At 46.5% G+C, this 143,515-nt stretch overlaps 6 protein-coding genes across 10 annotated transcripts; 3 read left to right on the plus strand and 3 right to left on the minus strand.

Moving 5' to 3' along the window:
• Positions 1 to 7,565: 7,565 nt before the first annotated feature.
• LOC108918420 (tubulin alpha chain-like) lies at positions 7,566 to 15,877 on the minus strand. Its single transcript, XM_018725614.2, has 4 exons — positions 15,686 to 15,877; positions 10,215 to 10,437; positions 9,393 to 9,541; positions 7,566 to 8,768 (listed from the first exon to the last, which is right to left on the minus strand). The coding sequence occupies exons 1-4, from the start codon at positions 15,686 to 15,688 to the stop codon at positions 7,794 to 7,796; spliced, it is 1,350 nt and encodes a 449-aa protein (XP_018581130.2). The 5' UTR covers positions 15,689 to 15,877; the 3' UTR covers positions 7,566 to 7,793.
• A 7,705-nt stretch (positions 15,878 to 23,582) lies between these two features.
• On the plus strand, positions 23,583 to 27,396 carry LOC108918121 (tubulin alpha chain). The gene is made up of 4 exons (XM_029258129.1): positions 23,583 to 23,675; positions 25,538 to 25,760; positions 25,945 to 26,093; positions 26,204 to 27,396. The coding sequence occupies exons 1-4, from the start codon at positions 23,673 to 23,675 to the stop codon at positions 27,179 to 27,181; spliced, it is 1,353 nt and encodes a 450-aa protein (XP_029113962.1). The 5' UTR covers positions 23,583 to 23,672; the 3' UTR covers positions 27,182 to 27,396.
• A 4,916-nt stretch (positions 27,397 to 32,312) lies between these two features.
• On the plus strand, positions 32,313 to 40,632 carry LOC108918127 (dnaJ homolog subfamily B member 6-like). 2 transcript variants are annotated; one of them, XM_018725154.2, is made up of 9 exons: positions 32,313 to 32,588; positions 34,293 to 34,380; positions 35,499 to 35,608; positions 37,307 to 37,360; positions 37,734 to 37,850; positions 38,842 to 38,964; positions 39,076 to 39,202; positions 39,351 to 39,421; positions 39,908 to 40,632. In XM_018725154.2, exons 2-9 carry the CDS (start codon positions 34,316 to 34,318, stop codon positions 40,465 to 40,467), a joined length of 1,227 nt encoding a protein of 408 aa, XP_018580670.1. In that variant the 5' UTR covers positions 32,313 to 32,588; positions 34,293 to 34,315; the 3' UTR covers positions 40,468 to 40,632. The 2 variants fall into 2 exon arrangements, with proteins under 2 accessions (XP_018580670.1, XP_018580679.1); XM_018725163.2 differs by lacking the exon at positions 32,313 to 32,588 and having other exon boundaries at positions 34,299 to 34,418.
• Positions 40,633 to 43,553: 2,921 nt separating this feature from the next.
• Positions 43,554 to 79,000, minus strand: LOC108918114 (receptor-type tyrosine-protein phosphatase-like N). Its single transcript, XM_018725127.2, has 23 exons — positions 78,761 to 79,000; positions 69,646 to 69,696; positions 67,053 to 67,163; positions 66,001 to 66,106; positions 65,731 to 65,896; positions 65,284 to 65,611; positions 64,925 to 65,056; positions 64,655 to 64,689; positions 64,018 to 64,313; positions 62,585 to 62,671; positions 62,295 to 62,374; positions 61,072 to 61,136; positions 49,984 to 50,193; positions 49,661 to 49,882; positions 49,323 to 49,470; positions 49,148 to 49,221; positions 47,172 to 47,249; positions 46,574 to 46,693; positions 46,331 to 46,497; positions 45,232 to 45,285; positions 44,847 to 44,911; positions 44,589 to 44,662; positions 43,554 to 44,483 (listed from the first exon to the last, which is right to left on the minus strand). Exons 1-23 carry the CDS (start codon positions 78,837 to 78,839, stop codon positions 44,412 to 44,414), a joined length of 2,820 nt encoding a protein of 939 aa, XP_018580643.1. The 5' UTR covers positions 78,840 to 79,000; the 3' UTR covers positions 43,554 to 44,411.
• Positions 79,001 to 88,228: 9,228 nt separating this feature from the next.
• LOC108942119 (desmin-like) lies at positions 88,229 to 96,491 on the plus strand. The gene is made up of 9 exons (XM_018765248.2): positions 88,229 to 88,859; positions 91,281 to 91,341; positions 92,390 to 92,485; positions 93,301 to 93,462; positions 93,841 to 93,966; positions 94,057 to 94,277; positions 94,546 to 94,589; positions 95,153 to 95,241; positions 96,089 to 96,491. Exons 1-9 carry the CDS (start codon positions 88,300 to 88,302, stop codon positions 96,128 to 96,130), a joined length of 1,401 nt encoding a protein of 466 aa, XP_018620764.1. The 5' UTR covers positions 88,229 to 88,299; the 3' UTR covers positions 96,131 to 96,491.
• A 3,428-nt stretch (positions 96,492 to 99,919) lies between these two features.
• Positions 99,920 to 122,489, minus strand: LOC108918351 (transmembrane protein 198-B-like). Of its 4 annotated transcripts, XM_018725508.2 has the most exons (6): positions 121,855 to 122,489; positions 114,831 to 115,026; positions 106,213 to 106,501; positions 104,293 to 104,868; positions 103,085 to 103,287; positions 99,920 to 102,872 (listed from the first exon to the last, which is right to left on the minus strand). In XM_018725508.2, exons 3-6 carry the CDS (start codon positions 106,376 to 106,378, stop codon positions 102,717 to 102,719), a joined length of 1,101 nt encoding a protein of 366 aa, XP_018581024.1. In that variant the 5' UTR covers positions 106,379 to 106,501; positions 114,831 to 115,026; positions 121,855 to 122,489; the 3' UTR covers positions 99,920 to 102,716. The 4 variants fall into 4 exon arrangements, with proteins under 4 accessions (XP_018581024.1, XP_018581015.1, XP_018581041.1 ...); XM_018725499.2 differs by lacking the exon at positions 114,831 to 115,026; XM_018725525.2 differs by lacking the exons at positions 114,831 to 115,026; positions 121,855 to 122,489 and adding an exon at positions 106,774 to 106,809.
• Between the last annotated feature and the right edge of the window lie 21,026 nt (positions 122,490 to 143,515).

Consider the following 143,515-nt stretch of genomic DNA (forward strand, 5'->3'; position numbering starts at 1 on the left):
AGTGGCAGCTGATTGTTCAAAGACCCTGCGGTGTGGTCACATGCACATCACAACGTCGCTCTTGTCCGCAAGTGTCCGCGCAGCGAGTCGAGCAGGAGTGTCAGATGCCGAGGTACAAAGTCGACATTTATTAGTCAATTTCTGGACAATAAACTTAAGTGCAAACTTAGTTTACAGAACATTACAGGTCCTATCACCAATTATTGGCATATTTTTCCATCATTATTCTGGTAATAAATGACAGGCATTCCTTGGGCTCGTTCCCCACCAATCACCGCCACGGTCGGCCGTCTGTTTACTCGCAGGCCGGTGCAGAGTTTGTTCGTAGCTGATAAGCGGGCAGTAACTGTCCTGGAAAAAAAGGGCATTTGTGATTCACAGGAGGTAACAGGGTGCAAAACTTCAAAGCCAGGAAATAACGTATTTTCACGCCTGCTATGGCACATTCATAGATCAGCACTCCATACAGAACTGTAGCTGCTTCCTGGTGCTTTACAGTGACCACCTATCCCATGGCTGAGTTGAGTTAACATCGGGCACTAAGTTACTGATTCATACATATTGCATCTGTGCACCTCTGTGGTAAATGACTCTACATCCAATGGCTCTTTTTTTTGCTAACTTCTCCATATCTCAGCAGCTCTGTCAGCTTGATCATGATCATATAAGTGTTGCTCCCTAAAATCAGTTCGCTCACATTCAAAATAAGCAGATAAAGCATCTGTTCAGTCTGAAGGGTTATGTAATTCATAGCTTTCCAGATCAATCAGCCAGTCATGTAAATCGTGGCAGTCCGAGTTAGAGTGGTCGGTAAAGCAGGGTGGTCTGAACCAGAGTGATCACGTAAATCATGGTGGTCCAAGTCAGGTCTTGAGACCCAAACTGTGTCTCGGTATCATGAGATAATGATAATATGTTTTGTTGCTTTTTCTAGCTCCTGGTATTCATCAGCAAATATTTAACCTTAGTAATAGTTAACCTTAAATGACCAATGACAGAGCTATAAATGGAAGCTTTGCAGTATATGATTTTATCACATCTCTTTTAGTCTATCTGTCTTTCTTAGTGTTTCCAAAGGGACAACATTAAAGCTACCATATGGAAGACAGCCAGGTTTTTTTTTTTTTTGTCATAAAAGATTTTATGATCTGGTTATACACACACACATTTTCAGAACCGCTTGTCCTATATGGGGTCGCGGGGAACCGGAGCCTACCCGGCAACACAGGGCGTAAGGCTGGAGGGGGAGGGGACACACCCAGAACGGGACGCCAGTCCGTCACAAGGCACCCCAAGCGGGACTCAAACCCCAGACCCACCGGAGAGCAGGACTGTGGTCTAACCCACTGCGCCACCACACCCCCTTCCTTGGTTATACATAAATGGTGAATTTTATATTAAACATGTTTTACTGGAAATGAAGTCACCGTCCCAAAGAATCAGAAGACGTGCTGGGAGGCTATGATGCCGCTCAGCAGGTCCGAAGTGTAAGACTCTGATTGGGGAATTGTAAACGCAATTGCAGAGGGCCAGATAGCCCACTCATTCTCTCTGCTCCCCATGTCCTCAACCTTCCTCCAACAATGGGACACACCTGTTCGTCCTCAACAAAAGTACCTCTCAGATCAATCGAAACAGCGTCAGGTTTATGTCTCTTTAATGAGCTCATTGCAGTTAACAGCTTAACATTTACTGTCCCATACAAAGCCCCCATTGTCTGCTGTTCCACTGATAAGATGATCAAGACAGGTTATGACACCCAGAGGGACATAATTACATTCCCCCCTCACTGTGTTATCTTGCTATCTCCTTCTACTGTAGATAATGTCATTTCATCCCCCTGTCATGAAAACTCCAATGAGGGTGTGGTGAATGAGACAAGAATATTGGTCCCCAGCTCTCCCCATCCCTCCCTTCCCCTTTTCCAACTAAAAGATACAGCGAGACAGTTCAGTGACAGTAACGCTTCAAGTCATGTCCCAGCTGACAGTATTTTCAGTGTTTGGTTTCAGATATAGTGAACCAGGCATTCTTCCATTGTTTTTGACTTGTCTATGCTCACTTTCCAACCATTAATCGTCACTAAAAGAGTTGTTTGACAACTGTTGGCCTATAACACAAAAGTCACTGGGTTATTCCAACTAATTATATATTTAATGGTGGTTGATAACAGTATTTTATTACAGTAAAGCCATAATAGTTAATTATTAATGTCAGACACACATGATTATGTACTGAAATATATGTAAGGAAGTGCTCATGGAACCATAGCATTTTAGTAACATAAACTGCAGTAATAGAGCTTGAACCCCTATATATTCCCACATTTTGAAAACTGCTATTTTTATACAAAGACATATGTATTCGGTGTTCCGCTTGGTCTTCATTTACGCAGGCCTGTGAGTACTGCTATTACAGTGAGTCCCTAATCTGCGTATTGGTGACGAGCTACTATCCATCACATGTTTGTCAGTGTAACATACAGCGCAGTATACAGTATTTCAATGCTAAAATCAATGTCCGTGGATGAGCTAAAACCAAAACTACAATATGCACTGGGTAGCAGATAGTGTGCTGGTTAGAGCCATTGCTTTGTTATCTGAAAGGCACTCATCTGAATTCCACTCACATAGTGGCCTTGATTAAGGTGTTTATCCAGAATTGATACAGTAAGAATAATCTTCCATATATATAGGTATATACACTGATCAGCTAAAACATTAAAACCACTGAGGGGCGAAGTGAATAACATTGATGATCTGGTTACACTGGCACCTGTCATGGGGTGGGATATATTAGACAGCAAGTAAACAGTCAGTTCTTTAATCTGATGTGTTGGAAACAGGAAAACTGGACAAGCGCAAGGATCTGGGCAACTTTGACAAGGCCAAATTGTGGTGGTTAGACGACTGGGTCAGAGTATCTCCAGAACGGCAGGTCTTGTGGGGTGTTTCCAGTATGCAGTGGTTAGTACCTACAAAAGTGGTCCAAGGAAGGACAACTGGTGAATTGGCGACAAGGTCATGGGCACCCAAAGCTCAAGGCGTGAGGAGCGAAAGCTAGCCTGTCTGGTCTAATCCCACAGAAGAGCTACTGTAGCACAAATTGCTGAAAACCTTAATGCTGGCCATGATAGAAAGGTGTCAGAACATAAAGTGCAGACTGGTCAGAGTGCCCATGCTGACCCCTGTCCACCACTGAAAGCGCCTACAATGGGCATGTGAGTGTCAGAACTGGACCATGGAGCAGTGGAAGAAGTTGGCCATCATGTTTTCTTTTAGGTCATGTGGATGGCTGGGTGCAAGTGCATCGTTTACCTGGGAAAGAGATGGCAGTAGGATGCAATATAGGAAGAAGGCAAGCTGGTGGAAGAAGTGTGATAGTCTGGGCAATGATCTGCTGGGAAACCTTGGGTCCTGCGTTCATGTGGATGTTACTCTGAGACGTACACCTAGCTAAAGATTGTTGCAGACCATGTACAACCATTCGTTGCAACGGTATTCCCTGATGGCAATGGCATCTTTCAGGAGGATAGTGCGCCCTACCTCACTGCAAAAATTGTTAAAAAGTTCAAGGTGGTGACTTGGCCTCCAAATTCTCCACATCTCAATCCGATCGAGCGTCTGTGGGATGTGCTGGAAAAACAAGTCCGATCCATGGAGTTCCCACCTCGCAACTTACAGGACTTAAAGGATCTGCTGCTAACATATTGGTGCCAGATACCACAGGACACCTTCAGAGGTCTTGTGGAGTCCATGCCTCGATGGGTCAGAGCTGTTCTGGCAGCATGAAGGGGATCTACACAGTATTAGGCAGGTGATTTTAATGTTTTGGCTGATCGGTGTATATGCAAATCCTTGTAAACAGCAAGCCAAACAAGCCTAACATTATAAGTTGTCTTGGACAGAGGTGTCTGGAAAACCACACACACATTGACTGAAACTGCTTGTCCCAAGTGGGGTTGCGGCGAACTGGAGCCTAATCCAGCAACAGAACGCATAAGGCTGGAGGGGGAGGGGATACACCAGGATGGGACGCCAGTCTGTCCCAAGGCACCCAAGCAGGACTCGAGCCCAAGACCCACAAGAGAGCAGGACCTGGCCAAGCCTGCCTACTCCCCCCCCCCCCCCCCCAACTGTACTATTTTGAACTGCTCGGAGGTGCTTTTTCATTGGCAAAGAGAATGGTCACCTGAATGGTTGCCATGCAATATCATTGTGACAAACTGGGTTCTAATTCTAACTTGTTAATAGATAGATAGATAGATAGATAGATAGATAGATAGATAGATAGATAGATAGATAGATAGATAGATCTCACAAGGGAAATTATTATGTATGAGAAACTGGCAAATACTGTGAAAAACACATGGAACAGAGTTTTCATATAAAGTCACTCTGAAGCTGGATGATTATACATGTGTCAGCTTTGTATGTCTGTATTTATTAGATGTGCTGCTACATTCCGAAGAGACATTTCACTGTTAGCAAAAAGTCTTCTAATTATTGTAAATGAGCATGTAACTGGGTTTTACCATCTTTTTCCTGATCTTTATCCTGATGCTCAGAGGCCAAAGCCCTGAAAGCGGACAGGATCCAGCCTGAGCAGAGAGGCAGAGACACACATGGACTGACACAGGTGTGACTTTCCTTGACCTTTTGTTTGTCAAAGCCAAAGGTGAAAAACAAACACCTGAAATTTCCTTTGACACTTCACCTGGTGTGGTGTCGAACAGGATGGTAACAACAGAGAATGAGTGAAGCAGCGGCCGAGAAACAGCAGCCACACCTTTAAATCATTAAATCTTCATTTTATTTACAGGTTGTGATTAGCAGTGCATTTATTGGCAGTGGGATACAACAGATGGTGAGGTCTGAAACATGATTCCTCCTTATTAAATTTAGCTCTTAAATTTGGTTTTACTGTAGGGAACATGGACAGGATTTATGTACTTTTCCATTGGTATAATTAAACTTGGTGAGGTGTTTCTGAGATAGTCAGTGCATCTCAGGGTCCTTAGTTAAGTCCTCAGTGATCTGCAGTATTTACATGTTTTTATTGTTCATAAATGATCTTCCAGGAGTCACATACTTGTATGGATGTCCCAGGTAGGGTTTGTCCTTAATCCTCTAGTTTTTTAAGTTGCGATTTGTGTGAGAAATCTCCTGTTCCCCCTAACACATTACATTTACTCATTTACACTTTTCTCAGAAAAGACTTGAAACATTGGACTACCTACATTTACTTACCCACTTAGGTAGCTGGGTAATTTTACTGGAACAATTTAGGGTAAGTACATTGCTCAAGGGTTTTACATTTACTTATGTAAATGATTCTTCTTTCCAGAGCAACTTACAATTATTTACCCATTGATACAGCTGGGTAATTTTACAGAAACAATTTAGAATAAGTATCTTAGTCAAGCATACTACATCTGGAAGGGGAATTCAGACCTATAATGTTTGGGTCCAAAGGCAATAGCACTTACCACTACACCATCAGCTTTAGTCTTCATAGCATCTGAAGAGAATGTTCCCCATTTTTCACCATTAATTACATTCGTTCTCAAATCGGCTGTTTACAATTTCACCTGAATTCTCAGAAAACTGCTGAACATTCCAGAAAATCTCCATCTTCAAAAGTATTTTACCGTTTCAGTTAATTTCATTACAGTTGGAAATTTCATTTTCACGCCCAAAAATATTGCTTTGCAATGTCTCCATCTATTGCAAATACAACAACACTGCAGCCTGGTGTGAGTACGGCTGGAGGCAAGGTGTCCATAGACAGTTACATTTTATTATAATCAAGTTATTATGTGCAAAATGCATAGTTAAGACCTGTACACTGACTCCTCATGTTGGATTATAATTTTTTTAATTCAATTCAAATTCATTAATAGTTTTAAACTGCATTTTCTTTGTTCTATTTTTGAAAGTTTTTGTGTGTTGCAGAGTGAAAGTACCACTTTTACTAACTGGCACATTTTTCACTAGAGCTGTAACCAATAATTTCACAGAAACTAACATGCGAGTAAATCAAGGGATGTGTCCAGACATGCATAAGTGAAATAGAAAGGGCTATTTAAAATATGAAACTTGACTGTCTGTAACAATAGGGGGCAATTTATATTCAGCTTGCAGGAGTATACATTTCAGAGTAATGAACACCGAGCTAGAGATCATCAGCCTTAATTCTTTCTTCCTATACAATAATAATATAAAGCAACGTATTACGAAATTGACGGGGGGTGCGGTGGCGCAGTGGGTTGGACCAGGTCCTGCTCTCCAGTGGGTCTGGGGTTCGAGTCCTGCTTGGGGTGCCTTGCGATGGACTGGCGTCCCGTCCTCGGTGTGTCCCCTCCCCCTCCGGCCTTAAGCCCTGTGTTGCCGGGTAGGCTCTGGTTCCCCGCGACCCCGTATGGGACAAGCGGTTCAGAAAGTGTGTGTGTGTGTGTGTGTGTGTGTATTACGAAATTGTTGTACAGTTTTAGAAAAAACCTTGTTCAGCAGACACTTTTCCCCAAAGCAACTTCTAATGAACTCCAGGTAGTGTTATTATCAGCCCACACACCTTATTCAGCAAGGTGATCTCAAGAAAAAAGGTAATTTATCCATACATCAATGGAACACACTCTCTCTCTCTGTCACTCAGACACTCTGGGTGAACATGAGCAGCATATCTTTGGGAGGAAATTCACATAGACATGGGGAGAACATGCACACTTGCTACAGACTGAATGGGGATTGAACTTATTTCCTCTCACACGACTCAGCTGCTGTGAGACACCAGTGCTACTCACTTGCCACCTTGCCCCCCATGCAGAAATATTACAAACAGAAGTCAGACTGAAAACTGTGACCTTTGGGTCTAAAGACAACAGCTCTAACCACTACACTACCAGCTGTCCCCAAAGTAAGGACACATCTGGGGCATTCACAAGACAAAAAGTACCAGGAGTGGGGTTTAAACCCACAAGGTGACATGTCCCTTGGGTTTTAAAACCAACACCTTAACCACCCAGCCACCCCTGGCCCATCCTGGCCTACCCTGGCCTGTATAACTTTTATCTGAGTGCAACATGGTAGAATTAAGCAAAGCATCTTTTTGGTCTTACCATAGATTATTATGAACTTTGTGTTCTTATTATGTTGAGTTGCTGCTTACTGTACATTGCTTTCTAGCAGGCAGCGAGGCACACTTCTGTTTTTTGGAGTAAGAAATGTAGATTTTCCTCTGGAATGTGAATCAAGTGTAAGAACTTGTAAGAGGATTTGTCTGAGTTATGTCTGGAGGAAAATTCACTGCATTCCCTACTGATAACATGGGAAAATGTGAATTATGTGAAATATGAAATGGCTCCGCAAGCCTCTATTGCTCCATTACATCCGCTCTATATCTGTATTAAATTTATAGATGGAAATCAGATTTCTCTCATTGCTGAAGGGACAGTCTGAATAGAAAGTAAATGAAAATAATGCCAATGATAACCAGTGTTCAGAGGCATCATCACTCACACAAATTTCTGAAAATGGAAAAAAAATTGTTTTATTTTCTTGGTAGTCAACAAATGGTAATCACAAAAATTAAAACTGTTTATTGTTTATTAACAGTTTATTGTCTTTTCACATAGAAGAGATTTGGGACACATTTCGGTATATGAAAAATGAAAAATCATGTTTCTTAACTGTCCCACTGAAGAGTGTTTATAGTAATGTAGGTGTTTTAGTAAAAAAAATTGGTTTCTTGAAGATCTTGCAAATGCTTCTTTGGCTTTAGTGATACTTACTGCCCTAATATTCCTCTCCCTCCTCATTTTCTTCAAATGAGTCAATGCCCACCTCTTCGTAGTCTTTCTCCAGGGCAGCCATATCCTCTCTGGCTTCAGAGAACTCTCCCTCCTCCATGCCCTCTCCCACGTACCAGTGGACGAAGGCCCTCTTGGCATACATCAGGTCAAACTTGTGGTCAAGGCGAGCCCAAGCCTCAGCGATGGCAGTGGTGTTGCTCAGCATGCACACGGCCCTCTGGACCTTGGCCAGATCTCCTCCAGGCACTGCAGTGGGTGGCTGGTAGTTGATGCCCACCTTGAAGCCAGTGGGACACCAGTCTACAAATTGAATACTCCTCTTGGTCTTGATAGATGCAATGGCCACATTGACATCTTTGGGAACCACATCTCCACGGTACAGCAGGCAGCAGGCCATGTACTTGCCATGGCGAGGATCACACTTGACCATCTGATTGGCTGGCTCAAAGCAGGCATTGGTAATGTCAGCCACAGACAGCTGCTCGTGGTAGGCCTTCTCAGCAGAGATCACTGGGGCATAGGTGGCCAGGGGGAAGTGGATACGGGGGTAAGGCACCAAGTTGGTCTGGAACTCCGTCAGGTCCACATTCAGGGCTCCATCGAAGCGCAGTGAGGCTGTGATGGAGGAGACTATTTGACTAATAAGCCTGTTGAGGTTGGTGTAGGTTGGACGCTCAATGTCCAGGTTCCTGCGGCAGATGTCATAGATGGCCTCATTATCCACCATGAAAGCACAGTCGGAGTGCTCCAGGGTGGTGTGAGTGGTGAGGATGGAGTTGTAGGGCTCAACCACTGCAGTGGATACCTGGGGAGCTGGATAGATGGCAAACTCCAGCTTGGACTTCTTGCCAAAGTCCACAGAGAGTCGTTCCATCAGTAATGAGGTGAAGCCAGACCCAGTTCCTCCACCAAAGCTGTGGAAAACCAGGAAACCTTGCAGCCCAGTACACTGGTCAGTCTGAAGAAAACAGTCAGTGCTGGTTATCATCAGTAATTAATAAATTCAATAATTACTTAGAAAGCCTTAATTTTCTGCTTCTGCAACCTTGGATGTCAGATTAGTGGTTTAGTTGTCCTACAAGACACTTTGCAGTGGTAATCTCGAGTAAGATACTGCTAAAGTAAACTGCTAAGTAAACTGCTAAAGTAAATAATACTTCTGCATAAACCAATTTAGCAGCAAGTTACTATGGATAAGAGCCTCAACTACTGAGGAATAAAAAAACACAAACATCTGTCTGTTACTTTTATGGATAATTAGCTGGAACACAAGAGCAATCCTCCTGTTGTAAAACACCATGATATTGCTTGACATGATTGAGTAACCTGTTCCATTCAGCTTGGACACACATTCTAGCTGAGTCTGTAACTATACCAGTAGCTGACAATGTAGTGGTTAGACCTGTTAGTCTTGGATCCAAAGGTTGCTGGTTCACATCTTGCCTGCTGCTATAGTACCCTTAGGCAAGGTGCTTTCCATGAATTACTCTGCTATGTAAGTACTTGGTTTGTGGGTACTTTAACATTATAAGTTTCTTTTAAGAAAAGCATGAGCTAAATGAATAAACAAAGATGATCATACCAGTTTACGGATACGGTCCAGGACTGAGTCAATGACCTCCTTGCCAATGGTGTAGTGGCCACGAGCGTAGTTGTTGGCAGCGTCTTCTTTGCCTGAGATGAGCTGCTCAGGATGGAACAACTGGCGGTAGCTGCCACTACGTACCTCATCTGAAAATGAGAAATTCCACATTTTAGGTAAAAAACATAACCTGGAGTAACAAGCGAAAAACTCGGAGCCCAGGTTAACTAATTATAATCCCAAACTGTATGTTACCTGCTGCAAAACACTATGAAACACAGTGATGCATCTGTAATAATTTCGGAAGCCATCTTGTACGAGTTGGATTTTTTAATGATCGCTCAGAATGCTTTCAAAACCAAACAATAGGCAACCAGTGGCATCCTATGGTGCAAAGTCTGTTTTTTTAAAATGCTTCTGTGTTTCACTGTGACAACAATCCCCAAATACACAGCTGAAGGTACTCAAGAGTGATTTCATGAACATCAAGATAAAGTCAGGGCTATCCATAGCCCCCACCAATACCAGATATAATTATCATTGAACCTTCATGAGTTCTGGAGCAAAAACTACAGAGCAGATATTCACCTCCTAACATGTCTGTTAACCTTTTTGAAGAACCTTAACATATCCCACTATACACAGCTCAGGAGTTTCTGACAACTTTGCAAGAATACAAGCTCTTCTGTAGACAAAGGGCCGTGGCACTCCATGTTACTTACTTGAGATTCATGTATTATTTAATTTACTCCATTTACTTCAACCAGATCTACCCCTTCTTTTTCTACCAAATGAATGAGATAAAAAAACTTATGGACTTACCAATGACAGTGGGCTCCAGGTCAACAAAGATGGCTCGGGGCACATACTTCCCCGTGCCAGTTTCACTGAAGAAGGTGGTGAAGGAGTCATCATGCCGCTTATCCTGCTTCTGGGTGGGCATTAGGCCATCTGGCTGGATCCCATGCTCCAAGCAGTACAGCTCCCAGCAGGCGTTGCCCATCTGGACACCAGCTTGGCCAACATGGACTGAGATACACTCACGCTGAGTACATTCGAGAGAGGAGGGATTATGTCATCAATTAATGTAATACGGGGATATGTTTTCTTCGGATGGCAAAAGTATTTGGGATATGGCCTTGTGCTGACATGGATCCAAAAGGATGCTCTGGTTGTAACATGACGAAAATTAGTTAATCTAGACCTTGCAAAACTCCAGTTAAAGCCAGCAGTTCAGATTGGTTAAACTGCAGATTTCCTGAGTATAAATGATATTTTTTTTCCTTGATATATGCTGTTGGCAGACCTTACGATTGTGATACAAGATACGATTGTGAAACTTGACAACTTGATCTCTGGTTTTGGTACCATAGTGACACTTAACTGATTCTTCAAACAAGATGTCTTTTTGAGTCAAGTTTGTTGAACTCACTAGCAGGCCATAATTGCAAGAACACAGGACCAGAACATGGTCCTGGAAAAAGGCAAACTAAAATACAGACATGTAATACAGACTTAAATTTCAGAAATATAATGTTGTTATGCAAACCGCTGCAGGAGACAGGAGGTAGGACCCAAATGCGGGATCGTTTGTTCGTTCATCCAAAGGGCAAAACAAAAGACATGTTCAAAGACAGGTGTGGGTCAAAGAAATGAGGAGCTATTTCATTCTGAGGGATGTCTGAGATCGGGGTTGTAGTCCAAAGCAATGGTCAAAAACGAGGAAGTCAAGACTTGTGGGTGAGGATTTAGGACTGGGCCGCCGAGGCAGGGAAAACAGGCAAGGGTCGTAGAAGCAGGTTGAGAACACAGATCGGAAGTTGTCTCATAGAGATTCTGCAACCTGGGAGCAGTGGTGTGGTTTCCTTTATACTCGCCCATGCTGATTTCTGCCAGGTGCATTCAACTGTGGTGCCATTGAGGGCATGACAAATGTCTTTCTCTCCATCAAACACCTTCTTACTATAAAGCAGAAGTGATAGACAATAGGGCTATGGCAATCAGAGGTTTGTTAAGAGTAACAAGCTGCGGTAAATATGTACAAATAGGCAGGAAGGGCATGTGTGTAACTAATGTAACTAGCTGCCTTTGAAGAGGGGAATGTCTGTTGGCAGATTCCCTCCCCCTAACATGCTACAGTCTTCCACTGACAGAGCCCAGCCAGGACCACTCAGCTGATCCTGGATCCACTTCATTCCGAAAGGAAACGAAATCATAGATGACCAGCGAGGCTCCTCAGTGGTGAACCACCTGATATTTAAGTGGATGCAAGCAATTGTGTCCTTTATGGGGTGCAGCCAAGAGAATGGTGTGATCAGTAGACGTAGAATTCCCATCCCAAGAGTTACTTCTTATCCCTACTTACAGCCACAGGACCAGAAGAACCCTGCCGTGAGATCCCCATACCTCTCAGTGCAATCTATTACTGCCGGATCTAAAAACCTACCAAGTGATCCTTAGAACCACCAAAAAGGGAAGACAAAGCCAACCACAGCCACCATTCTTTGCATGGAGAAATCAGTCTTGAAGGTCAGCTATTTGCATACCACCCTATTAACATTTCAAACCTTGTCCCATGTCACAATAACACAATGTCCCCAGCAGAACTAGGCTTTGCCAAACCATGGATTACTGGCAACTGGAATCCAGCAAAGCCTAGCGTCATCCTTGTTAGGTCCTAATCTGGATGCAATTTGTATATAACTGTCCAGAAGAGCTACATCTGTTGGAATCCTCATCTGAGAAGGCACATCCCAGTGCCATCGACGAGCAGTCTTTTTCATATGCCCCAGCTCTCCACAATCACAGCACTTTGAACGCTTCTTTTTGGGGTCCACAAGTGGGAAGACATATCCCACTGACACCTCTGGGTTCTGGTCCTCAGCTGGGGAGATGGATCCCAGTGCCACCTATGGGTAATCCTTTATCCAATGCCCCAGCTCACCACAACACCAGCAATTTGATCACTGCCTTTTGGCTGGCTGGTGCCAAAGCTTCCCCAGCGAGCAAGAGAGTTACACGGAGAGTCCACTGTGATTCCAGTCATTGGCAGGCCCAAGCAGTGCAGTCAAAGATGTCCAGGAAAGTCTCGGGTCATCTTCGGGTGACATCTTCACTATCTGTGCAAGAGGATGTAGTGTAGGGCCTCTGCGATTGTTGCCAATAATGCTTCCTGTGTAGCCAGCAGTTCTCTTATTGCATGCTGGTCCTCGGCTTGCCTTGCTTCTTCTTGCTACTGCGAAGCTTGTTTTTGCTTCTGTGGTGCAGTGATTTGGCTAAGGAGGTGGAGTACAGACCTATCGTCTATAGTTACAAAGTCAGTCCCGATCCTGGGTTTTGGCACCACTGGTAACACTTCCCTGATTCTTCACACGAGATGACACTTGGGCTTGGCTTTCATGAACTCAATAGCAAGCTTTATTTGCAAGAAACCAGGACCAACACAGAGTGCAGGAGAAAAGTAAAATACATGAGCCAACACACAGTAGAAACTCAAACATCGGAACTGCACTCTCACGTCCCTCTACATGTCAGTAAGCACATCGCCATTGAGAAGCAGGGGTTTAAACAGGTAACCGGGGTAGGGTGAGTAGATGCTAGTTAACAGTAACTACATGCATGCAGGGTGGGCACGTGTGCGCTCCATCTTTGCATTTATTCATTTAGCTGATGCACACGTACACGTGCTGTCCAAAACCGCTTGTCCCAAGCAGGGTTGCGGGGAGCCGGAGCCTAACTCGGCAACACAGGGTGCAAGGCTGGAGGGGGAGGAGACACACCCAGGACAGGACGCCAATCCGTCACAGGGCACCCCAAGCAGGACTCAAACCCCAGACCTGCCAGAGAGCAGAACCCAGCAAAACCCACTGCGCTTTTTAAACTGGAATTCTATGACATGTCCACTACCTGACAGCACAGGTAACAGTACAGCTGAGCAAAGGTAGGACTCATACGATGAGGTGCAAAAGCAAAGAGGATGTAGAAAAGAGAGATGAAGCGAAAAGTATCCTCAACTGTCAGCAAAGGCCAAAGGAATGATATTTGCATGTATGTGTCTTCTCTCAACGGCCAACAAAGAAGCACACATACACACACACACACACACTCATGTTACGGGTTTTTCTGCTCACATTCAACGTGCCAGAAACAGGTTATGAACTATTATGAGCAAAGCTCTGTTTTAAAGAGACACTGAAGGACAGGAAAAAGACAGAGCTTAGCTTCTTGTAAAACACCCTTTCTGGATCTAATCTGAAATTAAATGTATTGTTGGTGGTTGGCAAGTGGGGTGTGGTGGCGCAGTGGGTTTGGCCAGGTCCTGCTCTCTAGTGGTCTGGGGTTCGAGTGCTGCTTGGGGTCCCTTGCAATGGACTGGTGTCCCATCCTGGGTGTGTCCCCTCCCCTTCCAGCCTTGTGCCCTGTATTGTCCGGTTAGGCTCCGATTTGCCCCGACCCCACTTCGGATAAGTGGTTTCAGTCAATGTGTTTGTGGTCGACTGTACTTATATTTGCGTGGTGCTTTGCTCTGTCTCTGTCTGCTGTGATTCCCTGATATTACCTCTTGCAGTCTCCAGGCAAATGATTTGCATTTTCTCCCAGAGTGACAGGGAGTGGATGACGAATTCCATACAGGGGCCCAGACAAGTTTGGTGGAAGGTGTGTGGAGTGACACACCCTAGCTGAAAATTCTTAGAATGAGGCTCAAAAGAGGGTGAGAAAACAGGTGAAGGAAGGAGGGCAGCCCACAAAACAAAAACACCCTTCACTATTTCTAAATTCTCTTGTCTCGTAACAAGTTGCTTTATTTTGTTCTTCCTTTGGTGTCAGTTAAGCTTAAATTGCATGATAGTGAAAAGCAGTGACGCTAAAGCCTTTTTTAAACCTCGGTGTTACTTTGTTTTGTAGGTAAATGATGTCAGTGTTATTTAATCTGTCATGGTTCTGGTCAGTCTTGAGTTCACTCATGACACAAGCCCGCTCTGGAGCACCCAACCCCAGCCTACCCCAGCCCACCCCAAGGCACCGCTGTAGTTCTTTCCAGAACTTCTACTGGAAATAGCACCCAGCCCCCAGACAGCCGTTCTAATTCAATGTCCACTAGTGACTGTGACCCAAAACGGTGCCCACGTGTCCCTCGGGGGGGGGGGTCCTTTTTGTGTTAGACCCTCTCTCCCAGTGACTAGGGCTCCTATTTTTATAGAGCACACTAAGAGCCCAATGGGATGGCTGGGAGCATGCGGGGGAGGGGGACATTAGACACATTATCTAATTTAGGCACAGGAGCCAGGTCAACAGACCACTTTCCTGTTTTTGTGCCCGGTGTTTACAAATGCAGGACTGTAGACCAGAAAGGCCTGAAAATAAATACAACTCAAAAATGTTCTCTTTGCAAAAGAACAAACAAAGCAAACACTGGAGACAAGACAGCGATCTGGAGGCATATAAAGGCACAGAGCGGTGACTGAACGGCAACTACTTGTTCGTTGGGTAATAAAACAAATATTGGGTAATGATTAACATCAGCGGGCGTTCGGAGAGATTTTATGGAATATGTTCACAGTCGGCTGTTGGTTCCAGTCCCAGTGGGGGGTGTTAGGAACATATTTCATCTGTACAGATGGCGGGTGGTTGGTTTTACCCAATAATCCATGCTTCACTTCCCTCCAGTTCACCTGTTTACATCTGGCACGGTGATTAGAAAATATGCACATGTGACAGGTACAGGCAGGCACAGAAAAGACCCGGAGGTGAAATATGGGCGGTTTTTGATTATAAAGATTATACAACAGGTTCAGCTTACAGCCTGCATTGCAAGGAGTTACTGCGAAACAAACACGAAAAAGGGAATCAGACGTACTGGCACCAGCATGTAACTTTTCCAACCTTGTGATCATTTGCATTATTTATAGTACACACACACACACACACACACACACATTTTCTGAACCGCTTGTCCCATACGGGGTCGCGGGGAACTGGAGCCTACCCGGCAACACAGGGTGTAAGGCCAGAGGGGGAGGGGACACACCCAGGATGGGACGCCAGTCCGCCGCAAGGTTTACGTGCTGTATGTCACCTTCAGCTCGTTCCTACCGTTTCAACTCAATCTTTTATTCTAATACACTGTTTCTACAAGAGGATCGTTCCTATCCATGGTGCGTAAATACAGTATATCATCCCATGTGAACAAATCTTAATAAATGCACAGTTCAAATATTTACAAATGCTTACATATTTAGTTACTCAGAGTCATAGTGCCGTGCTTCTACGTGCAACAAAAAAGGTCAGCTCACCATTTTAGCTCTGCTCCGCTGTTCTTTTTTCTTCAATACCTTTAAAAAAATATTGTAAAGTCTGCAAGTCCTCACAGCGTGCCGTCAAGGTGGTGTCTGTGAGGGGACCTCCCAGTTCCTGACAGGTGTTGTTCTCTAATATAGCGCAGCCCTGAAGGAGGGGGCGCTGTCCAGAGTACTGCCCCAGTCACATGCTGATGGAGAGCATGGGAGGATCTACCGCTGCTTTTTCACCTTCTCTCTTGCATTGGCCACCTTAAAGCAAAAATGCATTACAAACTTCGTACGAAGAAAGAAGCTGTGCATCTATATGGAATAATGTAGATATTTAGGAGCAGATGTAGTGGATCTGAACCCAGGTCTGCGGCCTCGACTTGCCCACCCACAGTGTTTGTTTAAAGAACTTGTAGATCGGGAGTGTCACATCACTGTCACCAACCGTCTCCCGAAGCTGGAGAAACAAGCTGGGGTCTGTGTTCCGTACTTTTTTCTCTTTCAGAACACACCGTGTTAATGTGACCGGAAATAATTTATATACGACAGATTTGCAGAAAACAGGTTCTGCAGTTTGCCCTGTGGCTGTTCATGACGTCAGAAACATTCGCCTTCCTTAACCGAAGTGATTAAAGAGGTGGTTTTAATTTCTGCGACTGAAGCAGGATCTACAAGAAAACAGTTTGAAAGCACAAAGGAAACAGTGAGGTATTTCACACTACATCAATTCATTCAGCTGACACTTTTCTCCAAAGCAACTTACAAGTAACCACCCATTTTTACAGGTGAGTAGTTTTTGTGTTCCCTCCCCCCCACTAGAGCAACTCGGAGTACTACACGAGAAGTGGGAATCAAACCTGCAACCTTTGCATCCAAAAGAAAAAGCTCTAACAACTACCAACAATTTTACTCATGTGTTTTAAGAGAAGACCTTTATCTGTACATCACATTGTTTCTCATACCAAACACACATTGTCTGAACCACTCGTCCCCTATGGACCTCTTCTTCTCTCTGCGACCCGCAGGGAGCCGGAGCCTAACCCAGGGAGAAAAAGGACACACCCAGGAGAGGACGCTAGGCTGTTGCAAGGCACCCCAAGCAGGACTTGAACTCCAGACCCACCAGAGAGCACAACCCAGCACAACCCAGCCCATCCCACTGCACCACCGCTCCCCCTCCTACTGAACATTTTGTCTTAACTGCTGGTATTTTTAAAAGTCGGGCCCTCATGAAGAATTTCACACATATAGATTACACCTTCTGCGTAAATGCTTGCTATATTTTTATGTATATGAACATTGGTGAGGCTGTACATTGCTTTATATAGTGGTGAATCTCTTCAGGTATAAAACATCTCAGGTTTGATTCTGATCTTCGGCCATATTGTCTTGGACACTCGGGTGAAGAGAGGGGCTGAGCTGTCAACTGATCACCACCTGGTGGTGAGTTGGATTCGATGGCGGGGGAAAAAGCTGGACAGACCTGGCAGGCCCAAATGCATAGTGAGGGTCTGTTGGGAACGTTTGGCAGAGGCCCCTGTCAGAGAGGTCTTCAACTCCCACTTCCGACAGAGCTTCAACCAGGTCCCGAGGGAGACTGGGGACATTGAGTCCGAATGGACTATGTTCCACACCTCCATTGTCGGGGCGGCGGTTCAGAGCTGCGGCCATAAAGTCTCTGGTGCCTGTCGCGGCGGCAATCCCTGAACACGGTGCTGGACACCGGAGGTAAGGGATGCCGTCAAGCTGAAGAAGGAGTTCTATCGGGCCTGGCTGGCTCATAGGACTCCTGAAGCAGCTGACGAGTACCGGCGGGCCAGACGGAGCGCGGCTCTGGCAGTCGCCGCGGCAAAAACTCGGGCCTGGGGGGAGTTCGGTGAGGCCATGGAGGAAGACTTTCGGTCGGCCTCAGAGAGATTCTGGCAAACCGTCCGGCAACTCAGAGGGGGGAAGCAGTGTTCCGCCAACACTGTTTACAGTGGAAGTGGTGCGCTGCTGACCTCAATTGAGGATGTCCTCGAGCGGTGGAAGGAGTACTTTGAGGATCTCCTTAATCCCTCCGACACGCCTTCCGTAGAGGAAGCTGAGGCTGGGGACTTGGAGGGGGACTCGTCCATTACCCTGGCTGAAGTTGCTGAGGTAGTCAAAAAACTCCTCGGTGGCAAGGCTCCGGGGGTGGATGAGATCCGCCCCGAGTTTCTCAAGTCTCTGGATGTTGTGGGGCTGTCTTGGCTGACACGCCTCTGCAGCATCGCGTGGAGTTCGGGGACGGTGCCTCTGGACGGGTAGACCGCGGTGATTTTAAGAAGGGGGACCAGAGATTGTGTTCCAACTACAGGGGGATCACACTCCTTAGCCTCCCTGGGAAAGTCTATGCCAGGGTACTGGAAAGGAGAATCCGACCGATAGTCGAACCTCGGATTCAGGAGGAGCAATGCGGTTTTCGCCCTGGCCGTGGAACACTGGACCAGCTCTACACCCTCACTAGGGTGTTGGAGGGTTCATGGGAGTTTGCCCAACCAGTCCATCTGTGTTTTGTGGACCTGGAGAAGGCATTCGACTGTGTCCCTCGTGGCATCCTGTGGGGGGTACTTCGGGATTATGGGGTTCAGGGCTCGTTGCTACGGGCTGTTCGTTCCCTGTATGACCGGAGCAGGAGCTTGGTTCGCATTGCCGGCAGTAAGTCAGACCTGTTCCCGGTGCATGTTGGACTCCGCCAGGGCTGCCCTTTGTCACCGATTCTGTTCATTATCTTTATGGACAGAATTTCTAGGCGCAGCCAGGGAACGGAGGGTGTCTGTTTTGGTGGCCGCAGGATTTCGTCTCTGCTTTTTGCGGACAATGTGGTCCTGTTGGCTTCATCGAATCAAGACTTACAGCGTGCACTGGAGAGGTTTGCAGCCGAGTGCGAAGCGGCGGGGATGAGAATCAGCACCTCCAAATCCGAGACCATGGTCCTCAGTCGGAAAAAGGTGGATTGCCCCCTCCGGGTTAGGGGGTAGCTCCTCCCTCAAGTGGAGGAGTTTAAGTATCTCGAGGTCTTGTTCACGAGTGAGGGAAAAATGGAGCGGCAGGTTGACAGACGGATCGGTGCGGCGTCCGCAGTAATGCAGTCATTGTACCGGTCTGTTGTGGTGAAGAAGGAGCTGAGTCGTAAGGCGAAGCTCTCAATTTACCGGTCGATCTACGTTCCTACCCTCACCTATGGTCATGAACTCTGGATCATGACCGAAGAATGAGATCGCGGATACAAGCGGCAGAAATGAGTTTCCTCCGCAGGGTGGCTGGGCGCACCCTTAGAGATAGGGTGAGGAGCTCATTCACCCAGGAGGAGCTCGGAGTAGAGCCGCTGCTCCTCCGCATCGAGAGGAGCCAGTTGAGGTGGCTCGGGCATCTGTTCCGGATGCCTCCTGGACGCCTCCCTGGGGAGGTGTTCCGGGCATGTCCCACTGGGAGGAGGCCTCGGGGCAGACCCAGGACACGTTGGAGAGACTACATCTCCCGGCTGGCCTGGGAACGCCTTGGGGTTCCCCTAGAGGAGCTGGAGGAGGTTTGCGAGGAGAGGGAAGTCTGGGGGGCTCTGCTTAGACTACTGCCCCCGCGACCCGGTCCCGAATAAGCGGAGGAAGATGGATGGATGGATGGAGGTTTGATCCTTCAGTGAAGTTTCACCAAGACCAATCATAATTAGTAAAAATACACTGTCTTCACAATTACAAATTCTTATTAAAGTGTGTAAAATATATTTTAATGATGTCCCTCAAAAGCAAGACTGAAAAACACACACATAAGCCACCTGTCCCAAGCAGGGTCACGGCAAACCAGAGCCTTACCCGGCAACATGGGGTGCAGGGGACACACCCAGGACGGGACGCCAGTCCATCGCAAGGCAACTCAAGCAGGACTCGAACCCCAGAGCCACCAGAAAGCAGGACTTGGTCAAACCCGTTGTGTCACCGCGCTCCCCCCTACCGGAAAAACCCATCATGGTAATTATTTGTCCTGGTGTAATGTTGTGGGAATAACATTTCTATTCTCAAAGGATGTCAGTAAACAGCACTGCATCACCCTCATGGATCAGCTGATTATATCAACTCTCCTGGTCTCAGGACAATTATAATTCAATGAATAAACAAGTGCAAAGGTCAGTGTTCTCTATTTTTTTCTTACATTTGGTCACCTGAATGTACTGATGGTGTTTAAATGAGAATCAGAGACCAAATGCCCGACTGTATTAAATAAGAATAAAATTTATAAGGGATGTACTTCATTTATGGCACAGATTGCACTGTTGTGTACTGTGGTCAAAGCTAAGCAAAATAACGGTACAATGTTTTTTACAGTAGCTGTGAACACAGCGAAGAACACCTTCGTGGGAAATGGAGCAAAGAGGTTGGGACCATTTTTAGGCACTCTTTAATTCTGAGGCATCGATCGCATAACCCCCGAGGAGTGGTGTGAAGACAGGAAATGTTGTACAGGTCGTATTTCCCAGGTGTTTACAACTGGTGCGCTAGTGTCACATGGGTGAAACTACACGAGCCGCTCTTCAAACCTCCTCAGCTAAGGACATTTTTAAACCAGCTGCAGACGTTGTCGTGTTTCTCTGAAACTGATATTTGTGCGTCACCTCCTGCTGCCGTGGTGACACAGCTGTAATATGAGAACTGTCGTCCCTCCTGACTAAAGTGTAAACAGTGACAGTGCCGGGAAGCCGAGTGCTCCGGCAGCAGGTGTACATTAACCCTTATCACTTCTTGAACTTTGATTTAATTTTTGTGTTTTACTTATGCAGCTGTCGCTTGCTGTGTGCTTTACTTGTGTAGTGTTGAAATCGAGAGTCTGGCTCAGACTGCGATGTGGGTCAATCTCAGTCTCACCATTCCCACCCCCCAAAAGCAGGCATCAGTACTGAGCAGCTGCTCATCAGTGGCATAAGAGCAGATGCCAGACAGCTGGGAGCATAGTGGTTAGTGTTGCTGCCTTTAGACCCAAAGGTTTCAGGTTTGAATCCCTGCTTACATGTAAAGAACAATACTTACTCTAAATTACCCAGCTGTTTAAATGGTTAGCTGTAAGTTGCTTTGGAGACAAGTGACAGCTAAATGAATGTAACTGCACTGCTAGTGTGCAATCTTAATGATTATTAATTTATTCAAAGTTATCTGGGTAACTTTACTTCCAGGCAGCTGATAGTACAATAGTTAGAAGCAATGCTTTTGGAGCCAAAGGTCACAGGTGGTTTGAATTTCCCTCTGGCTGTAGTAGCCTTGAGCAAGGTACTTACCGTAAATTGCTCCAGTAAAAATTACCCAGCTGTTTGAATGGGTAAATAATTGTAGCTACATTTAACAGTGGAAGTTGCTTTGGAGAAAAGTGTCAGTTAAATATGTAAATGATCCCCTCACCCACACTACAGCCATTGCCCCCCACCCCAGATGAACAAATCACTAAAACTTAAGATATTATGACTACATAAATAACATTTGGTATCAAACATTTTACAGCCCAGGTTGTGTCATTGACTTTTATTGACTTTCAGAGGTTACACTGAGTGACCTTCTGCTCCGTCCTGCTGGTGACATCAGTCCTAATCAGGCAACCAAAATACACAAAGTACCTCTGTCTGTACCATTTTATTTTTCCTTCATTGCCACGTTGACATTTTCAGTTATCAACCCATGTATACATCAAGGAATTTTTTACTGGAACAATTGGCTGAGAACTTTAGTAAAAGGTACTATAGCAGTGCAGCTGGCAGCATTCAGGTTACAAATCCACTTATCATAACGTACACTAGTCTACTTGCTGTGTGGCTTCATAAACCAGTTACATTTTATTTTCAGTTCCCCTTAAATTCATGAATACTGTATTTTAAAAGATGCACAACATTTCCAGAGATTATCCTTTTACCATGCACTCTTATTTATAAAATCACTAGGTTAGGTGTGTACTTCGGAGGAGTTAATCATAACATATACTGTAATTGTTCAGTGTAAATATTTAACCCACTATTTCCGGTTCTAAAAGCGTCACTTGACAGCTGTGACCCGGAAGTAGTGGCGTCTGTACGTTCTCTAACGTGCCAAAATAGCCAACAGCGCCACTTAGCGGTGAAGTCGTTTGTCGCAGCCAGGATAACAAATGTATTTACTTTTGAATCTGTGAAAAATTAGATAAGAAAACACAGACCTTTAAAAATCGAGTGCTTTCTTCCCCACACAATTCACCTCTGTCGTTTAATTATATCTCACTGATAATTGCTAGAGAATATATTAAGAAGACATTTTATGATTTCTGGTGCATGAATTATTTCTGCTACCCTCGGTAGCCACCAGATGGCAGCATAACTCCAAAACGCACTTATGAGTTGCGCAGTTTTTCACATGCGCTCTTCCGTTTAGAATGCCCAGGATATGAATTGTCGAAAGTAAGGACTTCACACTTTTTTTATTGCCTTTTTTTTTCCACTTATATATTTTCTAACATCTTCGTCTGAAGCAAATAGCGATCCAGTCCCAACTGTTTTTGTAATCTGAGGAGGCAGTGTCTATAAGGAGTTAACACTACTTTTATTTTATTTTTACTTTTTTATTTCCAGATGAATGAATTGCACGATGAGGAATAATAAGAACAGAGAATTATTTGATGCGATTTTGTTTGTATTTGGGAAACAAAATGTAAACTGCAGTCTTTTGTCATTCACTCCTATCCATATGGCCTCCAGTGTACAGAAAGACCAACCTGTGTGTATAGTCACATCTAACCAGACATTCCACAAAAGTTCCTCAGTTTAAATAATCAAAGCCGGCTTCAATGAGACGTTACACTAACTAAATGTTCTTTTATTGTCGCTTTATAGTGGTTCTTTTGGCGAGGGGAGCTACAATTTGTGTGTAAATTGTTGGCACAAGTCATTCTGCGCAAACACTCCTCCTTCGGGTCGCTGTGCTGTTGCCATGGATACGGCGAATAACAAGCTCCACTTTCTTAGAAAATTGAAATAAGGTCAGTACCAGCAGGACATTGCTTGTCTTTTTTTCTTTGCCTTAAATTTATTACACCATGTAACTTGCGGATGGACCACACACTGAATCAGTTTAAACTAAAGTGCATAACGCACAGCTGTGGTCAGCAAATATAGTAAATTGTGTTTATCGCCAGTGTTCCAGAAAAACACAACTCCGTGGTAAATATTGGTCTTCCCTGCACTCCGGAGGCCAGAAACAGCTCCTTTCACATTTTTCTCCTTGAACTTATCTCTGTGGAATTGTCAAATGGAGCGATCCACCCCACCTGCCTGAAGCAACACGTGTATTTTTGTTTTTTTTTAAACATACAGAGACGGTAAAAAAAAAATAATATTAAAAAAAATGAATTAATAAATTAATAATTATTGAAACATTAAAATTATATACTTATAAAAGTAATTGTAATCCTAAAAATACTTTATCACATATAAAATATTGTTATATATGATAATACATGTCACAGTACTTTTCAGGACTGGTTCCACAAACATGACTGCATGGTGTGTGTGTGTGTGTGTGTGTGTGTGTCTGTGTGTGTGTGTGTGTGTGTGTGTGTGTGTGTCTGTGTGTGTGTGTGTGTGTGTGTGTGTGTGTGTGTTGCCTTTTCCTCCCACGCACAATAAACCTTCACCACTGGACCAACTTCCTAACCCTTGGCACCAGGTGCGCCGGAGATCCAGCCCTGTTTCTGGTCTCCCTGTTAGGCCATTGTGTGGTTAAAATCGTGTCCACCGCTGCCCTACATCGCTCGTTTTCTGCATCCGCCAATTTTATTACGATTCGCAGCGACGGATGCCGCCCCTCCCCCCCCAGCCAACTGCCACTCCCGCCAACTGTTGAACCGGCTTCCCGCTTCTCCCCGCGCGCCCCACCACTATAAATAGCCCTCCTCTGCCTTCCTCCCGCATTGCCGCCTTCACGCCCCGAATCCTCAACGTCGGACCGAAGGCACCTCTGACAAAATGGTGAGTGCGGCTTGGCGCCGAAGTGTATACGTGTTTTTCATATGCTGTAATTTTTTTCTCTTCTATTTGGTTTCAGTCGAAGTTATAAAACGAAAAGGGCTTTTGGCGTCAAGCAAGGGGACACAGTTTAAGTTCTGCTTGGTGAATCCTGTATCCATCATGCGGTGTTTTACGGAGTGACTAGACGGGGGCTCCAGGTTGCGCTGGGGGCTCCCGGTCGATCGGGTGTTTCTGTTAGAGGCCACGGGGGATACCTTCGTGGAGCGCGCGCGCGGCGGGGTCGGGAGCTGCTGCACGCGCTACAGCGGGACCCACTCGGAATGGCGCCAAGCAGCTGACGCAGTTCCATAAAGTTCTTTTATGCGACGTTTGGTCAGTCGGACAGACGACTCTCAGCTTCGTAACCGTCAGCTGAACCACGTAGCGGTAGCGTAAACTAGTCACACTTCTGTCGTGTTAAAAAAAAAAACGCGTTTTTTTTTTTATATTATCTTATCTTTGAAATGATGATGGCAGAGGCGCTTTCTGGCGGGACAAATTGGGCTGCGCGCTGGACTCGGAGGGGGAGGCATCTCTGCGCTGTGAAGCAGCACAAAGCAGCAGGGCGCGCCCGGGGGCCAGACTGTGGTTGGGTTTTTTCTTTTTTTTTTTTTTTTTTTTTTTGTGGGGGGGCGGGGGGGGACGAGGGTGAGGCACCTTCTCCTCCAGCGCGCGCGCTCCGGCCTTGTGGAAACGAGCTCCCATGTGACTCGACTGCGCCACGTGCACCACGTCCGCGGGACCACCGAGCTTCCGCCCGCCGGAGGGCTTAGGACACTGCTGCAATAAAGTGGTCTTTTAATGAAGTGTGTCCTCTAGAAAATGGTATTTTCAATAATGTGAAAGTGTTTACACTAAAAATTACTGTGCACAAATATTAAAACTTAACAGCTGATTATACTTCATGGTACGTAACTGGGGTTCAAGTGATTATGAAGTGTAGTTGGCGTTTAAGTTAAGCACATGGGTAACTTGGGCCAGTAGGTCGGGTTTGTGCTTATTGGGAGTGGGGGGTGACATCTGTTATCTACTAGTTGCACTTCCTTTTCTGCATTTATCATTAGTGTGTGTTTTTTTTTTTTTTTTTTTTTTTTTTTTTTTTTTTTTTTAAAAGACACACCAAGTGCAGCATAGTAGCAGTATTTTTCAACTGTCACAGAACTCCTGCACCATTTTCCTGCAGGGAAATTCCTGTTAATAAATTTCCTTCTAGTGACGCATGTGCCCTTTTGAATTTATTTGTCCATCTGTCACTGGCTAGCAAGTGGCCATCTAGTGGATTTGCACACAGCTCTAAACTGTAAGCTGAACTGCCAAAACTTGCTGATGGCTTCAGTGTAAATCCCATATTTGTAACCAACATGCAGATACAAAGGGTTATTGGACCCATAGTTTGAATTTTGTGTCTCCTGCTTTAATGGAGAACTTTACTGTCTCATCTGTAGATGACAGCCAAATCCTAAAATGTACCCTTATCCTGTTCTGTAGAGCACAGCTTAATTATTCCTTAGGCTTTTCTTTTAGTTTCATACCCTCCTGAAACCAAAGAATAACTGGCTGTGTCTAGGAAACTGTCCAACCCCCTGCCCCAAGCAGGTGGGATCACTTCTAAAAGGATAGAATTGCCTTTCTAAGCTATATTAGGATTTAGCATTGTCACGCATGCAGTTTGAGATGCATTTTAAAAAAAACATATGTCCTGTAGCAGATGATAAATGAATATGTATAGAGGCCTCATCTGTCACTGAGGTTTCATCATTCTGTTTATATAAGCCATGGTTTTAATTTCCCCCCCCCTCTTCTCCCACTTCCTCCTTGCTCAGCGTGAGTGTATCTCCATGCACGTCGGCCAGGCCGGAGCCCAGATGGGCAACGCATGCTGGGAGTTGTACTGCTTGGAGCATGGGATCCAGCCTGATGGCCAGATGCCCAGTGATAAGACCATCGGAGGAGGAGACGACTCCTTTAATACATTCTTCAGTGAGACTGGTGCTGGAAAGCATGTCCCCCGAGCCGTGTTTGTGGACCTGGAGCCCACTGTCATTGGTAGGGAGTATAGCTCTGCTTCAAGTACATGCAGAATACCACACACTACCAGTAACTTGGATAGCTTTATTTCTATTGAAAGTGATCGGTATTTCAAGTTGTATAGCAGTTAAGTGATTTAGAGTAAAAGTACCATACTGTGTCCATAACCCTGCTCTTCCCTGATGTCTCATTCCTTCCTCAGATGAGGTACGCACAGGTACCTACCGGCAGCTGTTCCACCCAGAGCAGCTCATTACAGGCAAGGAGGATGCAGCCAACAACTATGCCCGAGGCCACTATACCATTGGCAAGGAGATCATTGACCTGGTTTTGGACAGAACACGCAAGCTGGTAAACTGTATCTCAATTTTTTTGTAGTGGTTTCACACTGTTAAGTTTGGCAAAATATTAGTCATTTTGCATTATAAATCCTGTCTTTGTTCATTTCTCTCCCTCTTCAGGCTGACCAGTGTACCGGCCTTCAGGGCTTCCTCATCTTCCACAGCTTTGGTGGAGGAACTGGATCTGGCTTCACTTCCCTCTTGATGGAACGACTCTCTGTTGACTATGGCAAGAAGTCCAAGCTAGAGTTTGCAGTCTATCCAGCTCCCCAGGTGTCCACTGCAGTGGTTGAGCCCTACAACTCCATCCTCACCACTCATACCACCCTGGAGCACTCCGACTGTGCTTTCATGGTGGATAATGAGGCCATCTATGACATCTGCCGCAGGAACCTGGACATTGAGCGTCCAACCTACACCAACCTCAATAGGCTTATCGGTCAGATTGTCTCCTCCATCACAGCCTCACTGCGCTTCGATGGAGCCCTGAATGTGGACCTGACGGAGTTCCAGACCAACTTGGTGCCCTACCCTCGTATTCACTTCCCCCTGGCCACCTATGCCCCAGTGATCTCTGCTGAGAAGGCCTACCACGAGCAGCTGTCTGTGGCTGACATTACCAATGCCTGCTTTGAGCCAGCCAATCAGATGGTCAAGTGTGATCCTCGCCATGGCAAGTACATGGCCTGCTGCCTGCTGTACCGTGGAGATGTGGTTCCCAAAGATGTCAACTCTGCCATCGCCACAATCAAGACCAAGCGCACCATCCAGTTTGTAGACTGGTGTCCCACTGGCTTCAAGGTGGGTATCAACTACCAGCCTCCCACTGTGGTGCCTGGAGGAGATCTTGCCAAGGTCCAGAGGGCTGTATGCATGCTGAGCAACACCACTGCCATCGCTGAGGCTTGGGCTCGCCTTGACCACAAGTTTGACCTGATGTATGCCAAGAGGGCCTTCGTCCACTGGTACGTGGGAGAGGGCATGGAGGAGGGAGAGTTCTCCGAAGCTCGAGAGGATATGGCTGCCCTGGAGAAGGACTACGAAGAGGTGGGAACAGACAGCGTTGGTGAGGAAGATGAGGAGGGAGAGGAGTACTAAGAAGGAAATCCAAGCAGGACCCTCCCCCCCTCCATATTTCATTCCAAAAGGCCTGCTTGTAATGAGTTTACTGTTTATATGCAATGGGTGACATTAGGTGGACATTTGAAGTCCTTATTCCACAGTTTTGATACATTCCATACTGTGAAAAATGAGACCTCTCCAGCAATGCTATTGTGAAGCATCAGCTTATTCAATAAATTCCATTTAAAGTGTTTCTGTACTTTATTTCATGCTCAGAGGTAAGATATTCTGATCTTTATCACAACAGCTGCATACCTGAAGCTTTACACCAGTCAGTGTTGCCCGTGTAAAGCAGTGCAGTGCAGAAGGAACTATGCTGCATGACAAAGAGGAAGCTTTATTTATAAAGCACATCAGCTAAATAAAGAGGAAATGTTTACTGCCACTTGTGCTAAAAACTGGAAGCATGGAGTTCATTAAGTCTAGTCATTTTACTGTGTTTCTGGACTGCTGTTATCTTCTAATACACTCACATTACTCAAGTTTGCAAGCATTCAGCATACTCTGCTTTGTTTTCTATACATATTGTACCAGTTCCTCTAATCAAACCTTCCATCAAAGCACATTTTTAGCAGCATAACCCAAGACTGCATGACAGTAGATGAACAATTAAAATGGAATTCAAATACTGACTTAATGGATGCTATAATGTAGTGACAAATATACCCAGGGCAGCAATGATGTGGGGGGGGGGGGGGGGGACAAGAGCTGAACATGGAGGACATGGATTTTTAAGGGTTTTTTTTTTTTTTTTTTTTTTTTTTCTTCCTTCCTTCCCCCCCAATCCTAAATCTGTGTCCCTGGTGTTTCAGACCAGATAGGAACAGGAAAGTGGGAGAGCTTGAAAAACAATAGAAAACAATCAGCCTTTTATTTATAGATGGAAGGAATTTGGATTAACAAGCTTCCACTTCTTCATGAACACAGCTATGATGATGCTTTGTCCTGGTTCCTGGCTGGACAACACAGGGTGGGGGCATGGTGCAGGAGGACACAGTCTTTGGGTCCAGACAGCTATCAACCCGTAAGTAAATGGGGTCTCTAAACAGCCTGGTCTTGACCCTCATGTTACGTGTTCAAGTCAACTCTGCAATGCCCTGAGTATAAAGGAACTTTAAGAAAAGGTCTTTTAGTACCAATTATCACCAATGAGGGGGGCACAGTGGGTTGGACCGGGTCCTGCTCTCCAGTGGGTCTGGGGTTCAAGTCCCACTTGGGGTGCCTTGTGACAGACTGGCGTCCCTTCCTGGGTGTGTCCCCTCCCCCTCTGGCCTTACACCCTGTGTTACCGGGTAGGCTCCGGTTCCCCACGACCCCGTATGGGACAAGCGGTTCAGAAAATGTGTGTGTGTATCACCAATGACTTCAAAACATGTAGCTAATAATAATAATCAAAATCAAGAAATATTAAAAGCATTAGTCAAGTGTATCGTGGTCAGTTATGATTCCAGCTGGGCGCAGATTACTTTTGGCATTTCAGTTTTACAGTCCATGTAAAGTCAATCCAAAATCCTTGAAAGGTTATACATGCTGTACACACAAGCATTTACATTTTACATTTATTCATTTAGCAGATGCTTTTCTCCAAAGCGACGTACATCTCAGAGAATACAATTTGTGCATTACCTTAGGAAAAAGAAACATAGTTGCAGACGTGTGATTCTTAGTTTGTTTCTACTTTATGCTCCAATGTTCATCATGTGAGTAGCTGTATAAAACTCCATAGATGGATTCCTGATCACCTTCCAACATTTTTTTTTTCATTTACGCAAACATTTAAATACATTACAGGAGTAGCGGCTGTGTAAAGGCTTATCCGGGCATGATCATAAAATTATGGTGCATGAACATTTCCACCTTACATGAGCTTGAGAGATCAAGGGCGAAGTGAGCTCGGAAAAGGTGAGTTTTCAGACCCTTTTTAAACATGTACAGAGTTTCAGCAGTTCTGAGTGAGAAGGGGAGGTCGTTCCACCACAACGGAGCCAGAACTGAGAACCACTGTGCTTTACCTTTCCTGCACGGGACCACCGAGCATGCAGATGTGGAAGAGTGTAGCGGTCTGGTTGGGGTGTAGCGGATGATCAAGTTTTGTAGATATCTAGGAGCAGTTCTACTGATGCTTTTGTAGGCCATAACCAGGGTCTTGAATTTGAACCGAGCAGCTATAGGAAGCAAGTGCAGAGAAACAAGTAGAGTAGATACATGGGAATGCTTTGGCAAGTCAAACACAACTTGGGCAGCAGCCTTCTGTATCAGCTGTAGAGGTTTGATGGCAATAGCAGGAAGGCCAGACGAGAGAGTTGCAGTAGCCCAGAGAGGATGTCACTATGGCCTGGACACGTAGTTGGGCAGAGTCTGTTGAGAGGTATGGACGGATCTTGCGGATGTTATGCGGGATGTGTCTGCAGGTCCGTGTTGTGGCTTCGATGTGCTGAGAGAAAGATAGACTTGAGTCAATCATCACTCCGAGACTCTTAGCTGAGGAAGTAGGCAAAATGAGTGAGTTGTCCAGTTTGATTGAGAGATTGTGACAGGAAGACAGGCCAGCTGGGTGGTGTAGAATCTCTGTTTTGGAGAGTTTGAGTTGAAGCTGGTGATCAGACATCCAAGCAGAGGTGTCCAACAGGCAGGCAGTGATGCGCACGGAAAGGTCTGATGCTCCAGGTGGAAAGGAGAGGAAGACCTGGGTATCATCAGCATAGCAGTGGTAACTGAATCCTTGGGAGGCGATGACAGGTCTGAGGGAGGAGGTGTAGATCGAGAAGAGCAGAGGACTCAGCACCGAGCCCTGTGGGACATCGGTTGAAAGAGGCAGAGGAGAAGAACGGGAGCTCCGACAGACCACTTGGTAGGATCTGTCAGATAGGTAGGACTCAAACCATCTTAGTGCTAGTGACTAACTTAGTGACTAACTTTAAATCCAGACTGATATCCATCGAGGGGATGGTTCAGGGTAAGGAATTCACATAGTTGATCACAGGCCGCCTGCTCTAGAGTTTTAGACAGGAAGGAGAGGAGGGAGACTGGTCTGTAGTTTTGATCCGAGGTGGGATCCAGGGATGGTTTCTTTACCAGAGGTGAAATGAGAGCAGTTTTGAAGGCAGATGGGAAGCAGCCAGAGGATAGCGAGGAGTTTATGATGTTAGAGATGAAGGTAGAGAGTTGTGGGGAGATGTTCTGTAGGAGTGACGATGGGATCAATCAAGTGAGTAGGTGGTGGCTCTGTGTGATATCAGAAGGTCGAAGATTTCACATTCGGAGAGTGGCTTCAATTTGGAGATCGTGACTTCACACGGAAGTCCAGCGTAACAGGGCAGGGTGATGCTTAGAACTTGTCCATGACTGCATTGACTTTGTCTCTGAAAAACAAAGCAAAGTCATCGGCAGTGAGGGAAGAAGGAGGAGAGGACAGCGGAGGACACAGAAGAGGTGAGAAGGTGGCAAAGTGACTGTGTGGTTTTTTTAGTTGCAGACATTTTGCTGGGAAGTGTGGGGTAGGGCAGTCTTCATTTATACTGTCAGATAGGAAACCTCAAAAAGATCATAAAAGCTTTCCTGAAACACCAACCATGATAATGAGCCATTCTCCAGTTTGAATGCCTGGTAGAAAAGTTCTTGATCATTTCTCTCCATTATTTTACTATCTTTTTACTGCAACTGTCACACCTCTATTTCTGCAAAAGCTGAAGTACTATAACTCCGTGCACATTAAGAAAATTAAATATTTTTCTAAGGAAAATTAAATATTAGCACAGCAGAAATTATTGTAGCTTTCAAAATAAAAATGTGCTTTACCTCTTAGGATAAAATATTTTTCTAGTTCACTTTATCTTCCCACGAGAACCCTGAACAGGTTTTCTTTACAGGTAATGAGGTTACGTAAAAAGAAGGCCATTTAAAACAAAAAGGTCTTTGTAAGTCACACACTTAGCACAGTCTCGGAAACTCTTCTGAAAGGAAAAAAACTATCAAGAATAATTACTGTAAGAATTAAATTTTCTGAGGAACCAGGGTCACACGGGCAAATTGTCACAGGGCCTTTTGACGAAAATGATGGTGGGTGTAGTACCAATACCCTCCAGAAGAGGACGCTGTTCTGCAGTTCCGTAACTTTGCAGTTAGGTGTCCGATTGATCTACAAGGTGACAAAACTGGATGAAAATTCCTTTGGAAAAAGAAAAATATAAATAAAATAGACTTTTGGAGAAGAGAGTTAGACTGTAAAAATACCCCTGTTGTAGGAGTGTGTAAAAGGTTACATTTCTTTAAGGTGAAATAAATTATTCCCTACTGGACATATAATATGATTTAATTTGTAAATGTAATGTAATGTAATGCAACTGTAAACTTCGGATGAAATCCACCCCAACTCTTCTGAAATGAGAACATTTGTCCCGAGAAAAGGAAGGCACTTTCAGATTTAACTTGTTTGATCACAAAATAGTGAATGATAGACATGATACTAGAAAGTCATGCGAAACAAACCTGTATTTTAAAACATTCATTAAAAGTTCCTTTTGACTCATCCTTCATTCATCCCGAAACAATACATAAAACAGAAGAATGGGGCCAAAAGGAACATCGTATCGGTGTTTTAAAATAGATGCTTGAAAAAAATATGCAACTTCTTTTTAAAATATACAAGTTTTGACCAAGAAGTACCTATTTTATTTTTAAAAAAAAAATGCAGGAACTAATGTAACGTGTGTTTATCCGCCGCGCCGATAGATGGCAGTAAAGCGCACCCAAATACAACAGCAGGGATACTACTGTCTTCATGTTGTTATCTTCCGCAGTGCTGTGAGCGCCTGTCTCGTGTTACTCAGGGTTGGTCATTCACGTAGCTTCAGTAAGAAATAATATGCTGTTACCGTGGAGACACAAGGCTTCACAAGGGTTGCTAGTAATTTCCTTTATTATCAGTAGTTTTACATTTAATGTAGCTTGAAGTAAACAATAAAGTCGTAGAGTACTTTACTGTCTGTTAGAGCTGTATCCTAGGCTACAAATACATTCAGGGACGTCTGTATTATTATTATTATTATTATTATGTGTGTTCCTGAGGGGTCGGTGTACATGTGTTCCAATCAGCTGAGCGTGACGTCACGCTGTGGGAGGGCGCCGCTCCGTGGGAGGGGGAATCGCGACGGGCGAGCGGCGGAGGACACCGAGCGGACGAACGCAGTGAGGCCGCGTGACAGCGGGGGCAACGACATGGTGTCACCAACAGCAATGGAGGGACGCGGGTCCGGGCACCGCTGCGTCGACGAGTCCCGTTAGCCGCGTCTGCAGCCATATGCTGTGAAAATATATAACTTGTATATTTTACCGTCGACGAAGAGAGCGGAGATACGTCAGAATCTGATTATTTTGACTTGAGGTAAGACCCAGCACAGACACCTTGGGCTTGGCGAGGAGATATATAATTTAAAGTCCCCAGCTGTTTCGGTACGTTAACACCGCTGATGAATACTTCACCGAGCTACTACATGCATGATGAGTACTGTTTACACCGCTATCGTCGCGTAAATGTGGTCGCGCAGCGCTTCGGGAGCGTCGCGGCGTCCGCTACAGACGCGCGCTCGTGCGCGAGGTGGGCGCGTGCTGCGGGAGCGCAGCTGCCAAACCGGCGACAGCGGGCCGCGGGGGAGAACTGGGGGTGGAGAGCGAGGTGCGCGCGGCGGAAGTGGACGCGAGAGCGCGTTGATGTTTCCACAACAAGTGGGCAGAGTGGTGTTGGGACTAAAGCGAGTAGGATGGAGCGGGTTCGGCGGTGTAGAGGTGGAGCAGCGCTCGGTTGTTTGTGGACTTCGAACGGGACTGGGCGGGTTGTAAAATGCAGAAATGAATGATCAATGACAACAACTTCGATTTACACTTAGTACTAATTCATCTGACACACCTGTTCCTAACTTTGAACCCCGTGTGTGTGTGTGAGAGAGAGAGAGAGAGAGAGAGAGAGAGAGAATGCGCGCGCGGGCAGAGCCACATGGCCATTTATGAACTTTCCAGGCTATGAGCCTTAAGATTTCAAGAAATGCCTTTTATAGAAAAACATGATGAAACGCACATGTAGACTTTTCCAGTCGCCTGATGAAATCGCCAGAAAACAGTTGAGAATTTTTTAAAAAAAAAGTGTCCCTCACCTTGGGTTATACAAAAAAAATCCCCAAAATTTATGCCCATTTCTGCTAAAATATCACCAAGTACCATTAAAATGGACTCAGATAATGAATTGACTGTTGAGTTGATATTATTATTCATCATAACACAATGTAACAAGGCAGTTACCTTCATTAAATACTCTGTTACACAGTATGGTGGCTGTCTAGCAGTGCTCCTCCATCTCTTTCGTACTGATTGTACCGTAAATGTCGGTTTCTTCTTTTTGTCCTGATTTACCCCACGGTGCAAAGGCATGTGTTTGCACTGAACTGGTGAATCCCAATAGGGGGGTGTGGTGGGTTCACCTGGTGCCCGCTCTGTGGCGGGTCCAGGGTTCGAGCATTGCTTGGGGCGCCTTACCGACAGGTTGGCGTGTCCCATCCTGGGTGTGTCCCCTCCCCCTTCAGCTTTTCACCCTGTGTTGCCGGGTAAGGCTCCGGTTCGCCCCAGCCCCACTCGGGACAAGCGGTTGTTGACAATGGAATGGATGGATGGTGACTGTCAATGCCCAGAGTATATGGTGTGTGTGTGTGTGTGTGTGTTACATTGCTGTGGTGTACAGATGGGCGAATGACTGTAGGGGGTCTAGTGCAGTGTATCCACCTTGGAGAAAGGTACCACCTAAAATAGAGTACTAGTTAAGAACTAGTAACAACTAGTTAACCAGCACCGTAATTCGCAATGGAGAAAAACATCTGCACGCACAATCCATATTCAGTCTTCCCATATGTCTCCTATGCAAATGTAGGATCTTTCAATGGAACTCCTGGTGAAGTGAAATTCTCCTGACTGGTAATGGGCCCATTTCTGGAAGTGACTGTATTTCACTTTCGCCAAGTGCAGTAAGGACTGGTGTAAAGGTGAAGTTAGGGCTGCCTGGCTGTTCAGAAGTCACACCCAAGCATGTCTAACCCTGCAGGTCTGCAGGCGATCTCAAAGACCATGGTGGATTACTATGACGTTCTGGGAGTCCCTCGAACCGCAACCCCTGAGGACATTAAAAGGGCGTAAGTAGGCTGCTGATACGGCTGACCCTGTGGACTTGGTGAGTGTGTGCTGTCACCTCAAGGTCAGGAAGGGTTGGAGGTCTCTCCTGAATATGTTATGGACTTTGTGTGAGTGGATGAGAGTGTACAATGCACTGGCATCCCATCTGTCGTGTACCGTGCTTCTAACCCTGTGTTTCTGGATAGGCTGCAGACCACCACTACCCTGAAATAGGCAAGTTGTTACTGATAATGGATGGATGAGTGTGGTGAGGGTGTGTTATGGCTGATTACTCTCACTTTTAAAAGTATCGATGACTGTTTATGTTAAAAGTGAGTGTCTTCTCACTTTTAACATAAACAGTTATCGATAGTTTTCTGGGCAGTATTTTGAGGAGTTTTAGAAATGTGGTGTAATGTGTGGTTAAAGGTGGTGTTTACTCTGCTTATTGATTCCTGCATTATGTCAACTTACCAGCGCAAACTGAGAGCCAGCCCTTGTGAAGCTCAGTTTCAACCATAGAAAGTTCTGCAGTTTTAAATCATTGAACACTGGAGCAGCAGGGTGGTGCAGTGGGTAGCTCTCACAGTTCACAGCTCCTGGGCTTTCGGTTTCAGTCTAGTTTCAGATCCAGTCCAGTCTGCATTGAGTTTGCATGTTTTCTCCATGTTCATGTGGGTGGCCTCCAGGTGCTCAGGTTACCTCCCATCCTCCAAAGATATGTGTTTCAGCTGAACTGGTGACTTGGACGGCACGGTGGCACAGCGAGTAGTGCTGCTGTCTCACTGCACCTGGGTGGTGCGAGAGGGTGGGTTCGATGCCCACTAATTCTGTGTGGAGTGGTCTGAATCCCACCTACTGTTGTATTACACTTGAGCAAGGTACTTAACCCCACATTGCTCGAGCAGTTGGGTTTAAATGGGTAAATAAGTGTTCAGTTAAATGAGCAAATGTACTGTAAATGGAATCACGTTAACAAAGCCTGCTTCTCACATACATCCCATACCCAGCAACTCTTAACTTGCTAGGAGGTAGTTTTCCTCAGTTAGCGATCTTATTGGCGTTGCTTTGCATCATGTTTGTCAGCACTTCCATCAAGCTATCTGCCCTCCCAGGCAACTTCTTTGTATATTCTAAGGTACCGAAAGCAGGCACTGCGGTGGCACCCAGACAAGAACCCAGATAACAAGGAGGAGGCTGAGAAAAAGTTCAAGGAGATCGCAGAAGCCTATGAGGTGCTGTCTGATAGTAAGTATACCGCTGTGATGGACCCCTGATTCACCTCACTGCTACTCAATAATAATAATAATAATGATAATATGTAATAATAATAATAATAAAAGATGTGAAATCAGCTTCTCAAATCAAATTATAGCAAGAGAACAGAATTAAAATGTTACACCATTTAAACATCAACAAAACTAAACAAAGTTATACACGGACAGTATAAAACAACTACAGTAATAGTAAGACAAGATCAAAGAGAGGGAAAAGAAAGGAAGCAGGCAAATGTGTCATTTGAAAATCATTCCGAACATTTACATTCACATTCACATTTACATTTATTCATTTAGCACATGCTTTTCTCCAAAGCGACATACATCTGAGAGAAATACAATTTGTACATTACATTAGGAGAAAGAGAGACATAGTTGCAGACGTGATTCTTGAATAAACCTAGTTTGTTTCTTTCCACTTCATGCACTGATGTTTGTCGCATGAGTAGGTGCACAAAACTCAGGATAGACAAACCCTGATCACCTTCCTACAATTTTTTTTATAAAAAGGTACACAAACATTTACATACAATTCAGGAATAGCGGCTGTGTAAAGGCTTATCTGGACATGATCATAAAGTTATGGTGTATGAACATTTACACCATACATGAGCTTGAGAGATCATGGGCGAAGTGACTCTGGAAGAAGTGAGTTTTCAGACCCTTCTTGAATGTAGACAGAGTTTCAGCAGTTCTGAGTGAGAGGGGAAGGTCATTCCACCACAACTGAGCCAGAACAGAGAACCTCCGTGCTTTACCTTTTGTGCACGGGACCACCAGGCGAACAGAAGTAGACGAGCGAAGGGGTCTAGTTGGGGTGTAGCAGTTGATCGAGTCTTGTAAATAGCTGGGAGCAGTGTGTGTGTGTGTGTGTGTGTGTTCTGTTGATGCTTTTGTAGGCCATAGCCAGGGTCTTGAATTTGAACTGGACAGCTATAGGAAGCCAGCGCAGAGAAACAAGTAGAGGAGATACATTCTATTGAACACTTCAGCAAGTCAAACACAACTTGGGCAGCAGCCTTCTGTATCAGCTGTAGAGGTTTGATGGCAGTAGCGGGAAGGCCAGACAAGAGAGAGTTTGTAGTAGTCCAGACGGAATGTTACCATGGCCTGGGCAAGTAGTTGTGTAGAGCTGGTAGCATAGTGGTTAGAGCTGTGACCTTTTTCAAGGTTCACAGGTTTGATCCTCACCTCTGGTTGTGGTATTCTTGAACAAGGTACTTAAATTGCTCCAGTAAAATTACCCAGCTGTATAAATGGGTAAGTATTTGTAAGCTTCTGATAATTGTAACCTTGACATTATAAATCGCTTCGGAGAAAAGCATCAGCTAAATGAATAAATGTAACATAGAGTCAGTTGTGAGGTAAGGATGGATCCTGCATGATGTATCTGTAGGTCCAGGTGGTGGCTTCAGTGTGCTGAGAGAAAGAGACTTGCATCAATCGTCACTCCCAGACTCTTAGCTGAGGAGGTAGGCAAAATGAGTGAGTTGTCCAGTTTGATCGAAAGATTGTCACAGAAGGACAGGCCAGCTGGGAGGTGAAGAATCTCTGTTTTGGAGAGGTTGAGTTGGAGGTGATGATCAGGCATCCATGCAGAGATGTCTGACAGGCAGGCAGCAATGTGTGCAGAAATTAACAATGAAAACTTCTGTTTTGTCTCCTTCAGGAAGCAGGCGAGATGCTTATGACCATTATGGCAAAGAGGGCATGTCCAGTTCAGGTGAGGGAGTGTCCGGTCCAGAGAATCTCACCTCTCGTGTTTATGTATTTGAAGGAAAAGTACTTTCAGAGTTAAAGTACATTAAAAACAAAGTTTAACAATTTGGTTTTTTCCTGTGATTACCAGAGTGTGTGGATATATTTAAAATTACTTGTCTTTACTGGAGTTTAGATGTGATAACATACTGTTTGTAGGTGTAAACCAGTTAATATACCCTTTCCCTATTCAGTGTAATAAAAAATGATCTTTGTAAAATTCAAAATTTTTAAATTTAAAATGAATTCCATTAAGAGATGAGTTTTTGGGTGATTAAAATTACCACACTGCCTTAATACCCAACTCTCTGTGCTGCTTTCGTCACCTTTTGCATTAGGTTCCAGTGGCCCCTCCACCCCAGGAGAATTTCCAGGGTTCACCTTCACGTTCCGCAGCCCCGAGGAGGTGTTCCGGGAGTTCTTTGGGGGCCAGGACCCTTTTGCCACCTTTTTCGGTGACTGCCAAGGGCTTATGGGGGCAGGCATCATAAATGGATCTCTTCTATGCTCGCCTGGGTGCTGCTTTCAGAATGTAAATGAGTTCTGCATCTTGCTGCCAACATGGCAGAAAGCAGCATAATGTCTCTGCAGCCCTACTGTTCACTGGCTTTTTGACACTGATTCCTTTTTGAATTCAGCAGACCATTAATTGTTTGTATCACTATCTGTATAAATATACATGACCGTGGCTTAAGCACACTATTTTACTTTTTACAGCATGTACACATTACTTAGTGCTCTGTTGGTCCACAAGTGCTATGTTCAAGTGTGAAACATTGTTCTGTATTGTAAAGTAAAATATGAAGTCAGATGTTTGCAATTCCAGTCATTAAGAGCTGTCCTTATGAAGATTGCAGTTGCTGTCAACCTAGTTACGCACTCAGTATTTGGCAGAATTAAAAAAGAAAAAAATGATAAAACTGACTTGTTTCAGTAGGTGATGTCCAGTCGTGAGGTGTATTTTGGGTAGCTATCTTGCTGAAGAATGAAGTCAAACTAACTTTAACCCTGATGGAATGGTATGCCTCTGAAGAATGCTATGAAAGCCATGCTTGTTGAGATCCCAGCCCCACAACATCACACTGCCACCCCCATTCTGGACAGAGAGAACCACACAGGCATAACTAATGCACTCATCATCTCCCAGCTGTCTTTTACAAATACTCACTGGTTGAACCAAAATATTTCAAATATTACCTCAACAGTCCTTAAGACTGATGTTTGCTCCTCAAAGGTCAGTTTTCTATGATTTTTGGCCCATGCAAGTCTGGTTTCAAAAAAGTGCTCAAACTTACAACTATTACTGTAGAACGAGAGCCAACACAATCCAGTGAACTGGACAGCTAAGATAGTTGAGTGATACGATTTGAAGTGAGGGGTTTGCTTTTCACCATGCTGCTTGATAGGTCTTCTCTCTCCTAACTTGCTCCCTCTTTGAATCTGCAGATGACTTCCCCTTTGGGGGCATGCATGGAGGGATCCACATGGGGATGCACGGAGGAATCCATGGACATCCAAACTCCTCACGCATTGGCACAAGTCGGCTCTTCTCCTTCCCCTCACCTGGAAGTGAGTCTGCTCCTTCACGTAGCCATGTTACAGGGGATAAATGTAAATTTTGAAGCCTCATGGTGAGCCATGATGGACTCTTATTTTTTTCTTCCCTCTCTCCACCTTCAGTGGACTTCACTTCCTTCTCAGTTGGAGGGATGGGTAGTTTGGATTCCATGAGTGTTGGGACAGGGCACTTTGAGTCAGTGTCTACCACCACGCGCATCGTTAATGGAAAGCGCACTACTACCAGAAAGTCAGTTCACTTCTTAAATTGGCTGAATTGGCATGTGGTTTGTTTGTATTTCCTATAATAATTAGTTTTATTTCTTTATATATTATATATTTATATATATTTATTTCTACATCTTTGTCAGTTCTGGTTATTTTCCTTTATCGCACAGAATTATCAAGGATGGCCAGGAGAGAACAGAGATCGAGGAGGATGGGGTCTTGAAGAAAATCCTGATCAACGGTAAACATCCACTGAATTCTCACATTTTGTATAAAGCCAATATCTGATTAATCACTTACTGCATAATGGACGGCATGTGGAGTAATAGTTGAGGACATCGACTTGAAGGTTGATGATTCAGGCTTCACTCCCTGGCAGCTCTGTAGTATCATTAATGAAAGTCTTTATTCTGAATACCTCCCGTTAAAATGTCCAGCTGTATAAATGGTCAAATACTAAGGTCAAAGATTTAAGATGATAGATGAATTTATAGAGGTCACATGTAGTGTGTAGTTGACTGCTGAATGTTATCTAGATCAAAACCCCTGCTGATGTCCAGGCCAAGGTTTAGTAACTGCTGCCTTAAGGGACTCCTTTTTACACTCTTCTGTAAACAGCCATCTTTCATAACTCTTTGGTCCTGCTTTTCAGTTGTCCCAGCTCACCAGGCCACGTGGCCTGCTCGGTGTGTGTTTGTGTGTGTGTTTGAGCTGTTTTCTCATGCAGGTGTGGAGGATGAGATGGCCTTGGCTCTGGAGCTAAGCATCAGGGAGCAGCATAAGCTGCCCTCCCAGGCACAGCAGCTGCCCCGCCAGCCCAAGCAGCCCCTTCTGGAGAGGCCCAGCAGCAGTCCACGGGCCCCACCCCAACGTCCCCTTGGCTCCGTCCACCCCATCCACCTTCACTCTGACGACACTGAGGATGAAGAGCTGCAGGTTGCGATGGCCTGCAGCCTGTCGGAGATGGAAGCGCAGCAGAGGGCAGCAGTCAGGGATGGGATCTCGGGTGCTGGGAGTGGGGCCAAGGTGTATGGGGGCAAAGACAGAGGTGGGAAGGGGAAAGTGATAAGAGACCAACCAAAAGCAGTCCATAAGAGCAGGGGCACAGCACAAGATGGTGCCCTTCCTTTACAGAGGGGTCTTGGTGGCTCTCTGGCTGGGAGCGCTGTCACAGGAGCCCAGGGGCGGGTCCCTCACGGACCCCAGGGTGAGGAGGGCAGCGATCAGCCCTCAAGAACTGGCAGCAACCTCAAGAAGAAACGGAAGTGCAACTGCGTGATGTGCTAAGTAACGTGTGTGCGGTGAGAGCTGGCAGTGTGGAGGCCGTGATACAGGGCGTGCTCCTTGCCTGTACTTTAAGTTCATGGTTGTGTGTTTTTTCTTTTCTTTTTTTTTTTTGTGGTGCCTTGACTAAAAGTGACCTTGTCTTGTGACACCCCCCCCCCCCCCCCACCTGGGGACAAGGTTCAGTTTTCTGTCTCTGCTGCTGTTGTGTTTACATTTTAAAAGCCTTAATTTTTGGTTACATTCATTTTTTACCTTTTAGTGTTCTGGCAGTACTGAGCAAGACAAGTGTGAAAGAGTGCAAACGCTGCCCCTCCCCACTCATAATGCTTTAATGCAGCAATACTTGTCCTGACCTCCCAAACTGAGAGCCGTGCATTTGTTTTCTTCTTGCCGTGGGTGTGACTGTTGCTAGCAACACACGTGTCCATGTGAGGGTACCCCCTGCTCATTCAGTGCGTTTGCGCTTTCTGCGTTGTGCGGCCCATCTGCACTTTGTGTTTTTGGTTATATTCAGTGTGCCTACAAAATACTGCTATATTAGTCAAAAAACCTCCTTTTTAGCAGGAAATGAATTTTGCTTTGCAGCAAAATTTCCTAGCAGATAGCTTTTAAAAAAGCGAAACAAATTAAATTAGAGTTTATGCTCGTATCGGCACAGTCGTCTTCCATTCGAATACATTTTCATGGGTTTGAAGGAAGCTCCAAGTTCACAGCAATGTTAAATTACTTTGAATTAGACTGAATCTGAACAGCATTAAGTGCTCTTTCATATGTCTGGAGACAAATTAATCATTTTATGGCCTCAGCACTTTTTTGGAATAATGAAATTTTCCACTTTGCTCTTATACAGTTGCGTATTTACAGACGTGATTAAATTATCTTTCTCAGCAGAACATCCCCTCTTGAATTGTATGAAATGTTTGAAAATATTCATCTTGGTACTCTGTGCCAAGTGCGGTACCTTAATATGTCACACGTACCAGAATGTTTCCGCTGAAGTGTTTGTTGTACAGTGCCTTTGTGTGGGAGGGTTGTGATGAAGATGATGATGGTTTGGCTTTCATTGTGGCTCAGTGTCACTTCAAATGTGCCAAGCTTTTGCCAAATATCCATTCTGCTGCTTCTTTATCTTGTTTTTGTCAGCAGTTTGCATTGATTTCTGAAAAGAGACGGGTGACTGAAGTTTGAGAAAGATGACGTTTGCCTTGTTGACAGCCTTTCTCAATGACTAGCGCACTTTATAGCTCATCTGTCTTTCATGAGTTTCATGTTTACATGACAGAATGGCATTATGCCACAAAGACCAGCCATTGAGACCTTCGGAGTTCCCATACTGAGGGTGGTCGATTGATTGATTGATTTAGTCAGTAGAGTCGTGTGGAAGCCCATTGGTACAGAACTGGTCAGTTATTCATTAAGGCTCTAATGTGTGGCTGTCATTCCCACCACACTAACACAGCCCATTGTTGCCATTGCCATCCTTGCTGTGTTGCCTGGTTCCATACTAGAAACTCTCTGCCTTTGTTGGATGGTCAGGTGGTGCCATCACTGAGTAGGAGGTGGGCAGCTAGTAACAAAGTGAGACAGTTGTTGTTCTGTTTTCTCTGTATTTACATCTGGACCACCATCCAGTTATTATATCTCACACTCATCTCAGCTTCTGAGGGACAAATAGAGGCGCAGACCTCCTTTGATGGCTGTTCTATGAGCCACCTACTTCTTTCCACTACAGTCTACTTGGAGAAAGCACTTTTTTGCCCAGTTCCACTCCTCTCACCTCACCCAGGCTAGGGAACCCAGGCTAGTTCTTGGGGGCTTCTTGCCAAAAATTATTAATGGACCACAGCAGGGACTTGAGGTCCTCACTTTAGAGCACATGTCTGTTCACTAATGCACCACTCATTTATTTTTTCTAAACGTAAACTATGCCTGTAACTCATGATGATGACTAATTTCGATGCTATTCATCCCTGCAGGAGAAAATAAAAGTAACAGACATGTAAAAGTATGATTATGGGCGTCTGTCTTGTGCAAATGATACAGGAGTGACAGACATCTGAATCAGCTTGGAGGGAGCAGCTCTTAGCCATGTGGAAGCTGCCATTTTTGCCTGGATCAGTTTGATGATGGGCACATGTGAGCCACGCTGTGTTGGGCTGTTTGCCTTCAGCGACCTTGCTGTTGCAGATTTCTTGTTTCAGGACCTTTGCCACCACAGCCATGTCGGCCCAAAAGAGGCCCCAGAGAGAGGTGGTGGGTTCTTGCTCCACTGTAGAGGGGAAAGCTTTTTCAGCAGCAGCAGAGCAACGGGTTGGAAGGGTCAGCCCTCCTGAATCTTAAGAATGCTTACTCTGCATGGCAGCCAGCTGAGCTGATCTCATCTCGTTCTCACATACACACACTGGCGCTTAGACAGGAACACACACACACACACACACACACACACTCACTCTCTCTCTGCTGTCCTCTCACAGCCTCCCATTAGCCTGCACTGTTTGCATTCTCAGTCCCGCTCTGTTTATATGTCCTAACTAAATAATGGGTCAGGAACACGACAAAAATCCACATGATCGTCGTTGGATCTATAAATGTTTCACTCCTCTTCAAACTCCATCTATGAATTCCTGAGTGTCACTGTTTGCTTTGTCTACACCACAAAGCAAACAGTGACACTTTGTCCACCCTCTCCCACTGCTTCAACATGGGAGGTTGAAAGTCTTCCCCTGGCCATATGAAGTAATATGGAGAGAGACATACGCAGACACACAAGTCCTCTGGCCCTCTCCAGCCTGCAAACAAGTAGCTGTCTCCTGATTGGACAGTTTGCTGGCAGCAACCATACATGCTGCCTTCTGACTGGACACTTTGCTCGGGGCAACTATAGGACTGCCTTTTGATTGGCCTGACTGCTGGTTACAACCATACATGCTGCCTTCTAAAAGGACAAGATCACAATGATGTCACATTTTGCTGAACTCTGATTGGACAGTCACAGGTAGGTGGCACAGGCTCGGAGGCGTGAGGCATACAAAGGTACACTGCTGTGCTTTGCACAAGTTCACAAACTTTATTAACCACAGAAAATACAAAAGATTTTTTTGTCAGTTTTTTTTTTCATGTTTTCTACTTATTTGCTACAGGAATACAGAGATAATAGAATAATAGCATTTGCAAGGAGGGTAAATGGTTCACAGCAAGTTGAATCTGAATGAGCGTAGAGTGGCGGGTGGGGCTCTTGGAGTATGTAGAGGGAGCGGTAGAAGGACTTCTCTAAACCAACAGTCTGCTGTTGGACAAGGGCAGCTGGTGCAGTATAGACCCACCTCCTGCTTCCCATCAATCAGCAGCCAAATCTTTTTTGCAGCTGATCTTAAATTGAGCACAGGAGCCGTAGGGGGACATCTGTTACACTGCTTATAAGCACAACGACTGACTGACGTTTAGAAGTTTTGACCTTAAATTAAAGTGTAAATCGAGTAAGATGCATCTCCAGCTAATGTTTTCCAGTTAAAGTCTCATAAAAGAATAATTAAAAGCTAAGTAAAAATGTCACCAGGATTGGTTGCTTTGAACTTGTTGCAACAAAAGGTCAGTCTGTGGGGGTCATCTGATGTTTCTGAGCTAAATGTATCAATCTAGCATCTAATGTCATTGATGATGGTGTGAGGGCCAGATATGTTTTGAATCATGCCATCCAAAATGACCAAGTGTGAAGGAAATAGGTCCTCCTGATTTGGGGATTTGTTGTTGTGTCTCCATGTCATGGAGGACTTAGGGGCTACGCTGTCAAAAGGGCATTGAACACAAATCCGTGCAAATCCATGAGAGAAAACGAGAAAGTAACTGCATGGGGATATTTTTGGTTGTTATTTTGCTGCTTACGGGGGGAAATGAGGTAAAGAATGGTAAGGGGCGGTGGGATGGGGGAGCACAGGTTGCAAGGCTCACTGGGGCAGAGCTTTCAGGATGGCATTTACTTCCTCTGCCACAGCCGTCAGGGCAAACTCAAACTGGTCCTGGGTACAGAGAGGCAATACAAGGCATGAGAAAAGCGGGGGTTGTGGTGAGAGTATGACTGCTTGACAGAGAACATGTGAGCATCGTGGTAAAGTTGACCGTACCTTGGTCCGCACCATACCCGGTCTCTGGTCTCGAATGTGCTCCAGAGTGGCAGCGATGTCAATTTCCTTCACTCCTGAAAAGGAAACCAGGGTGAACACAACCCTGAGTGTAGGCAGCTTGGTTTAGACCAAACGTTGTAAATTTCCTTGGAGAAACTGCTTTGAAAAGCAGCATCAGCTGAATGAATTGAAAATGAAGTGAGATTCTATACCAGACGGACAAACTGATATAGCAGCGCAAACCCGTGAGCTGCTCACCTTTGGCCATGCGGTTGAGAACCATGTCAATCAGAATGTACGTTCCAGTTCTGCCTGTGCCATCGCTGCGGAGAACATGGAACAGACTCAGACTGAGGGTTCCGGTGCATTCTCTTAGATTTACAAGTGAAATCCTTAAGAGTATGATGGTTTTATACATGTTTTTTCTTTAGAGATGTTATGATTGAGAAAGAATGAGTCAGGTGACTGGGAAAGATGGATAGTATGGTAAACACATGCACATCAGTTAAAATAATATTAGTTAATGTAATAAAACTGAAGCTCAAAATAAGCTACGGCTACCCAGACAAACAAGGATTTATGGGCGATAATAAACCATGTGCCCCCTTGTGGAGGAAACTGGCAGTACAGTGGACTGGTTTACCTGCAGTGCACGATGATTGGGCAGGATCGACCGCGGTAGCACTTGTTTACCTTCCTGTGCAGTGCAATAGGAAAGAGTTAGAAGGGTGTCAGTCGAATGTCACGCCAAGACTAATGACAACTTAGGAGGTGAACGAACGGCAAATCGTTAACATTCCCTACACTGGGTCTGACTCGAGGAGCTGATGGGACATTACAGGAGGCTGTCGCTGACAATAAACCGTCCGGGACACAAGCTTTCGCAGACCCCAGAGCGAAAGAGTCCGCATGCGGGCAGAGGAGCCCCAAAGCACAGGTCAGGAGGTGGAGTCCAGGTGGGGAAAGGAGCAGCGGGAGCTACTGGGAGACGATGGGCTGGCGGGCCAGCCGGCGTCGCTCCTGCTGCAGTCACAGCTGCCAATGATCATTTTTGTGACTATGCAACTGGACCCAGACTACTAGCTGCAAATCACAAAAATGACACTGGCGGATGTGTGAACCCACGGGCCCCATCGGTGGGACACGGGGTGGAGGGAAGGGGTCGGGGGGGGGGGAGACCAACTGAACGGGAAAGAATTCAGCTGAACCGAGGAAGACAATTCACACACAAACCGAGAAACCATGGCGTATCAACATGGCAAATTTCATAAAGAGAGGAGCGCTCACACACTTAGTACACAAAAAGAGTTATTCTACATGTATGGCCCAAAGATAGTGTTAAACCCCACACTTCTCATGGGAACCGCAGCTTTAGACTATACATAAGATGGAGCAAATGTGTGTGAGTGTTTCTCTCCATGCAGAATTCAATTGGACCCGACACCGGGAGCCAGCACAGCAAGTCAGCAGAGAAGGGGAGAAGGAGCCACATGAGGTGGGGCCAGGACTATATAGACCACTTAAACATGAGGTGTGAGCAGACACACAATGTTCTGGCTCTGACAGGCAGCATGGGCTCTTATGAGAAACCTTTTGGTAACTAAGAACATAGAAGGAGGAGGTACAGTAAATCTGCTCCAGTTAAGCATGAGGGTGTGTGTCTGTGTATGTACGTCCATTGAGTGTATGCACACGAGTACTCGTGAGTCCGCTCCTCGCGTGCGAGGGCCGACCCGCAGTACCTGCGGAAGTCCAGCAGGGGGCGTGTGGAAGTGGGGATGCCCTGGGCTGGCCAGCTCAGGAAGTGGAACTGTGTCAGGGTACGGGTCTCCTGAGTTTGGACGTTCTTCAGATAGAAGCTGCGCACCAGGAAGTCGTTGCACCAGATGTGCTCCGAGACCAGGTTCACCTGGGGAGGACAGCAGCGTGTCGTGAGACGTGGATTCACGCACATGCAGAGTCCAGCACAAAGAGCAGATGCTGACCTCATAGATGTGGTAAAGGGATGAGCCCTCATCTGGCCAGTAACGGTCACACTGCTTCTCACCGTCCTCCACCAGCGCTGTCATCATCACGATCACCGTGCAGCCGCTCTCCCACACCATCTGCAGCCCATCACACACTGTTACACACACACCATCTGCATGTGTAACACACTATTACACACACTGCCGAGAGCCAGCCACACCCTGCTGCACACAACACTTACACAGCATAACACACTGTTACACGCACCACCCACAATACCTCACCACTTTTAGTAAATTCGCAGGGGAAAATATTGTCTACAGTCAATCGTGATGTTTTACTGTCTACAGATTGTCACACACATTCTGCAATGCATCACACTCTTCCGCACACAATTAGGAACAATGTCAACTCAGTGTATCATCGGCACAATGCAGCTCAGTTTTAACTGGAACAAATCACAGGTGAAGTTAATCACACTGAGTGGCCATCATGACTCTGTCGTCACCTTCAGTCCCGCAGCATCTAGGAATCCGATTATAAACATTATTCACGACATAAAGAGGCATAAACAGTTATGCACCCCATTTACAACACACACACAGTTCAACAGACCTGCCAGAAATCTGAGATGGTGTGTGACAAGGGTCCTTGGGTTGCGATGTAGGCCGGCATCCTGGGGTCATGCTCAATCTGGGGTCAGACAGACAAAGGTCAGGGGTCAAAGATGAGAACTACATTTCCGTCTTTAAGAAGAGGTCACAGAGCTCGGGTACCTGGGGAAAGATTTTAGAAGCGAGGAGAATCCACCCCTTGGTGACTGCTGGTCTACATGACACTTCCAATAGATGCTTAATTTCATTTATTCATTTAACTGCTGCTGCCTTTGGACCCAAAGGTCACGGGTTCAGTTCCCACCTCCACCCACAGAACCCTTGAGCAAGGTACTTACCTTCAGTTGCTCCAGTAAAAAAATACCCAGCTGTATAAAAAGGTAAATAAATCTTAGGTAGATTACCATTGTAAGTCGCTTTGGAGAAAAGTGTCGGCTAAATAAACTAAACTCTTCTCACAATTTGACAACCGACATCAGCAGCTGTATTATTTTTCCGCATGAAACAAGGTTAATAGAATAACACCGATCGTAACATATCTCAGACGCTTACAAAGTTAATAAAGAGAAAAGTAAGAAAATTATAAATGAAAAACACATTTTAATTTCGGTCTTAACATGTCTTTTCACTGTGTGTTTTGTACGGATTGCACAGACTCTCCTTCCAGCTCATTTCCCATGGGCGACAGCAGCACACTTTGGCTCTCGGTAATAAGGAAATCCACTGGAAATGAACCCATGGAAAGTACACGTGACATCGTGCGTACGAGGAGATATACAGTGAATGGATGAATTACATAAAGAAAAAAAAACAGTCATCAGTAGTACAGCGCTTCCCAGTGCTGCACACCGCCATGAAATGCAAATAAAGAAAAAGATGCTCGGAGCATAAGGTGTTATGAGAGGCCTTGTTTCTTGGAGGAATAAGCACACACACACACACACACACACACACACACACACACACACACACATTTTCGGAACCGCTTGTCCCATACGGGGAACCGGAGCCTAACCCGGCAACACAGGGCGTAAGGCCGGAGGGGGAGGGGACACACCCAGGACGGGACGCCAGTCCGCCACAAGGCACCCCAAGCGGGACTCGAACCCTAGACCCACTGGAGAGTAGGACCCGGTCCAACCCACTGCACCACCGCACCCCCTGCGAGGAATAAGCATTTTTATCAAAAACTAATAAAACCCTTGAATACACTTTTATTTCAGTGTTATATTACGCGCTCTGCGTTGTTCTGACGTCTGGAGAATGACAATGAACTTGTCAAGAAATGTGACGGTTGCTCCAGCTGAATGTCTCGGCGTCACACACGCATCCTTCCCAGGGGTCTCCACAGCACACACACCCTCCCGCCAGGTCCGTGTCGGTACAGCGGATAATCCTGGGCTGCGGGCTGTAAACACAGCCAACGCTCGTCATTCGAGAGGACAGCCCCCACACCCAGCTTCAAAGTGCCCCTTCGCACAAATCCCATCACCATTGCAAAGGACGTCAGCGAACGTGAGCAGGGGACAGCAAGTGGAGCAGTGGTAAGAGCTGCGACCTTCCAGTCAGAAGACCTTGGGTTTGAATCCCACACCTGCTGCAGTGCTGATGATCAGAGCACATACCATGAATTGATACGGTAAAAATTACCCCGCTGCATAAAGGGGTAAATCATGGAAGTGTGTAAAGTAGGAAAAGCCTAGTGAGCTTTCAGTAGCAAGAGAAACTCACAACCCCTCGTTGAGTGTTGCCCGCAAGGCCCTAGTCTAGCCGTAACGCAATAAAAGCAGTCATATTTCTGCATTTATAAGTGAAAAAGGCAGATTTCAGTTAAATATCCGCTCTGCTCCTGTATTTGTTTTAACCGCAATTTTCCAACGAGGCGCTGAGCTTTGGCAACGGTCGACATGCCTTTTCCTCCCAACAAAGTCTATCTGGAGTGAACCGCATCGTCGCTATGGCGATGGCAGTACTTACTATGGTGCTGGCGTTGATGTAGTCGCCCCTGGAGGGGTTGACCTCGGCCTTCAGCTTCACCCGAGAGTGGTCGTCTGTAATAGAGCAAAGCTGCACGTCTACGCACACCGTGGAGGAGTGGGGTGGGAGGTCGGGGGGGAGCGGGAGCGGAGACGTGCGGGGAGGTGCGACTCACAGGGCACAAACTCGGGGTTGCGGTTCTTCTTGTGGTTCACGTCACTCTGGGCGACGGACACGGAGCTCGGCTCAGCCTGGTATGAGCACAGGGCCTCCCACTCCCTGAGCAGGCGGTCCTTGTTCTTCAGGTGGTCCTCCATGTAGGCCTGGCGAAGGAGAGAGAGAGAGCGAGAGAGAGAGAAAGAGAAAGAAGTGTGGGGGAGAGATCTGTCATGCAGAATTAATGTAGAATTGCTTGTACTACTGGTAACACCCTGAAGTAAAAACACACGAGCGGTCGCACTGGGTTTTCGCACCATCGGGATCCACGGCCGACCGCTGTGAACTCACACTCACCAGGATCATGTGACCGGTGGAGATGTCCATGTTGGACTGCGCCGGCTCCTCGCACCAGGAGGGGGTGCTGCTGTGTGAGCTGGGGCTGGGCTGGGGGGCATCGCTGAACTGCGACGACACACTGCTCACCCTGGACGTATCGGTGCCGCCCCCCCCGGCTGCCGTACCCGTATCCTGTCGTCCGCTTGATGACTTGCCGGCCATGTGCTGGCGACATAAGTCCTGGATGGAATGAGGGGAGCTGTACATCAGACACTCACACACGAGGCAGCAGTCCCAGCATCCCAGTGATGTCAGTGCGCAGGGTGTGTTTATTCCCATACCTGGTACTCAAAGTGTGTGTCGCTGCCCCCTTCTGGGCCCAACCCCAGTTTTCCGGCGGCGAGCTGACGGGCGTGATGGCGCAAGCAGGCGATGGTCAACGACACCACCAGGATCCCGCCCACACAGGCCACGCCCACCAGCGTGAGCATCACTAGCCGAGAGCTGTCCTGAACCCGCGTTGCCTGGGGCAACCCTCGGCCATCGCTCCTCTGTCGCGGCACACATGGTGGAGGGAGATAGGGGGAGAAGAACGGCCCATCACTGGTCTGACTCACCCGGGACATTATTATTCCCTTTAATCTCATGTCTGAGAATAAAAGGGTATTAAAGTAAAGATACAGGAGTAAGAGAAAGAAACAAGCAGAGGAGGAAGGGATTACATCAACGTCTACAACATCCATCAGTAAGTACTAGTCCTGTGAGGGTCCCCCTGGACCGGAACCTTTCCCAGAGGCGTAGGATGTGAGGCAGGGTAAACCTGGACGGGACCGAAGTCCATCGCAGCGCAGCCACACACTCGCTCATTGCCTCTATTCGATCGTTCACCTGACACACGGCACCGGAGTGTGGGAGGGGGCACGCGCCATCGCGGTGGGAACATGCAAGCTCCAGCCGGACACAGCTGGAATCCACGCTCAAACCCGATCGGAAGGGGAAGCTGCGCGAGAGGCCTTGGGCAGCTGTGCGGAGCGGTGAGTCTCGGCAGACGCCAGCTGTGTATGGCGAAGCTGCGGGGGGTCAGGAGGGCGTTTGAGTCCTTGTCTTTACACGGCTCGGTCGGGACCCTTCGGCGCGGGAGTCAGGGGGCAGGTGTCGGCACGGAGCCGCTGGCCTCCCTTCCCTCATCTAGCTGGGCGTCAGCGAAAACATCGGCGCCTAATTACCTGGGCGAGACACACAAAGTGACACGCGCCGACCGCATCCGCCGCAAATAATTAGTGAAAGTCGCACGCGCGCGGCCCCTCCCTCTCCAGCCCCCCGCCACCACCGCCGCTCCTGTTTCTTAATTACCGCTGGCATTTAAACTAGCCCTTCACCCGGTGCTGAGCTAATGGGCTGCCGGGGAGGGGATCCTCTTCCGTCTGTCACTCAGAAACGAGCGCCGGGACTCCCTGGCTGGGCAGACACACACAGAGCAGGGGGAGAGGGGGCGTGTAAGGGGTGTAATGTGATGTGCACCCGTCACCCTGCCCCCCCCCCAACCTAGCCCCAGCTCCAGCCCCACCCCCACCCTCACCCCCCAGCCCTCAGCCCTCAAGCCCAGTCTGTTGATGTTGTCTTGGTAACTGAGAGCCTCAGCGGGGGCTCTGAAGAATGGGCCCCGTCGCTGCCATAGCAACCACAAAATGCTCTGTGTAATCTCCCTCCATCAGGCGATGCAAGCAGAGGCAATACAACTGCCTATGAGGGGGGGCACCTTCTCGAACAGACCCCCCTCACTACAAACACACACACACACACACACAGGGCCTGTGTCCCCACATTGCTGACCGCCAATGATCTGTTATGGAGATGTGAGCTCCCGAGTCGAGGCTGAGGCTCTTGTTAGCCAGAGGGAACACTGATGGCAACAAGATGACAAGCAGATGACAGCAGGTGAGAGGAGTGACATCGCACACAGGGTCCGTTTGTGACCCATGGTCGGAACCCGGTGCCCCGAAACACCACCGTCGCAGCCGGCCCAGTGGAAACCCCACAGGCACGCTCTCTGCCTGGATGCTGGCCCCTACTGCAGGCCAGCGGGGAGGGGGGGGGTGCGAAGGAGGAGGAGAAGGGGGAGGGGGCCAGGGGCCGCTTCACCTGCTACCCGTTGGGGCCCTCAAAGGGAGACTGACAGGCCTTTAGACTGCGAAGGGAGAGCAGCCTGGACAGCAGCGCTTCGAGAGCAAGGAGAAAGGAGCCGATTCGGGTCGGGAGCACAAAGGCTCTCACAGGCCGTCTGATCTGCATGACAGGCAGTAGAACCAGGGTGTGTGTATGTGTGTGTGTGGTGTGTGTATTTGTGGGTGGGGGAGTGAGCAAGTCGAGGAAGCAAGAGGGCCAGGAGATCTCCACAAGAGAGGACAGCAGGAGAGAAAGAAGTCAGAGGCTGCGGAGTTGGAAGCAGGACAGTGGGGGGGGGCGGTACTGAGGGGGAAAGGGAGCAGGCGATGGGAGGACAAAGGGCTCGGGGACGAGGGTGGGGGTGGGGTTGGATAAGGAGATAACCAAAGATCACTGGAGTGATGGCCAGGGCCACCCCTCACAAGTCTCTCTCTCGCTCTCTCTCACACACACACACACACACACACACGCACACGCGCGCGCGCGCACAGAGGACTGGCTGAAGTCGTGACGATTTAAGCAGGGAAACGGTGCTCCAGAGAAAGGGCACGAAACATTACTTATTCTCAGAAAGAAAACTGCAGTGAAAACATCGGTTTACCCAGTGAAAGGAACATGAGCTGGACCATCTCTCAGCTCCCCAGGAACGATGCCGTCTCGGTATCGCTGTTCGAGAGACAGCTGCAGTGTGCCGGAGCCCAAGTGACCAGCTGACCACGTGATGATCAGTCCGGCACCAACCACAAAGAGCTCTGCATTTCTACGTCTGGAAAGTGGCGAACAGGTCAGAGGAAACAGAGGCGTTTCCCACAACGGACGCAGGGCCTTGAACACGCTACCCGCATGAGAGAAACGTCTGAGTCACAGCTGCTGTCGGACCCGCATCTTCAGTCCGACAAAAGACAATCGGGGAGCAACAAAAAGGGGAGACAACAGGCTCTGGGCCCCGATCACCTCAGTCCGTGCACAACTGGAGACAAAAAAACAGCACCTCCCGACACAGAGAGGAGAGCACGGTCCCAGGACCTCTGTGACGCCCCCACGTCCCCTCCCTCCGACGCCTCCTGACCCCTTCACTCATCCGCAGAATCACGCTCGACCCGGGACGTCACGCCCCCTGGGGACGCCCACGGGCCGACGGACTTTCCCAGCTGGACAGTACGGCTCACCCCGCAGACACCGAGCACGACCTCTGACCCCCTGCATACCTCGGAGGAGCTGGGGTTCGGCCCTGACTTCCACCCCTACGCGCATCCCTGCCCCCCAGTACCGTAGTACTGATGGTGACAAGGAAAAGAAATTCTCCCCTTCAAGAAACAGCACTAAGTCTACTATGTGTGTGTGAGCTCACACACACACAAGTTTGAGTGTCTGCCTGAGTAGATCTGAGAGTCCAGAGAAAGGTCCAGTGCTCAGGACGTCGTCCAAATTTACATCCCAATTCGATGTATGTAGGTGGAGGGTGGGCGTGATCCAAAGGGGGCGTGGCCAAGGGAGCGCGACCTGCAGCCTCAGGTCATCTCCCAAGCATCACATCCATCTTCCCCGTTCATCCGTCTATCTCTAACTCTCCTCTGCTGCCTGTCCTCACGCTGACACACACAAGCTCCCCCCCAACCCCCTGTCCGCCCCCCCCCCCTCCCCCATCCCAGGCCTCCCACTGCTTATACTCATTAACCATTCAGGAAAATATGTTGCAACATGTCAAAATGGTACGCTAACAAAACTGCAGCCCGCAAGATGTCAGCTGGCAAAGCTTGAATGAACAGTAGACAGCATCTGCTCCCGCTGTCTCCTCTCATCGCGGCGTCGTGCTGAAGGGAGCGCCGGCGCGCTCCCATTAAGTTGTTCCGATCAGCCGCACTCACATTAAGCGGGTACACAAGATGTCCAATTTGCTGGTGACATTCTTGGAGTAAAAATGGCAGGAAGACTATTGGCTGAGATGCGGTCATTTACGGATGGGAGGTGGGCAGCAGGCCAGCCACCGAAATGGGGTGAGGCCTTGGGAAGAAAAAAAAAAAAAATCTATGGAAATTAGATCTACAGGGTGGTGGCAGAGGGCACTCTGGCAGAGGGAGCAAACACATTACATCACTGCGGTCGCTCGCCTGATCCGCATTGACCGCTGTAACCACAGCAACCGCTTCACCTGACATCACAGTCTGAGGAGGAGGAGGATGGAGGTGTGGAGAGAGTGACCTGTGGTTCACGTATGCACACACACACACAGGGGCATGCGGAGACACACCAGGTACAGTGTGGTGTCTTCTACGTTTGTCCCCATCTGCTCCGCCGTACACCACGTGACAAGGGAGCATCCCACCGTGGTAAAATCATAAATGAACACGTCGGTCTGGCGCTGCTCGTGACAGGGAGTGCCGGAAAGCTGGAAGAAGTGGCACAATGCCACCGGCTCGCTGCAGCCTTCGCTCATTCACGCTCCGTCCGCATCCACCAGTTCACAGCGCGGGGTGGAGGGTTGGGGGGGGGGCTGAAGGGAGAAAGAGCCGCCCGCCAGGATGCCACAGCTTCTACCCATGTGGGGTTACCTGTGTCTGACAGGGCCTCAGAAAAGCACACTGCACTGAAAGCCGTGAAATAATATCTCTGCAATCAGTGAGAAAAACTGATTTTCTTTACAGGAATAATTTACATCTCACCACTAAGTCTCACTCCCAAAGTGAAGTGCTTCATTACAGTCCGGGACAAGCGTGCCTAAAAGCCGCCGTAACGCCTCGTTCGGCACGACGACAATCTGCCTTGATTTTCCACACGGCCGCACCAGCTCCTATGGGTTGTGGGGACGGCGCACACGTCTCCCTAAATGCATCCCGCGCTGCTCTCAGGGACCCTGGCGTTCGCACCCCGGAACCTCTGCACCCCCACCCCGCGCTCCCGCCGCTGAGGTCCAAGGTCAACAATGGCGGCAATTCACCGCAGACACGCTGATGCCGAGCAAAACCCCCGAGAGCAGCTGGCAAAGCGACAAGCGCAAATATCTTTTTTTAAAAAAGTGGAAATAAATAAAAACAAAATTAAATGAAATCAAAAAGCATTCATTAATTGTGCTGTGGCAGCAACACAAAGCAAGTGTTCAGCATCCCCCAACAATGAAAATACTGACAGCGTAGTGCTTAGAGCTGTTGCCTCTAGATCCAGAAGTTATGGGTTTGAATCCCAGCTGTAGTAACCTTAAGCAACATATTTACTCTCAGCGATGATGATGATGACTATTTAACCGTCCGGTCAAGGCTGACTTTTGGTCACTTTATGGATCATCATTCTCTATTTACCCTCAGTAGCTCCAGTAAAACCACCCAGCTGTATAAACGGGGTTAAAAATTCCAAAGCAGAAAAACATTACCCAACTAAACAAATGTACAATAATTCAGATGCACAAACTGGCCTTAATGAAGCATCATACTTTTTTGTCCTTCATGAAGAAGCACTTAATACAAGCATACTCTTAAATGTACTAAAGTGGGTCAATTCAGGATGAGCAATATTAATTATTAAGAGCATAATGCATGTTTACTCTCAGTACACTCTTTAAAAGTGTACTTCATCACTGATACACCTCGAGCGTGTTGAAACAAAGTGTATTTTTAGTGCACCAACGGGGTCCGGTTTTAGGGCCAGGCTGCAAGTAATACCACAGTAATAACAGTCCAAGTGTAGTTACAGCATAAATTCCCCCTATGTAAACCATTTATAGAGTGTTCATAAATAGCACTTCTACATTTATCTGACACTTTTCTCCAAAGCAACTTACAATGGTAGTCTACCTACAACTATATACCTATTTGTGCAGCTGGGTTATTTTACTGGAGCAATTTTCAGGGTAAGTACCTTGCTCAAGGGTACTATAGCCAGAGGGGGAATCGAACCTGCAACCTTTGGGTCCAAAGGCAGCAGCTCTAACCACTACATTACCAGCTGTCCCCTTTTACACTATTACGTCCCTGTTTTCTTCACCGCATTTTTGTCCCTTTTCTTGTCACGCCAGTCGTCACATTAAAAGGTACTCATTTTAAGGGTCTGTCCAAACGAGCACTGGGGACTGGAGGCCACGGTACGAGGACGCCGAACACAAAATGGATGCCTTGCTGGGATGCTTCGCTACAATTTATTTTATTTTTTATTTTTTCGAGTACACTGGTTATTGCCTCAGCAAGATGTCAGAAGATGGTGAAATCAAAGATGCGGCACAGCGGGGATCCAGCAGGGCAAATACAACCAAAGCTCCGCTGCTACTAGAGGTCGCCTTTGCTGGTATTCTGCTTATAACTAAAGAAACAATTTCTTTCTAATCATGGTTTTACTGACTGAAATGAGCTCATGAGGCCATAATGTAACCAGAAAGTTTGCATTTCCTCCAAGTCTCAGTAACTCATAGCTCTCACTGTACTGTTCAGGGTATCTTTTCATTGTGTTCAGAGAGGAACGTGTCAAAAAGAAAGAAAAAAAGGAGTTGTCTTATGTGTATTTAATAACTAATCATGAGAAATTTAATAAACCGTTAAAGCTACTGAGATTTAAAAAACGGAATTAAAAATAACTGGTAAAACACACTTAATAGTACGAGCGAGAAATTGAAGAAAAGGACGAAAATCTATTTTTTTGTACTCATTTCCACGTGAAACAAAACGATCATGTTCTAAGACGAAACCACCCCTCTTTTCATTGACTTTACTGCTCTTGAGGCAAATAAGATAAACAGATAAATTAATGCAGTCTTATTTTATATATCTTGTACTTAAACAACTGAACAAGATGTGAGAAAGTGATGGCAAACATTTCTGTCCAGTTATTGTTATTACTTATTCCTAACTTGGTACTTTGGTTGGAAGGGTTTACCTTTCCCGCAAGAATAAAATAATACAAAACTGAAAACGCCTGAAGATAACAACTTGGAGCAATATCTCAAATATAGCTTTGAACTGAAATATACTGTAAATTAAATAATCTAGAATTGTTCACCGATCCCTATGTCTGTATTTTTTCGAAAAATAAATGAAGAGAAAAATGAGGATGAAAACTAAATAAGGAGTTTACCATATCTCGTGCCATTTGTGCTATTTCCTTCCGTAATCTTTCATGTTGTATTAATTATAATATAATTTAAACAGTGCAGGCCTACATGTCATGAGGTCCCGACCCAGGAAGCAGTTAGAAACAGTCAGTTAAAAGTCAATCTCACTCCTAATAAGAAACCTTAAAAGAGCCTGTATTGCAGAAGCAAAAAGAAAAATAAATCTGGTTAATTAAAACAAATATTTCTTATAGGAAGAAATAGTGTAGTACACAGTCTAGTGCTTTAGCAGCAATGGGTATAACCGTCTTATTATAGTACCGTAATGAACAATATTGATAGAGCACAAGATGAAGCGGTGATTCCAAGAGGGAGCCCACAATCTACAAGTCGTTCAAATCGGTTCATTCAAATAAGCAGAACCAGTAAACCGAAAATCAGTAAAAAACGCTCGAGAAGAGACTGAATGGAACTCACCCGAAAACACGTCCTGGAGCATCATCTCACCTGGGATGCGACGAAAAGGAGTGAAAAGGAGCGGAAAAGGACGGGAAAAAACGCATGTGGATGGAACCTGGACGGGGGGGGGGGGGTTTGCGCCGCTCTTCGTTTAGCCCTTGCTGCACGTTTCTCTTTAAACATGCTGGAAAACCCTTAGAAAACCTCGCACAAATACATGAGTACGGTTCTCCTAAAAGTGCCATAAAGGAGAGCTGGAGTCTAAAATAAAGTATTAGAGTGTGAGAGGAGAAAACAAGAGAAAAAGAGAGGAATCGGGTGGAAAGCCGCAGCGCAAGCCCTGCGTGGGGAAAAAAGGAGGAATGCGAGAGCGCGTCTCCCGGCTTCTCCTCCTCCTCCTCCTCCTTCTCCTCCTCCTCAGCTCTGTGAAGGCCCATCCCGCTCTAAGCCGCTACCCCATTCACCCAGCACCGCCACTTGACACATCAAAAGGTGTTGCCTTGGTGACAGCTCCACATGTTGCTGATGGTGACTGGGTGGGGTGGCGGGGGTTAAGGGGGTGATGTTCTGGATAGGCCATCCATGGCAGAAAAAAAGGAGTGAAAAGAGAAAGGGCGAGGGCGGGAGAGCAGGCGAGGCGACGGGAGACAGATGGGGAGAGGGCCCCTTCTCATATGGATCAAATATGAATAATTGAATAGCCGTAATGTAATATTATAAAGTAATTGATAACGGCCGTCTGGGGTTACCATCACTTAACGGGATGCGCCTTGATTTAAAGCGGGTTCGAGGACTCCGATGTAAACTGTTTGGGTAAAATATCCCTCCGTTCAAACGCGGTCTCCGCTATATATCCCAAAGTATCCCAACCGATATCCCAAAGACATCACTTTGACAGATATTACGGACTCTTTTGACGATCGCTTCTGCCCTGGATGGCTCCTCGAACCTGCGGTTACACCAAACTTTCGGAACTTCACCCAAGGCGAGAGCGGAGGTGCCTTCGTCCAGCACACGGGGTGCATAACACACACTTCAGCTGCCGAGGGGCTCGTGAGACACACAGGGAACCCAACACGGCGTGTGACTCAAAACACAGGTTCACACCAGGTGAGATCCTTCCTCAACCCCCCCCCCCCCCCCCAACTCCTACATGACCCCCCACTCACTGGCCAAAAGGCCTCAACACACAGCTAGTAAATGTTACACACAACATGACCATTCTCTCTCAAACACATCTAACTCCTCAGACAAATAAACCATTTCTGTAGTACACTGTTAACACACAGTATGCATTCGCAGCATATATATTGTATATTTATTATACTCTATGTGCTATATACATATTCTGTATATGTATGTATGTATATACACACACATCATCCGAAACCACTCGTTCCAGTGGGGTCGCGGGGAGCCGGAGCCTAACCTGGCAACACAGGGCAAAAGGCCGAAGGTGAGGGGACACACCCAGGACGGGACGCCAGTCCATCAAAGGGCACCCCAAGCAGGATTCGAACCCCGGACCCTCTGAAGAGCAGGACCTGGTCCAACCCGCTGCGCCACCGCACCCCCTGTATGTATATAGTCTCTATTTATATTTTTTTTCTTAATAAGGTCACAAATGGACAAATCCCACAATTCCTGTCAATTTCACAAGAACGGTGTTCCATGAGTGGAACAAAAATTTTAAAGCTAGGATTTATACAGGGTCCATTATCGGAGCGCAGAAGACCTTCAGACGTTACATTTACATGTAGGGATTTAACTGACACTTTTCTCCAAAGTGACTAGCAATTATTTACCCATTTGTAAGGCAGGGTATTCTTACTGTATCAACTCATAGAAAGCACCTTGATCAGGGGCACTGAAGCAGGAGCAGCCGTTCGAACCCGGGACCTTCAGCTGCAGCATGACGGCGGTAAACACTACCTGCTGCTGTATAGATTTATAAAACGCTGCAGTTGAGTGGTTCACAAGTTCCGGAGAATTCCCAGATTTTGAAATGGCACTCGCCGCAGTCAGGTACTGTACCTCACAGGTGGGACATGTACATTTTTAAAGAGACACACATTAAACATGTCGTACACTGACCCCTGGGCTGTACGAGGACGCACAAGCATCCCTGAGAACCGACACATCGGGCGGCAGCTGCCCAGCGGTCACGGTTACGGTAAACGCAGTGCTGCCAGGACCGCCGAGGTGGAGCATCCTGGCTGAGGGCAGCCAGCAGTCATCTTTCCACGCAAACATCTCTGACACCTAAGTCCCAGTTCCATCCCCGGCAAGGAAGCCCGGCGGAGCCTTGCGGTCAAACCGGAGCGAGGGCTGGAGGACAGCAAACAACAGGGCCTCGGTTAAGAGGAAATCGTTGGTCTTCAAATGGACATTTTCATTCAGGACGAGTCGCTTCCAGGTGCACCTGGTCGCTTTTTCCAGACAGATATAAGAGTACAAAGCCCCGCGCTGCTCTTTTTTCAAATCAAAAAGAAGGCAGGGAGCACGCATGCGGCACGAGTGCAGAAAGACCGTCTTCTCTATTCCAGGGAGCGCCTGCAGTGTGTGTGTGTGTGTGTGTGTGTGTGTGTGTGCATTTTGCACTTGAAGGAACGCGAGCCTCCGTAAACACTTTTGATTGTGCGCGTGCTGTGTGTAAGCGTGTGCGAGTCTCACAGTTTTTTGTTCTTTGACTCTTTTTTTGTCGCCGTCACTGTCCCGTGTGCACGTTCCTGTGCGCCGGTGCGTTTGCGTGCGTGAACGCACACAATAGTGGCGAGGCCCGCGCGAGGTGCGACGACGAGGTGTTCGCAATTAACAAAACTGCAGGATAATCACAGCGGGGGGGGTTCAGCGAGTGCGCACACCTCCCTCTCTCTCACACACACACACACACACACACGCACACACACACACACACACACACACACACACACACACACCGCATGCTCTCGGGGGTCTTCAGAGCCACGAAACAAGAACGAGAAAACAATAAATAGACGAGATGATCAATGTCGAGAAGCGAGCGGGAGAGCAGTGGTGGGGTCTGTTCTCCAGGACAGACAGGCTGTAGAAAGAGGCAGGTGCACCCAGGTCTCGTAGCCGTGCGGAGGGCATGGGGGGGAGGGGGTGACGCGCAAGGCCTGCACCGCAGAAGTGCGGAGCAGAATAATTAAAAATATGAGCAGCAGGATGCAACAAAAGACATTATTCCGCATTCAAAGGTCCACAACAGCTGTACAGGGGGGGAGAGAGGGGAGAGGGGAGAGGGCTCCAACGTGCAGAGATAGAGAGGACAAAGAGTGCTGGGGGGAGGGGGGGGGTGAAGAAGGAGGGAGACTAGAGTTGGGGTGACACAAAAAGGGTGACAACTGAAGAATGACAGAGGGCAGAATGGTGAGGGAAAAGAAGAGAGGAGTGGGGAAGGGAAGGCGGGAGGTGGACTGAACCAGCGGTGTGCGTGTGTGTGTGTGTGTGTGTGTGTGGGGGGGGGGAGGCTATGAACACTTGAATGGGGAAAACGGGGATGGGCGTCAGTACCGGGGACCCGCATGCTCGCGTCAAGTACGGAGCGTCCCTCCACGGCTCAGGAGTCAAACCACACTTTGTTCCACTGGAGCTCAAATCGTCGTGCGCCATCTCACGCCGCACCTCGTTCTCCCCGTCCACACCCAGCCCGAGTGTGTGTTACCCTGAACGCGCGACCTGCGGCTCCGGGCCAGCCAGAGCACGTTTCCTCCGGGAGACGGAGCGTCGGGAAGGCCTCTCTTACCTCGCCCACCCCCGTCTGAAGGATCTTGAGGCCCGTCTGCGACTCCAGGAAGGTTTTCTCCGCCACTGCAGAATCAATCAAAGAGACGTCACACACATTCAGCAGCGTGTGTTCACACTGCACTCAAGCAATTTGTTCACCGGTGCGACTCATCATGTACCTTGCAGATGTGAATTTTACCCATTTAAAGGGCTCAATAATGTAAAAAATTATTCCATGTTATTTCGCTCTACAGAAACAAAAAAAGGCGCATCCACCGGGACTGGAACCGAAAACCCTCCGGCTGTATACTCCGTGCTGCGGCTGACACCGATTTGGACTACGTGGCTGCAGGCAGCAGCAAGAGCTTGTGTTCAAGGTGAAATCTTTCATGCGCCAAACTATCAACCTGTAGCAGACATGGCTGCAAAAAGTCTGCAGTTTTTGCAAATAATTTGCCATTTCCATGTGTACTGCCTTTGGGCTGCGATCTCATTTACATGCACAGAGTACACCATCATCACGTTCAGCAGACGCCGCCCTCCGATTACTGTTAACTGGTGCTTAGCAGACACCGTTATCCAAGGTGACTGCCGGCGCTGGACCCCCCACGGACAGCGTCCTGTGCAAACCCAGAGCCCAACAGCCGTGAGGCACCAGTGCTACCCGCTGTGCCGCCGCATCCAAACCAACATCTTGTGCAGCACATCACGAAGCAACCAGAGTGAAGCAGAAGGAGGGGCTACTCATGTGTTCCGGTACTTTGCGGCATTTTACCACGACTGAGACAGTCAGCGTACATCTGGTTTTCTAACGAAAGCGGAATTCACACAACTCAGCTTCACGCTCGCATCCGCAAAAAAGCGGCAAACAGATCAGTTTTCCTCGCTTTCGCTGCCCTTCAAAATGCTGCAATATTCCGAGACGCCAAGGGAAGTAAAATATTGTACAGCGGTACGGAATGACCAAAGTGCTTTTCACGCCCCAAAAAATGGCCCGTCTTACTCCCTGGGAACTGAGCTCAGAGTCCCGGGGGAAAAGGGCTTTCAGCTTTTCCATCTTTATCTCCCTCTCTCCGTCTCTGCCTTTGTCTCTCTCTGCCTTCTAATTTGTCCACGCTCGCCGGGACCTTACGCAATGAATGATTTAAAGTGAGGGGAATGGGGGGGAGACAGCCTCCAGCAGGAGGTGATGATGGATGAGTCCGCCCCACCCCCCCCCGGCCTCTGCTGTGTGTCACTCACCGGCCCTATCGGCGACGTCGCTGGCGCTCATGTTCTGCTGGTTCTGTCGGAGACGGAACATCAGGGCTGGTCCCACCACGCTGCACCGCGACCAGGAGAACGGGTCACCGTCGAACACACACACAGGCACACGCGACCTCGTGATTTAGAAGAGCTATGGACTCGCTTCAAGCTCACTTCCCAAGGCAGTTAGTGCATTGTGCAAAGGTCAGGTGTGGAGTAAAGTGAGGTGAAGTGTCTGAGAGATGGAGAGGTAGAGGTGCGAGGGGCCAGTTAGACTGCTGCCATACCTGATATTAATAAAAGTGCTCACGGGGATCTTGATCTTGTTCGCCAGGGTTTCCAGCAGCTGCACGCCGTCGAACAGGCTGAGCGGCCTGTGGAAAAGCACGAGGTGACAGTTGTCTAACCTGTCCGGTAGTGTACACAGCAGCGCAACAGCTCACCAAAGTGCTTTAGCAGCAGCGATCAGAGGGCAGTACAACGGTAGGCAAACACAGCCGTCACACCCCATTAGACATCATATCGCACTAACATGGGCCGCAAGTAGTCATCATATCCCGCTAACACTGGGTGCAAGTAGTCATCATATCCTGTTAATATTGGGCACACGTTGTCATCATATTCCACTAACATTGGGTGCACTTAGACATCATATTCCACTAACATGAAAGACGAGCAGTCATCATATCCCGCTAATATTGGGCGCAAGTAGTCATCATATTCCACTAACGTTGGGTGCAAGTAGTCATCATATCCCATTAACGCAAAAGACAAGCAGTCATCATATCCTGCTAATATTTGGCGCACGTAGTCATCATATTCCACTAATACTGGGTGCAAGTAGTCATCATATCCTGTTAACACGAAAGACAAGTAGTCATCATATCCAGCTAATATTGGGTGCAAGTAGTCATCATATTCCACTAACACTGGGTGCACGTAGTCATCATATCCCACTAAAATTGGGTGCATGTAGTCATCATATCCCGTTAACACGAAAGACAAGCAGTCATTGTATCCTGCTAATACTGGGTGCACGTAGTCATCCTATCCCTCTAAAATTGGGTGCAAGTAGTCGTCATATCCAGCTAATACTGGGCACACGTAGTCATCATACCCTGCTAATATTGGGCGCAAGTAGTCATCATATCCCTTTAAAATTGGGCACAAGCAGTCATCATATCCAACTAATATTGGGAGCATGTAGTCATCATATCCCGTTAACACGAAAGATAAGCAGTCATCATATCCTGCTAATGTGATAAACATGCAGTCATCATACCCGCTAACGTGACATACGCAGTCATCACATCGCGCTAACATGGAAAGACAGTCATCATATCCCACTAACATGTGACGCACTCAGTCATTATATCATGCTAACAAGAGAAACAAGCAGTCATCATATCCCACTAACATGAGAGACATACAGTCATCATACGCCGCTAACATGACATACGCAGTCACCACATCGCGCTAACATGAAAGACGCTCATCATATCCCGCTAACATGGGCAAGAAAACGGCTGCTGTTCTTCATCAATATGGCACACATACAATACATCCATGGAAAGGGCACATTATCAGCACTCCAGCTGGCAGTGCCCAGGCCTGGGACTGGGTTAGTGCGGTGGGGAAACAAGCAGTTGCTGACACTGGAGAGTTTGGGTGAATCGTAGCAATGGAGGCCGAGGTAGGGGTGCACTGCAGACTGCCGTACCTCTGGCTGGTGACAATGTACCCGTACTCCTCCCGCACAGGAGCCCCAACCCCCGTCACGAGGGCAGGACTGGCATCTTTGGAGTCCTCCGCCTTCGGCAGCTCATCTCCAATCAACTCGCTGGCCTTTGGCTCCATGGCTCCACCCCCCATCACACCCCCCTGTCTTGGGAGCGCTACTCCGGCCCCCGCATCCACAGACTGCCCGAGAGGCTGGAGGGCCAGGGACAGCGAGGCGATGGAGGGGGCCGGAATGGGAGCTCCCTCTGCCTTGTGCGTCATGGAACCTTCCGTGAGCTGCGTTTGAGGGAACAGGTTGACACAGTGACTGTCGCTGTTGTTTTAAAATCAGAGCTTTTTGTGACACAACAATTGCAAAGTCAGACGAGAAAGTGCACTCTATGTGCAGTGCCTGTGGAACAGCTCCGGTCCCTTTCCGCACGCACAGTGCCATCCCATGGCTGCGAGGCGGAAGAGCGTCCAAGCGCCCGCCATCCGATTTAGGCCCACGTGACTGATTTCAACAGCTGGCTTTGGAAGTGACTGGAAACTTCCAGATTTTCAGCCTCTGATTACGAGAGATGCTCGCCCCACCTGGAATAGAATCCTTCGTGTCTCGAGGTCCGATCTGAACCTACCTTTTTCTCCGAGACCTCAACACCCTGGAGCCGATCTGGATAGGAACACAGAAGAGCTTTATGCTTCAGTTTACCTCTCCCAGCAACAATTAACATGTTTTACATTTTGATCGTTTGTGTCTGTTCTGTGTATTTCTGTATCCATGTGTGTATGAAGGTGAGGGTGCAGTTTACAGAAATCTGTAAGCCCAAGGTGCTGCGATGTCCGAACTGCCATGCGGAGGCATCCTGGCAGGGGCCTGTGGGGGCCGTGGGGGCCGTGGGGCGTACCTGGGTCCTCCAGGCCATCGCTTGGTCGGGCCCGCAGGGCAGCGGCCAGGGCATCCAGTTGCTGTAAAGACAGGGACTTCACATCGATGCCGTGCCTCTTCAGCACCGAAGCCATTCTGTTCAGAGTCACGTCTGCGAGCAGGAGGGTGTGGGGTCAGAGCCGGAGGCCCGAAAACATTTGTCAAAAGCAACTTATAATATCTGACAGATTCAAAACAGCTGGGTGTTTCTCCTGGAGGAATTCATGGGAAGTACCTTACTTAAGGGCACTACGGCGGTAGTGGAGAGACGGACTTGAGCAAACAACCTCCAGGTTAAAGGTCAATGTTTTCAACTACTGAAGAATATTCTGCACTCACCATCCAGCCCAGAGATGGCGCTGTAGTGCTGGGGGGCCTTCTTGTGTTGCCGCTCGCTGCTGAGCTGCTCCTCCTGGACAATGAGGTCCTCTGTATAGTCCAGAGGGAAGTCCAGGTCCCCGTAGAAGGGGGATGCGGAGACAGCCGTCGCCACCTCGTGGCGGGAGGATGGCTGTGAGGGCGAAAGGTAGAGCGAGAGCAGGTTCTGCAGCAGCTGCCGGTCTCGGTCCGCAGGGCGGGACACACCTGCCCCAGATCGGGAGGAAGAGCCGGGGTATCCACCTTCATCCAGAGAGTTCAGAGAACGCTCCTCCTCCTGATACCCGTACTGGGACAGAGGAACAAAGACACGGGAGAGGGCACATTCAGAGTGTGTGTGTGTGTGTGTGTGTGTGTATGCGTGTGAGAGAGAGAGAGCATGTGCTTGGGGACGTGTTTTCGGCACACCTTTCCATATGTGTAAGGGTCCACAACGGGTGCCTGCATGTGGAGGGAGGCCTGGGGCTGGTCCGACAGAACCATGTAGTCCAGATAGCGCTGTGCCACAGCGGGACTCAGGCGGTCCACTTCGGCCCGAGACTTCGAGGAGGGCTTGTCCCACGGCTGGGAGGGTCTGGGACAGCAGGAGCCGAGAGGTGAGACAAGGAGGTTTAAACGCAGGAAGCGGGCCAAGACCGTCACAAGCGCTATCCCAGAGATCAACAGGGGAGCCCTTACTGGGACGGCGGGACATCTCGAGGTCTGGCGGGTACGTGGGTCTGCGGAACACGGCTCAGCTCCTTGGAGATGACGTACTGGACAATGTCGTCCTGCCAGGAAAGTCCTGCGTGGACACAGACGGGGACTGACCTCAGACAGAACGCTGTTGCAAATTTCCAAAGATACCAACATTTTTCCGGTTTGTTTATGGAGTTTTAACTGGATCCGCTTTGCTTTTCAATTATCTGAGAGTTCTGTCCGGAGAGGCGCAAATGCAACCTGTGTTCGCACAACCAGCCAACAGGTGGCAGTAAAGAGTATTCGAAGAGGAGTGTGGGACCCACCGCCTCAATTCCATTCACACACACACACACACACACACACTGTCTGAACCACTTGTCCCATCCAGGGTTGTGGGGAGCCGGAGCCTAACCCAGCAACACAGGGCATAAGGCTGGAGGGGACACACCCAGGACGGGACGCCAGTCCATCACAAGGCACCCCAAGGGGGATTTGAACCCCAGACCCCCTGGACAGCAGGGCCGTGGTTCAACCCACTGCGCCACTGCACCACTACACTCCCCCTCAATTCCATTCCCTTTCATAATATTTTCATCTCCTGTCTGGTATTCCAGAACGTTCCCAACCAGCAACAGGGTAATGAGCATTATTATAGTTGTATTCAAAATGTTTGCATAATATAGTCTTTAAGTAAATCGAGACAATTTATTCATTAAGGTATTATCAAGTGGAACTAAAGTGAGTTTGGATTTAGAAACAAATCAAATTAAAATCAGACTTCTGGTTACAACTTTGTTCACAAACTGAGGAGCTAGTTGCACACGTATGATTTCTCGAACCTGCTGTCAAGCACTCGGATTGTCCAAATTGTTATCGCTTCAAAAAAAAAAAACCCTCCCCGCACATTAAAGAGCAGAAAAGAGAAAACTGAGTGCAGCTCGAAGCCTGACAGCGTGAGTGTTAATGTAATCATTTCAGAACAATCATGTCTTTGTAACTGCGCAACCGAGGCGGTGCTGCGCAGAAAGGAGACGCGCGTCCCGGCTCACCTTGCATCATCAGCTGCTTCAGAACGTCCTGCAGCTTCTGCAGCACGGGCACCGAGACCTGGTACTGCACCCGCTGCTGCGTGGGGTCTTGGCACTGCCCGAAGAGAGCATCTGCAATAGAGAACGCGTGCAGGTGACTGCGCACACTGAAAACACACTGACACACACATATGGAAGCACAGTCCTTCAACCCTCGCTCACTCCCACACATTCGTGAACCCCAAAGGTACCTACACACACACAGAACTGTAAGACATGCAGTCCCTTCAAAAATGAGCACATCTTTCCCATTCAGATGAAACTCATCTGCAAAGCTACTCACAATTATTTACTAATTTTTACAGCAGGGTATTTTTTACTGCATCAATTCAGGGTAAGCACTATGCTCAATGCTATTACAGCAAGAGTGGGATTCAAGCCTACATCCTTCAGTTGCAGTGGAAGCAGCTTGAACCATTACACTACCGGCAACCTCTATTGCACACACACACACACACACACACACACACACACACACACACACACACACACACACACACACACACACACACACACACACACACACACACACAGAAATCCCATCAAAGCAAAGCACGGCCTCCACCAAAGACACAGCCATCTACACACAGTGAAAACACAGTAACACAGGAGGCCAGGAGCCAGAAAGCAGTGCATACGCGGAGCGGCGCATGGGGGCTCCCGGGGTCTAACTGGGAATGCAGATTTAGGGATTCCTTAAGGCTGCGCTGGATGTGAGAATATTCCCAAAGCATGCTCCATGTGAACAAACCCCCTGGGCCACAGCCCACCTCCCAGCAAGCAACATCTGAAAAAGTGAATCACCGCTATTTATAGTGCGCTACAATACATGCCAAGCAACGGGTGGAAGAGGAGGTGAATTTTGATGAGCATAAGGACCAGGACGGATATTACATATATACGTTTGTTTTTGAGCATCTCCGCACGCATGGGTGGCTGCACTTGTGTCATTCTCATCGAGTGCGAAGGAAGGCGCGTGCGTACTGTGTGTATTTGTCCGAGGTGCGTGCCTGTCTGCGTGAAGGTGCGCAGCGACACCGATAGAGAGAAGGTGTCGAACGCCAGTGACTCATTTCTCCGAGTGCAGTGACTGCGGGGGTGTGTGCGCTCGCACGTCTGCCTAATGATGTAATCGTTGCCAGGGAGACAGCGGGGAACGGAGCTGTGATTGGGTGACAGGGGAGTCGCCGGATGACAGAGGAAGCCTGTGTTCTGTATTTACGCTCCCCAGGAGTGGGTAATAGCACAGACGAGCGGCGGTCAGTCTCGGTTAGGGACACCTTCCTGCCGAGGGCGCCGAAGAGCTCTGTCGGGGGCCTTCAATTAAAACATCACCCAGAGTCGGTCTAAATGTCTGTGAACGCAGATGTCTGGAAAGCCTGCAATGATTTCATAAGGGAGACCAACTCCAGTTGTGCTGCGCTCGTGCAGAAATGGGCAGCACAGTGGTGCAGCAGGCAGCACTGGTGCTCCTGGATGTGGTTTCCGACTTGAGGTCCAAACCCAGGTCAGCTTGTGTGGCGTTTGTATGTTTTCCCCATGGATGTATGTTTCCTCCCACACATGCTTCTGGTGAACTGGTGACTCTAAATTCCACATAACGCGCGCGTGTGTGTGTGTGTCACGTGGAACACAGGGAGCCGAGACGGCTGAACCCAAGTGCAGCGTTGTTCGTTAGACGTTGAGGGAAGAGGCAAGGTCTCAAAACCAGGGACAGGCGAAGGGTCGGTCGATCGGCGAACAGGATAGGAACGAGGATCCGTTGACGTGGTCGGAGAACGAAGCAAGGAGTCAAAAAACCGGAGATCGCGGACAGAGCAGGAGTGTAGTAACACGAGGAAGGACGGTTGTCCCAGACGAGATTCAGCAACGGTACGGGAGCTGAAGAGGGTCTTTATAGGGTGAGTGATTACTCATGAGCTAGTGCGGAGTCAGGTGTTGTTGCTTGTGTTGTGGGCATGGACGTGACAGTGTGTGTGTGTGTGTGTGTGAGATTGCTCTGTGATGGACCGGTGTCCCATCCTGTTCGCTATGCGTACTCTTGTGCCCTGGAATCCAGTACATTCTCTGAACCACCATGACCCTGCGCTGGACATGTGGTTATAAATAACAGATAAATAAATGGATGCCTGAGAAATGTACGGACTCATGTACACCCAATGGCACTCAGCAGAAACTCAACCGTCCAAAATCAGTTTCGCCCCCAAAAAAATTCAATCTCCGGTCATGCGAAAAAGCCGCAGCCACATATATAACATGCACTCAATAAGAAGCACCATGAAAGCCAAAGAGAGCACATTGAAGGAGCTGTGGTAAATGGTGTCAGTTATTGATCTCCACCCCCCGCCGTGGTTCTCGGTCTTCCGGGACGTTTGGAGACCTGGCAGGAGACCGTGATGTGGATGGGAATGAAGGGTGTTGTGACGGTGAGAAAGCTGTCTGCGCTAGTGGGTCCACCAGGAGGAGCGGATCTCATCTACAACGGTGGACATGGACACTGTGGGTCCATCATTTCCCTGCGTCTCCCCACGTGGATCAACTTCAGGTTACTTACCATCCAGGCACAGCTGACCCCTGGAGCACAGTCTCTTCTCAAACAGGCAACCTGGGAGACAGAGAGGACAGGGGGGAGTCACACACCGAGACACACCATCAGCTCAGCCAGCTCAGACCGTGTAAAAACACGGGCCGACGCGTCTCGAACGGCCACCTGGGAGCCGGCGGTGCGGCGGAGAGGAACGGACGCTTCGCTGGGCCCGAATCATCCGCTCATCGACAAATACGTTTTGGCGTCCCTGTCTGCGAGCGGAACAAACGGCAGCGGGACACGGCGCCGCTGAGCCTCCGAGACCCGGAACGCCCCCTGGTGCCCCGACTCGAGCACGGCGCTCGGCTGTCAGTCGGCGCTCGGCCAGTCGCAGCTCGCCGTATGGAGTGCTGAGAGGCCAGTCGACTGCGCCACCTCACATAGGGGACGGGCAGCAAGTGAACTGAGAGAAGTGTGATGTCACACAACCTGCGCAGAGAGGTCAGAGGTCACTGAACACCATGATGCTGGAATATGAGGGATCAGCACCTGTGGGGATCTAAGAGTTTTGTTAGGGATGGTGGTTTGCCCTGTGATGGACTGGTGTCCCATCCGTGGTGTACCCCGCCTCATGGCCTGCGCTTCCAGGACAGGCTCCTGTCCACCATGACCCAAGCGGTTACTGATGATGAATGGACTTCACAGGCGCAGGTCTCATCTTGGGGAATCTCGACGAAGTAAGGAAGCTGCTTTCATTTCAGCGTTCTGCGCAGCGAGCGCCAGAGGCCAGATTGTTGCTCAGCGTCAAGCGGAGAGTCTCAATTGCCTTTGACATTTCCAATTCTCCCCACCAGGCAGGACACACACGCTGGGGTGGGGGGGGGGGTATTGGAGGGTGGGCTTCTTCCCCCGGTTCCAGCACAGCTGGTCAAACACAGCGCGGAGTGACAGTGGCGCTGGGAAAACACCACTCCCACTGGAGCGGGCTGTCAGCAGGGCTCAGGAGGGCAAACACAGATAACGGGCTGCAGCGAAGCAGACACACACACATGCACGCACACACGCACACACACACATGCATTCACATACAGATAAAAATAAACACACTCAAGCGGAGAGCGATGTGCAGACACATACACACACAAAATCATAAACAAAGACAGAGGAACAAAACATATTTCGAGACACACCATTCCAAAAAAATGAGATGCGTGCACACACAGGTTAAACACACACACACACACACACACACACACACACACAGAGACAGACACATATACACGCAGATGAATACGACAGTCACTTTCGCCTCCCGAACTTAAGTATAGTAACCCCCCCCAGGATGAAAGTGATAATAAAATCCAAAGTGCTCTAAAACCACCATCTCTGCTGTCTGTCAGTAGGCTCCGCCCTCTCTGTCAGCGAAATAGCACACAGCACAGACCCTGGAGGCTGCCTGGGTTCGCTTCCTGGTGGCCTGGCGGGCCCCCGAGCACACCGCCGGGGGCCACGCAGACGGTCAAACGCCAGCTCCCTAGCAACGAGCGCAGCTGTTTGCAGCGTGAGCGCGGATGAGTCACTTGGAGAAGCAGACCAGTCGACGGTGCGGCGGGGGGGGGCGAGGGGCTTCCCACACACACACACACACACACACACACACACACACACACACACACCAGCTCTATTCCCCTCCGGCCCTGGCCTGGACACGCAGCCCTGGAAGATACTGATCTGCGGCACCTCACAGAACCGGGCAGCTGCCAGACGAGAGACGCAAACATCTCCAGCCTGTGGCACCACCGCAGGCTTCCAGCAGAGTCCCAGAGCTCCGGGGCGGATTTAGATCTGCAGTATTTTACCACGCAGGCCCTTGAACGCGTACACGGGTCTCTTGGACCCCTTACCAATACACCCACTACTCACACGACGGGGCTTGTCCGTTCAGTGAAATCGCCCCTTCGGGCAGATTCCCAATGCAAGGGGTTCGAATGATCATTTTTTATTACGGGGACAAAAAAACTGGTTCCTTGTGACCTAAATTAATCTGATGCTTTCCTCCAATGCAGCTTACAATGTTTTACCCAGTTAAATAGCTGGGTAATTTTACTGGAACAATTTCAGAGAAAGTACCTCACTCAAGGCTACTACAGCTGGAGGTGAGACTCAAACGCGTGACCTTTGGGTCCAAACGCAGCAGCTGTAACATCACACTACCAGCCATCCCTAATAAAGGGTATTTTTTGAATGACAATGAGAACATTGACATATAATATTTTAAAATCTTGCACAAGAATAATTTATTGTGCACACAGCCTCTTAGAAATAGGAGGAAGCATCGCTCCATAGTCTCAATCTCGGATCCATGGCAGCTGGACCCTGGATGGCTCCAGAGAAAACGACCGTGCCGTACAAGTTGATAAATCATTGCAAACGGCGAAGCCCCAACACTGTAAGTCGCTTTGGAGAAAAGCATCAGATGAACACTAGATGATGAATGCTTTCCGCTCGTGCCGTAACATTAAAAGATGGCGTGGAACGGATAAGCTATTACAAACAGGAGCGGAGATAAGAGAGAAACAAACAAATCATTTTCGGAAAAGCTCAGAAGCGCATTTTTCTCTCCATTCTCACATTATGACAGACCGTTTCCGGGCCTTTTTCAGAGCACTGACTGACATTTCAAACTGCGAGTTGCATAATGCTCTCCGCTTTGTAACATCCCCAGTGAATTTAGGAAATCAATGTGGGGAAAAAAGGCAGGCAGTTGCACGTTTATTTTCGTATTCAGCTGCGCGGATATTTCTGGAAGCATGAAGGTCTTCGGTCGCAAACCAGCACGTCGCTTCTGGAGGTTCGGATCTCGGGGCCGTTTGCAAACTGCAGCGGAAACACGTGGAACGTCTGGAAAGAGGAACATCCGAGAGCCGCTGCGGCGCCGGGGGCCCCTTACGCTGCACTTGTAACCACGGATGCGTGTCGCCGAAATCGACATTTACCGCACCTCTAACTGCATCCAAAGCGGCACGAATGCCGCACGCTCCGAACAGCAACTACGGACATCACCTAAGAGCAATGCTACAGTTCATGTGTAACGCCGTGGCAGGCCGGAGCCAAGCCACGCCCATCCCCCACACTGACAGTCGTACCCGGAGCCAGCTTTTTGAGGAGAACCAGACACAAGGTGCGGCCAACGGACCGATCAAAGACTCCTTACAAAAAGAGAGACTGTGGGAAACAGGGTGCGTGAATGTTCAATTTAAAAAAATCGTGACAAAAACACCGTTTAATTTACATTTATTTATTTAGCTGATGCAGGGGGCATGGTGGCACAGTAGGTTTGACTGGGTCCTGCTTTCCGGTGGGTCTGGGGTTCAAGTCCCGCTTGGGATGCCTTGTGATGGACTGGCGTCCCGTCCTGGGTGTGTCCCCTTGCGCCCTGTGTTAGGTTCCGGCTCCCTGCGACCCCGTACGGGACAAGCGGTTTCAGATGGTGTGTGTGTGTGTGTATTTAGCTGATGCTTTTTTGCAAAGCAACTTACAATGTTAAGCTGTTCTGCAATTATTTATCCATTTATACAGCCGGGTAATTTTACTTGCACAATTTAGGGTAAGTACCTTGCTCAAAGGTACTACAGCTGGAGGCGGGTTTTAAACATGCAACCTTCGGATCTAAAGACAGCAGCTCAAACCACTACGCTACCAGCTGTCCCCTTATTTAAGTGTATTGTTCAATTTCTGTTGTTTCAGGGCTTAAAAACCATTTCATTTCAATCCTCATTGATTTCACTGGAGAGCTTTATGTTTGGTTTGTATTAAAATACAGCACATCTGGATTTTCTCAACACAAAGTACAGCGTGCGACAAACACATTTTAATAATTTAATGTGTCCAGTCAAGGTCTGTGCACTTAAACTTTGGGGGCTGAGGTCCAGTTTAAAGTGTTTATGATCCTTATCCGTTAAGCTGCTGCTCTCATCTGCCCAAAAGAATATTTAATTTTTTTTTAGAACAGCAAAGGAATGATAAAATATGAATGAGTGATTCCTCCAGAGCCACAGGGATGTTCCATGTGTAGGATACTGATGGTTGAAAAGGTCTTGATGGGTCACCAGACACAGGAAACCGCTGAGGACCTGGGGGTCTTTGAGTAAAACGGTGTGACCAAGTTTCATTAGAGCCCAAATGCAAGGTCCGGAACCAGAACACAGCTGCAGTCAGCAGCCACTGAAGGGAGTTAAGCACAGGGGTAAGGAGTTTAAAAAAAAAAAAAAAAACACTGAATAAACCTGTATTAACAACTCTCTGGTGGGTCTGGGGTTCGAGTCTGGCTTGGGGTGTCTTGCGATGGACTGGCGTCCCTTCCTGGGTGTGCCCCCTCCCCCTCCCCCTCCCCCTCCCCCTCCCCCTCCACCCTTGTGTCCTGTGTTGCCAGGTTAGGCTCCGGTTTGCCGCGAGCCCACTTGGGACAAGCAGCTTCAGACAGTGTGCGTGTGTGTGTGTGTGTGTGTGAAACAATTCAGTCATTTTTGTTCCAGTGAGTGAGTTTTTGATTTTAACAAACAGCTCACAGCAGGTTCATATTTCTTTACCCCCTCCCCTCCATCACACACAGCAGGGCCTTGCACTCACTCACACACACACACACACACACACACACACACACACACACACACACATATTTTATGGCACAGATCCTCCCAAATGGAGCCACAGGTTTCACCAGGTGTGTGTCGTGTCATGATGCAGTGGTGACTCAGCCCCCTCGGAGGAGAGCCTGGATGGGGCAACAAAGGTCTTCTCTCCACATCGGTGTCATTTCTACATTAGCTGAAGGGTTGGGGGGGGGGGGGGGGGGTTTCTTCTGTCACCCCCATCTCCATGTAAGAGGGCCGTCTTCTGGTGCGACTACCCATGCTTGGTACCGGGGCCAAATCTGCTCCTTGTAGACAAGAAACCTTAACCTCTTCTAGGCTGCGCATCCTGTTAAGAATCCAACAAAAAGAGCGGAGCTGCCCTTGGAAAAAGGTCCGGAAATAAATTTGGAGAAAATATCGCACTCAATTTATTGCACTGAAACTCAATTACCTTGCAAAACAGTTGACGGAAATAGTAACAGCACAGTAATATTTGTATTTTATTTTTAACTTTTATTACTTTACATATGGGAGGTGCCGTGGTGCAGTGGCACAGCGGGTTTGATTGGGCCTTGCTCTCTGGTGGGTCTGGGGTTCAAGTCCTGCTTGGGGTGCCCTGTGACGGACTGGCATCCCATCCTGGGTGGGTCCCCTCCCCCTCGAGGCTTGCGCTCTGGCTTGCCATGACCCCACCTGGGATAAGCAGTTTGTGTGTGTGTGTGTGTACTTTATATATTATTCAGACAAGCCTGTGCTGGAGAGATCCTCTAGCAATGTGTGAACCCCAGGTTGAGAACCCTACACCGATTCTCACTGCAGGTGAGGAGACGCCAGAACTCGACCGTGTCCTTTCTGTGAGTGGGACCCGTGACCCGATCAAACTCCGACAGCCAGCCTCGCACTTCCTCACCCTGCTCTCTTTAATGAGAACAGGATGAGAATGGACCCCATCACCAGCGACAACGCTACGAACCCACTGCTCCCGAGCCGTGACGCGGCTGACCGATTTCAAGGATCCGAAATTCCCGGGAAAAACCGTACCTCGAAAACACGGCTTTTTACATCGGCGCCTTCTTACTCGAAGGCCGTTTTACTTTGCACAATATTACTGCTCCATTTTAAATTTCAGCTTTCAGCTAAAAAAATATAGCAGTTGCTTTTGAATAATATATAGTGTCTACACTAAGAAGAAGAGAGAGCAGACAGTCCTTCTGTTTGCTGCTGTCACACAGTCATTAGGTCTCTTAGGCGCCCAAAGCAGGACCTATTACAGCCTTTCTGCTCAATTATTATCGTTATTATTATTATTATTATGAGCGTACGGACAGAAGCTACGTGACAATGAACAGACATTGATTCTAAAACCCTTCCAAATAAGTGATGTAAAACTTCTCTCATTGCAAGGTTCATATTTTATTGCTTCCACTGTAGGCGCAACAAGAAGAGATTTTCAAACAATCCTACTCTGTCTCCTTAGTATTTGTCTATATCCCTTATTGATAATTGACTGACTATTGATAATATTTTCAGTCCTTCGGTACCTACAGTCATTCATCGAATAGCCACCTAACAATGCCCTATAAATATTTACCTTCACTTGAGATTTACTGCAGAGGATATATGTACACAGATACATGTACGAGTCATCACTTTGTTCTCGAACGACAGGATTTTGATCAATTTTCACCCTGTTAATATTAAGGTTGATTTTTGGATATGCATCTGCTTCACAAAAGTAGGAATTTTACAGTCCAGATTCTGGTGAATTCAACCTGATGTATATTTGTTTACTATACTGTTGGCGGAAAAAGAGGTATAAATATACTCCATGTACCCTGCAGGTGAGGAGTATTTTAAGTACAAACATGAGAGGAAACAAGCACACAATCCACTACACATTGTTACGTTTGATTTCATCTCCTTCTGTGCCTCCTTTCTATAAATCTGTTACACTGCTGGGTCCAAAACCACTTTTCCCCTGAGGATCTCCACTCATTTTTACCTGCATGTAGAGTGACAGTCCCAGAACAGCCTAGAGTCTCAGGGTATTCAGCATATGGATGTGATCTAATCCAAAAAAGAGCAGGACTCGGGTGTGCGCCGCAGGTGGATGTGGGACGTTCGCCCCTGCACCCCAGTGTTGGTATCGTGACCCAGACAGGCGGAGGGAGTACATCGAGACCGAGCGCTGGGGGGAGAGACGAGCCGGCATTCAGCGCCGCCACCGCTCTCCATGGTACTGAAACGCAGTCCGACTCAAACACCACCAGGCCTCTGACTCACCCAGGTGGGACAAAGCAAAGGAAACAAAGCGCAACCTGGCTTCGCAGAACAGCGGCGAACAGAAACATCTCCTAATTTCATACAGGTGTCGTGCAGCACGTTGTGCTTGAAATACCAACGTGTCCACGGTTCACTCAGAGCGAACGCAGCATCTCAACACTTCCTCCAAAGCCACTTACAACATTAGATTTGTACACTGAGACATTTGCAGTGATTTGGCCATTTATACAGCAGAGTAATTTTTACTGCATCAGTTTCGGAAAAGTACCTTGATCGGGAGCACTGTAGCAGGAGGTGGGGTTGAACCTCGGTCCAAAGGCATTGGCTCTAACCACGTCTAACTACCTGCCGCTGTACCCACTGTTTTTTCATTAGTAGATGTGGACAGATGAGGTGTCTCCCTTACAGTCCTGCTCGTGGTGAAAACGGGTGAGTAAAGTGAATTCAGCTGAGCACGGTGAACAAAGTGAACGCGCGGTAAACACAGCCGAGCACGGTGAACACAATGAACGTGGTGAACACGGCTCAGAACGGCGACCACGGTTAATCATGGTGAAGATGTTTAAGCAAGGTAAACACGGTAGGGCAACGTGAACACGATGAAAGTGGTCGATCATGGTGAGCACAGTTAATTGTGAAGAACGTGGCTGAGCAGGTTGAGCAGAGTGAACATGGCTGGTTGTGGTGAACACGGTTGACCACGGTGAATAAGCGCACGCAGCAGAGTCGATGCTGCTGTTCATACTTCCATGATTTCAGTCGACAGCTCCGGGTGCAATGAGACGAAACTGCATAATGAGTGCGCCGATACTCGGAAACACGTCACAGGGTCGCTCACAGGTAAGTGGCTCGTGCCGCGTCATTGTGCCTCGAGGAGACAAAACGGTAGCGTGGCCCGTCTGTCATACACACTGTGCCCGATCACAGGGCCGCGTGAGTGATCCAGCCATCCATGTCACACACACACACACACACACACAAAATCTCCACTGCAGCCCGTGACCATGGCAACTTTTCTCACCGTCGCTCATAGATTAAACATTTACTTATCTCTCACGGCCTTGAAAACACACACACACACACACACACACTCACACTCAGAGAGAAACAAACACAGTGACACACACAACACGCAGACAGTTTAACACACATACAGAAATAAAGAGTCACACACACAAACGACACAGGCACAATTTAACACACAAAGACACATGAACACAGGAAACACAGACACACACACAGGTAAAACACAGTCATACACACAAACTCACAGGGACAGAAATGTGGTTTAGCACGAATAGTCACACTCAGCTGAACGAAAACAGAAACGCAGCCACACACACGCACAGAAACAGTAACATGGGGACACACACAGACGTTTTGACACACAACACACCCACAGCCTGGGCAAGTTTTGCTCCTTCAGTTTACCTTACTGCTAAATTGTTGACTGATATTACAAATATACGAAACATAACATTCTTCCTTTCAGCCTTGGTTTGTAGCCACACAAATTATACAGTTATTATGCGCTATAAACATATTAAAACACTACGGTTTTCTCGCATTCTAATATCAATCAATCAATCAATTACGCAATCAATAAATCAATCAATTAATCTCTCAGTCAGTCAGTCAGTCAGTCAATCGATCAATGAAATCTCATTCACTGCAGATGATTAAGAAACCAATCACCATAATGCGCATATGGCTCTGACGCAAAGCCCGTGTTTATTTTTAAGTCCATTATAATGGGAATGAAAGCACGTCTCGATGAGGGATAAACTCCAGAGAGGAAGGAGGGAGCAGCTCGACAGCGGCTCTCATTTGCAACAACACGGAATCAATCAGATGTCAATGTACACCACTTTACCCTCACCTGCCAGTTCATCCCTGTCTATTGATTATGAAACGTCCCGCTCGGGGCGCACAGCTGGAAACTGTGAGATCAACGAGAGCATTTCAAAAACCTGACAGTAAACACATAAAAAAAATTGTATCTATACATATACAGTATATAGATATACATATAGATATATACTGTATATATCCGGCAGCGGACTTCACTTTTCTTTCTGTTGCATCATGACTATCTTCATCATCATCATCTGCGATGTGATGCTCCCGCCTCATCACGATCATCATCATGCCCACGGTGGGTGCAGTCAGGGTCAATGCAGGGTAAAAACAGGGTGGCAGCCAGGCGGCAGGTACCGTGTTCTTACCGTATCTGGCAGGCGCGCCGAGCTGCCAGCAGATCATGCTCATCCAGCCCAGGACGCTCCACAGCCGGGCTTGTCCCATGTTGGACGGGCTCCCCGAAGCGCGGCTCAGACCCCTCTGTTCACACCCTCATCCTATTCCGCCCACAGCACTCGGTCGGAACGCCTCGTGCAAGGCTGCGAACGCGCGCGGCAGAAGCGCACGAAAGAGGGGACGCGGCGATCGCGGACGGGGATCTGGAGCGGGGGAGCGCGCATCCCGGGTCCGCGCGGCTGTGGGGAGGTGGGGAGGGGGGTGTCACAGTGACGCAATAGAGACCGTACCCATGGAGGTGTCTGCGAGGGAACCTAAAGCTCACAGCAGTGACAGGTACGAGGTGAAGCGCACACACGCACTGGATCTGTATACATGATGATTTACATGTGTGGGAATATATATGTATAATATACCAATGAATGTATTGTGAGGTAACATGGGCTGATGTCCTCGAGGTTGTTGGTTCGAGTCCCACCCTGCTGATCAGTTTTCTGTGTGTTGTTTTGTGTAATCACTCTGTCTTTATTAATTCTTATGACATAGGTGAAGGTCAGACCACAGGAGCCATTCATGCAGACGTCTAAGTCATGCTGCTGTGAACAAGTTGTGTGGCTGCAGTGATGTTCAGCACCGCCGACATCAGCACTCGAGCTGGAGTCATAACACTCAAGCAATATAATTAGAGAACATTCTATAAATAACCGCTTATTGGGCCATTCGACCGACCTGCTTCCTTCACAGGTCTGTTCGCGAGGTAACAACCAAACGAGCAACTGATGCTGTCATCTACGAACATCTACGTGTGTGTGTGTATGGTGGTGGTGGTGCAGGTTCAAAAGCACCCTTAAGATGGAGGAATCAGGTTCTAAGCAGCTCTAGGTGGGTTTACGAGATGAGATGCGACTGAAATGGAATTGGTGGGTCCAGCCCATCCCCCAGGGATCGGAATGGTCATCTGGGAGGCAGTCCAGCCACACTTCCTGCCACACTGCCATTTTTCACTCACCATGCAGCGATGATGCCACAGATATGTGCTGCGATCATCTAAGCGCCTCTGTCCTTGAGGTCGGTACAGAGCATTCTCCATCTTTCTTCACAGCTCCCTGCATTTATCACTGCATTTTTATGGGACAAATCGAAGGTACGTTACTGTGTGTCGGCAGCAGTACGGAATTAGTGGTACCTCGCTGGAATTACAGCAGCCAAGAAAGTGCGTCACTGTTTGGTTATAGTCTTCATGGGAGATGTCAAGTGTTCCGGGGAAGAGTCAGAGTAAGACTGACTCCGCTCACTGAAAGAGCTGACACCTATTAGGTACCGGCCTGGGGTGCAGATTTTAGTGCTTTCGCAGTAAGGTGGCATCATGTGATATCGCGCAGGGAAACACAAAAAGCACAAGAACCTTTGACATGGTGGGATTTTAATTTCTGTGTGCCAAATATTTCCCATCTTTGCACCAGTGCAAAATTTACAACTTTTTTTTCTTTCAAATTCAAAGCATAAAATATCAGAAATATAGAACAAGTTCCAGTCTGTTTCTTGGTGTCAGTATCCATTTTTCTTGATGTTATGAAACTACTTCTAATTTTCATTTCGCCTTTAAATCCCCACACTACGTTTTGTTCCTTGGAGAATAAATGTCCACATTTCGCTTCATTAATGGTGCCAAACGAGTACAGTATAACACTGTGCTCGAAATGTCCATTTTGGCTCAAGTTTTGATTTTGCCATCTTGGACTCAGATGTGGTCCCAGCGGAGAGGAAATGAGGCCTATGAAAGCGGAGCCAGGTGGGGAACAGGTGTGGTGGCCAGGTGGGCGGGGAACAGGTGTGTCCTCGCAGCAGACAGCGCGTCGCACAGGTGGCGCCTAGCGTCTTCCCGCTGACACCGTGTTCCGGCGTGTTCCTGGCACGCTGAGCTCCGCCATAACCCAGACAGTGTGTTTCCTGTCACTGGCTTCCTCTGCATTATCACTGAGTTCAGCTCCCTGAAGCACAGCCTTCGCTGGGGGAGCTCGGAACCAGAACAGATGATGCTCGGTATCCTGAACGTTTCGCCTCAAGAACACGCTCCCGAAGGGCACCGTGGGCCATGCGGAGGATTGCTGCATCACTCCCTTCATTTTCATCTCTTGCTTCTCCTTTTTGCATACAGCCAGCACTACAGGCACTGAAGTTTGAGGAGTCAAGATGTGTTTTTTAGGGCACGTTGACCTATTTTAGTCATACGTTGCGTTGCAGCGACATCTACAGGAGCAGTCGTGTCTCTGCAGCAGTGTTTTTTTGGGGGGGGCGGCGAGGGTCTGTTGGGTGCTTTTCTTCATCTTCGTCTTCTACATCAAATCTGCTTTAGCTTGGCGTTACATGACCCGGCTCGACTTGTTACAAGGTAAAAATTGTATATCAACAAGGACTTTTTTGTTGGGTAAGGAGTTACTTCAAAACGTACATAGGTGGCGCTTTTCTCCAAGCGACTTAAAATCAAATTGAAATTTTGTCACACACAACCACGACGTGCAGTGAAATGCTTTTCCGACTGTCCGTAGTACATACTAATAGTAGAGATAATAAAAATAAGGCAATACAAATAATAAAGTAGAAATTAGAAACACACACTGTCAGAACCGCTTGTCCCATACGGGGTCGCCGGGGAGCCGGAGTCTAACCCGGCAACGCAGGGCGTGGGGCTGGAGGGGGAGGGGACACACCCAGGACGGGACGCCAGTCCACCACAAGGCACCCCCAGCGGTACTCGAACCCCAGACCCACCAGAGAGCAAGACCAGGTCTAACCCACTGTGTCACTGCACCACCGCGCCCCCCCCAAATTAGAAAAACACACAGAGTCTGAAACCGTTTGTCCCGAGCAGGATGGACCAGAGCCGCCCAAACCTGCTGTGCCACCGCGGCCCCGACTAAAATAAATGAAGTAAGTTAAAAATATAGTAATCTAAAAATGTGTAATAACAGAAATATAAGAAAAATGTATTAGAAATATGCAGATAAATAGAAAATATTTGAGGATAAATGTGCAATACGGTACAGACCTATTCAGGTATATGAATGGAATGAATGTGAAGTCCAATATTGAAGATTAAATAAGAAAAAAGTGCAGTGTGTGGAATGTTGTGCAAAAAAAAAAAAAAAAAAAAAACTGCAATATTGGGCTCAGATAGTGCTTCTTGTTGGGTAAAATGGAAATATGTCTTGCAAAATGTTATGGTACCAGCAGTTACTTGTTCATTTATTTAACAGATGCTTTTTTCCAAAGTGACTTCCAGTGACTCTACATAGTGTTATCAGCCCACACACCTTATTCACCACAGTGACTTACACTGCTAGATACACTACTTACACTGGGTCACTCAACCATACACCAGCAGAACACACACACACTCTCTCTCTCCCCCTCTGTCACTCACACACTATGGAGAACCTGAACAGCATGTCTCTGGGCTGTGAGAGGAAACCAGAGCACCTTGAAGAAACCCGTAAGACATGGGGAGAACATTTAAACTCCACACAGACTGAGTGGGGATTGAACCCACATCATCTTGTACCACACAGGTGCTGTGAAAGAGCAGCACTACTCACTGTGCTACCATGCTACCGTGCTACCATGCCACCCCTCTTTGTGTAGCTGGGCAATTTCACTGGAGCAATTTAGGGCAAGTACCTTGCTCAAAGGTGCTGCAGCTGGATGTAGGATTCAAATCTTTCCACTTGCCACTGTCCTGCCAAGCTGTCCCCTAACCACTTGTCAGCATTGTGTCACAGTAACCTGGATCCAATCTTAGGAAGCATGCGTGCAATGCAGAATATACGAAAAATGGGACACAAATGCATGGACAGACTCAATAAACACACAGAGAAAAGCACAATTTAGTCACAAATTCACATCAACCACATGGACTGTTGAAGAAACCCACATGCACACTGGGAAGACACGAAAGCTCCACAGAGAAGCGCAAAACCACGATGCTGGAGCTGTAAGGCATCAGCGCTACATGTTTTTTTAGAACTTTTTCAAAAATAAATTTTTTATCAGTCTTTCACTCAGTTACTTTGATTTCGCATATTTGTTTCAGCCTCGATCCCTTTCTGAAGCCTGGGGGGCCTATTTGTGTTCTGCGATAAGGGTCCTTCCTAAAAATGTCCTTGATGCATCCCACTCTACACCCTCAGCCCCTGCTCTAGAGCCCACTCCAGTGGCCGCTCACTGTCCCTCATCCTCCTGTCTGATGGCTCAAGGTGCAGGAATCTGTGTCCATGTGTTTGCAGCTGTCGCCCAGCAACCGACATATGTTTAGAAATGAGACCCCACTCCCCCACCCCAGCAGCATCTCCATCTTCCCCGCCCCGTGTCCCCCTGCAGTGCATCGTGGCATTTAAGCCTGGAGACTCTGACACTCTCGCCCACTGCCACACCCCCACAGATCCCCTCCCCATTGACACGAACCCCACGTAGACTCTGTGGCACAGAGGTGTAGCCATAAGCTTCTCCGACATCAGCCCCACGGTGCGCTGCATGCCACTCCTCCTCTTCCTCAGCACCTACCGACTGAGCCCTCCACCAACCAATACCCCCCACTGTGCCCTTTCTCGGTGACCCCTCCCCACCCCACACATTCCACTCCTCCACTGCGCCTCAAATACCGCCTGACTCCGGAGGTGTGGGGGATACGACCGCAATGGTTCCTCGTTTGTAACCATGTTAAGTAACTTAGCAATACCTCTGAAAAACGGGCATAAACTGAGATGACTGAATTGCCAGTGTCAGTCCTTTCTCATCCTCATTCACAGACAGAGAGTAACGTAATACCTCCGTCTCTTTCTCTCTCACGCACCCACACACTCACACGCACAAAGAGATCGGCACAATACAACAACCGCGTCATCGTTTCATAATGACACTAAAAGAAGTGGGGCCGATCGCCGCGGCCTGGCCCTGGCCGTCGTGGTGTGAGCTCAGTGCCGAGGGTCTCGTGTCTTCTCTCAGGAAAGATCCCAAGCACTGAAATTACTGTGCTAAATCGGGCTGGGCCAAAGTGGGCCACAGGTCAGTTTCTCCTCTGTTTGGCGTCTCCAGGCTACAGCAGTGCCTTATCACATCTGAGAAACGTGGGGCTCGTCCCACCCTGACCGTGCGCGTCGGCTGCTGTGTGGTCTGGAGAAGGGTTAGCAGACCACCGGCCAGCGGCAGCCTGATGTTGGTTAAATAGTTTCTCTTTTCCCTGGTAAAACGTATCCTGAACAAATAATACCTCAGTCATTGCATATAGTCTCTGTGCCTATTGCCAGAAACAGGTATGACTGATCCTTCAGCAGTCATTCATACAGAGAACACTCAACCCTCTTTTGTGACATGTAGACATGCGCTTGCAAGTGTTCAGACGTCTCTGATTCCCACTGACAGTCTGTGTTTGCTACGTTTGTCCTGGATCTGAGGCCGCGGCACGAACCAGCTGTCGCCTGGAGGATTTCCCAATTCAGGCTGGATGGATGGGGTCATTTGGTAGAGACGAGAAATGAGAGAGGGGCTCGATAACCAGTTACTTAGCCAGGGGGTTTCAGAGGTGCTCACACCCCTTTCAGAAGTTTTACTCTAGTTAACACTGGACATAAGCAGTGGCGTAGTCGAGCTAATGAGCCAGGTGCTAATAAGATGGCTTTACCTGGCAAAGGTGTTTGCCCTTATCAGGTTAATGATGTACCCTCTGGTGAGGGAGTCCCACTGAAGACCAGCAAGGACTCTCTTTGTGCCATCTACCGGAGAGTTAGTGAAGAATCCCTCCCAACTTTTCACATTTCTTGAATCCTGGTGGGGATTCAGCAGTTCCGAGGGACTGGAACATTTGTTACACAGTACCAAAGCAAAGACTAACAACTGGCGGAATTAAGATTTTGGATCCCTTCTGAGTGGGACCTCAAAGTGGCTGGAAGTGGAGGAGGACAGCATTCCTGTTGGGGTGTAGGGCGTCATCAAGTCTTGAAGGTATCAGGGTGCTGATTTTTTTGACAGATTTGTACGAGGCAAGAAGCACGGGAACAATTAGGCAGGTCAAACACAACAAGCACAGTGGCAATCATGGATAAGCTGCAGAGGCTTCATGGTGAAAGAAAGAAGATCCGACAGGAGAGAGATTCGTAGTCCAGGTGGGGTATCACCGTAACTTGGACCAGGAGCTGCGTAGAACATGGTGTGAGATACAAGTGGAAACAGTGGGATTTCCAAATTAAGAAAGAGGCAAACAGTTTTGACAGCTACTGTCAGCACTCCCTTAGTCCCAGATATCTGAAAGCCCAACATTGACCATGTTCTCAAATTTCAATCCAAGGAGAAAATCAGACCTCTGTAGTTGGGACTCTGAGCTGGACAGGCCTAGTAAGATCTCCATGACAATGGACAATTTAGAGGTTTTCTGAAACCCCACCTTAAAACTTCATCTGTGTTTCCCCATCCTCCTGCTGTCGATTATGATCAGTCTGGACTCAAACCAAAAGAGGAGGGCCTCGAGGGCTGAGAACGTTCATGTTGTACAGTATCTTCAAATGAGCCTTCTCCTTTGTGTCTTGTACATTTACATGCTTGAGATGGGCATTGGAGTCATCAGAAGCAATCTAGCAAATGTTCTTCCTCTGCCAGCACACCCAGAAAGTTTGGGAGTTCCTGAGCTTGACCAGTTTTGGAAGCCAGAGGTTTCTTGAAGGATTAACACCACTTTCTAATTCTTGCTGTCTCATCCTGATAAACCACTGATGCAGTGACCATGTGCAACACTGAAGACTATGAATAGTGCTGACAGCAGAAGTGAGGAGTCACTGCCTGCTGCACGGATGTGTCACACTGAGTGCGGAGCCTGGGCTTCTCTTCATACCTATCTGATGACCCGGTCTTGTAAACTTTTTCATTGCTGACCATGAGCTAAAATAAATCATGAAGGCAGGAATGAATGCTCCAGAAACACTCTTGTGCAACAGCAAGGATCCAAGCTAAAATCTAACGTCCCACATTTTAACTGTTTTTTCTGCGGTCCATTTATTATACTACAGTAAAATCAGAGAGCTAGTCAGAGCTAGTTGGTGGCACAGTGGCTCAGCAGGTAGCACTGGTGCCTCACCTCTCCCGGGGCGCGGGTTTGGACATGGAATTGAGTCCTACTCGCTCTGTGTGCAGTTTGCACATTCTCTTCATGTTTGAGAGGGCTTTGTCCAGGTGCTCCTGTTACTTCACGCAGCCTAAAGGCGTTATTCTGGAAAACTGGTAGCTCAAAATTGTGTGAGTGAACCTGTATGTGTGATTTCTCTGCGATACCATGACCATGCTTGTTTGTTAGAATGACACCGCAAACTTGCAAGAGATGGATGGATGGATGGATGTAGATGGATGGGTTATAGTCAAGGTCTCATTTGCCCAGCTGTACTCATTCTTACCTTGACATCTGGTAAATACTGCGATACATTGCATAATCATCAGTGGATCTCTCTGTATGGTCTCAGTGGGAGTGATAACCTGGATGTGCAATGTCTAGAAGATGCATCCCCTTACGAAGTCAGTCTAGTCCACTCTATTCTACTATATGGTTGTTCTCATGATGACATAGGGTTCAAGTAACTCATATGGACATCGGATGAATGTAGGTGCATGCTAGCTGCACTATAAATATATTGACCAAAACTTTCCTCAAGTGTCCAGAACAATCTCTGTGAAATGAGCCTTTCCTGTAAACAGAATATTGTGTCACTCAAGTCCAGACCCATGACTGCTGCACGCTGGCTGAATCATTGGGCTTTTTAAAAGGTTCAAGTCCCCTCAATGTAGACAGTTCATGTGGTCTCCTCAGAAGTTCTCTAACGATCAAACCCGATGTCTGTGCTACAAATACCCTTCTTCCCGGCCGAAATATGTCAGCCAGATCAAATTTAACACTTAGCAAACAGGGAAATGAGAAGCTGTGTGTGTGTCTGTGTGGCTAGAGGGGTTGGAGCGATAGAGGTGGGGTGTGAGCGCTTCTGAAACAAGAGCCTGTGACACCAGAGGAGTCTCAGCCCAGTGAAGCAGCTGGGTGGAGGAAACATTTATGGGAGGGGGGTTGCCATGTGCAAGTCACTGTACTGCTCTGTGAAAAAAGCAGTTTTATGAATTTTAGTAAATATTGCTTGTAAGGTGCTCAGCTTCTTTGCTCCAGCTGACAGGTATGTTAGGATCCCGACCCACTCTGCTGCAGAGTTGCAGTGGGTTCATATTGCGCTACTGTTTCATCAGACAGAGCCTGAGCTCGGCGCCAGAGTATTACCCAGCTGGTGTGAAGGTGGGGGGAGCTGAATCTGACTCTTAGTCCTGTCCTTGGCTGCCATACAAGTCATCCTTCCATTGATTCCCTCATGCACAGTGTGGCCTGCCAGCTCTTTTTACTGGTCCTGTGGAACTAGGCTTTGTTTAGCTAAGGATAGGGATGCCCAATAAGGACTCTTGAGCCAGTACGGGATGACTCATAGACAGGGGCAACGGAAATGATTTAACCGCTCAAGAAATCATATCTCCACCCTTGAGCCAATGTCATCAATCTCAAATTTTTGATGTTTCATTAATATGCAAACATTGCTAATTGGCCCTTCCAGGAGTGTTAGGGTATATTACATAAAGTGCTTGGGATCCAGTCCGCACTTGTCTGCTCTATCTGTCTGTGGTATGTCAATCTGGAATATGTTCTTTTGTGGTGGTGAAATGTCAAGGGTTCTCTTCTCCTTGTAGCTCGCAGTGCCACCCACAGTCACCTTGGCATTGCTGCAAGTGAAACTAGAGGAATAGATCTCTTGCCCAAGAGTTATATCTCGTAGAATAAAAAGAAGCAAGTGGTTCACAGCACATAAATCAGAAGAGTTCACCCCTTTTTTATTTAAAATAATTTTTGAGTGGGGGAGTGTGGTGGCATGGCAGGTTCAGGTGGTACCTGCTGTGTAGCAGGTCTGGGGTTCAAGCCTTGCTTGGGGTGCCTTGCAATAGACTGGTGTCCTGTCCTGAGTGTGTCCCTTTAGCCTTGCACTCTGTGTTGCTGGGTAGGCTCTGGCTTGTTGGTGACAATGGATGGATTTTTTTGAGTTTAACTTCTTTTAATTGTCATGTCTGCTCCCCCCCCCCTTTAGTCCTGGAACACCCCAGAATGTGGGACTCATCTAAGGCTACACTGATGACTGGCCAGTAATGTGATGTGTGAATCCCTTCGTCCTGACACAGGGTTATTTTGAAGTACGTCCTTTTTTTCTAACAGCTTGGAAGGCCAGTAACACCCCCACCCCCTAACTCCCGGAGTCCGGCACTCGCAACAGCTGACTTCTGGAAATGGGGTGGGGAGTGGGGGCAGGTTGGAAAATCAAGGGGAGGAGTGGGAGGAGGGAGGGGGATACAAGTGGGCGGGGGGCACTACAAATAACAGGAGCCCTGGGTGACGGCCCATAACTTTAATTCTCACCCAGCTGAGCCCACTACCCCACAGAGTTCCACCATGAGCAAGAGCTTCTCTTCGTCTGCCCAGACGGCCTCTTCATACCGCCGCACCTTTGGCTCGGGGTTTGGGACTTTACCCACCATGTCCCGCTCCACCATCTCTGGCCGCGGGTCCTCGGGCTCCTCGCATGTGGCCTCCCGTGTCTACGAGGTGACCAAGACCTCCACTCTTCCCAGCTACTCTGGCCTCCGTGGCTCATCCTCCTCTTCTGCTGTGCGCTCCTATGCCGGGTTGGGCGACTCACTCGACTTCAGCTTGGCGGATGCCATGAACCAGGACTTCCTGCACACTCGCACCAATGAGAAGGCCGAACTGCAGCACCTCAATGACCGTTTTGCCAGCTACATCGAGAAGGTGCGCTTCCTGGAGCAGCAGAATCAGGCGCTGGTGGTGGAGATCGAGCGGCTGCGTGGACGTGAACCCACTCGCATCTCCGAGATGTACGAGGACGAGATGCGGGAGCTGAGGCGACAGATCGAGGCATTGACCAATCAGAGATCCCGTGTGGAGGTGGAGAGGGACAACCTGGCCGACGACCTGCAGAAGCTCAAACTCAGGTGAGGGAACCAGAGCCACTGGCATATAGACTTCAGGAGAAAGTGGGCAGAGTAGAGGACATGACAGAGTCATAATGAGTCTTCTTTCTGCTTCAGGAATCATTCTTTTGTCAATACACCACTTGCCATCTCAGTACCACGTTATTACTGTTTAATATTTGTCAGTCTAGTGACAGTTTCTGTTCTCTGCTAATGCGCGCAGTCAATGGTGAACATGTCCTCTGGGCTGAACCAACAAGAAGATCTCTTTGCTCTCTTTGAACTACATGTAAAATACCCCAGGTTACCTGGACAGAGCATTAATGTGCTTATAATGGTTTTGCTTTGAATTATTATAATTATTTTTGCGGGTGCGTCAGGACTGCTGATTAATGAGAGATCAGTGTCACTGTCTCTCAGTGGTACTCCATTAGAGAGCTGTTATGTAATTCTCTATGGCCCCAGAGGTTGCGCAACTCCACAATGACACCCAACTGTACTGTCCCCAGCAGAGACAGCTCTTCTTTGAAGATTATCACACTCCTTCAGTTGCGCCGTTTAGTGATGCAGCAAACATAGCGCTTCATTTACATTTTAACCAGAATTCACGTTTTGTGTTCCTTTCTTCCTGATCGACTGAAGTCCCGCAGTGGAGATTACCGGTGACTCTCAGCTGAGCACCCAGATCCGCCCGCCTGCCGAATCCCAGGAGCTGTGTGCTTGCACAGATTAAAAACATTAGTAAATGTCAAACTGACTTAGAGAAAGGAATAACAAGAAATGTATGTGTAAATGGGCAAAAGAAGAAAAATAAAATGTTATATTTTAAAAGCTTATCTCAGCAGCGCTGGGTAAACCATCAGTTCCACATTCCCAGTTTAGTCCCTAGCTGCAAGAATCCAGAGAAATACTCATGTAAATTAGTTCCATAGATTAGAAAGCTATTCCCATCATGCTGTTTTGTTCTCTCACCTCCCAGTGGTGCATTCTCAGTTCCTTAAAATAGACCCATGAATGTACATATGCATGTGTGTGGGTGACTTCAAATGGTTGTGTTGCTCTCTTCAGCAATTATGGGCACTGCTGTTAACATCAGCGGATTAGTGATCCATTTATGTTGTAGGGCGTGGGCGGGAACGGCACTCAGTGTGCTGCGCTCCCTGCATCGTTGGGGGATGTTGTCTAAGGTTTTGCCTGTGTCTTCTTGTTTGTAAAATGACCAAGTTCCCCCAAGATAGGTGTGGTGGCTCAGAGAGGGACAAAGAGGAGCCCTTCTGCACACCTGCTGTAAAGCATGGGACCCCTGGGGGACACTTGTGCTCCCTGGCAGCTGTTCTATCTCAAACACTCCCATTATAGATCCAGGCCAGAGAGAAATGATTTCCAATGGAACGTGACAGGCTGTTCATGTTCCCTGCAGTGTGCTTCAAGTCTTCATACTTGAGGGCAATGGTGGAACTGTAGGACAACAGGCTTACAGTCACAGGCCAGTGTTCACAGAGAGCACTGGCAGTTCAGTGGAGCTTCTGAAGATGTCGCGGTGTGGCTGTAACAAATTGAATTGAAAGAAAATTCTAGAATCTGTGATTCCGTACAGCTGGTTTGGTCTTGGGTTATGAAAGGTGGGAGGGGTTTGCTGTTTCCTGCTTAAGAACCTAGCAAGAAACAACAATCCAGAAGCCCTTGTACCATTATTGAGAGCTGTGTCTGCATTCTTCTGTCCTCCTGCCCCCATGGGTGGCATCAAGGACTCTTTGTGCATGTGTGGAATGTGTGTCCAGGGAGGAAAGAGCTATTTCTGAACCTACAGAGAGAATGGTGAGCTAGCAGGGTTAGCGTCAACCGCCACCGAGTGTCCTCACACTGACATTGTCAGGCCTCTTTTCAGGCCATTTTAACTTGGTTGGTTGACTCCTGTTTTAAAAGCTTATTATTGATTTACACCTGCATGACCTCATGAACAAAGGTGGTGTCCATTTCAGATCATTGTCAGTTTATAACTCTGAAAAGCGAAGGTGTGCAGAATATTCCCAAACTTTGTGTTTCGCATGCGATTGTATGTGATTGTATTGTCACGTGGTGTCCACTTTAGTTCAGAAGATGAGAAAAGATTAAAATCTGATTCCGTCCTTATGGAAGGATAGGAGTGTTAAACAGACAGCATGGTCTTTTGGAGAGCACTTCAGAGGGAGATTAGAGGGAAGCTAAATTAAAAGGATAGGGTGTTAAAAAAGAGAAGTCACATTAAAAGGATAGGGAGTTTGAGCTAAGAAGATGAACCAGATTGTCAAAACGGATGCCCTCAATGCGTTGATGTTCTCTGTACTTTCGATATAAAAGTGAAGTCTGAATTTTGGGCTCTCAGTGCTGATGCATCACTTTCTTCCTCTGGACCCTTTGACTCTCTCTCTCTCTTTGTCTGCCTCTCTTCCTGCTCTCCAGGTTGCAGGAGGAAATTCACCAGAAAGAGGAGGCAGAAAACAACCTGTCTGCCTTCAGAGCTGTGAGTCAAGGTCACCTGTTTTCTCCATATGTGCAAACAGTCCAACGCAGGCTACTGCTGAAAGAACTCGTCATGAAACCCTGATACCACTCACTACCAAGCTACAAAGACTTCACTGCTGTCCTCTGGCACCATCTCAAAAATACATATAGAGTATAATTTTGAAAGCGTTTCTCAGTAAATTGTGTGAAACAGAGAAAAAAAGTGTCCATAAAAATATTTTTTCCTGGAATCATTAACTGAAGGCCACATGCAACTGAGCTGCCAGTTTCCTTTTACCATCAATATTAAATTCAAGGGGGTGCGGTGGCGCAGTGGGTTGGACCGCAGTCCTGCTCTCCGGTGGGTCTGGGGTTCGAGTCCCGCTTGGGGTGCCTTGCAACGGACTGGCGTCCTGTCCTGGGTGTGTCCCCTCCCCCTCCGGCCTTACGCCCTGTGTTACCGGGTAGGCTCCGGTTCCCCGTGACCCTGTATGGGACAAGCGGTTCTGAAGATGTGTGTGTATTAAATTCAATTCAATTAAACTAAATTTGTTATTATAGAGCGCTCTTCTCATGCAGTGACACAGGCATAAGGCAAAGAAACAAATACATCGAACCAATCAGTGCAGTCATTCATTATACATGTCAAATTTTTTTGTTTGGCTTTGTTCTGTTTTGTTTGTGTCATGACCTTCTGGCAATGTTAAATGTTCCACATTTCCATCTCGCTAGCTCATATATTAAGTATTGTGGGACTGCCATATTGCTAAGGATGATGTAACAACTGGTCTAAGCCAAGTAAAATTACTCTGGACACCCAGTGTCAGTCAAGGCTGTATGTAACAATTGGTATAGGTTCCATATTAAGCCTAATGGGTTGCCATGTTGGTAAGGGCAATAGAACTAAGCCCATTGGGGTGGCCATGTTGGTAAGGGCAATACAACTAAGCCCATTGGGGTGGCCATGTTGGTAAGGGCAATACAACTAAGCCCATTGGGGTGGCCATGTTGGTAAGGGCATTAAGTAAAACAGTGGATCAAATGAATCCATCTGCCTTGTCACCCAGGATGTTGATGCTGCCACACTGGCCAGGTTGGACCTGGAGAGGCGCATTGAGACCCTACAGGAGGAGATTGCTTTCCTCAAAAAGATCCACGAGGAGGTCAGTGACACTGGTGTCATTATTGGTGGGGGCAACCCTGCATGCTGCCTGACCAATGTCACACATCTATTTCTTACAAGAGATATATGTTATACTCTGCTGCTAATATGATATAATAATGAGGTATTATTGGCTTTTATAGCTGTGGTGATCCAAGTTTAATACTACTCCAGCATGACCGGAATAGACTTGCACGAGCACAAGAACATGCACATGAACACATGGGTAATTCCTGAAAATGAGCCCCTCCCACATGTCTCTCTTCTTTCTTTCTGACATTTGACTCTTAGGCCAGTGCATGCTTCATGTCAGCAAGGCTTTTGGGAGTGGGGGTGGGGTTTGGCGGTGTAGTGTGATGTTACAAGAACAGATGCAGAGCTATATTTAAATGCGGGAGTGAGGGAGAGACACTTAGCCACAAGACAGCATAGGCCATTGACATGCTCACCACCCCCATCCCCCACCTCCACTCCCCTGCTAGACGAGAGATTGAGCTTCATTCATATTGACAGCCCATGAAGAAAAAACTCAAACTGCTGCATATCTATATATTCCCTGAGAGCTACGTCAATACATTAACAGCCTCCTGAGTTGGACTGATTTGGAGTTTAAAGAAGGCAGCTTCCGTGGGTTTTTGGCTGACCAGTCTGAGTGATATAAATAATTAGTGTAACCTTGAGTGGACCACTGTGTTGGAACCACAGTACAGCAGAAGCACAGCCAAAAATCTGATATTAAAGAGGGCAAATCCCTACAAGGTGTAAACAGAGAAAAGCTTCCTCTCTTCTGACCGCCCATCTCTCCCTCTTCTGCAGGAGATCCGTGAGCTGCAGGCCCAGATGCAGGAGACTCAGGTCCAGGTCCAGATGGACATGTCCAAACCAGACCTGACAGCAGCTCTGCGGGAGATCCGGGCCCAGTACGAGGGCATCGCTGCCAAAAACATCTCAGAGGCTGAGGAGTGGTACAAGTCCAAGGTGAGTGGTTCATGTGTAAATGAGCAAGCTTTGAACTTAAGTTCTTCATAGCTAGCACATCTCACCAGATACTACAACCAGAGCATCGAGCTAAAGAGCCACATCTTCTGCTAATAATTTGACTGCAGCCTTGTGTCAACCATCAGAGATTAACTTCACAGTCACAGGAGACTGATATGAGAACAGTGAGCTCAGCTAAAGGTGTGTGTGAGGTGTTTGTGATCGATCCACAACTGGTGTTTCAGTTGAATGCTGAAGCTCAAGAAACTCACTGGTCTTTGTCTGAGAAGAAACACTTGACCTGGAGTCTTGAAGACATAGACACTGAGGTGACATGGAATGCTCATCTGTGTGTCTCTCCTCTCCTCACCTGCCCAGGTGTCGGACCTGAACCAGGCGGTCAACAAGAACAACGAGGCTCTGCGGCAGGCCAGGCAGGAGACCATGGAGTTCCGCCACCAGATCCAGTCCTACACCTGCGAGATCGACTCTCTCAAGGGAACTGTAAGTCACCCTCATCCCTCTCCATCCTCCCCTCTCATCATCCTGGGCCTCCGCATCTCACCACCCTAGACTTTCCCATGACCTCCACAGAACGAGTCCTTGATGAGGCAGATGAAGGAGATGGAGGACCGCCTTGGGATGGAGGCCAGCGGGTACCAGGACACCATTGCCCGCCTGGAGGCCGAGATCGCCAACATGAAGGATGAGATGGCCAGGCACCTACGTGACTACCAGGACCTGCTCAATGTCAAGATGGCACTGGATGTGGAGATTGCCACCTACAGGAAGCTGCTGGAAGGAGAGGAGAGCAGGTGAGGCACCTGGGAGAAGTGGCAGGGAATAAGGAGGAAGTAAAGTTGCGGTGCGATACACCGTTACAGCACTGGTGTAATTTTTGTATGTAAAAAAACTATACTTTGGTTTGAATCTTCTCAGTCAAGATAACTGAGTTACTATAGTTTTATGGTGTGCTTTTGTACAATGTGTCAGAATCAACCTTGTCAGGATTTTAATGACAGTAAAGGGCAATTTCTGGTTGTGATTGAAATGGCTTTGCCTTCTCCATCTGCCCTCCTCCAGGATCACACTTCCTGTCCAGACCTACTCCACCCTGAGCATCCGAGGTGAGTACGCACACCAATAGAAAGCCCATCACCTACGGCAACTTTTCATGTGAGCACAGCTATTTTAAAACATCACCATCTCCATTTCAGTAACTCCTGCAGACAGATCTGACGTGTGTGGCACACGAGCCATTGAGATCAGACAGGGTATCTGACACACCCTAACCTACTGACTAACCCCACCTTCACCAAATGGGGTTTGGTTAAACCAATATTCAACAGCAACCATACAGAAAATAGACCTGAACTTCAAAAGAGGTTTTATTCAAAAAATGAATACCAGTGATATGTGTTTTAATTCCATTCACATGACCACCAGAGGGAGCAGTTTCTTCTTAAGAGCTTCTTTAATGCTCCTGCTGGTACACAGAAGCGAAGCATAATGTGTGAAAAGATGTGAGATTGTGAAAACATCTGAAAATTTCTTCAAGGAGTTTCTCACAAAGACCTTGAACCTGCTTCACTGAGACATGTGCCAGCTCTGTCTGGAAGCAGTTTTAACTGGGTGTGTTCTGAGCATTCAGTGTCGGTCTAACAGCCTTTCTGGAACCGTGTCCCCACAGAGACCACTCCTGAGCAGCACTCGCGTGGATCCGAGGTCCACTCCAAGAAGACTGTCTTGATCAAGACCATTGAAACTCGCGATGGAGAGGTGGGCCTTTCTTGAGCGCACTTAAAACAGGGTACCAGGTGGCCATGCTGGGGCTTATTTGTAGGAGTGATGTAAAGTAATATGTACAAATGATGCCATTCACTCCGCAAATATTATTTATGAAATTATTTATTTTTTATATGTGTATTTGTATATGGAACAAACATCCTAGAGTAGCTGTGCACTTTTTGAAAACACTGGGGGCCAAACTGACAGGAAGGATCCCCAGTAACAGAATGCCTTTCACAAGGATATCTGAGAATGAAGAAGTATTGCACCAGTCCCGATGCTCTGCTGGAGTGGCGCCTTCATTATAGGGAAACATGCTAATTTTATCCCATCAACACAATCACATGATAAATCCATCTGCTCTTCACTAGTTTATTTCCATCAAGGCGAGTTTCAGCTTGCAGGGTGGTTGTGACTGTTTGCTCTGCAAAGTCTGTATGATTTTGCGTATGATTAAGTGGCCTCATCCTCATCATCCTCCCTACTCGGTGTGGCTGTTTTATTATCAGGCAGACCAGTGCAACACAGGAAAGGCGCACTGTGTCATTTGTTTGTTCTTAAAGTGAATCATGTCGTTTCTGAATGATGGTGGGGTTCTGCATTTAAGTATACTGTACCTCCTAGCATCTTAATGATTTCCAACCCTCAGGTAACAGGTAAATGCAAAAAAAATCTCACATTTGCTCCATCACCTGAGCCAAATCTCATAAAAGACATCTAATCCAAGTGAGTCTGGAGAGTTCTAAACTGTCCAAATACTGTCCATATGTGAGCTCTGGGCTTTGGGATCCAGACTTGGTGTTTCTGTGAGCTCTGACCCTTGTTTCCTCTCTCTTAGGTTGTCAGTGAATCCACACAGCACCAGCAGGACATCATGTAAGACTCAGATGTGCAAAACCAAGACAAAAAAGAAATGCAGGAAAATAAACAATAAAAGGACACTGATACGCCTAAGTGGCCTTGAATTTTTTTTTAATGGACGAACATAGTGTTGGTAATGCACACGAGGGAAAAGTTCACTGATGGATTCAGCACGTAATGTATCTGGGGAGGAGAAATGATGAGTGCCGAAGCACCGAAGAGCAACAAAGATGAACGGTTTGAAAAAAAGTTGGTCTTAGAAAAGTCTGCCTTAAAAAAATGCCCTCGAATGTCACAGCTGGAACTCTGCAGGAAACATGTGTTTGTCTCTCAGAATTTGTAAGTCAAATCTGCAATAAACACAGAGTCATTAGCAGATGTTTACTTGTTCCTGTGTCTTTTTAAACACCCAGATGAAGCTGTTCATCACCAAGACAGAGTTTAGAGGGAAAATCCAATCTGTCAGTTACTGTGTGAAAAAGAATCAAAAACAGCGAGAAAAACAAACCAAAACCAGTTGCTTCACCTTCCTTCTCCTGCCTTTTCTCTAATGGGAACCTCAGGCCCAAAGGCAGAGTTCACAGGTTCGAACCAAGTGTATCTTTCCACGGTATCTCTGCCTGGTGTTTCCATGCCTCTCAGACAACTGGCGCTGATGTTCTACGGGTGCGAGAAAATGGCCCGAGACAGGTGCAATCTTGCGTTTAACGCCCTCCTCAGTAGAGTCGGACCTTTCGGTTCTCCAGCCTCAGGCCCCCGCTCTCATCCACAGGAAGTGTGTTGAAGGATGTCCACAGACCTGCTCTGTGGGATGAAGCTCTGCAGGCATACACATATGAAGGCGAATGTGAGAACAAACACCACACAGCCAGCAAGTGTTACCTCGCCCAGGTGAGAAAGCTGGGGCCAAAGTTCTCTCTTTCCCCAAAGTCGGTAACAACTGCAATATGCGGTAGCACTGAAAAGACCGAGTCCACCTGGACAACCCATGCGACACCTCTATGGGACCAACTGGAAAGGAGGGAAAGCAAAGCAACACAGTGGTGTCCTACACCTCTGGGAACTGCTGCCGAAGGGCTTGGAAGATCTCTTGGGAAAAAAAAAACCTACTTACTGGCAAGTGGACTTGCTTTTCACAGGTGCTGTATTTACAGACCATTTAGACCATCTGTCCTGCAGCTTCCATACTCGTATGCCTTCATTTTCAGACAAAACACAACAGCTGAAAACAGAGCAGGGTCACAGTCATAAAGGAAATTAACAAAAAAAGCTTTATGTAACAGCTCCAATTAGCACCTAGAAAGACAACAAGCCAAGCCAAACAAGGCCTAAAACATTAAGAAAAATTATCGTGGCAATGCTAATGGCAGTATGAAGAAGACTGATTTCATAAACGACACATAAAAATGCCATGTTTGGTCTGACACAAACCAGACAGGATGCCCACCATCCTTTTCAACGACACTGGCAATGTGGTTCATGTTAACACGACCCTTACAAGGAACAACCTTTCCTTCAGCAGAAAAAATTGAAAGACTAATTTTAATATCAAAATGTCACCTTCCCCCTCTCATTTGAGCGGAGCAAGCCGAACAGAGCTCTGCTCGAGAAACTTTAAAGGTGCGAGGAGAGCTGGAGGTGTCGGGCTAATTGCTTTGCAGGAGACAGCTGGTGGAAACCACTTCGCATTTTACAGCATGATTTAATATGTGACGGATCAGGAAGGGAAATGGCAAATATAAATTACACACAAAATATGAAGAAAAACATTTTCCAAAGTGCTGTCAATGGACCTGTTTACAATAAAGGACACAGAGGGACATACGCTCTCTGAAGCCACTTGTTCCAAGTGGGGTTGCGGCAAGCCGGAGCCTAACCCGGCAACACAGGGCATAAGGCTGGAGGGAGAGAGGACACACCCTGGACGGGATGCCAGTTCACCAAAAGGCACCCCAAGCAGGACTCAAACTCCAGACCCACCAGAAAGCAGGCAGAGGCCAAACCCACTGTGCCACCGCACCACAACGCCCCCTACAATGAAGGCCCCAATACACCTAATTTGTCTACTATATGTACAATTAGTCACTTAGCTGATGCTTTTCTCCAAAGCAGCTTACAATTATTTACCCATTAATAGAGTAGGGTCATTTTCACTGGAGTAATTTCAGGGTAAGTACCTTGCTCAAGGTTACTACAGCTAGAGGAAAGATTCAAACCTGCAACCTTTGGACCCAACTTCAGTAGCACTACCTGCTACATCACCAGCGGCCCCTATATATTCCTCTAACTTTCCTAACAATAACAGCAGGTATATGAATTTGTACATAGCATTTTCATTAAAAAAAAAAAAAAATCACAGTATTTAGTTACATTTAGTCCATTTTCCTTTCTCACTTGAAATCTATTTCAAGAACAGTTACACAACCCACAGCCAAACGAACAAGGGCACATGGTTTTACCTGCTATACGCTATGGTTTAGACCTGTCCAGCTGTACACAGTAAAGCAGAGTTCTCACCGTGGGGAAGGAATGAAAGTTACTGCATGTTTGCTTTAAGAATCAAGCAATGTAAAATCCTGGCTGTTTGGAAACAGGGGAAGGTGAATTTGTTGTTTTTGAGCTCAGGACCTGAACTCAGCAAAACAGAAAAACACACAAAAACAAAGTAATTGAACAGCACAAGGAGGGAAAATAACCAGCCTGTGAAAATCGTGCTCATGTTTCATTCAAAGATGTGTTTACGCTGCAGCTCGTTTTCTATGCCTTGGCAAAGACAAAACTCAAGGTGGCCAGTTGAAATTATCTACATGGAAAGGGCACTTAAATGTGAGGACTGCGGGAGAGAGTGTCACGAGTACAGTGTACCTGGAAACTCCGCTGTCAGTCTGAATTTGCCTCTTATATTCACCTTAACTTTACTTGACACCACATTACCCACACGCTCCGACCACCCACCCATCTTTCACGCTCCTTATTTAAATGCTTCTCCAAAGCAACAATGATCCAGCTACCTGCAATGAATGACTGGGTAATTTTCACTGATTCAGGGGGTACGGTGGTGCAGCGGGTTTGGCCTGTGCCTGCTCTCTGGTGGGTCTGAGGTTTGAGTTCTGCTTGGGGTGACCTCTGACAGACTGGCATCCCAGCCTGGGTGTGTCCCCTCCCCCTCCAGCCTTGCGCCCTGTACTGTTGGGTTAGGCTCCGGCTTCCTGTGACCCTGCTTGGGACAAGTAGTTTCGGTCAACGTGTGTGTTTTTTCACCATTTCAATTCAGGGTAGGTACCTTAACCAAGGGTACTACAGCTGGAGGTAGCATTCAGACCCAGGTCCCTTGAATGCAAAGCAGTGACTCTAACCCCTGCACAGCCAGAGGAACCTACACAAACCACAACCTCACAGCAACATTTTTATATTACTCCATTTCCAAAAAACTGTTATTGCAAGTGATATAGGGGATGATCTGGGTCACTTTCTGCAAAACTCTCAAAAAAGACTGACAGGTGCAGCTGGTAGGGTAGGGGTTAGAGCTACTGCCCTTGAACCCAATGGCTGTAGGTTTGATTCCCAGCTCTAGTACCCTTGAGTAAGGTACTTATCCTAAAATGCTTCAGTAAAATTACCCAGCTGTATAAATGGGTAACTAATTGTACCCTTAACACTAGGTTGCTTTGGAGAAAAGCATCAGCTAGAATCTAGCTGCTAGATGAATAAATGCAAATGGACTCTGTTGGTGACTTATGGAGCATAGGGAGGAATCATTACAGGAAATGTCAAAAAGGCCTTTTCATACAAACATGTGCACTCCTGCTGTCAGCAAATAATTTATTGAAAACATATTTGCAGTACACTTTAAAACAGGTCATTTAAGCACAGCAGTTGTAGGGAGGGTGAACACACAGTAACCGAATAAATTAAAAGCACGCAAATACACAGAGACATACATTCACACATACTTCTTGAGCTCCGATAGAAATTTCAGGCAAACCTGCGTCTACGTACAGCCTGCTGCTGTCAGATGCATATATGTATATACACAGACTGAAAAGTCCTGGTGTACGAGTGCAAACGCTCTTTAGTAGAAATTGCGACAGCAAACCAGAGGATATGGGGCACCAAACTAAATGGCTAAATGAGTTATAATTACATTGCTTGTCATATCCAGGTCCATACAAAGACATGCTTCTAAATAATAATAACAACAGTAATAATAATAATAATAATAATAATAATAATAATAATAAGTCACTAGTGCATATACCTTTAAGAAGGTCACTGAAGGTTATAGATTTAAATTAAAATTTGGTGATGGGGCATATATTCATCATGATAAAATATAGAGTAAGACAGCCTAATTTTCTAACCTGTTATCCCACTAGCTGCAAAATGGTCTCTCATAACAGCACTGGGTTTTTTATGAAATATCAATAGTAACAAAATACACACAATTGTGGGATTACAAGTGTAATCCTAGCAATGTGCCCTTCTGATCTGTAATACCGTCTCGGTCAAACAACCCGAAGCGGTTCACTTTCTGTGTCTCAGGGTTAGACGGGTTATAGACCTTTGATGAAAAACCAAAACAAGCTAAGAGCAAAAAAAAGGAGGGTTCGCTGGTTAAGGCTTCCACTGCCTTACTGCAGCATTTCTTACCAAACCGCTCCAGAAAACCCCACAATCTAACACAATTTAAGACCAAAAGGTGCAAATAAATCATAAGCAATTATTAAAGCAAATAAATAAGACATTTTTTAAGGACACTCATTTTAGGCCAAAATTACAATCAATAAATTGGTAAATCGAAGAGGATTGACAATATAACAGTATTTAGAGCGGGCCATACAATGCTTATGAAGACGTGACATGTGCTTCACAAAAAGCGTGGGTCTCTCCGACTGTCATCCTGCAACACGTCAACAGCTGTCCGAGGCCTCCAGACTTTCACTGTACAAACGGGAGGAAAGGCCCTGGGGCCGTGCAGTCGTGCACTGGGGTGCTGGTAAGGCGGGAGACATAAGCAGGACAGGGGACCTCTTACAGGTCTGGGGGGGGGGGGTTTGTGCTGTTTCTGTTTGGTCTCCACAGTCTCGAAGGAAAGTTGCCAATCCTCCTCCCAGCACCACGCAGCCTTGATGGTTCACCAAGTCTGCACACCAATACCCATGCACACACACCCAGGACGTGCTGTACCACCCCCTATCTGCAGGAGGTGCTGCGGCTTGTGGGTTCCGCATCAGTCCTCCCAACTCGGAACAAACGTCGAGACGTAAAAATGGCACTTCTTTTATGTTCCAGTTCGCTCCATCACATCCGCGGTTCCTTTACCCACAGTCAACACTACTCCTCGCTGGTCCACACCTCACACCTTTTCCCTCAACAAAAGGCATTACGGACAGGACCTTAGAGGACGAATTCCTGAGACAAACTGCAGCAGACTTAACAGCACAGCAGAGATTTGCAAAATGGTTCCGATTTCTCATTTTTCTTTCTTCTCTAAATGGAAGCAAAAGGCTACTTTAGTGTCACAAACTGGTGCCCACTGCAACATAATCTGGGTCTGGGGTGGTGGAGATAATTGCTGAAGAACAGGATCAGTGACAGGGGGCTGTAGGATCACATCCCAGGCTGGGAGTGCTGTTTGTATCCATGAGCAGATCGCATCACCTGACTTGTGTGAAACAACCAGCTTCATAAAAGGATACGTGTAAAAACTGAGACCGTGTAAAAGTGTAACAACATAAAAATGCAAATTACCTTGCCCAATTGGGTAAGGGCTGAAGAAATAACAACAAATAATACATGTAAATGAAATTCTTTCTGTATTCCCAAGTAAGAATTCTCCTGGACAAACAAAAAAAGGTAGTGTTACATTTGTCTACACTTTCACACCAGAAGGTGTTCTCTCATTTCCCTTTTTTGATCGCGTTTTCTCGTTCAGTTACGCTGAGAATCAACAGACTATTCGGGAACCACAAAGCAGCGCCTGGGTTCGAAAGCAAATACCACTGCATGTTACAGACAGAAACAATGCATCTGTCAGTGGAGACTTTTTTTGATTATGTTTAACTAACCTTCAAATATTATGGCAAACTGGCAAATTGTAATGGGGGGGTCCCCAAATGAAAATTGAAACAAAATAAATTAAATTATCATAATGACCTAACATCATTAGCTCCAAAACAAGGTAATAACGCCTGGAGATGAAGGACATGTGCAGTGAGGACGGCGTCAGCCACAGGCCCTATGATCCCCAAGTCACCAGCTCCCCTCAGGAGAACTTCACTCATGAGGAAGCGGGAAACGGCGGCAGGAAGCTGCTAATAAGTGATGTAACAGAATGCAACGAGTGAAATGTAGCACCTTGTCTCAAATGGGAGCATCGTTCAAAACAGAGGCATGGCAGGAGACCTGGTACACGCTGCTGTCCCTTTGCCACCCTGTGGGGTTGAGGGGGGAGGACTGCGAGTACTGAGAGAGTGCAGAAGAGGGAGAGGTCAACATCGTGGGAACAAGGAACTGGGAAAGCTAGGCTTTGAGCGATCTTCACCCAGAACTTTCATCAGGAGACTAGAGTCAGTCGTGAACAACCAGGCCAGTCGGGAGCAGAGTCACACCCTCATGGCCTGCCCCGCAGCAGCTGTCAGCGGCACAGTGGAACCGCAGTCATAGTCCATGTCTATGCTGGTGTGGCCTGCGCCGATCAGGCGCCCCTGGGGGTATTCCTGGATGTCCACCTGCCTGTCTCGAAAACTCTGGATATAACTCTGCGGGGGGAGAAGGAGAGAAGTTTCAGTATGAACTGCATCTTCCTCACTCGGTTCTACATCAGTTACACACATGACCGCTTAGTTAGCATGATGAAAACAGGAAAGGAAATACACGATACAGATAATTACCCTGCAGTGTCAGTGAACAGTGTAAAAAGAGAGGGAACATGGGAAAGAAAGAGAAGGGGGGAGGGGGATGAACAACTCACCGGGGAGAGCACGTCTCCATCGAAGCGACGGATGGGGTTGGGTTTCCTGCGGTAGGCGGGCTCGGGGTACAGCGGTTTCGGTGGGTGCGTGTGGTGGGGGTGCTGCTGCTGTTTCTTCTTCTTCTTCTTCCTTCCCTCCCGTCGCTCCTCCTTTTGGCGGATCCGCATCAGCTGGACGCGCCGCTGCTGGCGGCTGATGATCACTGTGGAGGGACAAGAAAGAGTGTAGGAGGCTACGTCCATACACACGGGCACACAACTACATCTACACACTGACAAACACGTACACACAGCCCTTATTATCATTCCAAGCCGCTGCAGATGTTGCCATCATCCCACCTTTTCTTGGACTGTGAGGTCTACACAACCCTGGCCAGAGCCAGAGAAGCTGCACCAGGCTTAGGATTCACTGCACTTGACTCCATCAGACCCTGCATGACCCCTTTAGTTCCGCTTCTCTTCTCATCCCCCTTCTTTGTCCTCTACCTCTCTTCTCCCCTCCTCTAACAAAACATAAGTTATCACCATGCCAACAGCTAAAGCCCACTGATTTAGCTGTGGCCATTTCTTTTCTCACACTCTCATCATAAATATTAATTTTCACATCACAGTCAAAGTTGGCGAAGTTCATACCAACATGTCCCCTGTAGCAAGGAGAAGCAGTACCTCCTGCTGTAACTGTAAAATACCACATTTTCTGTTACACCCCCAGTTCTCATCAGAGCCACAGGGGTCACTGCACAGCAATGTAAACACAAGGTTGCATGTGACTCCATGTTCCATAACAATAAGTACTTTTTTCTTTTTCGCAAAGGACCAGCAGCAGATGGCCACAGAATGTTAAGGGCAGTTGTATACCATCTGAGAAAAGAGTATCCCTCACGACAGCAGCCCACATTCATCAGATACACAAAGCCTGCCCCCCATGAGCGTGTCGTGTCCGAGCTCTCCAAATCACATCACTAGCAGCCCCTAGGCCACAGGGCTCCTCCAGCTTTCCAGAGTCTGTTTCCTTTCCAGTGTGGAGCCAATGCCCTTGCAAACTGCCCTCAATATCGCCGGAACCGACAGAGACGTCCTATGGAAATAGGTCGTGTAACCGTATATAAATAGTACCACAGTTCCCCTCCCAGTGCCTTAGACAGCTGGGGAAATCATCTCTAAATGAGCTCCTCAAACACGAAGTTCAAAGCGAAATGGAGACTCACCCTCAGTGTGGGAGTAGCCTTCCGCAGTCACCTTCCATTGGATGAGCACTCCAAGCAGTGTCAATACAGGCCACACCCCCAGGATGACCCAGGTGAACCAGCACACGCGTCGGGCCGGTGCCACCTTGATGCGCTCATACACGTAGTGCACCAGCGCAAAGAGCTCCGCAAAGTAGTCCACGGCGACAGTGATAACGGCGGCGCCAAAGACTGCCGTGGAGAGCGTGGTGAAGCAGCGCTGCCACTGCAGCGTGAGCACGGCGAAGAGCATGCCGGATCCCAGCAGCACGCCCAGGGGAACCCAGACCGTGCGAGGGTGGTGGAACTCCTCCATGACCACCAGTGCCGCCACGGCCACCAGCAGACCCAGCAATAGGCCGACCATGAAGAGGCCCACGCTACGAACCAGCATGGTGACCAGGCCACACAGCACACCGATGCCCAGACCAATGCCCGCGCTGGCCTCCACACTCAGCTGAGTGTCCAGCACACGCTCCTTGTAGCACAGCATGAAGATGACCACAGAGCCAAACATGAGGCCAGTCAGGAACATCACCGCCTTGAAGCAGCGGTACCCTGCAGGTAGGGGAGGCAAGAGTGCAGAGTGGCATGATGGGAGGCAAAGATGAGAGACAGAAAGGGGGGAGAATACAAAAAAATGAGAATGAGGAAAGACACAAGAACTGAGACACAATCCACATTTAGAACTAAAGCTCCTCTCGGTAGTGTCTCCATGATCACCATTGTTTCTCATCAGTGAGCTAATTTAGATTACACACCCTTTAGTCAATTACATGATGCTCCAAAGAACTCTTAGCCAATTATACACCTGGCTAATTCTTACTGGAACCATTCTGGGTGCAAGTCTTTCTCAACAATACAACTTCAGGAGTAGGGTTTTAAACCCAGGTCTTTCAGGTCTTCTATATGCAAAGCCACGACCTTAAGCACTCCCCTACCTCTTGCTTCTAGATCTGCCTTTGCCAATTTTCAAGCATCCAAAAATTCACCTTATCCCCACTGATCTGCCAAACAGCAGTCTGGACTCTTTGAGATTCTGCAAGATGGCTGTGTTGATTCGTAGCGGCCAGCCTAAGCTCATATTTGATCCAGAAGGGAGTGGAGTTGTAGGGAATGATGGTCTTCAGGAGTGTTTAATTAAAGTCTTCGGTGCAACTAAGAGGGTGTGTTAATTGTGCTCAGTGAGCCGACACTCAACCCCACTCAGGCGTGCAGTGCTAGCCTGATATCTGATTCAGCATGCGTCTTCGCAACACATTGCGCTTGTCAAGCCGTGCTCCCAGTAGGCTCGGCAACAGTTTGGCGACTCTCTCAAAGACACGGTCTGATCTCAACCAGCAGGAAATATCCCCTGAAACCTGCATTTTCTGTGTGTGCTGTAGTTTACGAGAGAAGTGCTGCAAAGTCATAGTCATAAGCATGGGAAATTAATTATTCACACCTGTCACCTGACCAGTTATTAAGCTGTGATTGGAGACAGTGATATGTAAGGCGCAGTCAGATAACACACTGGGGAGCACTTATAGGACCATCTTGACAGATCTGAGCCTTCTCACTGGCCTTGCTTTTTTCACTGTTGGAATCACGATACCTCAGTAGGGTTTTGGGTGTCTATCTACCATGGTTAGCAAATAAATACTGTGATCGCACTCAGACCTTTGCCATACAGCCAGAGAAACTTCCAGTCTGATACCTGTTTGATTGGTATAACGCTCCCATGGGATTTTCAGGAATTGTCTTAGGTATGTTAATGAGAAGCTATCAAGAAAACTCACCAAGCAGCTGTACAGAGAAAAACAATTCCTTAATGCAAAGTGGTTTGCCTTCCAGCCAGTAACCTTTTGCCACGCTCCCTTCTAAAATTCTCTGATGGTACTCTGCCAACACAATGGCTCTCACCAAAGAAGCAGTAGATGATGCCAAAGAGGCAGCACATGGAACAGACGACCGAAGGCACGATGTCATAGCGGCGCTCAATTCGCTCCTCACAGCTGTACAGGCGCTCTGGACTGCCGTCCCGTGACGGCGGGGCTAGCTTGAAGGCGAGGGTCATTGTGGACGCCATACTGCAAAAGGGGCTGGTGAAGGTGTAAGGATGGTCACTAGATGGGGTGGCGGTCAGGAGGAAAGACTAGGGCAGGGCTGGACAGGAAGGATCAGGGGGTCCTTCCTACCCACAAGGGTCCACCTGAGTGTAAAGAAGGAGAAACAGAGTTAGTGCAGAAGAAACAGGGCTGTGGTCAACACATACAAAACAAAAACACATAAATATGTATTTAACACATGTATAAACCTCATATTGCACAAATATGTAATGAACATATAGAATATATAGATTTGGCCCCCTACTTATGATTTGATTAACAATTGTTTTGCCAATGTAGGGGGCAGGGTGGTGCAGTGGGTTTGGCCTCTGCCTGCTCTCTCATGAGTCTGGGGTTCAAGTCCTGCTTGGGGTACCCTGGGATGGACTGGCGTCCCGTCCTGGGTGTGTCCCCTCCCCCTCCAGCCTTGCACCCTGTGTTGCTGGGTTAGGCTCTGGCTTGCCGCAACCCTGCTTGGGACAAGTGGTTTCAGACAATGTGTGTGTTTTTGTTTTTTCATACAAAGACAGCTGGCACACCAGCTCAAATCCCATTCCAAAGCTCCTCAGAGAGCAGCTGCAAATAGTTAGCATTGCCTTAAATTTTTCTAAAGAGTGTAAAAGAAGCAAACAGAAGATGAACATGCTGTAGACCATACTCTGCCTACTACTACATCTATCATTTTTGAGCCCTCAATGAAGTGCCACCTCTCAGTCATCCTTCACCTACATGTAACATCTCCTGCTCCAAGTTGATGTATAACTGTTGTTAGGGCTTCAGAGTAACATGCATTGCTTTTAAAATTTCATAGAATTTTGCTTTTACGTCTTATTATTATACTTGTGATAGGGGGTGCGGTGGCGCAGTGGGTTGGACTACAGTCCTGCTCTCTAGTGGGTCTGGGGTTCGAGTCCTGCTTGGGGTGCCTTGCGGCGGACTGGCGTCCCGTCCTGGGTGTGTCCCCTTCCCCCTCCGGCCTTACGCCCTGTGTTGCCGGGTAGGCTCCGGTTCCCCGTGACCCCGTATGGGACAAGCGGTTCTGAAAATGTGTGTGTGTGTGTGTGTGTGTGTGTGTGTGTGTGTGTGTGTTACACTTGTATTGGCTATTAATGAATTTGGTGTGAGTCACCAGTGAACACCAAAACCCTGGTGTAGTTCTTTCTTGGGCATTCTTATTTCCAATGTGGTGTAAATACTCTTGCCAAGGGATTCACAACACAAAGTAATTCTGGGTACATTACATGAACCCTGGGTCCCATTCTCAAAAACTCTATCACAGCATCCCAACTTGTAAAGCTGTCCTGGTCGCTGATGTTTACATTACTTTAATACATTTAGCAGACACTTTTCTCCAAAGCAACATACAGCTCAGAGTAAACAATAGTGCATTTCACTGACAGACATACAGATATAAACATGTGATTCTCATAGTAGAACCTCTTAGTTCAGTTTAGTCCAATTTGGCCTGGTAGCTGCACATAGATTTGATAACAAGCCCCCGGCCCACTCTGTGTCACATCTGACTTAGAAACTTTTGAATAACAAAGCAACTCTGGGTCCCAATTAAGTTTGAAAAGTAGGGAACCAACTGTTTTCCCAGTAACAAAATCTAGTCAATGAGGGTGGTAGATGTATGCCTCAAAATTACGTATTCAAACTGCAGGGTTTGGCTCCTACCGATTTCCTCCATCCTCCCTAAAGAGCCCTCGCTCTTCCTCTTGCTGTGGCAGAATATTTCAGATAAATCAGGAGCCAATAAAACTGATGACTAAAGCTGACATACATTATTGAGCATCAGAGGATCTCATTACAAGAGCGGGAAATGGCTGGATGCGCAGAGAACTCTGCTAATCATCCTGCTGTGACGAGATTTGCACATAGCCAAGACTGGCATCCAGCTCCGGCATCTGCTCATGCGACCGCATGCTCTTACTCCTTTTTTGTTTATTTCTATGGCACAGGTACGTTTCTCAACCAAACATATTCCCACCTACCTTGTACTCTGTCAAACGAGACACAATGCAATAACTAATCAAGAGACAAATGCATTATGTTCCGAGATTAAGTCTTCGATCAAAAATGTCAAGTTCAAGATGTTTAAGTTGCACATTGTGGAAAACACATACTCACTCTCAGAAGAGATTACTTCTTCTGTAGGTAAACAGAAAGAAGAAAACAAAATAAGCCCAGCCATCTGGGAGAAAACTGCCCCTTTGGGCCAGGAAGTAACATCGCCCATACTTTTTCCCTTTCGCAGCCCCGCACCAGTACCTCACCAGTCATCCCTTTCTTCCTTAGTTCCCTCCAATATCAGCCTTGATCCCTTTCTTCACCCTTCTCTGGTCCCTATCACAGCTTCTGATAGAAGGAAATTAGCCTCTAGGGATCAGCATGATTCTTTGATCACAAACATCCTTCACTGACAATCTTCATGGCCTGGCAACACTACCCAGTCACTTTCAAAACACACACACACACACACACACACACACACACACACACACACACACACACACACACACACACACACACAGCTCCACAGGAGTCTACCTCGCCCTCCAACTGAGGCCCAGCCAAGATGGACATCGGCTCCATTTACCTGTCTGTTGAAGAAGGCTACTGAATGAATTCACACACTGCAGGATGATGAGGACTTCAGGCTCTAACTCTGCTTCCCTTACCAGTGTTACACATAACACACACAGGCAGTGATTCCCATTTCAGTTCTGCTAGTGGCAAAGGATTAAGTGTCCTGTTTCAGTACTGTTATTGCCACAATGTCGTATGTGTCAGTGGTCTAGGTAACAAAGTGCCTTTTGTTTCACTGTGAAACTCTAGAGACTCACAATTAGGAGGAACATCAATTTTTCACAGCCAACAATGACACACTGAAAAGTGCTCGGGAGCCAGCTCTAAAGCGAACTAAAATGCCACTGTAATCCACTGAAAGGTTCTACATGTGGCACTCACTGTGAAAGTGGGTGTTATTTAAATATGCCCATTTTCTTTTTATCAATCAAAGTATCAAGTCAGAATCAAATTTGAGCCACGGTCCTTTGACGTGGAAATCGCTGATCTCTACTCTCTACAGCAAGTATTTCATTAACACAAGGCCAACACATTGCATTCTGATCTGATGCCTACAGCACTGCTGTCAAAAACAATACTCAAAATATGCAAACATACAGTTAAATTTTAGAAATACTCTAGTAAAAGTACCTATACAAAAAAATTCTTGAGTGGAAATAAAACGAATGTACAAAATCAAACTGAAAATAAATGGAAAAATGACTGTATCTTCAAATTTTGTAATAAAGTCATAATGCAAAGAGCCTGTGTATATTTCAGAACTGTAAAGGATATAGTTCCAAAATTATATATTCACTTACAGCTCTACAGTTGGAATTGCATGTTAACTGAAATCCTTCAGAGAAAAAATATTTTGCATTTAAATAAAATTATTGCTTTAACATAGATAATTTTTTAGTTCTTTTCAAACATTTAGGAAAATGCAGAATGCTATTTGTTAGTGTAATCCATGAATTCTAGCAAAATAGGAGAGACTTACCAAATAACACAGCCAAAAACAATTAAGACCTGCTTAACTTTAATACAGTTCAGCTCTTATACTATGGAAAAAACCTTATTGAACATAACTCCTTTCTCAGAGTTCAGAATTCCCCTGCCTGTAAACTAACTAGGTTGTTGATCAGGGCAACAAAAAACAACATGAAATTATGATTGGTCAATACTAAAATGTGATTGGTTTCACTGTTAGGGTATGCTATGATTGAGAGCAGGAAATGGCCAATGAAAACAACACATCACATGGGTAACTTACAATAACAGTAACAAAGTAAAGTGTTTTTTTTCTTCAAATGTACTTGAGGAAACAGTATCATTGCCAAAAAAAATAAAACACTATTTCTCCAGAAATATACTGAAGTACAAGTAAGTAAGAGAATCCATGGAATGCATTACTACCCACCTCTGGTCATTCTTACTGTTATGAGCATTTTGGTCTGTATAACATTGTTGAGACTGGGGACTCGCCATTTTTCTTTTTGTCCCTGGACCGCATTTCACATAAACACTGAGTTTGAAAAATTGCTACTGCAAAGGCAACTGATCAAAATTGTATCAAGTCAAAAAACTCAACAAAACTATAAGGCTGATATTCCTTAACAATATACTTCAATAATCTTGGTTCAAGTTGGACTTGTTGGGTTTAAGCAAGCAATAAAATAGGTAGCTGGGGCTGGGAGGACAGTGGGTGACAGACAAGAAGGCGAGTTCGGCAGCAGACTCATTCACAAACTCTCTTGACCCACTCACATGGCACAGTGTTGTCCAACTCCCACGCCCCATGAGTAATCTTGTCTTTTCTCAGAACGCGTGTTTGGAGAGGTAATTGCGGAGGAAGGATCCGGAGGGGTTGACTGCATGGCAGACACCGTACCCCTCCCCTGTGTTTCAGAGAGTGGCACAACCGCCCCCAGCTTCTCTTTTCCCACCCATCATAAAAACAGTGATTCCATCACAACACAGCTCTTTTTTAGCTATACTTTTGTTGCTATTTGTCATCTGTTCCTCTTTTATGCGAAGCAATGTTGTGGCAATTCATGGTAACTGTGTGATCCGAGGCTAAAGTGTGTGTCACATTCATCTTCTTTTTGTCTTGCAGAAAAACAAGAAATGAATATGCAACAGTTGAAAGACTGGTGATACTACTACTATCTCAACAACCCACTGCATGTGGATTGTCATAACAACTGAGAAATGCAGGATTCTGGGTAGTTGCAAATTATACGGGGCACGGCCAATAAAAGAGCAGCCTGACACCCCTAGCAACAGCCCAAGAGCCAATCAGTGGCTCCGTTCGCCTTTCTTGTTCTGTATCTCTCCAATGCAGCCAGCAATAAAGACTCTGTTTCCCTCTATCAACCTCGCCTTTGAGAATATACACACAGACACACAAACTGCCAAAAAGCAATCAGTGAACAGTGCCTTGCCTTTAGCTGACAAAACCTTGACCAAGAGACAAGCATTTGCCTGGTTTTTATCAAAAGGGATTGCTGTTTGCTGTATCTGGCCTCTGCCCAGCCATGAATGACAAAACCAAACAACATAGAATCCAACAAACAACATAGACATGAGAGAATCTTGTTGTAGAAACTTGTGTACACGATGTGTGTGTTCTCTGGTAGGAACGTGACTGAATGGGCAGGCTGGTATATCGTTGAAAGAGAGGAATTTAGCACTCATCACCTGGTGATGAAGCATGCAAAGTGTGAGGGAGCGAGAACCAGGAGGGTGTAAAGGGAAAAAGACACACATGAGGAAGCAACATGGAGTAAAAAAAGTCAATTCCCATACTCAGTTTTAGGTTGGCTTGGTCTGGGTGCTAAGTGAGGGTGCCATCTGGAGATGGCAGGAGATGGTGGCAGTAGGTGGCACAGTGGTCAGGAATGTTACCCTGCAATCAGAAGGACCCTGGCTGAAATCCCCACTCTTGCTATAGTACCCTTGATCAAGGTACATACCCCAAATTGCTCCATTGAAAATACGCTGCTTTATAAATGAGTAAATAATTGCAAAATTCATTATACAGCACTGTAATTTGCCTTGGACAAAGGCATCAGCTCCACAAAAGTTAATAATAATATAATGATTATCCTCACTACAAAGTAGACCCATGATTATTCCAGTCCATACAAACAAATCGCACAAAATTACATGATGAAATCAAAACCCAGCTTCCCAGTGAGAAATATCACGTTGCGTCTGCATGGCACTCCTTTAGCACATAAGACAGTTCTCCCACTCGCTACTGAATCTACAGCCCTATGTTGGGTCGCTCTCCCTTTGCCAGGAAAAACCAGCCAGGTATAGTGCCTCCTACTGTCTCAGAGGAACGCATCAGCTCTGACAAACTGCAACAGCAGGGGTTATAAAGCTGAAATCTCTGCATGAACCTTTCAGAGGAACCAGCAGGAGTTTTAAACAGGCAGGAGAGACACATCTACTGAACAACCCCTGCTCTGGGTGGGAAAAGTGCATAAGGCATGAACATCATATGAAATGACATTTAATTGCTACACTTAGGGGTAGCAGCAATTCCACCTCTGGTGTTCAAACCCACAATTTTTTTTGGCACACCAAGCCAAAAGTGCTACACCACCTGCTGTGGTTTGCTTCTTCCCCTTTCTGGTAGTTTCTAGCTGTAGTTAACACACCCTGACCATATCCACTCGAGGACTCAAACATATACCATAAATTATAGAAAAACAGATGGCTTTGACAGTGAAGACCATTACCAGAGGCAGTGGATGTTAGTTATTGATGCCATCTGCATGTCTTTCTCCACCCCTGAAAAGCTTTTTCGAACACCGCCCTTCCCACCCACCCCAATCCCCAAAACTTTGTCTGTGTCTGGTTTAGAGAGTTTATATTGGGTCAGCGGAGCCACCACGTTGACACGCTGACCCAATCAGACAACGGGCTGAACATCTGTTCCCCGGTTGACCCCAGATGCTCCAGTACCCCCCCCCCCCCGAAACCCCCACCCCAACTCAGCCTGGTACAGAGCTCATTACAGTACATCTGGATGGGGATTTGAAAACAGCAAATGACCTGTAGACCCAGGGTGAATGAACTAAAACTCCATCAATATAGCATGATGTTCTGTTTGTTCAAACACTGTGGATAAGAAAAAATAAAGGAAAAAAAATAATACCAAAAAGAATAACTGGCAAAAAATATTATCTCGAAAAAAAAATCTAAACACAGCAGAAAGAATACCTGAATATATAATACATAGATACACATATAATATATACTTTATTTATTATCCATATATACTTGGCCACTGTGACACCCCTCCAAAGATTCCAATATTATAAAAATGTTTTAAAAACCCAATGTGAACTCATACAGCGCTGGGTGAAAGTATGCAAATCCCTTGTGTCCCTTAGCTTCACCACAAAATCGTTATATAATGAGAACCAGTCTTTTTCATCTGACATAACAGATGTGTCATTTCCAATTCCATGTGTTGGTTTAGAGGATATCATGTGTGTAGGAGAAAAATGGAAGTATTGCAGGTGCAAGAATAAGTGAAGCCCAAGTTGCATTGGTTAAACAAAGTAGGTATGCAGAATCAGGTGTGTAAATCATAATTACTTATTCATTTTCAGGTTTAAATTTTAATTTTTAATTTTCTATTAAGGATAATGACCATGCCTATAGGGTCCACACATTTTCAAGCAGCGCTATACTGTATGTCTAAACTACAGCAGCTCCATGTGATGTGGAGAAGGAAATGTGTTCAGCAGCTCTCCGTGCGCTACGACATACACACAGCTGACTGAAGATGAGCGAGAGGTAAAAGCAAATGTATCTACATCATTGCACTCCACAGCATTCAAAACGGACCACACTGCAAATCAGGGCACTTCAGGCATTGCGGATGCAAGCCGAAAAAATAAAAGCAAGCAGTCGGTAAAGTGGATTGCAAGCTTCCCTCAGACAGTGCAGACTCTGGGGATAGAGGAAGCGGAGCCTGCACGGTTCACTCTGTACACCTCATTGCGTGAGGTCCCATTTTAAAATTGCATAAGACCACCACGGGGGTGTGTGTGGGGGGGGGGGGTGGTGGCCTACGTGTGTGGGCCAGGCGCAGATGTGATCACGCTAACAGTGTTTGCTGTGTGTTCTCCAGTCTTCAGAAGGGAGGGATGAAAAGCCCTGTAGTTTATATGACATCACTGAGTCACACTGTTGGAGGGGATATACCAGAAGACTCCTCCTTTTACCCCCTAAGAAGAAATCAACAAAACATGGAATGAAACAAGACACTTGATCCTAGAAGCTGCGCTGGGTCTCCTATAACTAATGCTCTGCCATTCTGTAATGCTCTGCTGTGTTATATTCCAGCATCCATTCTTTTCAGTAAGTCATCCAGCAACCTACTAATGCAATTAATCATTTTAAAGTAAATCTTTTCAAATTTTTTGTGGCACTGCTGAGTAGAGATGTAATAGCCCATTTGAATACGGAAAAGAAAAATGTTCCATGCAAGTTTAAAGGCAGGTTCTCCATTTAATTAAGAAAATGATCATAATGGGGTTGGAAGTGGGATATCATTACAAACAGGGCTTAACTTTTTTTTAGAAAAAGTGTCATATACACTCATTTTTAATGGGTTTTGGGCTGTACTGTAAGAAGAGTTTGTGTGCAGATGCTATCAGTCACAGTGTTCTTGTAAAAGGGAAAGATACACAGGCTGAAAATCCCTGTCATCACTGTGGCCTGCATCACTCTGCACCGGCCGAACGTCATCCCACCGTCGTGATCTACAGGGTGAGGTGCCGCTCTCCTGCGTGATGCTTTCAGCGTCCCACATCCCCCACCCTACCATCAGCAATCTGTTACCTCCACCCATGTCCAGGAGTACAGTCTGTTCAGGACACTCCCACGCTCCCCGGATCAGCACGCTTGCTCCACTGGCAGCCCTGCTAGGTCACGCCTCCCCGATGATCAGCCTTTCAGACTCATTCACGGTATGTCGCTGCCATGCATGTTGAATGGATTCTCATTTCTTGGCTCTTCTGCTGGTCACGGTCATGTCCTGAGACCACAGGGAACACGTGGTGAGCTGGTGGTGGGTTAGTGACTCTTGTCACGCTTCGTCTGCCAGTCCTCCCTGTATAGTACAGCAGTCTGTCAACCACGGCAGCAACACAAATCTAATATACCACCTCCAGACGAATCCCTGAGAAGACATGAACTGTGATAAAAGTCTTTATCACAATGTGCCTCTTCTAATACCTTTTATCTTTATGCAGCATACCAGCTTTGCATTTACCCCACCAATAACTTAAGTAGAGCAGCACTGCTTAAATGTTCAACACTCGCCAAAAAAAAGTAGCGAGTTCTGGAAATTCACTGTCCAACACCCACGACTGAAAGAGCTTAGCATTTGGGCCCTGTAACTAAGCTAATATCTACTTCATCTGCTAGAGCTGCTGGAATCACTCCTGCAAAACAGTTGTGCTCACCTTACCACCATGCCAGGAGATATTTCTAGAGCAAACATTGTTGATTGACAATAAGTTAGTTTTTGCTTAAGGACACCATATAGGACAGCTAGCGGACTACAGTTGTCGGACCCTGTGCGTAGCCACCCTTCTGCAGGATGAGATATGAAGATGTGCTGCAAACAAATGGGAAATGGACACTAAGCCCACCCAAACCGCCTGGAGTCAGGTAGGGCTGGGTAATCGCACACGACAAACGAATCTGCTTTCCCCAGGCTGCTAACAACCCGAGTGATGTCCTCCTGCAGACGAGACCTGAACCAGGAGAGCAGAGCTGCAGAAGAAAGGATCGAGGGTAGATGAGCCACAAAAGAGATGTGCCCAGCATCCGCTTCTGACTTTACCGCAGTGTGTCTGTTTCACACGATTAGGACCTCGCAGGTTCTTATCAGGTTTATTAGGCTGCAAACAGAGTCCCGCTTGTAGCTTTAAAGGGATACTCCTCAGGCCACCAAAGCCCCCATTAAGACTCTCAAGGACTGTGACTTACAGGCATAAATCGCACATTATTCATGAGTTCTGGTGCCCCTTTGTAGCGATAGGAGATTTACAGGAAAACTCATGGTTGCAGCATTGACAGTTCTCAGTGACCTTCCACTCTTATTACCACACCACCAGTATAAGTCCCGAAGGGAAGTAAACACTGTTTGAAATATTTAGAAAGAAATAAGTAAAATAAATACACAAACATAAATAAATAACGTACTGGTAACTATGGCATTCTGACAGAGTCAAAAACGACTCTTGGCCCGAACACCCATGCAAATTGATGGTAAGCACGCGGCCGGTGCCGCTAGGTAAACGTGACTCGTGATGTGGAGCGCATCGACTGCTGTATTGACAGGGACAGCCTGCAGCGCTACAGGGAACAGGCAACAAGCCAATTAATCCAGTGGACTTCTCTCCTCAGTGGAATGCTATGACCATGCGACCAGTGCATCCAGGATTGGACCGCAGGGAAAAAAAAAAAATCAAAGCCTGATCTGAGAGAAGGCAGCTCTGGACAAATGCAATAACTGTATCATGTGGTAATTAGAGGGAAGTGTAATGAGCCTTTTCCTTTCACTTCCGTTACAGTCATTATACCTCAACCTTATAGGGCTTGTGGTTAATTAGGGACTGTGGTCGTTACCAGGTAAGACACACCGGGTGAAAATGAAAAGTACAACTTAAAGAAATCCAAGCTTATTTATACAGAAAAATATTTAATTGTGCAACAGGAATAGCCACACACACACAATGAAACGTCAAAGCAGAAAAAGATAACAAGCTAAAGTTAAATCAGATCCCTGCAGTACTACCCTTCATGTCGCCTCTCTTTTCCTTCTTTGCTAAAGTCACAGATGGCCCTTCATGCTCAGCTTGTTAGCAAGAGCCAGCTGTGCCCCATTCGCAAGGCATGGAGATAAACAGAGAAGTCTAGGACCTGGGCAGGATGCTCGATGACCTAACGTCCAGCCCTGATGGACTCCTGGGTGGCTCCAGGCCCCAGCGTTGGACATGGCGCTCCACGGTGTCCAAAAACAGAAAGCAACTCTAGTAACCCAGCACAGTAGTAACTAAATTTATTTATTTTTCTTCTAATAAACTTGCAATGAGCTTGCCGCAGTTCTGCAGTGGGACTATGGGATTCGGGCAGTGTGGGTGGAGGGAGACAGCGGACGTATCTCGCTGAGTGAGCTGCCAGGAAGCTGGGAGAGGCCCCGGACCGCAAGCGACAGACAGTCGCTTTCGCAGCCCGGCGGGTCTCTGGCACAACAACGGTAGAATGAGGTCAGGCCCGGCCAGGCTGGCACAGAAGAACATTTGGTGACCTTCTGTCCCTCTGGATCTGAAGTGTTTGGGGGGCATCACTGTGGAATGGTCCAGCAGACACAGGGATTAAGGTGAGATCAGGAAAAATAAATTCAGCATATGAGCTCTGGGCTAGGATCTCCTGGATTACAGATCAGACAGCTGGGGCCAGGGGACCATTGCAAAAACTTGTCTGTTATTACAACTCATTACATGCATTTAGGAAACTTGCCAACAGATAATGAGACATGACAAAGGAATTCTATCAGGAATGCAGGTATCCTGCAGTTAGTGAACAGCAAAACACCCAACTAAGCTTCATAAAAAGCAACAGACTATCCCATTTGAATACAACTGTCACCCCTGCTGCTCCCATTTTTCACTCACAATTATTTATTCAAACTGAGTGTTTAATGGAAAATCCAAGGTGAATTATTGCAGTTCTCTGAATTCGCGGTTCAACCTGGAGCAGAGACATCTGTCTGAGACAAGGCTCAAAGCATAAATCAGAGTTGCACATCAAATATTCTGTAGACACACACAGTTTGGCTGAGACAGGCACTTAAAATGCAGTGAAAAAAAGCTCAAGGGTTAGGAATGGACCTTGATATTCAATTTAAAACTGGCTTCAACCCAATGGACAGGAAGCCAAATGTGGAAATCAGATCAAAAAGCAAAGACTTCTGTGACAATGACTTCACCGTGGGCGATGACACTCTTAACTTACCGGTTTTCAAACCTTTACCTCTGAACTGTCTGCACATTAACTAGACAAATAGGCTTTCATATCCCTGCTGCTTGTCTTCTCCTGGACTTTGCTAAATAAATAACTGAAATCAGCACATGTACTTATAAACTTGACACTGATTCAACACCAACGGTGGCAAACACTGGGGGAGTTAATAAGGGAGGGTGCGACAGACAGTGATGTCACCCTCGAATGTAAAGGACGTGAAGCATGACTCCTTTAGTAAGCCTCAGAACTAGAGCTTTATTGATGTGCATAGCATCTGCCTCGTTCAGTCGTAGCTGTGCCCTTTCTATCCTCCCCTCCGAGGACCACTTAGTTACACTCGCATGTTGATTTCGCCATGGGGGGTAAAACACCTATAAAAACGTAGCAAAACAAGTTAAATATTATGTTGTTTCTGAACGGCAGCGGATAATTTGGACAGTCTCTCAACGTGCCAAACTTGACTTCAAATGTTGGGTGGATGTGCGGCAGTATGGGGACCCAGCAGTCCAAGTGACAGCTAGCAATGCCCCCACATGTTTTGGAAGAGATAGGAACAAAATTCTGTTGTTTTTTTTAAAACATGCCAGAGATTTGTCTCCCGTGTCATGCCTTTTTATCAGATCTCTTCTTCCGTTGCACCTTGCAAAGAAAATCGGCGTCAGTCTGCAGCGCTCTGCCGGTCTGAACAGACACCAGTGCAGCAGATTAATGGGATTACCCTGGACTTTCACTCCCATTCCCTCACTGTCCTTCCGGCATCCTTCCTTGCACCACCTTGGAAAGTTGAAAAAAAAAAAAAAAAAAAAGAAAAAAAAAACCATATGGTGCCAGTTGCTGCTTGATTGAATTAATTCCAGACCCCTAAGGATTTTTGTTATCACATTAATACCATCAGCTCACAGTGTCCACTTTAAAGGATCGATTTTATAGCCCAAATCAGCCAACTACACATTTCCAGTTAGTTACATTATTCTGTTCTGCAATATTCCATTTGTTTTCCAGAATATCATAATTCTGTGCCTTGCAAAATGCTCCCGCTCTTCGCTCTCAGGTTTAGCACCTATTCAGCTTTATATCCACCCAGAGATGGGTGTTTTCACTCCTGGAATGTCCACTGTATGCTCACCACACACACACACACACATACACACACACACACACACACACACACACACACACACACACACAAAAACATCACTTTTTCTTCCCCCTGTCCTTCTTCCATTAGAAAGCACAGTTATCAGTGACCCATTATTCAGTGGACTGGACAAATCATACTAACAGTGCTCAAACACACACACACACACACACACACACATGCAAGCATTGCCATAAAAGACAGCCAGCTTATTAAATCTCTACAGGAACCTATTGGTGGCCTAAATATTTAATTGTGATGTTAATTTAGTCATACAAAGCACACATCAATATGACTTATACACAGGACTGTTATGTCATAACTCTACAAACTTTAAAAAACTCCACTGTTCAGCAGTTGCCGGGGCAATCGATGGAATCCACGTGCCAAATGCACTCCCCACCCCTTCCTCTCAGTGCCTGGGCCAGTTAGCCCCAGCAGGAGCTTCCTGCCAGCTGGCACGGACCCCCGCTGCCCTCCCTTTCCACCCCCCATCCCGAGTCACTCAACCTACTGAATTCATGCTCCACGCCAGCAAATCCACGTGCCACAAGTGACACACGAGGGTCACGCTCACCGCAATTGCAACCATGCTCTGAAAGTCACACACTCGCACGAGCATGTGCGCATGCAGATGCATACAGGTGCTGACAAAGGCGCCACTCTCCACAAAGGTCCGCACTGACGGCGTACGTGGAAATGCTGCAAGACAGCTGTAACACTGACCCTCAGCAGAAGATTTTATTAAATCACCAGTACTCTCCAGAAATGAGCAACTTAGTAATCGGTGGGTTTCGCTCACTTCGTTGAGGTGTTATAATCGGGGGGCCAGGCTGTGAAAAAGGCTGAATTCAGTGAACAAACAACGTGCGGCATGTGCCTAGAGCCATGCGTGTACACGAGCGGCACACTGAGCAGATTGCAGCGACTCCGCGTCGCTGCGAAGCAGGGCTGTGTTGTCGTCAGCATGGTGGCGTGAGAAGAACGTGAGCTCAGCGGTCTGAGGAGGTGTTGGGAAACCGTGGAGGAACACAAAGGCCTGTGCCGCCGTCTGTTTGCCTTCGGTCCTCTGGGCAGAGCTGTTACAGGAGAGACTTGAGACAGCTTGTTTCTCACAGGCGTCAAGCTGCTTCTATCTACATTTGTTGTTTTTCCTTTTCGAGCATGTATGAACAGGACCTTTTTGTACTGGCGGTGGGTGCCTTGGAACACGTGCACTTTGAATACGTAACAAGGGAGAACATGGATTGACAGGAGGCACACGGAGACACAGACACACAAAATGGTCCAGAGGAGCAGTACTGGATGTGTCATGTGACTTGATGCGTATTAATGACTCCATTCCACTAGCATCAGGGTCCACTTTGCACGGTGTTTGTGTTTGAGTGTTTCAGAAGGCTTTCTTTGGTGTTTCAAGTGTCCCTTTAATGTCTCCACGATGTCTATTTAGTGTTTCTTCAACGTTTCTACAATTTTCTCTAGTCAGTGCTTCTGAAATGTTTCAGCAGTGTTGCTTTAACACTTGTGCACTTTAACAGCACTTTTTGGTGTTTCACAAGTGTTGAGTGTTCCTACAAGAATGTTTTAACAGGATTTATGCAGTCTTGCAGTGTTTTTTTTTTTTTTTTTAAACTGATTTTCCCTTTTATTGAAGGGTGGCACAGTGAGTAGTGCTGGTGTCTCACAGTGCCTGGGTGGTGTGAGAGGACGTTGGGTTCGATCCCCACTCAGTCTGTGGGGACTTTGCATGTTATCCCCATGTCTGTGTTGATTTAATCTGGGTGCTCTGGTTTCCTCACACAGTCCAAGTAGTAGTAGTAGTGTATCTAGCAGTGATAATCACCTTCGTGAACAAGGTGTGTGGGTTGATAGCACTAGTACATAGAGTTCTGGAAGTCGTTTTGAAGAGAAGCGTCTGCTAAATAAATAAAAGTATGTAAAGATTTTTGCAATTTCTCAACAGTGTTTTTAATCGTGTCCTCTGTGTATCTGGAGTGTTTTTTACAGCGCCTCAGCGGCGGTTCTTCCACGTTCCTCCAGTTCTCTTGGCCGTTTGAACACCGGTGGCTCGCGCAAGACCCGCGTGCACCACAGCCTCCTGACAGTGGCTGCCACACGTGACCGCTGCCGCGAGCAGGGGAACCGAGCGTGACGCGGCAGCGTCTCGCGCGCTTTGTTTACACTTCGTCATAATTTCACCCCACTTCGTCACGCAAGGAAAAAAAAAATCGCTGTAAAGGCAATAAGGCATGAAAAAACAATTAAAGGAAAACAAAAACACAGACATGGGGGGAAACGGGGAGGAGCGGTAATAACAGTGTGATCAAGACAAACACGAGCGATGTGTGTCACAAAACATAACATAATAAATCTCAGAGGTTAACACATGCCGACGAAGTGTAGCAAACAATGTATTTGGGACTCAGTAAAATATGAGATAAAGAAAATAATCAGTGCAGCAGTTTTCAGTCTAAACGGATTCGCGCGAGTCAGGAGTGTTACATCAGAATCAATCAACTCTCATTCCCACGGACCGGTTATTTTAAAAGAAACGAATATATATATGGTCATAACTAAGTCCACGGTCACAGATCATAACGAACTGCGAAGTGCTCTTGTCGCTGCTGAAGTGCTCCAACCACGACTGCGATAAAACAAAGGAGGGGAGGAGAAGAGCACTTGAGTACTCACCCTCCTGAGCCTCAGGACTCAGCATTTAAACGGCGTCTCTGCCCACGAACCCCGCTGTCGATCGTTGATCCGATCGTCCAGCGTCCAGCAGCCCCCGTCCAGCATTCCCGTTGCAGAGCCGCATCTCCAGCAGCAGGACCTTCTCCTCACCAGCTACATCTTCCCGATCCGATCGCCAGCACGAGTGTGACACAGCCCGTCCGGAGACGCACCATCCGATCAACGCTGCCCCTGGAAGAATCTGCCGTTTTTCATCTGGGCGCGGTGGCTCGGCTCGGCTCGGTTCGGTTGGGGTTCGGGTTCGGGTTCGGGTTCCCGCGGGGTACCGATCCTCCTCAGAACCCGGAGTCTCAGAGTCCGGCTCCGAGAGGTGTGTGTGCACGCCGGAGCCCTGCCTCATATGCGCTCCATCCGGACCGTACCACCGCCAGGGGACCGGTGCGATCACACCCCTTTGTCTTGGTCCCACTCGTGCGTGGAAGCGCACAGACAGGGCGCTCAAGTGCCGCCCACGACAATGCCACTTGGATGGAACGTGGTGTGAAGAAGCAGTAAAATTCCTAGGGTACCGTCAGAGACGCAGAAGAACTCATCCTCTATTCCTGGAGGTCTGCAGTGGAGAGAAGACACCTGAATACATCAAAGCAAATCGTACATGATACGGTGCATAATTCACTGATACAGCATTGTATCGAGGTGCAGAAGATCTATCTGAGAAGAATGTGAAGTCATTGAAATGGAGCCGTACACATCCCCTTACGAGTCCTGGCAAAGTGACTATAAACAGGTTTGCATTTCAAGATTTGTCTCAAGCTGTCATCCCCAGGCTGCCTGTCCTGTGTCCTGTGCATTTGCGAAGGAGTTCTGTGACCCCCCAGTACACCTGTATCTCAGCTGTAACACCTTCAGCTGCCCCTCCGCCGCTGAAAGACACACGTTGGCCCTCAGTACCTCCATGTCACTCTGGCACCTCGGGTTTTATTCACATTCACACCTCCAATCAGTTTTCCATCCAGGGGAATTAACTCAGTTCACTTCCCAGCAGTCCAACTTTTAAGTTTGAATAAAAGTAAGGAACTTACTGGCTTACAGTATGAAGGTGACATGTTACAGCTCTACCTGTCAGAGACTCAGATGTCTTCATTTCATCACACACCCTAAAATCTGAACCATGAGCAAAGATACAAGGAACTCTTAAAAATGTACTACCCCTAAGGGGTGCAACCAAGTATGAATTCAGATGCTAATAGCACACACACACACACACACACACACATACACACACACACACACACACACACACACACACACACACACACACACACACTTGCTGAAACTGCTTGTCCTTAGCAGGGTTGCAGCCAGCCGGAGCCTAACCCAGCAACACAGGGCGCAAGTCTGGAGAGGGAGGAACACACTCAGGACGGGACGCTAGTCCATCGCAAGGCACCCCAAGCAGGACTGAAACCCCAGACCCACTGAAGAGCATGCCCCCTTCAAACCCGCTGCGTCACTGTGCCCTCCAATGCTAATAACAGCAGTGGCATAACCTAGTGCAAGTAATGATAGCAGCGGCAGTTTCTTCTGGGAACCTGATCTTTTCAGATGCCAGAGAATATTATTTTGGCGTCCCCTGTGCAGGCAGAAATAGGACGGAAGATGAGTTCCTTACATGTGAAATAGTGGGCAAACAAATGAAGCTTTGAGAAACACAAGGAGTGGAAACAAGAGAAGTAGGACAAGAGCAGTCTGAAAGAGACGTGTCCTCGAAGTGTGAGATTAACACAAAGGCCTAAACTTATTAAGTGTCTCATCAGAGTTCAGGGGAATGTTCTCCTCATGTGTTCCTGGGTGCCAAAGACTCTGAGAGGAGAACCCCACATAGGGCAGACAAGGCTACGCTACCATAATTTTGTTATACAGTATGTTTGCATAGATAGATACACACACAATGTCTACAACCACTTGTCCCGAGTGGGGTAGCGGCGAACCGGAGCCTAACCCGGGAACACAGGGTACAAGGCTGGAGTGGGAGGGGACACACCCAGGACAGGACACCAGTCCACCGCAAGGCACCCCCAGGGGGACTCGAACCCCAAACCCACCACACAGCAAGCCCCAGTGCACCACCGTGCCCGCCCGATAGATAGATAGATAGATAGATACTTTATTAATCTTGAAGGAAATTGAACAAGGCTACAACATCGCATGTACAACAAAATAGTGACAACAGACACTGAAACCCTGGACCTCCTGAAGTCCGTTATCAATACCGTCATCTTTTTAGTGTTGAGCTGCAAGTCTTTCTGTTTGCACCATGTCCTTCAGCAGGCCTCTGTTTACATGCCCCTGTCCCTCGCTGAGAAAACTGAACAGCTGTAGTTACAAGTCCAATGTGTACAGGCTGAACCAAAAAAGGAGTACTGTACACAAGAAACTCAGATGGGTAAAACAAGACAATGTCTTTAAAGCACCATGCATACTGTGGTATAAAGGCAAGGTGCTCCATAATCTAGGGTACAGTTGATGTATCCGCTTGGTTTGACCAAAGCTTTTCCCCTAACACCCCAGAGTGTATGGTGTTGAACGAACTAGAAAAGTAAAAAACATGGTGCTCATAGTGATGCCTGCCTTGTACAAGTGGGAGTTTTCTCTGTTCAACACATGGATGAGAGAGAACAACACAGTAATCCATTTAATCCATGAAGACAGAAGGTATTTTCTCATGGGTGTCCCACAAACAGATGTAGTGCCGAAGAATGTGCTCATGAGACAGCTCCCGAGTAGCTGAATTTTGAATTCCAGATCTGTCAGCTCCTGCCAGCAGTAACTCAGTCAAGCACATGGACAAGCAGTCATGTAATAAAACCACAGTAAAAATACTAGTTAATAATAATTAGGGTCCAGATGTCTCTAGCCTTCTCATGTCATTATCCTGTCCTATCCTATCCTATCCTATCCTATCCTATCCTATCCTATCCTGTCCTGTCCTGTCCTGACCTGTCCTGTCCTGTCCTGTCCTGTCTTATCCTGTACTGTTCTGTCCTGTCATAACCTGCCCTGTCCTGTCCTGTCCTATCCTATCCTGTTCAGTCCTGTCCTGCCCTATCCTATCCTATCCTATCCTATCCTATCCTATCCTGTCTTGTCGTGTCCTGTCCTATCCTGTCCCAAGAGGCGGTCCAGCATCATCAGCAGAGTTCTCCCTGTTAAGCCCCAGAGCTCAGTGTTACATGCCTCTTTGGATTTTTCTTCCCAGTGTTCTCACCTGGTTCATGTTCTGTTGGATGAGCTCAGCCTCATCGTTGGTACTGGAGAATATATACAGGACATGGACTGGACCAGGTCACTTTGCGGACCACATGCTGACCTGCTGCTGGAGCACGTGTTCATTCTGCCTGAGCAGGGAAGCTGAACATGTTGAATTTGACCAAACAAGTTATTTTCCCAACAGAATTAATTAAAGAGATGGAAGAAGTTCAGAATGAAGCCCACTAGGATTTAGGACCGAAAAAGCCCTGGTCCGTATTGTACCTCTTCCCGGAGGACTGCTAAATCTGAATTAACCTCCCCGTGGTAAGGACTCTGAGAGTACTGACCAATCTTCTCAGAGTTAAAAAAGCAAAGTAAATTCATGGAATAAAAGTAAACATTACATCCTTTTGTTTTCTTGATGAATTTTCATGTTACACAGTCTGGATATATTTTCTTAATCAAAGTCCAGTGCCAGAGCAATAATAGTGAATAATACGTTATACACATGAACAAAATAAAGCTTTTACCACTGTTGAAACATTTTAAATGGGGTCCTGGCTCCTTTCTTTATCTCATGCTGATTGTACCTATTGTAGTTTTCTTTGAAAGTTATTCAAGATAATTAAACCTATTGTGCTTTGGCCACGTTGTTTGGGATGGCAGAGTATGTTGAATGAATATATTTAGATGTAATCAATGAGTCTTTGTCTGATACCACTCAGTTTCTAGGTATATCACCTTCATGCAAAGTAATTTATGTAGTATTCAGTTATATACTTTCCCATTAAAATTATGGGCTATTTTAGAAAGAAATTCAAAATTAAGCAGCAATTACCAATTATTTTGGCAAACTTGCAAAAAAAATGTGCACCCTTAGTTCAATATTTAAGCTTTAGCTATGAAATTATATTTTTAAGTTGTGCCCAACCATCCCTTATCAATAACTCACACACAGACACTTGCTGAGACTGCTTGTCCTAAGCAGGGTTGCGGTGAACCAGAGCCTAACCCTGCAACGCAGGGCACAAGGCTGGAGGGGGAAGGGACACATCCAGGATGGGGCGCCAGTCTGGTGCAAGGCACCCCAAGCAGAACTCAAACCCCAGACCCACCAGACAGCGGTACCTGGCCAAACCCACTGTGCCGCATTGCCCCCTGTTATTAGTAACTGTTTGTCTCCATGTAGGGTTGTGGTGGTTCAGAGCCTATCCTAAATGCATAGGGTGTAAGGCTCAGCACACACCAAGGTATTTCAGGGCGACTACACACAAGAGGCAATTCAGAGTCATCAATTCACCTGAAACACATGACTTTGGACTGAGGGAGGAAACTGGAGCAGCAGAGGAAACCACCCAACCATGTGTGGACAAAGTCAGATTCAAACCCGCAGCCCAGTAGCTGTGAGGCACCAGTAGTTCCTGCTTCTCCACCATGCTGGCCGCCTGAAGCAGCACAAAATTTTCATATCATTTAGCTGTTTTTCTGACAGCAAAGCTGACTCCAACATGGACACTGGCACAAGAGTCTTCATCAGAGCCCTTTGTTGTTCGGCCTATATCAAGCAGTGTCTCCAGTCAAGAGGTCTACACATCCCCTCATAGGAGAGACAGCATTAGTCATATTAGAATATAAGTTCAGAAATATAGTAAATATAAAAATATAATACACATACAAATAAAATGTAAGCGTTAAAATGTAACTATATAAAATACTGTTTTGCGCAGATATTGTACATGGTAAGTGTTATACTGTAACAATGTTAAAGTACTATAATAGATTACAAATATATTGCTTACTAAAGCCAGTATGGTCCATAATAAAAAGACTGTAAAAGCCCCATGGGAGAGGTGGAGATCTGAGAGATCATTGAGCATTGAAACCTTGAAACACTGAGCCCCCACTCCTTGCTCTTGGTCCAACTCTTCTCAGTTTTAGTAATGACATGGGACTGGAGAAGATATTCCTGATAGATAGAGCAACGTAAAAGTCAGAGCAGTACTGGGAACCGAACTGAATTTAGTTCCTTCGATCCTGAAGTCACACAAAATAATTCCACATGCTAAAAGAAGGTTATAAATCTGACTGTACATAAAACCCATGAGACAAACACAGGGCACAGGCGGAATATGCTCTGAAAATATGGAACTGAAGTGCGTTCTTCCGGATTTTTCTCCCTGTACGCCGAAAGAGCTGCAGCCTGGAAGCATTGCTGGAGGAGCAAGGTCTGCTGCACCAGGCTTTTCATATGAGTACTGCGGTCCAGCGGTTCTGCAGGATCGTTCAGGTCATCCCATGTCACCCACAGGACGTACACTTGTAGTGACACAACAAGGCTAATAGAGCAAAGAGGTGAGAGAAAGAATGAGGCACTCAGAACGTGAGAAGGCACCTGATGTAGAACTGCTTTCCAATGATTTGTATTTAGCAGCAATGTACCCTGAGTGCTGTTATAGTATACCAAGTCAGGCACTCTCAAGGCAACAGGTGGTGTAGTGGTTAGGGTCAATGTAGTGCCTTCTAATCCGATGGTCCAGAGTTCAAATCACGAGTGCTATCGTAGTACCTTTGATAAAAGTACTTAGTCTTAAGTGATACAGTAACAATACCCTGCTGCACAGAAGGGTAACTATTTTCAGAATTGCCTGTCAAACACAGTAAATTACCTCGGATGAAGGTATTCATTAAAAGATTGTAATAGAAACAAAAAAACCCCTTTCCTTCAGACCACATTGCTTTGGAAAAGACATGTCGCTACAAGAGAGCATGATCACAATAAAGCACTGCTATGACAATAATGTCATTATTGTACTGCATTGTCACAGCTGTGTTTAGTGCTGTGGTTGTCCACATTTGATGGTAATACCACATCATTTTTAATGGTAGTCCAATTTTTCAAGAAACTGCATTTGAGTGTTTGCTCCCACCTGCTGTTGAACTTTGGTAATGTTTGCCCCTTTTTCATTCGACACCAACATCACTTTCAACAATTTCCATCAAATGTTCTCCAGTGTTACAACATTTTTGGAGGTGCAGGTCCATTATAAGCATGAACAGGACCACGTGACCAGTACAGTCTTCAGTAAGTGAGCAGTTCAGGGGATGAGCCACCCTAGGACTGGGGAATATTTGAGAAGTGTTGAACTGCCATCTACTGGAAGGTGAGGTGATGTTGAGTAAGACGCTGTACACACACCAGTACTCATCAGGATATGTGAGTCTAAATATTTAATTTGGATGTATGTACATTCACCTTGTATTTGGTCTTGAGATTTCCAAGTTTAGGTGAGAATTAGCTGGGGACAAGTCAAACAAAGCAGTGAAAAAGTTGGTCTATAAATGAACATCTGTTAGGTTTGGCAAAATCATGCTAGGAAATGTCTTGGTTTAGCTGCAGTCTCTCACAATTTTATTGGTGACATTTGCTGAAAGTGAGTTCACTGCCCTCTGCTAATGGGATCGTATGACCGGCAGGAATTTTAACTACGTATGTGCATTATTGTTTCCATCATATGTTTAGAAACAGTACATACAGATGGTCCTTGTATAGCATCTCGGTATGTGCGGCAAGGCATACGTCATTGCTCCCTTGCCAAAAAGCACATGGATATCTCACAAGACTTCTGAAGCTATGTTCTGCTGAATTAATTAAACCTTTGGATGACATGGGTCCCATTGCATCTGGCAAGTACCTCATACAGTCAAGCATGGTGTTGGTAGTATGATCTTGGGATGGTTTGCTGCCACAGGATATGGAGACCTTGTTGTTATCGAAGAACCATTTATTCATCTTTGTATCACAAAATTCTATTGAAGAATGTCTGGGGATCAGTTCATGAGTTGAAGCTCAAGTGCAACTGAGTCATGCAACAAGACATCTGCGGCAAACAAAATCAAGTCGTTTTCCGAATGACTGAAAAAACGATAATATTAAAATTCCAGAATGGCCTAGGCAAAGTCCTAAGCTGAATCTTTTTCAGGTAAGACCTAAAAAGAACCATTTATGCTGAAAATATACAAATGTTGCTGAGCTAAAGCATTTCTGCATGAAGGAGTGGGCAAAAATTCCTCCACAGCAATGTGTCGCCCCGTTAACAGTTACAGGAAGCGTTAAGCTGCAGTCATCGCAGCTAAAGGTGGGAAACCAGTTACTAGCTGTGAAGGGACAGCAACTTCTTGATACTTAAAACATGATTACACATTTCATTATCTTCCACACCTAGGATATGACATAATACTGGTGTCACTTTTCTATCTCAAGATCCATTCACACGCTACTAAAACTAACAGAAAGATTCAATTAGATTTAATGTGAAAAAGCTGCAGATACTTTTTCGCAGCACTACACTGTATGTCCCATTTGTCCACATTAACCATGTTTTTTGGTAGTGTACAGTATGTATAATGTATGTATAGCTCTAACAATGCCCTCTACTGTCCAAGAAAATCCCTTTGCAAAATTCTCTCTGAAATAATGGAATAAATGATATATCCCAGGTTTTCATGGCATCAAAATATCAAACCATTCAGTTGGCATTGCCATATTTTATATTTACTGCAGATTCAGCTTAAAGAAACCACCTATGTCACTGTATTTTTGTATTCATTAGACAACATCTGTTCTATAGTTCTACTCCTGTCATGTTTTTAAATTTTTAGACATTGTTAATTATACAAGGAACAATTTATTGTTCAGACACACCTATTTCTTTAGGAATTAATTACTTATCAGGAAAGAGGCTGAACTGAATGGAACCCTGTTACTGAAATTCAAAACTTTAAATGGCAAAAATTTCAGAAAATGCTTGTGGTGTCCGAAAAGGAAGGTACACCGTTCTTTGGAGGTTTCCCCGAAACAAAGCACTGGAACACTTGAAGTGTGCAAAACAAAGAGTTTATTAAGAACAGTAGCTCACGTCACAAACTCACTTCACACCGCGGAACCTCATCTGCTTTTTTGTGCGAAAACACCCCCGTTATGTATAGTGCCGCCAATAACGGTTCCCGCGTCTTTTAGGAACTAACCAATGACAATTATCCTTTGTCAACTTACACCCTACAGGCCGGCAGGAACCTTTCTTTTACAAAACTCTCAAGGATTCGTTCTTGGTGTAAAACACCACAATGCTCTTGGTCTCTACATTTGCTTTATTTTGACCACAGAATTTTGTTTAGCCACCCAGACAAAACCAGCTGCCTAACTGTATTTTCATTACACAAAAGCTGTAAACCAGGGACAAATGTGTGTGAGTGTGTGTGACAGTACCATTATGGGCTCTTTTTTCCCTGTGCTTCCTTCCAACAAGGAACATGAACCAGCAACTGCCAGTGATTCAGGATATCCTGAGACAGTGTCTGCACAAGAATGCGGGACCTCAGTACCTCCCGGGCAGACTGACACTCGGCTGTCATCCAACTCCTCTTTAAATCCCTGTTCTAAGCCTAGAATTCACCCTTACACAAAAGGACCACAGAAGTAAAAAAAAAAAAAAAAAACAGAAGAGTACAGGCATCTCATTGGTGCATCTCTGGAGTGGAGACCACTTCATCCCAAAATGCTGAGCACAGTTGTTTTAGAGCCTTTTCATCTAAAAGCAAGTAAATGGGGAATACAAGCACTTCACAGCCACAATGCTGTTCAGTGTGTGTGTGTGTGTGTGTGTGTGTGCTTGCTTGCACTGCGGAATCAAGTCAGACCAAAGAAGAACAGGAAAGATTCTGAGCAAAGATAACATTGACACAACCAGAAGGTCTTGGGAGCTGAATTTGTACAGTACAGTATATCTGCACAACCTTGTGTACTTGGAGCAGAACCAGTACCAGTATTAGCACTACAATGAGTACCAGTACCAGCACAAGTACCACAACCCAAACCAACCATTAGGAAGATGTGAAAGACCTAAGGGCTCCATCAACAATGACAGAGGGGTCATAATTTTAGTGGATTTTTCAGTATGTATCAACAACAGTGTGAAAAAGGGGACAATAGCATTTCAACATTAATGCTAATACAATTACTGTCAAATATAAAAACAAAAACCACATATTTGTGGTTTTATCTTCTTGAAATATTTTTCTCAATTTTTTTTCCCAAAAAATTTAAATGATTTGATTTCCTTTTCACTCAAGCACTATGGGCTTGCTATGGTGTGATCTAATGTATTTTGTTCCAATATGAAGCCAGGCTGTGTGTAAAATATTGCCTCATACACTGCTGATTGGCTATTGACTTTTAACACAGAAGACCTTGTAAAGACCTGAAATGTGATTTTAGCAGTGTTGCAATAGTAAGTAAAAGCTTTTACTAAGTGGCCACATACTTCACAATACATACTTTGTACAGTATAAAGCTTCTCAGTAATTTTTTCAGCATCAAACTAATTGGATAATTAATGCTTCTATATGTTCAAATGAATTCTATCACATCGTGCAACTCACTTTGCTCACTTAGACCACTCGGTAAAAAGAATAGAATAAAGACCTGAAATTGCATTGAAGAATGTTCACCTATTAATTTCAAAGCTACTAATCCAGATAAGTGTCATAGTGCACATGAAATTGTCAACACTTTATTTATTATAATATGGTTCAGATAGATTAGCAAATGGACTATATTGTCTTTACTATATAAGTTGCACTGTAGCCACTGCATACACTGCAAATGTCACTGAAACACCAAGTCAATGGCAGCATGACAGCACATTAGAAAAACACATGGTGATGATTAGGCTGGAACGTCAGACACTGCTTAACCTGACCATTCTTTCAGCACTGCTGAGTTAACCTTGTAGAAGCAACAACAGTTCACATCCCTGCAACCCCAACTAATTGGACATATGTGCACAATACCTCCTAAGCCTTGACCATTTAAACACACCCACATGTGAATCCACTTCGTGATCTAGCTATCGTCTTAACAGCTCTGTCTGGCTAATTGTGGAGTAAATTATGTCTTTCGAAGTTTTTCTGAGATCTTCCAACCCTGATTTGTCCAGTCTCTCTTTAACTCAAGGGTTTAGTGGTTCATGACTTGAGTAATGCATCGTCTTATTAATACGTGCTTCCAGAGAATGGAAGGGACTGTTCACTAAATTTACTCCATCCATTATATTACTTAATTTTTTTATTTTTATGTTCGTTACCTTCTTACATGTTGCCTTCAGATCTGCAGAAAACATAACAGTAATTTAAAGTCATTGTTTATTCAAAGCAGTAATAACTAACTTGGGAGAACCTGTTCAAAGTAACTGCTTAATTTGACTTTGTCTTGTAATTTTCACTGAATACATTGTGAATAACAACGTGTAATAACAAAAATATTCAGACAAGCAGCAGATGGGAAATATTAATTTTTTATGACTGTTCGGAATTTTTCTTTGTCACTAGGCCCTACAACTTTGACACAAACTAAGAAATATTATAATTTGCTGTTAGATCCTTTTCGACACAATGCAAAACAGCCAAAAATATACAGAATGTTACATTAATAATGAAAACCATTTTATTAAATGGAATGTAAAGCTGCAGTTTTTCACTTATGCCCAGATATTGCGAAACATTGCAAAGCTAGTAATAGGGAATGGAATTCTGAGGTCCAAAACTAATTGCACAAAAACAACCATATGATTATTTAGAATAATAATGTCTGATTTGTGCATGTAGTCAAGACTGCAGTTTTCACATATATTCAGTTTCTGTCATTGGCCTTTCATTGACTTTAGAATCATCCTATCTTATACTTATCACATGCAGTATAGTTCATGTCAATAATCACACTTCTTTTTACATGCATTCAATTGATCTATACTTTTTACATGCGTCCAGTTGATTTCATACTAGCATCGGCAGTGTTTTATCACACACACACACACATTTTCAGAACCGCTTGTGCCATACGGGGTCGCGGGGAACCGGAGCCTACCCGGTAACACAGGGCGCAAGGCTGGAGGGGGAGGGGACACACCCAGGACGGCACGCCAGTCCGTCGCAAGGCACCCCAAGCGGGACTTGAACCCCAGACCCACCAGAGAGCAGGACTGTGGTCCAACCCACTGCGCCACCACACCCCCCAGTGTTTTATCATTTAAATAAAATTAATCATTTTGCGGGGCGCGGTGGGTTGGACCGGGTCCTGCTCTCTGGTGGGTCTGGGGTTCGAGTCCCGCTTGGGGTGCCTTGCGGCGGACTGGTGTCCTGTCCTGGGTGTGTCCTCTCCCCCTCTGGCCTTACGCCCTGTGTTGCCGAGTAGGCTCTGGCTCCCCGCGACCCCGTATGGGACATGCGGTTCAGAAAATGTGTGTGTGTGTGTGTGTGTGTGTGTGTGTGTGTGTGTGTGTGTGTGTGTGTGTGTGTGTGTAATCATTTTGCAAAGTGTTTTACAGCACAGTGTTATTAGATTTTTGTTTCTAAAAAGACCTTATCACTGCACATTTTTCTCATATGCTAATAACTACTTCAATATTCCGTCAATATCTGCTTTAGAAATATTTCATTCATCACAGAAACTGTCTTATACTCTTACACGTCTCTCATTCCCCTAGTTTGTGGAGTTTTCCTATGCTTGAATGCATAAACCTTGCACATGTATAACTGTTAGCTCCAGTAATAAGTAGCAAATACAGGGAGTCTGTTGCCAGGCCTTGGCTTGACACACACCAAGTTAGATTATCATCGTTCCCACTCACATCCAAGGGGTTCAGCCACTTTGCCAAGATCTTAACATCTCATCACACGAAACGCAAGGCGGCTTTTAATCCATTTTGCTGTGACAAAAGCACACGTGGCAATTCAATTATGCACAGTTTATTCCTAGGCAGCAAGCTGCTAACCATGAATGTGTTGGAGATCCATGAACATACACGTGAGACCATGCCATGTACCAGCCATCTGATTAAAAGATTTATTTGGCTAATCATGGTGCTTAGTTGAAGCAACAGAGAAAGCCAATAACATTACCTTACGTGTCCCTGTCACCTTTGAAACCTGAACCATTTGTTAAGGTGCTTAGGTTCATGTGAGGTTCAGTTGGAAATATCAATGAGATGTACTTATTGCATGCCAAGAGTGTTTAATGGGTGTTTGGACAATACACTGTGTGCCGTGTTGCTGTTGCACTGTTCTAGGACATAAACATGAATGGCTGCCCAAAAACAGGATCTCCTTTCAGAAGACTGCTAAAAGAGAGTTAAGCTTATCCACAAAAAGGACAGAATGGAAAAGAGTGTAAAAGCAATCAAAACTCCCACTGGTGTTCCTCAAACACACTGCTTAGCACTGGATACAAATCAATCAGAAAAATAACACACATTGAAAGAAATAAAAGCCTTTATTATCTGGACAAAAGCATTAAGAACTTAGTTTTTAATGCTCTTGCCAGATTATAAAGCTTTTTTCCAAATAGGGCTCAATAGACTAAAAAAAACATCTAGTGGAATAAGAATGACATCCAAAGGAATAAGAATTCGCTAGACAAGAAAGGATAGAAAAAGGTTTTCAGTTGCAACATTCACAACTTTCTAAAGAGATTTGTAGCCTAGCAATTCCAAGAAATAAAAATGAATTATTCTCTGAAAATGTGTGTGTGTGTGTGTGTGTGTGTGTGTGTGTGTGTGTATTCTCTGTTTTGTCTGGACTGAACATTTTGCTGAATGCCAAATGGCTCCTAACCCAACCTTATCCATTCCATGGTAACTTTACTTCCACTCTATACTGTATAATTGCAACACTATAAACAGGACTTGAACTTGAAGGTTCAGTTCACTTGAAGGTGAGTTGGATCAGATGGCGGCGAAAACTGATGGACAGACCCAGTAGGCCCAGACGTTTAACGAGGGTGTGCTGGGAACGACTGTCGGAGGACCTTGTCCGGAAAGATTTTAACTCGCACCTCCGGGAGAGTTTCTCCTATGTCCCGGAGGAGGTAGGGGACATGGAGTCTGAATGGACCCTGTTCAAAACCTCCATTGTGGAAGCAGCCAAGCACTGCTGTGGCCAAAAGCTTGTAGGTGCCAGTCATGGTAGCAACCGAAGAATCCGCTGATGGACACCTGTGGTGAGGGAAGCCGTCAAGCTGAAGAAGGAAGACTTTAGAGCCTGGTTGGCTCTCAGGACTCCTGACTCAGCAGACAGGTACCGGCAGGCAAAAAAACGCCCCAGTGGCTGCTGTTGCAGAAGCAAAATCCAGAGCATGGGAGGAGTTTGGAGAGGCTATGGAAAATAACTATCGGTCAGCTTCAAAGAGGTTCTGGAGAACCATCCGGCACCCCAGGAGGGGTCAGAGGAGCTTCGCTCAAGCTGTGCTCAGCAAGGGTGGAGAAACTCTGACTTCTACTCAGGACATTGTCGGGAGGTGGAAGAAGCACCTTGAGGAACTCTTAAATCCGAGAGATATGCCTCCCTTACAGGAATCAGGGCCAGAGGCTTCCAGCCCGGATCAGAGTCCATTTCTCTGGTGGAAGTCACTGAGGTAGTTGGTAAGTTCTATGGTGGCAAAGCATCAGGGGTGGATGATATTCGCCCAGAACTGCTTAAGGCCCTGGATGTTGTAGGGCTGTCACAGCTGACATGCCTTTGCAATGTTGCATGGACCTCAGGGACAGTACCTTTGGATTGGTAAACTGGGGTGGTGGTCCTCATCTCTAAGAAAGGGGACCAGAGAGTGTGTGTCAACTATCGGGGTATCACGCTTCTCAGCCTCCCTGAGAAAGTCTATGCCAGGGTGCTGGAAAGGAGGCTCCAGCCGATAGCTGAACATCAGATCGAAGACAAACATTGCAGATTCTGTCCTGGCTATGGAACAGTGGACCAGCTTTTTATCCTCACACAGATAATTGAGGGGGCATGCAAGTTCGCTAATCCAGTCTACATGTGTTTTGTGGACTTGGAGAAGACCGTGTTCCCCAAGAAATTCTGTGGGAGGTGCTTAGGGAGTATGGGGGTGCTGGGGCCACCGCTGCGGGCCATTCGGTCTCTATACACACGGAGCAAGAGCTGTCTCCACATACTTGCCATTAAGTCAACCCCGTTCAATGCGGGTGTTGGACACCGCCAAGGTTGTGCCTTGTCTTCACTCCTGTTTGTGGTTTTCATGGACAGGATATCAAGGTGTAGTCGAGGTCAGGAGGGCATTCTATGTGGGAGCCGGTAAGTGAAGTCTCTGCTTTTTGCGGATGATGTTGTCCTTTTGGCACCGTCACATGGTTGCCTCCAACACACACTGGAACGGTTTGCAGCCGAGTGTGAAGCAGTTGGGATGAGGATCAGCACCTCAAAGTCTTAGTCCAGTGTTCGCTCAAGGAAAAGGATGGCATGCCCCCTGCAGGTAAGGGGAGAGAATTTGCCCCAGGTGGAGGAGTTTAAGTATCTTGGGGTCTTGTTCACGAGTGAGGGGAAAAGGGAGCGTGAGATTGACCAGAGACTGGGAGCAGCAGCAGCAGTAATGCAGTCAGTGTACCGGAATGTAGTGGTGAAGGGGGAGCTGAGTCATAAGGCAAAGCTCTCCGTTTACCGGTCAATCTACGTCCCTACCCTCACCTCTGAACTCTGGGTAATGACTGAAAAAATAAGATTGTCGATACAAGCAGCTGAAATGAGTTTTCTCCACAGGGCGTTGGGACTCACTCTCTGTGACAGGGTGAGGAGTTTGGACATTCGGGAGGAACTCAGAGTAGAGCCATTACTCCTCTCTACATTGAGAGGAGCCAGTTGAGTGGTTCGGGCATCTCATAAGGATGCCCCCTGGGCGCCTCCCTTTGGAGGTATACTAGGCATGGCCAACTGGGATGAGGCCCCGAGGTCAGCCCAGGAACCGATGGGGGGATTATATCTCACTGTTAGCCTGGGAATAGCTGAGAATCCCCCAGGTTGAGCTGGAGGAATTTAGGGGGGGCAGGGGCAGCTAGGCCTGTCTGCTCTCCCTGTTGCCACCGTGATCCTAGAAGGACAAACGGGCAAGAAAATGGATGGATGGATGGATGGATGGATGGATGGATGGAAAGTTGTACATTATGTATAATATTAATACATATTAAGGGGGCAGCAGGTGCCTGTCTTTGCAGGCAGAGGTTGCAGTTCAAATCTCATCCCAAGAAACTTACCATGAATTCCATATATCCATGCAAAAATTACCCAGCTGTATAAATGAGTAATCACAAGTAGTTTAACACTGCAAGTCGCTTGGAAGAAAAGTATCAGCTACATTAATAAACTAAAATTTAATAATGATACATTTAAGGGAACGCTTTTCATGGATAGCATGCAAATGGGCAGAATTTAATATAAAGCTGAAGATTTACATGAAGGAAGTTTTCCAGTCCAAGTGAGAGTAGTCAGTTTTACGAGTGGGTGAAGCTTTAGTATCAAAGCACCCAACCTCAGTTCTGGAGGGCAGCAATACTTTCAAGAAAAAAAATTCCCAAAAACACCAGATGAAGTTATCTGCTATCCCAGTAATGGCTTCAATAAAGGAATTAAAAGCTGAACTAGAAGTTGAAGACTCGGAGTGAAAAGACAAGGGAGTCTGCCTGCAGGAGTCCACCGAGGCAGGCCTCCACCACATGACTACGTGAATCCTGCCATTACCATCTTGTTCTGCGAGGGATCATGTGTCAAACACGTCAAATATCAAAGTTGTCTACGGCAACCGAACTGTGCAACACCACCGTCAGACGCTCCCGTTGCTACAGTAACCTGGTTTATCTTCGTCTGTCAAACCTTCCATCCTGCTTCACTTCCTCCATGGGACTCTGGAACTGCCAATCTGCTGTGAGGAAAGCTGACTTCATATTATCCTACACCTTCTCCCATCTCTCACTGGCCTCCTGGCCCTTCTGAAACCTGGATCACCCCAGACAACACAGCCACACCCACAGCTCTCTCCACTAACTACTCCTTCTCTCACACCCCTCGTCCCTCCAGCAGAGGTGGAGGCATAGACCTGCTTATCTTTCCCCGGTGGGAATATTCTGTTCTCCCTCTCCACCTGCATGACCTGTCCTCCTTTGAATTGCATTTTGTCTTTATCACTGCCCTAATCACTCTTGTTGTGGTTGTCATTTATCACCCCCCTTGACATCTTGTTGAGCTCTCTCCCAGGGGACAACAATCTGTTGATTCTCCTGGGTGACTTCAACCTGCATGTTGACAACATTCATGCAAGCAGCCTTCTGTTGCTCCTACAGTCCTTTGACCTCTTTCTGTCCCAGTCCCCTGCTACTCACAAAGCAGGCAATTGTCTTGACCTTGTCTTTTCCCGTAACTGTGGCTGTCCTGTCCTCTCTGTTACTCTGCTGCATGTCTGTGATCACTTCTTCATCTCCTTCCAACCTTGCCTCACCACTAATCCCTCTCCTTCTTCTACACCCATTGTCACCTTCCGCCGTAACTTAAAATCTCTCTCACTTTCCTGCCTTGCCTCTGCCACACTGTCCACTCTCCCTTCTGCTGAACAATTCTCAAATTTAACAACAGACGATGCCACTAACATTTTCCTCTCTGCTCTACCTTCCTCTCTTGACTCTCTCTGTCCACTATCTTCCAGAGCAGCACGCCCCTGTACCACCCCATAGCTGACTGATGCATTACGTGTTAACAGGACCAAACTCCGGGCTGTAGAGAAAAGATGGCAAAAATACAAAACTCCCACACACCTGGATGTCTACAAACAACTCTTAGCTACTTCTCACTCTGCTGTCTTCTCAACTAAAGCAACCTTCTTCCACAACAAAATACAGTCTGCAGCTAAAAAAATCACACAGACTCTTTTCCACCTTCTCATCCCTACTATGTCCTCCGTTTCCCCTTCCTCCTCTTCTCTCACTGCCAATGACTTTGCTTTGTTTTTCAGAGACAAAGTCAATGCAATCACGAACAAGTTCTCAACATCACCCTGCCCTGTTCGCTCTGGACCTCTCTGCGAAGTCACACTCTCCGAATTCAAGCCACTCTCCGAATGTGAAATCTTCGACCTCCTGATATCACACAGAGCCACCACCTGCTCACATGAGCTGATCCCATCGTCACTCCTACAGACCATCTCCCCGCAACTCTCCACCTTCATCTCTAAGATCATAAACTCCTCGCTATCCTCTGGCTGCTTCCAGTCTGCCTTCAGAATTGCTCTCATTTCACCTCTGATAAAGAAACCATCCCTGGATTCCAACTCGGTCGAAAACTACAGACCAGTCACCCTCCTCTTCTTCTTGTCTAAAACTCTAGATCGGGTGGCCTGTGATCAACTATCTGAATTCCTTACCCGGAACCATCTCCTTGATGGATATCAGTCTGGATTCAAAGTTAGTCACTTCACGGAGACAGCAGTGTCTGATGCTCTCCAGTCAACTAGAGCGGCCTCCCTCTCCTCAGCCCTCATCCTCTTTGACCTGTCTGCAGTATTCGACACTGTCAACCATCAGATTCTACTACTTTGGATCAAAGGACTGGCACTAAGATGGTTCGAGTCCTGTCTATCTGACAGATCCTATCAAGTGGTCTGGCAGGGCTCCCGTTCTTCTCCTCTGCCTCTCTCAACTGGTGTCCCGCAGGGCTTGATGCTGGGCCCTCTGCTCTTCTCGATCTACACCTTCTCCCTCGACCCTGTCATCGCTTCCCATGGATTCAAATACCACTGCTACACTGATTATACCCAGCTCTTCCTCTCCTTTCCACCTGGAGCAACAGACATTTCCACGCGCATCGTGTATCTCCTCTACTCATTTCTCTACACTGCCTTCCTATAGCTGTCCGGATTAAACTTTAGACTGTGGTTATTGCCTACAAATGCATCAATAGAACTGCTCTCAACTATCTGCAAGACCTGATCAACCGCTACACCCCAACCAGACAGCTATGCGCTTCCCCATCTGTCGGATTTGGTGGTCTCATGCACAAAAGGCAAAGCACAGAGGTTTTTGGTTCTGGCTCTATTGTGGTGGAACAACCTCCCCCTCTCTCTCAGAACCAGTGAAACTCTGTCCACATTTAAAAAGTTTTTGAAAACTCATGTCTTCCAGACTCACTTTGCCAGTATTCTCAAGTTTGTGTAAGGTTGTAAATGTTCATGCACCACAACTTTAAGATCATACCCAGATAAGCCTTTACGCAGCTACTCCTGTAATGTACATAAATGTATCTCAAACAAAAAAATTAATTAGTAGGAAGGTGACCAGGAATCGTCAATATTGAGTTTGATGCAGCTACTCGTGTGATGAAGATTGGTGCATATGGTGGAAAGAAACTAACTTTACTTAAGAATCACACATCTGCAGCTATTCTTCTTTCTCCTAATGTAATGCACAAATTGTATTTTCTATGAGATGTATGTTGCTTTGGAGAAAAGCATCTGCCAAATGAATAAATGTACAATGTAAGGTGTTATACCCCACATATTTATTACAACAGTTGTACACCATGAAGCAAAAGGATAATAGATAATACATTCTTTTCTCACCTTGTCAAGTCATAGGCCAATATAAATGTCCATCAGGAATAAGATATGCTATCTGAACATCAGCAAGATTAGGGGGGTTGGAGGTTGGGCTCAAATGCTCCTCAGACATATCTTCAACGTGCCTGTTGGGACGGAAGAACATGCTCACCCATGGTAAATTAAAAGGATTTGGACTGGGTGACATGAAAGTTCCTAGGAGAAGGTGCTGAGGGGATTGAAAATGTCAGGACATCATCCCTGACACCTTGCAGAAGTAACTCATTGACACTGCCTTTCCTTCTCAGGTCTGGTACAGTCCCTCTCCTCTGTATCCACCTCTTCCTGTAGGTCACCATAAAGAATATCAGCATCTCTGCCCATGCTTCACCTGGTTCCTGTGAAAGAAAGCTCAGTGAAATTAGATACATGGATGTTGTTACCATTGTTGAAAGAGATAGCCATGGTGGGTTTTTGTGCCTCACAGTCTCTTGTCATCCAGGTTAGGAATGTTCCCTATTTGTCAGTGTCACCATATAAACTTTAATGTTTTCCCTGTATAGAGAGATGCTGGGGATTAGTTTCCAGAGGATCAAGCAAGGTGAGGTCACCTTGCAGGAGGCCTTTAATTACTACATACCTAGTAACTAAAGTTTTGCTTCTTTAGGTCAACCAGGGACACAAGGACACATCTGCTCTAGAAGGATTCTGCTCTGAGCTTTATACTTTAACATGGAACTTGTCCTGTGAACATGACATGGAACGTGTCCCATACGTGTGATGCTTATCCTTTTAGACTGTTATAGTTTAAACATCATTCATGAAACTTGACTTGGTGGCCGTTTTATGCAAAAACAACTTTAGTTCCACTTATTGCTCTCAAATATACAGCTTTTGACAATTGTTTTCCCCATTTCCCAGTTTTCACAAACCCTATCCAGCATAGGGTTCCAGTGGTCTATAGCCTATCCTGAAGGCATAGGGCATGAGGCATGGTACACAAGTATAAGTTAATTTTACATATGTTAGCAACTTTTTTGCATTTAGGAAGACATCTAGGAACCACTTCCAGAAGCAGTTCCCAAATGCACTTCCTTGGTATGGTTAGCAGGCAATGCAGAAGAGGGGGTCACAGTCAATAGTCAAGGAGAGAAGGGTCAGTTCTTTATGGTAAGAAATAACCAGTTAGTTGGTAAGGACAGCGACATCGAACGCAGGGTGTTTCCACACTGACAGACCTGGAGCACAGTACTGAGAATAGTGCTCCTTTTCTAGTAGAAGACGACAAAAGGATAATTATTTCTTATATAAGCCGCTTGTGGGGTGTAATGAGTGCAAACCCATTAGTGCCTAAGGCCACTGCATGTGAATGGTCAGATTAGGTTACAATTACAATTTGGCTGCAGGAATAATTGGATAGTGGAGTTTCCCAGATGTCTTTGGTTGGCAGAGGACACCTCTGTGATTACACAAGTCTTCAGAGGTGGGATAGGTACTCAGAGGTGATAGGATTTAAAGTCACTCATTCTTTTTGTTGGTTTGAAGGTTTGGAGAGAGTCAAAGCAGAAGTTTTTAGGACTCAGGGATAAGTCCAACTGAACTGAAAATTTGCTATTTGACTTTGATTTATTCTATTTTCATCAATTGCTCCAACAATGCAGAACCTTAGTGCTCTTCTATCCTGGAAACACTAGATGTCACAAAATACAGCAGAGATGTCAGTTTATCTTATTAACATGAAGCACTTTAAAATTAAAGAAAATAAAAGAAACTAATCTCCACAACCTCTTATTCAGCGCAAGACAGTGCCATACTTCTTAAAAGGTTTAATTCTCCCTAGATCAGGGGTCTCCAACCTTTTTTAAATGAGGACTCCTTGAAGGGATAAAATAGTCTAGAGGGCTACTTGTTTGATATACTCAAAAAATATATAATTTGTTTCAAATATAATAAATATAAACGCAATGGTGCTTTTTTAACTTTCAGTTAACAACATTATGTCAAAGGGATAATGAAATATTTTGATATCCTGGCATAAAAAATGTTAATGATTTCTCACAAGCTGTTTTAATACTTTTTATTGAACAATCAATCCTGGAAAATATTCCAAGAAAATTTATTGAAATATGTACATTTAGAATTTTTTCTTTCACATTGCACTGAACACATTCCCCTACAGGCTCATCACACTGGATGGAAAACCATTTGCACAAACCTAAATCTTTCTCCAGTTGCTTTATTACGTTCGTTGACATAGCCGTGACTCGTCTTGCGATTGCATTCACCCCAAGTTGAATATTGGAGAGTGCAGACATGATTTCATCTCTATTCTTGTGATCTTTAAACAGTGTGTTTGCTATCACAATCATTGCTCCTTGGCTTGACAATTTCACCATCCGAGAACGATTTTTTTGTGTTTTGTCAAAAAATGAGCAACCCTAATGAAACTTCGGGTGGAGCCTGTGACTTCTTAGTAGGTCTGGTAAAAAAAGATTGCTGCCTGCTTAATGTTGCTTTCAACGCATTAACTTTTTCTTTTCTAAGTGATGTACCTGGTGGAATAACTGCTGTTGAAGGTCTTGTGGATTGTGGTGAAATGTCTCTCAGCGTTGTGCCTCTTGGATACTGCGATGAGGCATACACTTTTGCCTTAAAATTTGTGAAGAGAAATTCTGTCTCCCTCTTCTCGTTAAAGTAATAAGTCTTTTTCTTTTTTGCAGGACCTGGTGCACCATCAGCCATAATTAATCCTTTGTTGCTTTTTTGTTATAGTTGATTTCACCTTGATTTCATTTCACAGAATAGCCTACAAGAAACGTACGCTACGTACGTTAACAATAACATGCGTACTAAATATTTAACTTCTAAATATTTAAATTTTTTAAATTATGCTTTTATTTGATGTTTTAATGTTATATGAAATGTTAACATAACACTTTTTCATTTTTTCTAAGTATAATAAAAAACTAAAATCAGTAATTAAAATTG

The sequence above is a fragment of the Scleropages formosus genome, chromosome 14 (assembly GCF_900964775.1).
Source record: "Scleropages formosus chromosome 14, fSclFor1.1, whole genome shotgun sequence".
In the NCBI taxonomy this organism is placed as follows: Eukaryota; Metazoa; Chordata; class Actinopteri; order Osteoglossiformes; family Osteoglossidae; genus Scleropages; species Scleropages formosus.

Bases quoted from the DNA above. Each gene is read 5' to 3' on its own strand.
- LOC108918420 (XM_018725614.2), bottom strand. The intron at 9,542-10,214 runs GTAAGTCCATAA...TCTCATTTTCAG, and splicing joins CCTGGAGCCCACTGTCATTG to ATGAGGTACGTAGTGGCAGC. The intron at 8,769-9,392 runs GTATGATCATCT...TGTTTTCTTCAG, and splicing joins TGGACCGTATCCGTAAACTG to ACTGACCAGTGTACTGGGCT.
- LOC108918121 (XM_029258129.1), top strand. The intron at 25,761-25,944 runs GTAGGGAGTATA...TTCCTTCCTCAG, and splicing joins CCTGGAGCCCACTGTCATTG to ATGAGGTACGCACAGGTACC. The intron at 26,094-26,203 runs GTAAACTGTATC...CTCCCTCTTCAG, and splicing joins TGGACAGAACACGCAAGCTG to GCTGACCAGTGTACCGGCCT.
- LOC108918127 (XM_018725154.2), top strand. From the start codon at position 34,316: ATGGTGGATTACTATGACGTTCTGGGAGTCCCTCGAACCGCAACCCCT. The intron at 38,965-39,075 runs GTGAGTCTGCTC...CTCCACCTTCAG, and splicing joins CTCCTTCCCCTCACCTGGAA to TGGACTTCACTTCCTTCTCA. The intron at 39,203-39,350 runs GTCAGTTCACTT...TTTATCGCACAG, and splicing joins AAGCGCACTACTACCAGAAA to AATTATCAAGGATGGCCAGG.
- LOC108918114 (XM_018725127.2), bottom strand. From the start codon at position 78,839: ATGGGACAAGCCCGGCTGTGGAGCGTCCTGGGCTGGATGAGCATGATC. The intron at 64,690-64,924 runs GTACGCCCCACG...GTTCCTATCCAG, and splicing joins CGATGGCCTGGAGGACCCAG to ATCGGCTCCAGGGTGTTGAG. The intron at 45,286-46,330 runs GTACTGCGGGTC...TGCACTGCACAG, and splicing joins CCCCTGCTGGACTTCCGCAG to GAAGGTAAACAAGTGCTACC.
- LOC108942119 (XM_018765248.2), top strand. From the start codon at position 88,300: ATGAGCAAGAGCTTCTCTTCGTCTGCCCAGACGGCCTCTTCATACCGC. The intron at 93,967-94,056 runs GTAAGTCACCCT...TGACCTCCACAG, and splicing joins TCGACTCTCTCAAGGGAACT to AACGAGTCCTTGATGAGGCA. The intron at 94,278-94,545 runs GTGAGGCACCTG...GCCCTCCTCCAG, and splicing joins CTGGAAGGAGAGGAGAGCAG to GATCACACTTCCTGTCCAGA.
- LOC108918351 (XM_018725491.2), bottom strand. From the start codon at position 105,046: ATGAGAAACAATGGTGATCATGGAGACACTACCGAGAGGAGCTTTAGT. The intron at 103,288-104,292 runs GTGAGTCTCCAT...GTCCCTCCACAG, and splicing joins AGGCTACTCCCACACTGAGG to TGATCATCAGCCGCCAGCAG. The intron at 102,873-103,084 runs GTGAGTTGTTCA...CTCCCCCCGCAG, and splicing joins ATGGAGACGTGCTCTCCCCG to AGTTATATCCAGAGTTTTCG.